The sequence below is a fragment of the Salmo salar genome, chromosome 29, assembly GCF_965601325.2.
Source record: "Salmo salar chromosome 29, fSalSal1, whole genome shotgun sequence".
Lineage (NCBI taxonomy): Eukaryota > Metazoa > Chordata > Actinopteri > Salmoniformes > Salmonidae > Salmo > Salmo salar.
Genome location: NC_138319.1, coordinates 37,596,583 through 37,740,761, shown reverse-complemented (window position 1 = coordinate 37,740,761; position 144,179 = coordinate 37,596,583). Strand labels below are relative to the sequence as shown.

The 144,179-nt window shown below is 44.4% G+C and overlaps 1 protein-coding gene across 1 annotated transcript; it reads left to right on the top strand.

The window, feature by feature from the left end:
* The first annotated feature begins 50,094 nt into the window (after window positions 1-50,094).
* LOC106590655 (phospholipid phosphatase-related protein type 5-like) lies at window positions 50,095-119,155 on the top strand. The gene is made up of 3 exons (XM_045710981.2): window positions 50,095-50,518; window positions 98,528-98,660; window positions 117,944-119,155. Exons 1-3 carry the CDS (start codon window positions 50,288-50,290, stop codon window positions 118,207-118,209), a joined length of 630 nt encoding a protein of 209 aa, XP_045566937.2. The 5' UTR covers window positions 50,095-50,287; the 3' UTR covers window positions 118,210-119,155.
* The last annotated feature ends 25,024 nt before the right edge of the window (window positions 119,156-144,179 follow it).

Here is a 144,179-nt window from a genome sequence, read left to right as displayed (position 1 = left end):
TTAAAATGAGTGACAAACGTAAAGGAATCACTAATCACATGAAATAAATAATACTCTTCAGAAATGATTTTGTCAAAGCAACAAAATAACTAGGGCTTTACAATGAGGCTGAATTAAGTGGGTTAAAATCTCCTACAAGGGACACAGGGACATGTCAAAATGCAGATTTTATTTAATTTCTTTATATTATATATATATCTTTAGCAAGCATTTTTTCAAAATCATATCTTTTGAATTCTCCATGTGGTCTATATTAAAGGACACTTCATTTACTATTACTGGCTTTTATAATTCAATATTGGTGCACAAGTTCTACTGAAAGGTTGACTTTAGTCAAAAATGCAAAAATAACAGCTGCATACTGTATAACTGTATGCCATCCCCATCCTGTCGGGCTATATCACCTCCTGGTATGGCAACTGCACCGCACATAACCGCAGGGCTAGGCCATCTACGTTTACAGCACCCAGTGTCAATGGAAGGCCCAAAAAATCATCAAGGACCACAACCACACGAGCCACGGCATGTTCACCCTGCTATCATCCTGAAGGCGTGGTCAGTACAGATGCATCAACGCTGGGACCGAGAGACAAGAAAACAGCTTGCATCACAAGGCCATCAGACTGTAAATAGCCATCACTAGCCGGCCTCCAGCCAGTACCCTGCCATGAACTTATTCTCTGGCACTAGCAGAATACCACTCGGTCACTCACCAAGCACCTTGAAGACTGCTGCCCTATATACATAGACATGGAACACAGGTCACTTTAATAATGGAACACTGGTCACTTTAATAATGGAACACTGGTCACTTTAATAATGGAACACTGGTCACTTTAATAATGGAACACTGGTCACTTTAATAATGGAACACTGGTCACTTTAATAATGGAACACTGGTCACTTTAATAATGGAACACTGGTCACTTTAATGTTTCCATAATGTTTTAACCACTTATATGTTTATACTGTATTATAGTCAATTTAATAAAGTTTACATACTGTTTTATACACTTTATATGTTTATACTGTATTCTAGTCACTTTAATAATGTTTACATTGTAATCGAGTCACTTTAATGTTTACATATTGTTTTACCTACTTCAATTGTATGTTCTGAGTTCTAGTCAAGGCCTATCCTATTAAACTATTGCTGTACATGCAGTATACTACTCTATCCATGTTTCCCTCAGATATACTACATATTCTATCCATCTACTGTCCATAATGTCTGTACATCACATTATATATATATATATACATACACTCCGACATTGCTCTATATTTCTTAATTCTATTATTTTACTTTAAGATTTGTGTATATTTTTGTGAATTGTTAGATACTACTGCACTGTTGGAGCTAGGAACACAAGTAATTTGCCACGCCCACAATAACATCTGTAAAATATGTGTATGAGAGCAATAGAATTAGATTTTATGTCACAATCAGACCAGGAACATAACACTTTTTCTGCAAGGACATTTTGCTTTTGATGTGATTTGATTGGTGTGATGCCAAATCCAAACTGGCCTCCCTTGTTGTTTCTTGCTGCACCAGGACCACCCATAGTTGAGCTCAGCTCAACGCTGATTATTTCATCATTTTATTATCAACTGAGGCGGAATGCTCTGCGACAACATGTCATACTCTTTTTGACCAGACAGCATCAGATACATGAGCTCCACACACTGAGACAGAGGGCCGCTGTTTCTGCTCTGATGATTTAAAGAACAATTTAAGAAACCACAAGACAAAAGAACAATCTGAGATACTAAAAATATTTTGTGGCTACACTGGCATGGAATCATCCAACTGTCAGAGTAGTAAACCATATTAATCGTCTTCACATATGAACGCGATACAGATTTTCAGTGAATCATAATTTTTGTCAAAGTGAAAGTAGTTTCTGAACTGTAATCAAGAGAGGACACAACGTTCATCATCAGACCTATCTAATTGACATAATTTCCATTCAAGGCTTTTCTCAATGCCCTCCCAGCCAATAAAACCCAAGAGGGTGTCAGGATCTTCATAGCCCTCAGATTGCCTTTGTTCTCCCAGCCTGAATATTCTGTTGATGTCTAGAAAATCCTGCCTGTAGATGTCTGGACAAACCTGCCTTGTATCACACGAAGAGCGACCCACCTCTGTCCACCACTGAAGGAACTTCCTGGGGTCAGTGATGTCCAGTCCAGACTGAAGCGAGGTCTCTCTCTTTTTCACATCAGTCTGGTGTCTCTTTATTTCAGTCAGATGTTTCTCCATTTTGATGTTGACAAGACCCTCCCTCCTGTCTATCTCTCTCATCGCCTCCTCTTCTCTCTGCTTCAGCTTGTTGATTACTTCCTCAAACTGGGTCCTGATTTTTTCCTTGACTTGGCTGGATTTCTCTCCTCTCTCAGAGATCTTTCTTTGTTGACTTTCTCTTTTATATTGCACTACGTTCAAGTCTCTCTTCAGTATACCTAATGCTGAGACCACTTCTGTCACCAGATCCTCCTGTGCCTCTCTCATAGGTTTGAATGTGTGTCCTCTGTGGTCTCTCCCTTCCTTACAGACCAGACAGATCAACTTCCTGTCTGTCACACAGAACAGCTTCATAGCTTCTCCGTGCTCAGGACACTCGTCTCCTCTCTCAGCTGTAGAACTTTGTCCTCTGGTGTTCTCCTGTCTACCCTGCTCCAGTCTCAGCTGGTCCGCCATGTTCCTAACCAGTCTGTTGATCTGGAAGTTTCTCTCCGTGATCGGAGCTCTACACTCAGGGCAGCGGGGATGGAGTCCAGCCTCTAGGGTCGGTTCAAGGCATCTCTTACAGAAGGTGTGCTGGCAGCTGAGAGACACAGGGTCAGTGTAGATCTCTTTACAGATGGCGCAGCAGAGGTGGTCGGTCAGGGCAGAGGAAGATGTAGCCATTCTGGAGATGACTGTGTCGTTTTCACTGTTCACAGAAAGAGAATGAGAGAGAGACAGAGAGAGAGAGAGAGAAAGTGAAAGTGAAAGAGAAAGTGTGTGCTTTAGATATGAGGCCTTATGACTACGCCTTCTGTTTGCCTTAGGGGGTGGATACTTTAAAGACACAGTCAAGCTAATATTTTATTTGAAGTCCTCAACAAATATCTCTTATCTTAAGGGACTTTGAATCTTTCAGCAAGATGCACAAAATATTTTTCACTTTTGAAATGAAATGGCAATTTTACCAAAGGGAAGTGAAATGGTATGAAATGACAAATGACAATAAAGTGGTAAGAACATGTATCTTTGTGTTGGATAATGTACTTTCTTCTGTACTGTGACTATACTGTACTGTTACTATACTGTACTGTTACTAAACTGTACTGTTACTATACTCTACTGTGACTATACTCTACTGTGACTATACTGTACTGTCACTATACTGTACTGTGACTATACTGTACTGTTACTATACTGTGACTATACTGTACTGTGACTATACTCTACTGTGACTATACTGTACTGTCACTATACTGTACTGTTACTATACTGTGACTATACTGTACTGTGACTATACTGTACTGTGACTATACTGTACTGTGACTATACCATACTGTACTGTGACTATACTGTACTGTAATAATGTACTTTCTTCTGTCCTGTGGAACTATACTGTATTTCTCTCAGCAAACTAACGCCCTTAATTTCCCCTCTCTCTGTACATGTGGAACAGTGGAGGCTGTTGAGGGGAGGACAGCTCATAATAACGGCTGGAACAGAGTGAATGGAGTGAATGGAATGACATGAAACCATGGAAACCATGTGTTTTATACCATTCCACTAATTCCGCTCCAGTCATAACCACAAACCTGTCCTCCCCAATTAAGGTGCCACCAACCACCTGTGATGTGGAAACTAATTTGGAGAGAAGTCCAGGATAAAGAACTGAGACGTTAGAGGAGATTAGAGAGAGAAGGAGTAAAGTTCTGCTCACTAAAAGAGCACAAAGGACCAGGTGTAAATGAAGAGGGTGTCTTTCCCTCAATCTCAGAGCGTAGGACAGGAAAACACCTTGGAGGGTCCTAGTTCAATAGAGACCCAGTGGTCAGTGTTTGGTGCTGTAAAGATATTTGCTGATGAGGCTGTGTGAGACAGTGGAGAAGGACGAGACTGTTTCCTACTTCATCTATCTTCCACTTACAGAAAACACAGACAGTCCTGTGTCCCTGTCTGGTCTGTCTGTGTTCCTGTATCTACCACACAGGGTCTGGTTAGAGTGAGGACTGGTGTTGGGGAAGGCTGCTCTCTGTGTTCCTGTATCTACCACACAGGGTCTGGTTAGAGTGAGGACTGGTGTTGGGGAAGGCTGCTCTCTGTGTTCCTGTATCTACCACACAGGGTCTGGTTAGAGTGAGGACTGGTGTTGGGGAAGGCTGCTCTCTGTGTTCCTGTATCTACCACACAGGGTCTGGTTAGAGTGAGGACTGGTGTTGGGGAAGGCTGCTCTCTGTGTGTATATAGTATATTCTGAAAGTATTCAGACCCCTTGACTTATTCCACATTTTGTTACGTTACAGCCTCATTCTAAAATTGATTAAAATCCTTTTTTCCTCATTCATCATCACACACAATACTCGATAATGACAATGCGAAAACAAGTTTTTAGAATTGTTTGCAAATGTATAGAACCTTAAAACATTAATATCTTATTTACATAATTTTTCAGACCCTTTGATATGAGACTTGAAACTGAGCTCAGGTGTATCCTGTTTCCATTGATCATCCTTGATGTTTCTACAACTTGATTGGCGTCAGCCTGTGGTAAATTCAATTGATTGGACATTATTTGGAAAGGCACACACCTGTCTATATAAGGTCCCACAGTTGACAGTGCATATCAGAGAAAAAACCAAGCCATGAGGTCGAAGGAATTGTCCGTAGCGCTCCGAGACAGGATTGTGTCGAGGTACAGATCTTTGCAGCATTGAAGGTGCCCAAGAACACAGTGGTCTCCATCATTCTTAAATGGAAGAAGTTTGTTACCACCAAGACTCTTCCTAGAGCTGGCCACCTGGCCAAACTGAGCAATTGGGGGAGAACGACCTTGGTCAGGGAGGTGACCAATAACCTGATAGTCGCTCTGACAGAACTCCAGAGTTCCTCTGTGGAGATGGAAGAACCTTCCAGAAGGTTCTTTCAGGCCTTTATGATAAAGTGGCCAGATGGAAGCCACTCCTCAGTAAAAGGCATATGCCAGCCCGCTTGGAGTTTGCCAAAAGGCACCTAAAGGACTCTCAGACCATGAGAAACAAGATTCTCTGGTCTGATGAAACCAAGATTGAACTCTTTGGCCTGAATGCCAAGCATCACATCTGGAGGAAACCTGGCACCATCCCTACGGTGACGAATGGTGGTGGCAGCATCATGTTGTAAGGATCTTTTTCAGCTGCAGGGACTGGGAGACTAGTCAGGATCGAGGGAAAGATGAATGGAGCAAAGTACAGAGAGATCCTTGATGAAAACCTCAGCACTCAGGACATCAGACTGGGGCGAAGGTTCACCTTCCAACAGGACAACGACCCTAAGGAAACTGCCAAGACAACACAGTGGTGGCTTCGGGACAAGTCTCTGAATGTCCTTCAGTGGCCCAGCCAGAGCCCAGACTTGAACCAGATCGATCATCTCTGGAGAGAACTGAAAATACCTATGCAGCTACGCTATGCTACCCATCCAACCTGACAGAGCTTGAGAGGATCTACAGAGAAGAATGGAGAAACTCCCCAAATACAGGTGTGCAAAGCTTGTAGCGTCCTACCCAAGAAGTCTCAATGCTGCAGTCGCTGTCAAAGGTGCTTCAACAAAGTACTGAGTAAAGGGTCTGAATACTTATGTAAATGTGACATTTCTAAAAAACAGTTTTTGCTTTGTCATTATGGGGTATTGTTTGTAGATGAGGGGAAAAAACAGATTCAATCAATGTCAGAATAATGTAACAAAATGTGGAGAGAGTCAAGGGGTCTGAATACTTTCCGAATTCACTGTAGATGATGTCCTATAACAGTCACTCAGGCAGACAGCAGACAGTGTGTTCCCCAGACAGCAATTCCAGTCGGTTTTTGTGGTTTCAAGGCCACAGGGAGTGCCCCCCCCCCACACACACACACACACTGCAGTAGATGCCACCATCCCATTGTAGTGCACAACTTTTTACCAGGGCCCGTAAGGCTCTATATAGGGAATAGAGTGTTATTTGGGACAGAGCCCTGTCTGATCAGGGGGTCTAACGTACATTATGCTCAAGTCTGGCTGAAGCTAGAGCTCAAGTCTGGCTTAAGGTCTGGCTGAAGCTAGAGCTCAAGTCTGGCTTAAAGTCTGGCTGGAGCTAGAGCTCAAGTCTGGCTTAAAGTCTGGCTAGAACTAGAGCTCAAGTCTGGCTTAAAGTCTGGCTAGAACTAGAGCTCAAGTCTGGCTTAAAGTCTGGCTAGAACTAGAGCTCAAGTCTGGCTTAAAGTCTGGCTAGAACTAGAGCTCAAGTCTGGCTTAAAGTCTGACTAGAGCTCAAGTCTGACTTAAAGTCTGACTAGAGCTCAAGTCTGACTAGAGCTGTTCTTAATTGTTCAATGATGATCCAGTTGTCAGATTCCTACTGGTTGTTATGAGGGTGAATTGTCATGTATTAATCTACATATAGATAAGATTTTAACAGTACTGAGTACTTCCATATTTTGTATAATTATTTGATTGTTAACAATGGGCTTTAACTACAAAAAGACAGTTGCAGCAAGGTTCCATGTTGAAGTACTGAAGCTTCTCTCATTCATCTTCAATGTTTCCAACCTGTAGGCCTGTTGGTAGAAGACTGTGGCTGTGTTTACATGGTACCCTACTCCCTATGTCAGTGTTTCCTAACGCCGGTCCTCGACTACCACCAACAGCACATAAAATCCCTGACTCAACATGTCAAGGGCTTGATGATTAGTTAACTTGTAGAATCAGGTCTGTTTCAGCCACAGACTCCCAAGGTTGTGTTCAATCAAATCAAATAAAATGTTATTTGTCACATGCACCGAATACAACAGGTGTAGTAGACCTTACAGTGAAATGCTGACTTACGAGCCCCTAACTAACAACGCAGTAAAAAAATAAATATATATATATATATATATATGTGTATGAAATAAAATGAACAAGTAATTGAAGAGCAGCAGAATACAATAGCGAGTCTATATACAGGGGGGTACCGATACAGAGTCAATGTGCGGGGGCACCGGTTAGTTGAGGTAATATGTACATGTAGGTAGAGTTAAAAGAGGGGGGTGTAAAAGCGGTGTAAAAGAGGGGGGGGGGGGCGACAAATGGTCTGGGTAGCCATTTGATTAGGTGTTCAGGAGTCTTATGTCTTGGGGGGTAGAAGTTGTTTAGAAGCCTCTTGGACCTAGACTTGGCGCTCCGATACCGCTTGCCGTGCGGTAGCAGAGAGAACGGTCTATGACTGGGGTGGCTGGAGTCTTTGACATTTTTTAGGGCCTTCCTCTGACACCGCCTGGTATAGAGTTTTAAAAAATATATTTTTTATTTCACCTTTATTTAACCAGGTAGGTTAGTTGAGAACAAGTTCTCATTTTCAACTGTGACCTGGCCAAGATAAATCAAAGCAGTTCGACATACAACAACACAGAGTTACACATGGAATAAACAAACATACAATCAATAATACAGTAGAAAATCTATATACAGCATGTGCAAATGAGGTAGGATAAGAGAGGTAAAGGCAATAAATAGGCCACGGTGGCGAAGTAATTACAATATAGCAATTAAACACTGGAATGGTAGGATGTACAGAAGATGAATGTGCAAGTAGAGATACTGGGGTGAAAAGGAGCAAGATAAATAAATAAATACAGTATGGGGATGAGGTAGATTGGATGAGCTAATTACAGATGGGCTATGTACAGGTGCAGTGATCTGTGAGCTGCTCTGACAGCTGGTGCTTAAAGCTAGTGAGGGAGGTAAGAGTCTCCATCTTCAGAGATTTTTGCAGTTCATTCCAGTCATTGGCAGCAGAAAAGTGGAAGGAAAGACGTCCAAAGGAGGAATTGGCTTTGGGGGTGACCAGTGAGATATACCTGCTGGAGCGTGTGTTACGGGTGGGTGCTGCTATGGTGACCAGTGAGCTGAGATAAGGTGGGGCTTTACCTAGCAGAGACTTGTAGATGACCTGGAGCCAGTGGGTTTGGCGACGAGTATGAAGCGAGGGCCAGCCAACGAGAGCGTACAGGTCACAGTGGTGGGTAATATATGGGGCTTTGGTGACAAAACGGATGGCACTGTGATAGACTGCATCCAATTTGTTGAGTAGAGTGTTGGAGGCTATTTTATAGATGACATCGCTGAAGTCGAGGATCGGTTGGATGGTCAGTTTTACGAGGGTATGCTTGGCTGCATGAGTGAAGGATGCTTTGTTGCGAAATAGGAAGCCAATTCTAGATTTCATTTTGGATTGGAGATGCTTAATGTGAGTCTGGAAGGAGAGTTTACAGTCTAACCTGACTCCTAGGTATTTGTAGTTGTCCACATATTCTAAGTCAGAACCGTCCAGAGTAGTGATGCGGGTGCGTGCAGTGATTGATTGAATAGCATGCATTTAGTTTTACTTGCATTTAAGAGCAGTTGGAGGCCACGGAAGGAGAGTTGTATGGCATTGAAGCTCGACTGGAGGTTAGTTAACACAGTCTACAAAGAGGGGCCAGAAGAATACAGAATGGTGTCGTCTGCATAGAGGTGGATCAGAGAATCACCAGCAGCAAGATCGACATCATTGATGTACACAGAGAAGAGAGTCGGCCCGAGAACTGAACCCTGTGGCAGCCCCAAAGAGACTGCAAGAGGTCCGGACAACAGGCCCTCCGATTTGACACACTGAACTCTATCAGAGAAGTAGTTGGTGAACCAGGCGAGGCAATCATTTGAGAAACCAAGGCTTTTGAGTCTGCCAATAAGAATGTGGAGATTGACAGAGTCGAAAGCCTTGGCCAGGTCGATGAATACGGCTGCACAGTATTGTCTTTTATCGATTTATCGTTTAGGACCTTGAGCATGGCTGAGGTGCACCCATGTTCAGCTCTGAAACCAGATTGCATAGCGGAGAAGGTACGGTGGGATTCGAAGTCAGTAATCTGTTTGTTGACTTGGCTTTCGAAGACCTTAGAAAGGCAGGGTAGGATAGATATAGGTCTGTAGCAATTTGGGTCTAGAGTGTCTCCCCCTTTGAAGAGGGGGATGACCGTGGCAGCTTTGCAATCTTTGGGAATCCCAGACGATACGAAAGAGGTTGAACAGCCTAGTAACGGGTTGCAACAATTTCAGCTGAAAATTTTAAAAAGAGAGGGTCCAGATTGTCTAGCCCGGCTGATTTTTAGGGGTCCAGGTTTTGCAGTTCTTTAAGAACATCAGCTATCTGGATTTGGGTGAAGGAGAAATGGGGGAGGCTTGGGCGAGTTGCTGTGGGGAGCCAGGTGGAAAGCATGGCCAGCCGTAGAAAAATGCTTATTGAAATTCTCAATTATAGTGGATTTATCGGTGGTGACAGTGTTTCCTAGCCTCAGAGCAGTGGGCAGCTGGGAGGAGGTGCTCTTATTCTCCATGGACTTTACAGTGTCCCACAACTTTTTTGAGTTTGTACTACAGGATGCACATTTCTGCTGGAAAAGCTAGCCTTAGCTTTCCTAACTGCCTGTGTATATTTGTTCCTAACTTCCCTGAAAAGTTGCATATCACGGGGCTATTCGATGCTAATGCAGTACGCCACAGGATGTTTTTCTGCTGGTCAAGGGCAGTCAGGTCTGGAGAGAACCAAGGGCTATACATGTTCCTGGTTCTACATTTTTTGAAAGGGGCATGCTTATTTAAGATGGTGAGGAAGGCACTTTTAAAGAATGACCAGGCATCCTCTACTGACGGGATGAGGTCAATATCCTTCCAGGATACCCGGGCCAGGTCGATTAGAAAGGCCTGCTTGCTGAAGTGTTTTAGGGAGCATTTGATAGTGATGAGGGGTGGTCGTTTGACCGCTGACCCATTACGGATGCAGGCAATGAGGCAGTGATCGCTGAGATCTTGGTTGAAAACAGCAGAGGTGTATTTGGAGGGCAGGTTGGTAAGGATGATATCTATGAGGGTGCCCGTGTTTACGGATTTGGGGTTGAACCTGGTAGGTTCATTGATAATTTGTGTGAGATTGAGGGCATCAAGCTTAGATTGTAGGATGGCCAGGGTGTTAAGCATGTCCTAGTTTAGGTCACCTAGCAGCACGAGCTCTGAAGATAGATGGGGGGCAGTCAGTTCACATATTTTGTCCAGAGCACAGTGGGGGCAGAGGGTGGTCTATAGCAAGCGGCAACGGTGAGAGACTTGTTTCTGGCAAGGTGGATTTTTAAAAGTAGAAGTTGTTTTTTGTTTCAAGACTTTCCCAAATATTAACCCTACACTGCCTTAAGAGAATAGGGTGCCATGTAGGAAGGACACAGACAAAAGTGATGAATAGATGTGATCCACAGACTAATATTCATGAACAATGCTAGATCGCCATCCACTGGTGAAAAAAATAACTGCACAAAAATGCAAGCCTCATCATTGCTTCACTGTCCTGTGCTAATCAATCAGTTACATTGCCATCTACTGGTAGTCATGGGAAGTGCAGCCTAAAATGATTAGTTGTGCCTTCTTAGATCCCACCACTAGGTGGTGGTATTTTCCTTCATACTGAAGACAACACTCATCCAGCAATGAAGAAACCCATTAGGAATAAGAAAACTTGCACCGTGTGGATCACATTTTTTCCCCCTCACATCCTCCCTCCTCGTCTCCTTCTCAGAGCACATTGGAGCAGAAGATTCATTGACTGCTTCCTCCCCTCGGAGTGGGATCTACTCCTCCAAGACATTTTGAGAAGGAGGCAAGGAGAGAGGTTGCAAGGAATTGAGGAGAGATGAACTGAGAGACAGCCAAGGAGAACACGCCCGTTGATGCTGATCTATGGTCATGGGTGTATTTTATCCCCTCATGGTTTAAGTAAAGGTTTGGGGAGGGTAAACTGATCCTAGATCTGTGCCTGTGGTAACAGAGACACCTCCATGTTTCTCATTAGCACAACACAGCATATTTAAATGCTACATTTTTGATTTATTCTTCATTTAACTAGTGTACATTCTCTATATAGTGCACTACTTTTGACCAGAGCTCGTAGGGCTCTGGTCCAAAGTAGTGCACTATACAGGGAATAGGGTGCCATAGGGTTCTGGTCTAAAGTAGTGTACTATATAAGGAATAGGGTGCCATAGGGCTCTGGTCTGAAGTAGGGCACTATATAGAGAATAGGATGCCATTTAGGATGCACTATGGTGATCATGTACAGTTGATGTCGGAAGTTTACATACACTTAGGTCTGAGTCATTAAAACTCGTTTTTCAACCACTCCACATATTTCTAGTTAACAAATTATAGTTTGGGCAAGTCGGTTAGGACATCTACATTGTGCATAACACAAGTAATTTTGTCAACAATTGTTTACAGACACATTATTTCACTTATAATTCACTGTATCACAATTCCAGTGGGTCAGAAGTTTACATACACTAAGTTGACTGTGCTTTTAAACAGCTTGGAAAATTCCAGAAAATGATGTCATGGCTTTAGAAGCTTCTAATAGACTAATTGACATAATTTGAGTCAATTGGAGGTGTACCTGTGGATGTATTTCAAGACCTACCTTCAAACTCAGTGCCTTTTTTGCTTGACATCATGGGAAAATCAAAAGAAATCAGCCAAGACCTCAGAAAACAAATTGTAGACCTCCACAAGTCTAGTTCATCCTTGGGAGCAATTTCCAAGTGCCTGAAGGTACCACGCTCATCTGTACCAACAATAGTACGCAAGTATAAACACCATGGGACCACGCAGCCATCATACAGCTCAGGAAGGAGACGCATTCTGTCTTCTAGAGATGAACATACATATTTGGTGCGAAAAGTGCAAATCAATACCAGAACAACAGCAAAGGACCTTGTGGACTACAGGAAAAGGAGCACCGAGCACATCCCCATTCTCATCGACGGGGTTGTAGTGGAGCAGGTTGAGAGCTTCATATTCCTTGGTGTCCACATCAACAACAAATTAGAATGGTCCAAACACACCAAGACAGTCGTGAAGAGGGCAAGACAAAGCCTGTTCCTCCTCAGGAAACTAAAAAGATTTGGCATGGGTCCTGAGATCCTCAGAAGGTTCTACAGCTGCAACATCGAGAGCATCCTGACCGGTTGCATCACTGCCTGGTACGGTAATTGCTCGGCCTCCGACCGCAAGGCACTTCAGAGGGTAGTGCGTACGGCCCAGTACACCACTGGGGCAAAGCTGCCTGCCATCCAGGACCTCTACACCAGGCGGTGTCAGAGGAAGGCCCTAAAAATTGTCAAGACCCCAGCCACCCCAGTCATAGACTGTTCTCTCTACTACCGCATGGCAAGCGGTACCGGAGTGCCAAGTCTAGGACAAAAAGGCTTCTCAACAGTTTTTACCCCCAAGCCATAAGACTCCTGAACAGGTGGTTACCCGGACTATTTGCATTTTGTGCCCTCTCCCTGCCCGTAATTTTTGGAAAAATGTCCGGTCTGATGAAACAAAAATAGAATTGTTTGGCCAGGTAACCTAGTGGTTAGAGCGTTGGACTGGTAACCGAAAGGTTGCGAGATCGGATCCCCGAGCTGACAAGGTAAAAATCTGTCGTTCTGTCCCTGAACATGGCAGTTAACCCACTGTTTCTAGGCTGTCATTGAAAATAAGAATTTGTTCGTAACTGACTTGCCTAGTTAAATAAAGATTAAAAAAATATATATAATAAAATAATAATGACCATCGTTTTGTTTGGAGGCAAAAGGGGGAAGCTTGGAAGCTGAAGAACACCATCCCAACTGTGATGCATGGGGGTGGCAGCATCATGTTGTGGGGGTGCTTTGCTGCAGGAGGGACCGGTGCACTTCACAAAATAGATGGCATCATGTGGATGGAAAATGATGTGGATATATTGAAGCAACATCTCAAGATTTTAGTCAGGAAGTGAAAGCTTGGTTGCAAATGGGTCTTCCAAATTAACAATGACCCCGAGCATACTTCCAAAGTTGTGGCAAAAGGACAACAAAGTCCATCACAAAGCCCTGACCTCAATCCTATTGAAAATTTGTTGCCAGAACTGAAAAAGTGTGTGCGAGCAAGGAGGGCTACAAACCTGATTCAGTTACACCAGCTCTGTCAGGAGGAATGGGTCAAAATTCACCCAACTTATTGTGGGAAGCTAGTGGAAGGCTATGACCCAAGTTAATTTAAAGGCAATGCTACCAAGTACTAATTGAGTGTATGTAAACTTCTGACCCACTGGGAATGTGATGAAAGAAAGAAAAGCTGAAATAAATCACTCTCTCTACTATTATTCTGACATTTCACATTCTTAAAATAAAGTGGTGATCCTAACTGACCTAAGACAGGGAACTTTTACTAGGATTAAATGTCAGAAATTGTGAATGTATTTAAATGTATTTGGCTATGGTGTATGTAAACTTCTGACTTCAACTGTAGGTGATATTTGTATTGATGGGTCATTCCTCCAATTTGGTGCCTTTTTGAGAAGTGTAACTTTTTAAAGAAATGTATAATAATAATAATAATAATAATAATAATAATAATGCTGATTTCTCCACATTGTTACATTCTGTAATTCTGTTTAACTTCATACAAAACATAGTTTCACAATATTGAAACGAGAGTTCAGTTCACGTAACAGGGTTGACCTTAAAATGAGTGACAAACGTAAAGGAATCACTAATCACATGAAATAAATAATACTCTTCAGAAATGATTTTGTCAAAGCAACAAAATAACTAGGGCTTTACAATGAGGCTGAATTAAGTGGGTTAAAATCTCCTACAAGGGACACAGGGACATGTCAAAATGCAGATTTTATTTAATTTCTTTATATTATATATATATCTTTAGCAAGCATTTTTTCAAAATCATATCTTTTGAATTCTCCATGTGGTCTATATTAAAGGACACTTCATTTACTATTACTGGCTTTTATAATTCAATATTGGTGCACAAGTTCTACTGAAAGGTTGACTTTAGTCAAAAATGCAAAAATAACAGCTGCATACTGTATAACTGTATGCCATCCCCATCCTGTCGGGCTATATCACCTCCTGGTATGGCAACTGCACCGCACATAACCGCAGGGCTAGGCCATCTACGTTTACAGCACCCAGTGTCAATGGAAGGCCCAAAAAATCATCAAGGACCACAACCACACGAGCCACGGCATGTTCACCCTGCTATCATCCTGAAGGCGTGGTCAGTACAGATGCATCAACGCTGGGACCGAGAGACAAGAAAACAGCTTGCATCACAAGGCCATCAGACTGTAAATAGCCATCACTAGCCGGCCTCCAGCCAGTACCCTGCCATGAACTTATTCTCTGGCACTAGCAGAATACCACTCGGTCACTCACCAAGCACCTTGAAGACTGCTGCCCTATATACATAGACATGGAACACAGGTCACTTTAATAATGGAACACTGGTCACTTTAATAATGGAACACTGGTCACTTTAATAATGGAACACTGGTCACTTTAATAATGGAACACTGGTCACTTTAATGTTTCCATAATGTTTTAACCACTTATATGTTTATACTGTATTATAGTCAATTTAATAAAGTTTACATACTGTTTTATACACTTTATATGTTTATACTGTATTCTAGTCACTTTAATAATGTTTACATTGTAATCGAGTCACTTTAATGTTTACATATTGTTTTACCTACTTCAATTGTATGTTCTGAGTTCTAGTCAAGGCCTATCCTATTAAACTATTGCTGTACATGCAGTATACTACTCTATCCATGTTTCCCTCAGATATACTACATATTCTATCCATCTACTGTCCATAATGTCTGTACATCACATTATATATATATATATACATACACTCCGACATTGCTCTATATTTCTTAATTCTATTATTTTACTTTAAGATTTGTGTATATTTTGGTGAATTGTTAGATACTACTGCACTGTTGGAGCTAGGAACACAAGTAATTTGCCACGCCCACAATAACATCTGTAAAATATGTGTATGAGAGCAATATAATTAGATTTTATGTCACAATCAGACCAGGAACATAACACTTTTTCTGCAAGGACATTTTGCTTTTGATGTGATTTGATTGGTGTGATGCCAAATCCAAACTGGCCTCCCTTGTTGTTTCTTGCTGCACCAGGACCACCCATAGTTGAGCTCAGCTCAACGCTGATTATTTCATCATTTTATTATCAACTGAGGCGGAATGCTCTGCGACAACATGTCATACTCTTTTTGACCAGACAGCATCAGATACATGAGCTCCACACACTGAGACAGAGGGCCGCTGTTTCTGCTCTGATGATTTAAAGAACAATTTAAGAAACCACAAGACAAAAGAACAATCTGAGATACTAAAAATATTTTGTGGCTACACTGGCATGGAATCATCCAACTGTCAGAGTAGTAAACCATATTAATCGTCTTCAGATATGAACGCGATACAGATTTTCAGTGAATCATAATTTTTGTCAAAGTGAAAGTAGTTTCTGAACTGTAATCAAGAGAGGACACAACGTTCATCATCAGACCTATCTAATTGACATAATTTCCATTCAAGGCTTTTCTCAATGCCCTCCCAGCCAATAAAACCCAAGAGGGTGTCAGGATCTTCATAGCCCTCAGATTGCCTTTGTTCTCCCAGCCTGAATATTCTGTTGATGTCTGGAAAATCCTGCCTGTAGATGTCTGGACAAACCTGCCTTGTATCACACGAAGAGCGACCCTCCTCTGTCCACCACTGAAGGAACTTCCTGGGGTCAGTGATGTCCAGTCCAGACTGAAGCGAGGTCTCTCTCTTTTTCACATCAGTCTCGTGTCTCTTTATTTCAGTCAGATGTTTCTCCATTTTGATGTTGACAAGACCCTCCCTCCTGTCTATCTCTCTCATCGCCTCCTCTTCTCTCTGCTTCAGCTTGTTGATTACTTCCTCAAACTGGGTCCTGATTTTTTCCTTGACTTGGCTGGATTTCTCTCCTCTCTTAGAGATGTTTCTTTGTTGACTTTCTCTTTTATGTTGCGCTAGGTTCAAGTCTTCCTTCAGTATACCTAATGCTGAGACCACTTCTGTCATCAGATCCTCCTGTGCCTCTCTCATAGGTTTGAATGTGTGTCCTCTGTGGTCTCTCCCTTCCTTACAGACCAGACAGATCAACTTCCTGTCTGTCACACAGAACAGCTTCATAGCTTCTCCGTGCTCAGGACACTCGTCTCCTCTCTCAGCTGTAGAACTTTGTCCTCTGGTGTTCTCCTGTCTACCCTGCTCCAGTCTCAGCTGGTCCGCCATGTTCCTAACCAGTCTGTTGATCTGGAAGTTTCTCTCCGTGATCGGAGCTCTACACTCAGGGCAGCGGGGATGGAGTCCAGCCTCTAGGGTCGGTTCAAGGCATCTCTTACAGAAGGTGTGCTGGCAGCTGAGAGACACAGGGTCAGTGTAGATATCTGAACAGATGGCGCAGTAGAGGTGGTCGGTCAGGGTAGAGGAAGATGTAGCCATTCTGGAGCTGACCGTGTCGCGTTCACTGTTCACAGAAAGAGAATGAGAGAGAAAGAGAAAGTGTGTGCTTTAGATATGAGGCCTTATGACTACGCCCTCTGTTTGCCTTAGGGGGTGGATACTTTAAAGACACAGTCAAGCTAATATTTGATTTGTAGCCTTTAATATAAATCTGACAAATGTATTTCTCTTATCTTAAGGGACTTTGAATCATTCAGATTTAAGCAAGATGCACAATTTTTTCAATTCTGAAATTAATTGGCAATTTTACCAAACGGAGGTGAAATGGTATGAAGTGGCAAATGACAAAAGAACATTTATCTCTGTTGGAGAATGTACTGTGATAATACTGTGCTGTGACTATACTGTACTGTGAATGTATTGCCAACCTAAAACCAGAGGGCTGGGTCCTCTCCTTAAGCCAGAGGGCTGGGTCCTCTCCTGAAGCCAGAGGTCTGGGTCCTCTCCTGAAGCCAGAGGGCTGGGTCCTCTCCTGAAGCCAGAGGTCTGGGTCCTCTCCTGAAGCCAGAGGGCTGGGTCCTCTCCTGAAGCCAGAGGGCTGGGTCCTCTCCTGAAGCCAGAGGGCTGGGTCCTCTCCTGAAGCCAGAGGGCTGGGTCCTCTCCTGAAGCCAGAGGGCTGGGTCCTCTCCTGCAGCCAGAGGGCTGGGTCCTCTCCTGAAGCCAGAGGGCTGGGTCCTCTCCTTAAGCCAGAGGGCTGGGTCCTCTCCTGAAGCCAGAGGTCTGGGTCCTCTCCTGAAGCCAGAGGGCTGGGTCCTCTCCTGAAGCCAGAGGGCTGGGTCCTCTCCTTAAGCCAGAGGGCTGGGTCCTCTCCTGAAGCCAGAGGGCTGTGTCCTCTCCTGAAGCCAGAGGTCTGGGTCCTCTCCTGAAGCCAGAGGGCTGGGTCCTCTCCTGAAGCCAGAGGTCTGGGTCCTCTCCTGAAGCCAGAGGGCTGGGTCCTCTCCTGAAGCCAGAGGGCTGGGTCCTCTCCTGAAGCCAGAGGGCTGGGTCCTCTCCTGAAGCCAGAGGGCTGGGTCCTCTCCTGCAGCCAGAGGGCTGGGTCCTCTCCTGAAGCCAGAGGGCTGGGTCCTCTCCTTAAGCCAGAGGGCTGGGTCCTCTCCTGCAGCCAGAGGGCTGGGTCCTCTCCTGAAGCCAGAGGTCTGGGTCCTCTCCTGAAGCCAGAGGGCTGGGTCCTCTCCTGAAGCCAGAGGGCTGGGTCCTCTCCTGAAGCCAGAGGGCTGGGTCCTCTCCTGAAGCCAGAGGGCTGGGTCCTCTCCTGAAGCCAGAGGGCTGGGTCCTCTCCTGAAGCCAGAGGGCTGGGTCCTCTCCTGAAGCCAGAGGGCTGGGTCCTCTCCTGAAGCCAGAGGGCTGGGTCCTCTCCTTAAGCCAGAGGGCTGGGTCCTCTCCTTAAGCCAGAGGGCTGGGTCCTCTCCTGAAGCCAGAGGGCTGGGTCCTCTCCTGAAGCCAGAGGGCTGGGTCCTCTCCTTAAGCCAGAGGGCTGGGTCCTCTCCTGAAGCCAGAGGGCTGGGTCCTCTCCTGAAGCCAGAGGGCTGGGTCCTCTCCTGAAGCCAGAGGGCTGGGTCCTCTCCTGAAGCCAGAGGGCTGGGTCCTCTCCTGCAGCCAGAGGGCTGGGTCCTCTCCTGAAGCCAGAGGGCTGGGTCCTCTCCTTAAGCCAGAGGGCTGGGTCCTCTCCTGCAGCCAGAGGGCTGGGTCCTCTCCTGAAGCCAGAGGTCTGGGTCCTCTCCTGAAGCCAGAGGGCTGGGTCCTCTCCTTAAGCCAGAGGGCTGGGTCCTCTCCTGAAGCCAGAGGGCTGGGTCCTCTCCTGAAGCCAGAGGGCTGGGTCCTCTCCTGAAGCCAGAGGGCTGGGTCCTCTCCTGAAGCCAGAGGGCTGGGTCCTCTCCTGAAGCCAGAGGGCTGGGTCCTCTCCTGAAGCCAGAGGGCTGGGTCCTCTCCTTAAGCCAGAGGGCTGGGTCCTCTCCTTAAGCCAGAGGGCTGGGTCCTCTCCTGAAGCCAGAGGGCTGGGTCCTCTCCTGAAGCCAGAGGGCTGGGTCCTCTCCTTAAGCCAGAGGGCTGGGGCCTCTCCTGAAGCCAGAGGGCTGGGTCCTCTCCTGAAGCCAGAGGGCTGGGTCCTCTCCTGAAGCCAGAGGGCTGGGTCCTCACCTGCTACTGTTGAGGACACTATAACTCTGGACGTACCAATCCATTGATGATAACCCTTCCATTCAGAAAGACGGTTTAGATTACTGTAAGGCCCTAGTTACTTTGGCTTTGTTTTATTACTTACTAGGTGAATAATACTAGTTCATAATTACAGATTTACAGATTTAGCATTGTCAATATCTGTGTTGCAGTAAGTTTGTTTTGTTCTTGGAAAAACCCCAAGTTGACGTGTGTGTGATCAGAGCAGTGTTTTATAGTAGAACAAAGAGAAACCAAGTTATTGGTCAGAAGTATTGCATTACAGTGCTTTCAGAGAGTATTCATACCCCTTGACTTATTTCACATTCTGTTGTGGTACAACCTCAATTCAAAATCACTTACAACCTCACAGAAATGTCTAATTTACAACCCTGAGTCAATACATGTTAGAATGATCTTTGGCAGCGATTACAGCTGTGAGTTTTTCTTGGTGAGTCTCTAAGAGCTTTGCACACCTGGATTGTACAATATTAGCAAATTGTTATTTTAAATTTTCATCAAGCTCTGTCAAGTTGGTTGTTGATCATTGCTAGACAGACATTTTCAAGTCTTGCCATAGATTTCTAAAATGATTTAAGTCCAAACTGAAACTAGGCCACTCAAACATTCAATGTCTTCTTGGTAAGCAACTCCAGTGTATATTTTTGTCCTTGTGTTTTAGGTTATTGTCCTGCTGAAAGGTGTCTCCCAGTGGCTGCTGGAAAACAGACTTAGCTTTGCTCTATTCCATTTAAAATAATATTTTAAACATTTTTGTTATTTTCTAATAGGACAACTACCAGTTACAGAAATACCATTGTATTGCCCCCCCCCACAAGTTACAGAAATACCATTGTATTGCCCCCCCCCCTACCAGTTACAGAAATACCATTGTATTGCCCCCCCCCCCTACCAGTTACAGAAATACCATTGTATTGCCCCCCCCCCCACCAGTTACAGAAATACCATTGTATTGCCCCCCCCCTACCAGTTACAGAAATACCATTGTATTGCCCCCCCCTACCAGTTACAGAAATACCATTGTATTGCCCCCCCCCCTACCAGTTACAGAAATACCATTGTATTGCCCCCCCCCCACCAGTTACAGAAATACCATTGTATTGCCCCCCCCCTACCAGTTACAGAAATACCATTGTATTGCCCCCCCCCCACCAGTTACAGAAATACCATTGTATTGCCCCCCCACCTCCCAACCAGTTACAGAAATACCATTGTATTGCCCCCCCCTACCAGTTACAGAAATACCATTGTATTGCCCCCCCCCCACCAGTTACAGAAATACCATTGTATTGCCCCCCCCCCTACCAGTTACAGAAATACCATTGTATTGCCCCCCCCCTACCAGTTACAGAAATACCATTGTATTGCCCCCCCCCCTACCAGTTACAGAAATACCATTGTATTGCCCCCCCCCTACCAGTTACAGAAATACCATTGTATTGCCCCCCCACCTCCCAACCAGTTACAGAAATACCATTGTATTGCCCCCCCCCACCAGTTACAGAAATACCATTGTATTGCCCCCCCCCCTACCAGTTACAGAAATACCATTGTATTGCCCCCCCACCTCCCAACCAGTTACAGAAATACCATTGTATTGCCCCCCCCCCCACCAGTTACAGAAATACCATTGTATTGCCCCCCCCCCACCAGTTACAGAAATACCATTGTATTGCCCCCCCCCTACCAGTTACAGAAATACCATTGTATTGCCCCCCCCTACCAGTTACAGAAATACCATTGTATTGCCCCCCCCCTACCAGTTACAGAAATACCATTGTATTGCCCCCCCCCTACCAGTTACAGAAATACCATTGTATTGCCCCCCCCCTACCAGTTACAGAAATACCATTGTATTGCCCCCCCCCACCAGTTACAGAAATACCATTGTATTGCCCCCCCCCTACCAGTTACAGAAATACCATTGTATTGCCCCCCCCTACCAGTTACAGAAATACCATTGTATTGCCCCCCCCCACCAGTTACAGAAATACCATTGTATTGCCCCCCCCCTACCAGTTACAGAAATACCATTGTATTGCCCCCCCCTACCAGTTACAGAAATACCATTGTATTGCCCCCCCCCTACCAGTTACAGAAATACCATTGTATTGCCCCCCCCCCTACCAGTTACAGAAATACCATTGTATTGCCCCCCCACCCCTACCAGTTACAGAAATACCATTGTATTGCCCCCCCCCTACCAGTTACAGAAATACCATTGTATTGCCCCCCCCCCTACCAGTTACAGAAATACCATTGTATTGCCCCCCCCTACCAGTTACAGAAATACCATTGTATTGCCCCCCCCCTACCAGTTACAGAAATACCATTGTATTGCCCCCCCCCTACCAGTTACAGAAATACCATTGTATTGCCCCCCCCCCACCTCCCAACCAGTTACAGAAATACCATTGTATTGCCCCCCACCTCCCAATCAGTTACAGAAATACCATTGTATTGCCCCCCCCTACCAGTTACAGAAATACCATTGTATTGCCCCCCCCTACCAGTTACAGAAATACCATTGTATTGCCCCCCCCCTACCAGTTACAGAAATACCATTGTATTGCCCCCCCCCCACCTCCCAACCAGTTACAGAAATACCATTGTATTGCCCCCCACCTCCCAATCAGTTACAGAAATACCATTGTATTGCCCCCCCCTACCAGTTACAGAAATACCATTGTATTGCCCCCCCCCTACCAGTTACAGAAATACCATTGTATTGCCCCCCCCTACCAGTTACAGAAATACCATTGTATTGCCCCCCCCTACCAGTTACAGAAATACCATTGTATTGCCCCCCCCTACCAGTTACAGAAATACCATTGTATTGCCCCCCCCTACCAGTTACAGAAATACCATTGTATTTCCCCCCCCCCCCTACCAGTTACAGAAATACCATTGTATTGCCCCCCCTACCAGTTACAGAAATACCATTGTATTGCCCCCCCCCTACCAGTTACAGAAATACCATTGTATTGCCCCCCCCTACCAGTTACAGAAATACCATTGTATTGCCCCCCCCTACCAGTTACAGAAATACCATTGTATTGCCCCCCCCCTACCAGTTACAGAAATACCATTGTATTGCCCCCCCCCCACCAGTTACAGAAATACCATTGTATTGCCCCCCCCCTACCAGTTACAGAAATACCATTGTATTGCCCCCCCCCTACCAGTTACAGAAATACCATTGTATTGCCCCCCCACCCCTACCAGTTACAGAAATACCATTGTATTGCCCCCCCCCTACCAGTTACAGAAATACCATTGTATTGCTCCCCCCCCTACCAGTTACAGAAATACCATTGTATTGCCCCCCCCCTACCAGTTACAGAAATACCATTGTATTGCCCCCCCCCCTACCAGTTACAGAAATACCATTGTATTGCCCCCCCCCACCAGTTACAGAAATACCATTGTATTGCCCCCCCCTACCAGTTACAGAAATACCATTGTATTGCCCCCCCCCCTACCAGTTACAGAAATACCATTGTATTGCCCCCCCCCTACCAGTTACAGAAATACCATTGTATTGCCCCCCCCCTACCAGTTACAGAAATACCATTGTATTGCCCCCCCCCCCTACCAGTTACAGAAATACCATTGTATTGCCCCCCCCCCTACCAGTTACAGAAATACCATTGTATTGCCCCCCCCCTACCAGTTACAGAAATACCATTGTATTGCCCCCCCCCCCTACCAGTTACAGAAATACCATTGTATTGCCCCCCCCCCTACCAGTTACAGAAATACCATTGTATTGCCCCCCCCCCTACCAGTTACAGAAATACCATTGTATTGCCCCCCCCCTACCAGTTACAGAAATACCATTGTATTGCCCCCCCCTACCAGTTACAGAAATACCATTGTATTGCCCCCCCCCCTACCAGTTACAGAAATACCATTGTATTGCCCCCCCCCCTACCAGTTACAGAAATACCATTGTATTGCCCCCCCCCCATACCAGTTACAGAAATACCATTGTATTGCCCCCCCCCCTACCAGTTACAGAAATACCATTGTATTGCCCCCCCCCACCTCCCAACCAGTTACAGAAATACCATTGTATTGCCCCCCCCCTACCAGTTACAGAAATACCATTGTATGCCCCCCCCCCACCTCCCAACCAGTTACAGAAATACCATTGTATTGCCCCCCCCACCTCCCAACCAGTTACAGAAATACCATTGTATTGCCCCCCCCCCCTACCAGTTACAGAAATACCATTGTATTGCCCCCCCCCCACCAGTTACAGAAATACCATTGTATTGCCCCCCCCCTACCAGTTACAGAAATACCATTGTATTGCCCCCCCACCTCCCAACCAGTTACAGAAATACCATTGTATTGCCCCCCCCCTACCAGTTACAGAAATACCATTGTATTCCCCCCCCCCCTACCAGTTACAGAAATACCATTGTATTGCCCCCCCCAACCACTTACAGAAATACCATTGTATTGACCCCCCCCACTTCCCAACCAGTTACAGAAATACCATTGTATTGCCCCCCCCCCCTACCAGTTACATAAATACCATTGTATTGCCCCCCCCCCTACCAGTTACAGAAATACCATTGTATTGCCCCCCCCCCCTACCAGTTACAGAAATACCATTGTATTGCCCCCCCTCCCAACTCCAAAATTAAAACATAACTACAAAAACAAACAGATAAACAGAAAAAACGAAGTTCCTCACATTTCCAATGAATCCCAAAATATGCATCACGTAATGCAGACTATGCTTAAACTTTGGCCAATATTCACATAAACAATGAGACAATATACAGGTTTACAGTGCCAATACTTCTACAATGTCACCGGTTTGCAAAAATTCAAAGAACAGACCCTAAATATCATAAAACTGGGGCTTTCTTTTTCACTATATAAGTACAATTTTTAAGAGCCAGACTTGGCGTTAATTATTTTAACGAGGTGAAGCTGACATTCTTCCAGTGGAGAGAAATGAAACATCTAGTGTGTAACAGAGGTCAACCATTTTATTTTCTCTCCTATGTGAAGAGATGTTCTCTGGGTAAAGATTTAGGAGGTATAGTTTAGGGATTAGTGGTATTGGGGTAAAGGTAATCTCAGAGATATAGAGCAGTACTGAGCTACAAAACGTTTGTATCTTAGCACACTCCCACAGGCAATGATTCCAGGGGACAAGATGTGTGTTTCATTTAACACACAGTTCTTGGGTATTAGGGTCAAATGTTTGAAGCATAACAGGGTGATATATGTTCTCATTATCCTAATTGTACTGCAACAATCTCAGATGGGTGTTTATTGTCTGTATCTGAGCTCTAGAGGATATCATACCCCAGTCCTCTGCTGAAATATCTTCCTGCATATCTTGTATCCACTGAAGTCTCTTGCTATCAGAGTTGTCTTTAAGCGTAGCTACCATTTTCCTATTATAGTAAAGTCATGTGACCTCTCCCATCACACAGATTAACAGAGCACGTTTCTACAGTGGTCAAAGAAGGTTGTAGGGCAGAATGTTTTGGACTGGAAAAAATAAGTATTTGAAAAATGCTTTTGTGGTAAGTGAAATTTTACATTTCAGTTCAGTCATTTTAGCAGACGGTCTTATCCAGAGCAACTTACAGTAGTGAATGCATACATATCATGCATTTTTTTTATTTATTTAATGGCCCCCCGTGGGAATCGAACCCACAATCCTGGCGTTGCACACACCATGCTCTACCAACTGAGCCACTGGGATCCTGTGCCACACTTCTTCAAACGACATGAGCCCGTCGTCATTGTAAAAGTCCGTTACTTTAACAATACCTTTATCTTGCCCATTCTTTAAACCCCAAGTCATTTTTACCTGCTGCGAAATTGTCATTGCTCCAAATTGGTGTAAAGCTGGATAATACAGGGGATTCAGACAGATATTGCTGTACTTTGTGCCACATAGTTAGGATGCTTTAACAAAAGGTTTAGTAGTATTCTTCTTTAGTTTCTTCAAGGGAGCAGAATACAAATATCCATCCAAAGTTAAGCCTTCATTGGACAACATTTCAGTCCGCAGCCAGTGTATGAACGGTTCCTTGGAGAACCAAAACACTGCAGCCCTCATTCAGCCCTCAGTAGTGCAGCCCTCAGTAGTGCAGCCCTCAGTAGTGCAGCCCTCAGTAGTGCAGCCCTCATTCAGCCCTCATTCAGCCCTCATTCAGCCCTCATTCAGCCCTCATTCAGCCCTCAGTAGTGCAGCCCTCATTCAGCCCTCAGTAGTGCAGCCCTCAGTAGTGCAGCCCTCAGTAGTGCAGCCCTCAGTAGTGCAGCCCTCATTCAGCCCTCATTCAGCCCTCATTCAGCCCTCATTCAGCCCTCAGTAGTGCAGCCCTCATTCAGCCCTCATTCAGCCCTCATTCAGCCCTCATTCAGCCCTCATTCAGCCCTCATTCAGCCCCCAGTAGTGCAGCCCTCATTCAGCCCTCAGTAGTGCAGCCCTCATTCAGCCCCCAGTAGTGCAGCCCTCATTCAGCCCTCATTCAGCCCTCAGTAGTGCAGCCCTCATTCAGCCCTCATTCAGCCCTCATTCAGCCCTCATTCAGCCCTCAGTAGTGCAGCCCTCATTCAGCCCTCAGTAGTGCAGCCCTCATTCAGCCCTCAGTAGTGCAGCCCTCATTCAGCCCTCAGTAGTGCAGCCCTCATTCAGCCCCCAGTAGTGCAGCCCTCATTCAGCCCCCAGTAGTGCAGCCCTCATTCAGCCCCCAGTAGTGCAGCCCTCATTCAGCCCCCAGTAGTGCACCCCTCATTCAGCCCTCAGTAGTGCAGCCCTCATTCAGCCCTCAGTTGGGCAGCCCAGTAATGCCACTGTAGGTTCGGAAGATGTAACCCCACCTCTGTGATAGGACAAATAAAGAAGAGTAAATTTAAGTCTTGTTTTTCTGTTGCTCCAGAAACAATGTTACAGTATCTGTCTGGTTTAAAGGTGGTGGAAACAGAGGAACTGATAGAAATAGATAAAAGACTACCAAGATATTTTAATCTTTGTTCTGTATTCACAAATGAAAGCTATACAACTGGATTCAGTCTCTCTTGCAGTCAGCATTAGGGGACTGATTGCTTCCTACAAGAGCACAAAGCATGTACATTCCTAGACATCTTTGAAAAGTGATTCAGGTAAAGAGTTTTTTTTCCTGTCTTAAAGGGGCAGTGTTGTGTTTTGAAAGAGGCTTGAATAAGCTAAGTAGCCAATAGGCAGAGGGTAGTATAATATTTGCTGATTCTCTGTAATATTGGTATGGGAATAATAATACATTTTATTTTGTAAACGTGGTTTCTTGCATCAAACAACACAACAACATGTTCAGTCACCTCCTTGTCTGAAGGACAAGTGGATAAACAGGTTAATGTGCTTTTCAAAATCTCATGGAATGTAGGTCTACACTGAACACCACACATTGGCTGCTACTGTTGGCTGGGTTGGAACACAGGAGTGATGGTTGCTGATAATGGGCCTCTGTACGCCGATGTAGATATTCCTTTCCAGCTACAATTGTTATTTACAACATTAATAATGTCTACACTGTTGTCACGTCCTGACCATAGAAAGCTGTTATTTTCTATGGTAGAGTAGGTCAGGGCGTGACAGTTTTTGTTGTCTAGTTTAGATTTTCTATGTTGTTATGTTCTAGTTTTTGTATTTCTATGTTTTTTTTGGGGGGGGGATGATCTCCAATTAGAGGCAGCTGGTCATCGTTGTCTCTAATTGGAGATCATACTTAAGTAGTTGTTTTTCCCACCTGGGTTTGTGGGAGATTGTTTTTGAGTTAGTGTATGTTGCACCTCTTTGTCACGGTTTGTTGTTTTTGTGCTTTAGTTTATTTGTATATCTTGCATAGTGTCACAGTGAAAATAAAATGTGGAACGATACACACGCTGCACTTTGGTCCCATTCTTCAGACAGACGTGACAACTGTATTTCTGATCATTTTGATATTATTTTGATGGACAATAAATGTGCTTTTCTTTCAAAAACAAGGACATTTCTAAGTGACCCAAAACTTTTGAATGGTAGTGTATGGGGGAGTGATTACTTCATACAAGAGCACAAAACATGTAAAATCGAGTCATATAGAGAGCTTTTGTTCTGTCTTAAAGGGGCAGTGTTGTATTTTGAAAGAGGCTTGAATAATCTAAGTAGTCAATAGGCAGAGGGTAGTATAATATTTCTGATTCTCTGTAATATTGGTATGGGAATAATAATACATTTTATTTTGTAAAGTGGTTTCTTGCATCAAACAACACAACAACATGTTCAGTCACCTCCTTGTCTGAAGGACAAGTGGATAAACAGGTTAATGTGCTTTTCAAAAGTCTCGTGGAATGTAGGTCTACATGAACACCACACATTGGTTGCTACTATTGGCTGGATGATAGAAAAGCTATTTCAATGTTAAAATGTTATGGGATGCATTTTCTCCATTGTTTTTGATGGTAGGCCACTCTGGTTGGTCTACATTATGATCAAATAGCCACAGTAGCCTATTTCGCTCCTACTAAAACTAACTTAAAGTGTGTACAGCCTCAGTGTTCATAGTAAATGCACGCTGGAAGTGGCATGTGCTGAGCACGTTCAAGTTTGTGCTCAGCAGACCTGAAATTTGCTCAGTGATGAAACAAAATTGAGGGAACATTGTGAGAGTATGGCAGTATCAGGGGATCCTTCACACATGTGAGAGTCTGGCAGTATCAGGGGATCCTTCACACATGTGAGAGTATGGCAGTATCAGGGGATCCTTCACACATGTGAGAGTATGGCAGTATCAGGGGATCCTTCACACATGTGAGAGTATGGCAGTATCAGGGGATCCTTCACACATGTGAGAGTATGGCAGTATCAGGGGATCCTTCACACATGTGAGAGTATGGCAGTATCAGGGTATCCTTCACACATGTGAGAGTATGGCAGTATCAAACAACACAACAACATGTTCAGTCTCCTCCTTGTCTGAAGGACAAGTGGGTAAACAGGTTCATGTGCTTTTCAAAAGTCTCATGGAATGTAGGTGTGCTGCCATCCTGTTAGAAGGTAACAGATCATTTTATTACAATGGTTAAGATGGATTTTCATTGTGTTCCATGGTGTTATTCTCCCCCTAGTGGAGCTTTCTGGTACTTAGACTGTACGCAAACAGGAAATAGAGAATTATGTTCTGCACGCATAGAAGCAGCTGAAAACAACGCTACGGTGCAGGTCTTTCAGTGTAGTTATTTCTTGTCACGCTTCAGCCTCGGAAAATATTTGTTTGTAAGTTCGATTCAAGCATTTAGCTAGTGATGATAATCTTGTTATTGATAGAGTTGCTTACATATCAATGTTGGTTGGTTGTATTTACTCACACAAACTGCAATGCTTTCCATGTATGCCGTCAGCTGTATTACTTTGCTCGTGCGTCATGCAAATGAATTGTAAAACATACAATACTGTAGTTTTGTTACTGTGTCTAGTGTAATATGCTTTGTTATTCTACAGAGATGGTTGTACATTATTAGAGTAATGGAAGGAGTTAGCCAATTACCATATGAGTAACAATTAGCTATATGGTTTGGCGTCATGCCAGATACATGGTACCCTCGACACGTGTTTTTGTATTTTCACGCAACTTCAACTTGAAATGTGTAACGTACAGCTACAGTATGTCGATTTGAATTGAATACTAAAGTATATTCTTTTCTGCATTTTGCAGTTTCACAACATAAACGTTTTCAATATTCATTCAAGAAAAGTCACGCCTTGGGAGTTTTATTGAAGGTTTAGTTGTTAGCCTTCTGTCTAGTTTTGCATGGGAACGCAATTCAAGGGCAGACATTGGTTGCTACTACACCACACATTGGTTGCTACTATTGGCTGGATGATAGAAAAGCTATTTCAATGTTAAAATGTTATGGGATGCATTTTCTCCATTGTTTTTGATGGTAGGCCACTCTGGTTGGTCTACATTATGATCAAATAACCACAGTAGCCTACTTTGCCCCTACTAAAACTAACTTAAAGTGTGTACAGCCTCAGTGTTCATAGTAAATGCACGCTGGAAGTGGCATGTGCTTAGCACGTTCAAGTTTGTGCTCAGCAGACCTGAAATTTGCTCAGTGATGAAACAAAATTGAGGGAACATTGTGTGAGAGTATGGCAGTATCAGGGGATCCTTCACACATGTGAGAGTCTGGCAGTATCAGGGGACCCTTCACACATGTGAGAGTATGGCAGTATCAGGGAACCCTTCACACATGTGAGAGTATGGCAGTATCAGGGGATCCTTCACGCAAGCACTATGTTCAGTATGCTCCTCACATCGGAAAACCTTGATGTTTTTTCACAAAGCCATTTTGGTGTTTGTGTATTAGATATGGGAGTTCAGAAGAGATCTGTCTCTAACTTTCACATTTTGTTAATGGATTATCAGGCTAAGAGTGACTAAAGTACTCCTTAAAGAGGAAGGGAAACAACCTTGCTGAAAGCATTCAGCTGTCACAGCTGTCGAAAGGAGCAGACCAAAGCATAAACAAACATTGAAAAACACAAAACACCCCCCTGTCACGCCCTGACCAACTCTACCATAGAAAATAACATCTTACTATGGTCAGGACGTGACATCAGCATACATATCCAACAGTGGATCTAGAAGTTTGTCCTTAAATATCTTATATCTATTGGGAGTCCTTCTGGACCTGCCTCTTTAACGCCCTTCCTGTTTAAAATAACATCAGATATTTCAACTCCATCTCCAATTCCTTTTCCAGATCCAATTTTGTATCTTCTGAAATAGAGAGAGAATCAAGTCCATCTAAAAGGTGATGTCTGATTAGAGATTCAGAATAAGAAAGTGTTTTGTTGTAGGAATCACTTCTGTTCTGTTCTACGGGATACATTGATAATTGTCCTTGTAAATTGTGAATTGTATTAATGATTCGGTCTGAATTTGACTTCTTAATGCGTCATTTATTAGAAATGTACGGTGTTTTTCACCTTGATCAAATAAGGACTTGTTTTAAGCTGATAGCAGCCTTTGAAGTGGAAAAAGTCTTCATGCTTTAACTTTACGAGCCAATAATTCCAGGTTTAATTCTGCTGAGCGATCCAAAAAAAGATTCCCTCTCCAATTCTCCGATTTTACTGTCCATCTCGCTCATTTTCATATTTGATTGAATTGATTTGAAACTGTTAAAACGTATATTTGGTTCCTTATATATTCTTTGAGAATCCTCCCATCTGGTACACGCTGATCAGTGTTTAAATGTAAAATAAACATCTATATTCATGCCAACATTATGAGGGAAGTTAGGGTCCTGTAACTAGCTGGTATTCAAGCGCCATCTAGAGGATCCTTTCACAAATGTCGTATCCCAAAAGTCTACCACAGTGGATGTGTCACAATACTCTTCAAACCTAGCGGTCAAACACAGAAATGGTTGTAATAATTTTTCCACCATACATTTTTCACATAGTGTAAACAAAAACTTCAAACGAACTATGTGTTTGGTGTTGGCTTATCTTGGTGTGACATGATAATAACCGTGTAATTCTCTCTCAGACAAGGTGAGTTTTATCAATATATTTGGATAAATTTACCCCCCCCCCCCCCCAAAAAAAATGCTAAATACTCATTAGCAACGGGGAAGACCTCAGCAAGCTTCCAAATTCCTGCGGGAAGCTCCTGCACGTCATCTCTAGCCGACGACCCTGTCAGCTACCGTTCACCAGCGGTATCAGAGACCAACGCACAAAATCCATGATTAATCCAAGCGCTGTATTGAAATAAATAAAGTGGTGAGCTTCTTCCCCTTTCTCTGTCTCAGCTAGGCACAGACTACACGTTATCATTTTGTTTTACTTAGCCTAGATAATTGTTTGTACAGTACGTTGACTTTGGTGTCTATTTCAGACATTTTTCAAGGATCAGTATAAGAGCAGTAAAAGGGGAGAAGACCACTAGGAGTCTGGTCATGTGGAGAAGACCACTAGAAGTCTGGTCATGTGGAGAAGACCACTAGAAGTCTGGTCATGTGGAGAAGACCACTAGGAGTCTGGTCATGTGGAGAAGACCACTAGAAGTCTGGTCAGATGGAGAAGACCACTAGAAGTCTGGTCAGATGGAGAAGACCACTAGAAGTCTGGTCAGATGGAGAAGACCACTAGAAGTCTGGTCATGTGGAGAAGACCACTAGAAGTCTGGTCATGTGGAGAAGACCACTAGAAGTCTGGTCAGATGGAGAAGACCACTAGAAGTCTGGTCAGATGGAGAAGACCACTAGAAGTCTGGTCATGTGGAGAAGACCACTAGAAGTCTGGTCAGATGGAGAAGACCACTAGAAGTCTGGTCAGATGGAGAAGACCACTAGAAGTCTGGTCAGATGGAGAAGACCACTAGAAGTCTGGTCAGATGGAGAAGACCACTAGAAGTCTGGTCATGTGGAGAAGACCACTAGAAGTCTGGTCAGATGGAGAAGACCACTAGAAGTCTGGTCATGTGGAGAAGACCACTAGGAGTCTGGTCAGATGGAGAAGACCACTAGAAGTCTGGTCAGATGGAGAAGACCACTAGAAGTCTGGTCAGATGGAGAAGACCACTAGAAGTCTGGTCATGTGGAGAAGACCACTAGAAGTCTGGTCAGATGGAGAAGACCACTAGAAGTCTGGTCAGATGGAGAAGACCACTAGAAGTCTGGTCATGTGGAGAAGACCACTAGAAGTCTGGTCATGTGGAGAAGACCACTAGGAGTCTGGTCATGTGGAGAAGACCACTAGAAGTCTGGTCATGTGGAGAAGACCACTAGAAGTCTGGTCATGTGGAGAAGACCACTAGAAGTCTGGTCATGTGGAGAAGACCACTAGAAGTCTGGTCATGTGGAGAAGACCACTAGAAGTCTGGTCATGTGGAGAAGACCACTAGAAGTCTGGTCATGTGGAGAAGACCACTAGAAGTCTGGTCAGATGGAGAAGACCACTAGAAGTCTGGTCAGATGGAGAAGACCACTAGAAGTCTGGTCAGATGGAGAAGACCACTAGAAGTCTGGTCAGATGGAGAAGACCACTAGAAGTCTGGTCATGTGGAGAAGACCACTAGAAGTCTGGTCATGTGGAGAAGACCACTAGAAGTCTGGTCAGATGGAGAAGACCACTAGAAGTCTGGTCAGATGGAGAAGACCACTAGAAGTCTGGTCATGTGGAGAAGACCACTAGAAGTCTGGTCATGTGGAGAAGACCACTAGAAGTCTGGTCAGATGGAGAAGACCACTAGGAGTCTGGTCATGTGGAGAAGACCACTAGGAGTCTGGTCATGTGGAGAAGACCACTAGGAGTCTGGTCATGTGGAGAAGACCACTAGAAGTCTGGTCATGTGGAGAAGACCACTAGAAGTCTGGTCATGTGGAGAAGACCACTAGAAGTCTGGTCATGTGGAGAAGACCACTAGAAGTCTGGTCAGATGGAGAAGACCACTAGAAGTCTGGTCATGTGGAGAAGACCACTAGGAGTCTGGTCATGTGGAGAAGACCACTAGAAGTCTGGTCAGATGGAGAAGACCACTAGAAGTCTGGTCATGTGGAGAAGACCACTAGAAGTCTGGTCATGTGGAGAAGTGCAGCTATAGTGAGGGGCAACTTACCGGTTTGCTCAGGGCCAGCATGAGGAATAAAGTTTATTCTGTGTCTGTGACTGTAGCTATTAAGTTAAGCATCTTAGCAATACAATGTGTTCTTTAACTTAGACATTGCACTGCTGGTTAGAGCCTGTAAGTAAGCATTTCACTGTAAGGTGTTGTATTCGGCGCACGTGACAAATGAACCTTGATTTGTTCTATACAAGGGTTGAATGGAGGGAACCCAGTTACCGAGATTTACCCCCCAAAACCACTTATTTTTTTGCCAGGGATTACATTTTTTTAGAAACTGGTAAATTGTAATACATTATTTATATGAACAGCATGGCGTGAACTGTAACTGTTCAATTATATGCAATGTCTAAATCTGGCTTCTCAACGGCTTCTGCATGATGAATCAACGCTCAGGGTGGGGACAGACGGCCCTTCTCAGGGTGGGGACAGACGGCCCATCTCAGGGTGGGGACAGACGGTCCATCTCAGGGTGGGGCCAGACGGTCCATCTCAGGGTGGGGCCAGACGGCCCATCTCAGGGTGGGGACAGGCGGCCCATCTCAAGGTGGGGACAGACGGCCCATCTCAGGGTGGGGACAGACGGCCCATCTCAGGGTGAGAAGAGACAGCCCATCTCAGGGTGGGGACAGACGGCCCATCTCAGGGTGGGGACAGACGGCTCATCTCAGGGTGGGAACAGACGGCCCATCTCAGGGTGGGGACAGACGGCCCATCTCAGGGTGGGGACAGACAGACCATCTCAGGGTGGGGACAGACAGCCCATCTCAGGGTGGGGGACAGACAGTCCATCTCAGGGTGGGGACAGACATCCCATCTCAGGGTGGGGACAGACATCCCATCTCAGGGTGGGGCCAGACGGCCCATCTCAGGGTGGGGACAGGCGGCCCATCTCAAGGTGGGGACAGACGGCCCATCTCAGGGTGGGGACAGACGGCCCATCTCAAGGTGGGGACAGACGGCCCATCTCAGGGTGGGGACAGACGGCCCATCTCAGGGTGAGAAGAGACAGCCCATCTCAGGGTGGGGACAGACGGCCCATCTCAGGGTGGGGACAGACGGCTCATCTCAGGGTGGGAACAGACGGCCCATCTCAGGGTGGGGACAGACGGCCCATCTCAGGGTGGGGACAGACAGACCATCTCAGGGTGGGGACAGACAGCCCATCTCAGGGTGGGGGACAGACAGTCCATCTCAGGGTGGGGACAGACATCCCATCTCAGGGTGGGGACAGACATCCCATCTCAGGGTGGGAAGAGACAGCCCATCTCAGGGTGGGGACAGACGGCCCATCTCAGGGTGGGGACAGACAGCCCATCTCAGGGTGGGGCCAGACGGCCCATCTCAGGGTGGGGACAGACGGCCCGTCTCAGGGTGGGGACAGACAGCCCGTCTCAGGGTGGGGACAGACGGCCCATCTCAGGGTGGGGACAGACGGCCCATCTCAGGGTGGGGACAGACGGCCCATCTCAGGGTGGGGACAGACGGCCCATCTCAGGGTGGGGACAGACAGCCCATCTCAGGGTGAGGACAGACGGCCCATCTCAGGGTGGGGACAGACCATCTCAGGGTGGGGACAGACAGCCCATTTCAGGGTGGGGACAGACAGCCCATTTCAGGGTGGGGACAGGCAGCCCATCTCAGGGTGGGGACAGGCAGCCCATCTCAGGGTGGGGACAGGCAGCCCATCTCAGGGTGGGGACAGGCAGCCCATCTCAGGGTGGGGACAGACAGCCCATCTCAGGGTGGGGACAGACAGCCCATCTCAGGGTGGGGACAGACAGCCCATCTCAGGGTGGGGACAGACGGCCCATCTCAGGGTGGGGACAGGCGGCCCATCTCAGGGTGGGGACAGACAGCCCATCTCAGGGTGGGGACAGACAGTCCATCTCAGTATGTAGACCTATCATCTCACCATGGTAACTTTTTTTCTGGTGACAAGTAGGCTTACATTTGCAGCAGCCTAGCCTATGCTACAGTAATATAAAGACCGAATGCGCGTTTAATTTACACATCTCCATCTGGCTTTCGGGGGTCACCTTGTTTTTAAATTGTAAAGATTATAGTTGATTTTTTAAAACAGCCTATCACTCGAATATCATTGCTTTAAATCAATGGACTCTCTCGCAGTCTATCTCTCTCTCTTTCTCTCTCTCTTTCTCTCTCTCTCTTCTCTCCTCTCCTCTCCTCTCTCTCCATCAACTCCATTCAAATTGCATCCAAAATAGATAATCCTGTTCTAGATTGACATAAAGCCCTATAGAGTATATAAATGCCATAGCCTGCCTCTTTCAGGTAATATATTCAGGCTACAGCAGTTATTTATTCAGACCCATAACCGTTCCATTTTCATTAAGGGAAGTGTAAGCCTTCTGCATCTAATTATTGTCCTATATTATTCAAGGATGTCATTAGAATGATGAAGATAAGGACAACGAAATGTATTTCATGTAACTGTTGAAAGCGAGGAAGGAATGAAGCAACACTAGAGAGAGAAAGAGGAGGTAGGCTAATAACATTAGGGGAAATATTATGAAAGGTACATATGCGTCAGCCTACTAATTATACACACAGGCCCCATTATATTTCAAAATTAAAATCAAATTAACTAGCCTGTACTAGCCTGCACTAGCCTGTACTAGCCTATACTAGCCTGCACTAGCCTATACTAGCCTATACTAGCCTGCACTAGCCTGCACTAGCCTGTACTAGCCTGCACTAGCCTGCACTAGCCTGCACTAGCCTGTACTAGCCTGCACTAGCCTGCACTAGCCTATACTAGCCTGCACTAGCCTGCACTAGCCTGCACTAGCTTGTACTAGCCTATACTAGCCTATACTAGCCTGTACTAGCCTATACTAGCCTGTACTAGCCTATACTAGCCTGCACTAGCCTGTACTAGCCTGTACTAGCCTATACTAGCCTATACTAGCCTGCACTAGCCTGTACTAGCCTGCACTAGCCTGCACTAGCCTGTACTAGCCTGTACTAGCCTATACTAGCCTATACTAGCCTATACTAGCCTGCACTAGCCTGTACTAGCCTGCACTAGCCTGCACTAGCCGGCACTAGCCTATACTAGTCTGTACTTGTAACTTTGTAGGCCACATGTGCTGCACCAGAATCACATTCTCCTCTGCTTTATCATGGTTTGAACGAGGTGCATAATTCCAGTCCATATCATACAGTACAGTAATACAGTTCACACTCCAAAAGATTAGCCTACTGGAGCTAGTTTCATTTATTTACCCAAGAGAGCTTATAGCTAGCTACATCTATGGGCTTCTATGTTTTTCTGTTATATGTAATGTGCAGTAGACTATATCATATAGGTATTGGGCTCATTAAATGTATTTAATATGTGGTAGCATCAGGTTTGCATTTTCATGCTGATCAAAGCTCTAATCAAATCCAGACATATTTAAATGCTTTTGAATGACACTTCTGGTTTTGGCGGGAAATACCGGGGTTACCAGGGAGAAAAGTGATTTATTCTCAGGATGGAACATTGGTAAAATACCAGGAAAAAAAATTAAACCCTATTCTATACAGCTGTCAACAATTTTACAAGGAAAGAGTCACTTTATCAACGATATAATCATTACCCAGATTACCCAGGATACCAGACTTCAATGAGTGATAACTCAGTTCTAGAATGTTGTCATTGATGAGAAGGAATATCTATAGACATCCAGCCTGTATTGTAGTTTCATGACTAGAGACATATCTTCAAAGACAACGCATTTATCAATTATTGATTGGTACATGCATTCACATAGTCTTGATCTATTTGATTTAAGTTATTTAATTCAAAGTTGATGGAAAAACTACACTTGTCCTCATGTGAAAATTACAGTTTATTAAATATTCTACAGCTGTAATGTCATAAATCAAATTTTATTTATATAGCACATTTCTTACAAAAAAAAATACATTTCAAGGTGTTCAAAATCATGCATTGAAAGGCATGTAGCACTTAACCTCCTTCCTGTTGACAGGTCTATATGACCAGGGGATTCTCTCTACCACATGTGAATGCCTCCGTGGAGCTCATCAGTGTAGCCATGCAGCCTATTTTGGAGGTTCACAATATCGGCCTTACTTGATGAGGAATGCGAGTGGAGGAAGCCAGCTGTTCCCAACCAGGTGCAGTTAGTGGAGGACCTGTACCCGGCTAAAGACTACAACCCTCTGTCCCGAGAGCCCACAGAGGAAGGCTGAAGACTACAACCCTCTGTCCCGTGAGCCCACAGAGGAAGGCTGAAGACTACAACCCTCTGTCCCGTGAGCCCACAGAGGAAGGCTGAAGACTACAACCCTCTGTCCCGAGAGCCCACAGAGGAAGGCTGAAGACTACAACCCTCTGTCCCGAGAGCCCACAGAGGAAGGCTGAAGACTACAACCCTCTGTCCCGAGAGCCCACAGAGGAAGGCTGAAGACTACAACCCTCTGTCCTGAGAGCCCACAGAGGAAGGCTGAAGACTACAACCCTCTGTCCCGAGAGCCCACAGAGGAAGGCTGAAGACTACAACCCTCTGTCCCGAGAGCCCACAGAGGAAGGCTGAAGACTACAACCCTCTGTCCTGAGAGCCCACAGAGGAAGGCTGAAGACTACAACCCTCTGTCCCGAGAGCCCACAGAGGAAGGCTGAAGACTACAACCCTCTGTCCCGAGAGCCCACAGAGGAAGGCTGAAGACTACAACCCTCTGTCCTGAGAGCCCACAGAGGAAGGCTGAAGACTACAACCCTCTGTCCCGAGAGCCCACAGAGGAAGGCTGAAGACTACAACCCTCTGTCCCGAGAGCCCACAGAGGAAGGCTGAAGACTACAACCCTCTGTCCCGAGAGCCCACAGAGGAAGGCTGAAGACTACAACCCTCTGTCCCGAGAGCCCACAGAGGAAGGCTGAAGACTACAACCCTCTGTCCTGAGAGCCCACAGAGGAAGGCTGAAGACTACAACCCTCTGTCCTGAGAGCCCACAGAGGAAGGCTGAAGACTACAACCCTCTGTCCTGAGAGCCCACAGAGGAAGGCTGAAGACTACAACCCTCTGTCCCGAGAGCCCACAGAGGAAGGCTGAAGACTACAACCCTCTGTCCCGAGAGCCCACAGAGGAAGGCTGAAGACTACAACCCTCTGTCCTGAGAGCCCACAGAGGAAGGCTGAAGACTACAACCCTCTGTCCCGAGAGCCCACAGAGGAAGGCTGAAGACTACAACCCTCTGTCCCGAGAGCCCACAGAGGAAGGCTGAAGACTACAACCCTCTGTCCCGAGAGCCCACAGAGGAAGGCTGAAGACTACAACCCTCTGTCCCGAGAGCCCACAGAGGAAGGCTGAAGACTACAACCCTCTGTCCCGAGAGCCCACAGAGGAAGGCTGAAGACTACAACCCTCTGTCCCGAGAGCCCACAGAGGAAGGCTGAAGACTACAACCCTCTGTCCCGAGAGCCCACAGAGGAAGGCTGAAGACTACAACCCTCTGTCCTGAGAGCCCACAGAAGAAGGCTGAAGACTACAACCCTCTGTCCTGAGAGCCCACAGAGGAAGGCTGAAGACTACAACCCTCTGTCCTGAGAGCCCACAGAGGAAGGCTGAAGACTACAACCCTCTGTCCCGAGAGCCAACAGAGGACGATCTTCAGTGGCTAAGGAACCGTCTCTGGGGTAGGTTCAGTGGAATGGCATGTCTCCTTGACAACCGCTACCCTCCCTGTCATCCCTGTCTGTAACGGACATTGTTAAAAAAAGAAAAACAAGGGCACTTTGAGCATGCAGGCATCCTGGCTGGCATGGCACTATCGTTGGAGCAGCAGGAGGCTATACGGCAGGCAACAGTTGGACAGCTAGCACACCATGAGGAGAGGAAGGTTGAAGGCCAGCAATTATGGAGCAGCGGTTAGGACCAAGTGGATTACTCCTCCGTCGCTGCTAAAAAAGGGTCCTCAGATCACAGTGGTTAGATGGGGTGTTGCCTGTAATGTAGGGAGGAGGGCATCAAGGCATTAAAAATGCGTACAGGGATGGATGTGCAGAAGTCAGGGCTTTGAGTCACGGGGTCTGGGATCCTGGGATCCTCACCGGATGGTCTGGTGGCCATGACAGCAGTGGTGGAGGTCAAGTTTCTCTATGGTGGATCGGATCTTACCATTTGAGGCAGTGAAGTCGAAGGATTTCTATATCGAGGAGTGTTTTACAGCCTCCGTGTAGACCGTCCTTACTGGCACCAGGTCCAAGGTCAGCTCCCCTCTGCAGCCTCCACCAGTAACTACAGTCAGTGGTTATCTAGCTAATTTTCAAAAGCATCTTAGCTAGCCACATATCTTTGACCAAACCAAAATAGTTTGTTGGCAGCTAGCAAACAGGGCTTACCTTAACCCACAGGGCTCGCTTACAGAGGTCGGAAAAGTCACACTTATCCATGAGGTGACATCAAATACAATTTTAGCCAGTTAGCTACAAAGGCCAGCGTACTTCAAAAAATTATAGTAAATTAAAAATGCTAAATAAGAATACACATGAGAAATACACTATCAATTATTTACACAAGAAACTAAATATCTACGTCCTAGGTTACGTGTCAATTCGATTTTTTTTCCATTCTGTGCCTGATTACGTCAAAGTTTGTGATATGATGTAAAGTTCTGTAGGATAGCCACTAATGGGGGGCTAATTAGGGGGGGGGGGGGCAAATATATTGATAAAAGTTACCATGTCTGAGAGAGATTTGCGTGGTTATCAAAACGTCATGCCAGTGTAAGCCTACACCAAACACAGACCTAATATGCAGTAGTTCTAAAATCCCATATGGAAAAATGAATGGTGGAAAAATTGGGATGCAATGAGCAAGAAACTGAAAAGTAATTTATATGAGAAATATGATTTAATTGTCGACGAGTAACATGAATAATCCCTTTTTGTCACGACCTCCGCCGAAGTCGGGTCCTCTCCTTGTTTCGGGCGGCGGTCGGCTTCGCCGGTCTTCTAGCCATCATCGATCTACTTTTCATTTTTCATGTGTCTTGTTTTTCCTCACACCTGGTTTCAATTCCCTCAATCATTTTTTACATTTTTTTTTACATTTTAGTCATTTAGCAGACACTCTTATCCAGAGCGACTTACAGTAGTGAATGCATACATTTCATACATTTTTTATTTTTTTATTTATTTGTTGTGTATTTAACCCTCTGTTCCCCCCATGTCTTCGTGTGGGATTGTTTATTGTACGTGCTTGTGCACATGTTGATAGGTGTGCGACGGGTTTTTATACCCATATCTTGTTATTTTTATGCCGTTGGTTTTGCTATTAAACTGCTTCGGCTATTACCTAGTTCCTGCTCTCCTGCGTCTGACTTCCCTGCCGCCGGTTACACTTTTACTCGGGTTCTGAGTCCTCCATGGATCACATCCATTTAAGTCCTTAATGAAATGTTGTAATTTCTTTCTACTCTGCTAGTGGGAAGTGTCTAATCCCCTCGCCATTAAGACTTTACCAGAAAAGGGAGGTTATCAATAGAAATAAATTATCAAAGAATTTGGGATTATCATCGTTAGGACCATAAACGTTAGCCAGATCAATACGCTCATTGAAAAGAGTTCCCTGTTTCAAAATGTATTTTCCAGCTTTATCAGTTATAATATTATTCACTTGAAATGGAACAGATTTGTGAACTAAAACCATAACACCACGAGAATGAGAGGAGAAACAGGATGCCGTTACTTGCCCTTGCCATCTCCTGCATACTTTAATGAAGTAGCTCATCCTTGAACAAGTCAGTTTCTTGTAGGAACACAATAGATGAATGAAGTTGTTTAATAAAGACTAGTAATAAACTGTTCAAGCTTGGATAGTTTACCAACTCCACGGACATTCCACAAAGTACATATCAGTTTTGCATTTGAAGTCATTTAACCAAAGATGTAAACATGGAATAAGCTATAGCATAAAGGCATATCTAAAATATGTTTAGTAACCACCAGGACAACATTAGTATTTTGTAGTTACGAAAATATGTAAAGATCTGTTGAAACAAACAAACATAAATCTATCCTAACAGTAAAACACTGAACCCCATTTGTATTTGTATTTATTATGGATCCCCATTAGCTGCTGCTACTCTTCCTGGGGTTTATTATGGATCCCCATTAACTGCTGCTACTCTTCCTGGGGTTTATTATGGATCCCCATTAGGCAGCAGCTACTCTTCCTGGGGTTTATTATGGATCCCCATTAGGCAGCAGCTACTCTTCCTGGGGTTTATTATGGGTCCCCATCAGGCAGCAGCTACTCTTCCTGGAGTTTATTATGGATCCCCATTAGGCAGCAGTTACTCTTCCTGGGGTTTATTATGGATCCCCATCAGGCAGCAGCTACTCTTCCTGGGGTTTATTATGGATCCCCATTAGGCAGCAGCTACTCTTCCTGGGGTTTATTATGGATCCCCATTAGGCAGCAGCTACTCTTCCTGGGGTTTATTATGGATCCCCATTAGGCAGCAGCTACTCTTCCTGGGGTTTATTATGGATCCCCATCAGGCAGCAGCTACTCTTCCTGGGGTTTATTATTGGATCCCCATTAGGCAGCAGCTACTCTTCCTGGGGTTTATTATGGATCCCCATTAGGCAGCAGCTACTCTTCCTGGGGTTTATTATGGATCCCCATTAGGCAGCAGCTACTCTTCCTGGGGTTTATTATGGATCCCCATTAGGCAGCAGCTACTCTTCCTGGGGTTTATTATGGATCCCCATCAGGCAGCAGCTACTCTTCCTGGGGTTTATTATTGGATCCCCATTAGGCAGCAGCTACTCTTCCTGGGGTTTATTATGGATCCCCATTAGGCAGCAGTTACTCTTCCTGGGGTTTATTATGGATCCCCATTAGGCAGCAGCTACTCTTCCTGGGGTTTATTATGGATCCCCATTAGGCAGCAGCTACTCTTCCTGGGGTTTATTATGGATCCCCATTAGGCAGCAGCTACTCTTCCTGGGGTTTATTATGGATCCTCATTAGGCAGCAGCTACTCTTCCTGGGGTTTATTATGGATCCCCATTAGGCAGCAGCTACTCTTCCTGGGGTTTATTATGGATCCCCATTAGGCAGCAGCTACTCTTCCTGGGGTTTATTATGGATCCCCATCAGGCAGCAGCTACTCTTCCAGGGGTTTATTATGGATCCCCATTAACTGCTGCCAAGACAGCAGCTACTCTTCCTGGGGTCTGGCAAAATTAAGGCAGTTATTCAATATTAAAAACATTACAATACAATCATTACAGAAGTCACAACACACTAAGTGTGTGCCCTCAGGCCCATACACCATTACCACATATTTGCAACGCAGAAATCCATTGTGTACGTGTGTGTATAGTGCGTATGTTATCATGTGTGTATGCATGTGTCTGTTCCTATGTTTGTGTTACTTCACAGTCCCCGCTGTTCCATAAGGTGTATTTTTACCTGCTTTTTAAATCTGATTCTACTGCTTGCATCATTTACCTGATATGGAATAGAGTTCCATGTAGTCATGGCTCTATGTAATACTGTGCGCTTCCCATAGTCTGTTCTGGACTTGGGGATTGTGAAGAGACCTCTGGTTACATGTCTTGTGGGGTATGTATGGGTGTCCGAGTGTGCCAGTATTTTAAACAGACAGCTCGGTACCTTCAGCATGTCAACACCGCTTACAAAACAAGTAATGATGAAGTCAATCTCGCTTCCACTTTGAGCCATGAGAGATTGACATGCATGTCATTAATGTTAGCTCTCTGTATACTTTTAAGGGCCAGCCATGCTGCCCTGTTCTGAGCCAACTGCAATTTTCCCAAGTCCCTCTCCAGGTGCGACAAAACTAGGGCCTGTAGGACCTGCCTTGTTGATTGTGTTGTTAAGAAGGCAGAGCAGCGCTTTATTATGGACAGACTTCTCTCCCATCTTAGCTACTGTTGTATCAATATGTTTTGACCATGACAGTTTACAGTCTAGCGTTACTCCAAGCAGTTTAGTCACGTCAACTTGCTCAATTTCCACATTATTCATTATGAGATGTATTTGAGGTTTCAATAATCTTTTAGCCAAATGTGTAATGCCAGTAGCCTGCTGAATCTCTCACACCCGCGGCCCAACGATGGTACTGGACCTGAAACGATTGGCTGTTTTTTGGAGTATTTTAGTGCTAAAATGAGTTATTTTAAAATCCATTTTCAGATTTTCCAAGCTAGCCCTCCTGATGTCGTTTGACCCCACATGGACTACAACAGTGTCAGTTCCCGGCATCTGTCGTAGAACAGCCGGAAGCAGCCTTGTTATGTCCTGTACTCGTGCTCCTGGGTAACACAGGGTTTTTGCCTTGGGGACCGAGATGTTTCTCATCATAGAGCTGCCTATGATGACAGCTGGTGATGTTAAACGGGCCAGTCTCTCAGGCAACCTCACAGTCTGATAAGGGTGGGAGCTCCGAGGATCTGAACCCGAGGTAGATGCCACCTGAGAGGGAGACAGAACAGAGGACGAAGATGCAGGTACCTCCGGATCCGATTTTGAACGGGAAGCCCCCAAGGAAGAAGGCGCTGGAACCTCTGGATCCAGGGCGGCAAAGCTGTTTCTGGTCTGTGTCAGGTCCGGGCTCAACATCTCCAAGGATACCCTCGTTTCTAGAGGACGCTTTCTTACACTTCCACGGTGAGTGACATACCTCCATGGCTGGTTGGTTGGGTCGACAACAGCTCCGTTCTCCAGGGAAGGAGGAGACCCCTTCGAGGATGGAACCCTGCTGAGCACCGGCCAGTCGGCTGTGGAGAGCCGACACGGCGGCGATATTTCCACCAGACCAGAGCGGCGTCCGGCTACTGGGGTGAAAGAAAAGGGAAAAGTAGGCGGGCGTGGATTCCCCAGTAGCTTGTGTACGTTTGCTACTTGCTTGCTAAGAGTAGCTACTTTGATCCTGTAGTCCTCCGCAAGCAAGCAGTTGCTACATTGAAAGTCAGCATGGTCCATATTGTCCCGGAACAAAGCAAAGTAAAATCAGCTCCTGGAACAGTGCTGGAAACATTCAATCGCTGAGCCAGCTAGGCCAGCTGGGCTTCCGTGTCTCTCCACCTCTGCAGAATCTGAAGGGATCCCGGGACAGACAGCAGCACTCACAGCAACCAATCTCAACAGAAACGCAGGATCCAAAATCAAATAAAAAAATATATAAAAACACTGTCAGCTTTACAAAAACAATAAACCGAGGTCTCTCGTTCAGCGTTCAAGAGCGTTTCAACAACAAACAATAAACCGAGGTCTCTCGTTCAGCGTTCAAGAGCGTTTCAACAACAAACATACGTCGCTCTCGAATGCTCTCCCTGTCTCCACAACCAAGACATCCAAAGCTTCCCCTCCCACCTCCCCCTAATCACGAAGTGCATTCTGGTGGACGACTGACCTTGTAAAGGGAGCAGTCTAACCTAAGCGACGCTAAACAAAACAAAGTGTCTTCTCACGAAGTCTATTCCATAGGCAATGTTGAGGTACCTGGAGCTGGCGTTTGACCCCATCGTAGCGTTTTCTTTTTCGGTAGAAGTCCGCGGATAGGTCAGGGAAGCACATGATCTCAGCCACCGTACATCACTTTGTCCTTGGCCCTGGCTTTTGCATCCCTCTGACTTTGTCTTGAATGTTACGAAACTTTATGATAAGGACTCGGAGATAGGGGTGGCTTATTGGGCATGTAGAAGCTGGAAGCCGATGGGCACTTTCAATGCACAGGGGGCCCGGAAAAATGTTTGGCCACAATGCCTCGGGCAGCCATCTCGAGAAATGCAACTGCGTCACCATTTCCTATCTTTAGGGTAAATTAACCAGTCTTTAGTTTGACCTCTTGTGGTTGTTATCGAGCGAGCTTAGTTTTAAAGTAAAGTTGGCCAACTGTTTTTCCAACTTTTCGGGTGTTGTTTTGACAGTGACGACAGTATCTTCCACTGTGCTAATGAATTTCTCTGCTTCGTCCAAGCATGTGGAGTAGGCCTGAAGGTCACGTTTAACTTCACTAATCCCTGGAAGGACAGTTTAGAGTTTGGTAGAAAAGTCCACCCTCATGTCAGAGATTGCTTCCAACACCACTTTGCTCTGGTTCTGGATTAGGTCGTCGACATCGATGGTTGCCGTGACAGACTCTTCGTTGTGTACGGGGCTAGCTGAGCATGCAGGACTAACTGGCCTAACCTGGTGCACGTTGTCGTGGCGAGTTGTTCTTCTTGAGTCAATTCACAATGGTTGTAGATACAGTACGCCTGAAATTGTTCAATGGAATTGCTGTTCGTGTTACGAGGATTTACATGGAGAGAACAAGAAATTAGCCAAATAAACTCCCTAGTCCTTGCTGATGACAAGCATACCCATGCTTGAAAATATGAAGAGTGTTAATCAGTGATGATGTCCTGTTCTTCAACACTGATGCCTCAGAGCTGACATGTCCTGTTCCTAAACACTGACTCCTCAGAGCTGACATGTCCTGTTCCTAAACACTGACTCCTCAGAGCTGACATGTCCTGTTCCTCAACACTGACTCCCCAGAGCTGACATGTCCTGGTCCTCAACACTGACTCCTCAGAGCTGACATGTCCTGGTCCTCAACACTGACTCCTCAGAGCTGACATGTCCTGTTCCTAAACACTGACTCCCCAGAGCTGACATGTCCTGTTCCTCATCAGTAATTGGACAGATGTGTAGATCCTTTGGGATGATTGGATCTTTGTGCAGCGGTGCGATGATGCGGCTCAAGTAATGGACCATTGTGATTCACCGGCTACTCATTGTCTGGCCTTTCATAAAGAGTTTGAGCCAAATGGGCTAAAATACCCCTGATCTGTAGAGAGTTTGTTCACGGCTAAAAGACCACTGATCTGTAGAGAGTTTGTTCAGGGCTAAAAGACCACTGATCTGTAGAGAGTTTGTTCAGGGCTAAAAGACCACTGATCTGTAGAGTTTGTTCCGGACTAAAAGACCACTGATCCGTAGAGAGTTTGTGCAGGGATAAAAGACCACTGATCTGTAGAGAGTTTGTTCCGGGCTAAAAGACCACTGATCTGTAGAGAGTTTGTTCCGGGCTAAAAGACCCCTGATCTGTAGAGAGTTTGTGCAGGACTAAAAGACCACTGATCTGTAGAGAGTTTGTGCAGGGCTAAAATACCCCTGATCTGTAACGCACATTGAGACATCTGGAATAATGGGTAAAGATTGGCCCCAGAATGTGAAGCCTCCAGTCAGAGAATTAACCCTAAGAGAACTATACATTAGCCTTAAGGCCAAGCACCACAGGCTAAAATTACCTTTTTGCATGTACTTAAAAAATTATATATATTTTTTGGGGGGGAGGGGGATTTGGTCCATTGATATTAGTATTTTCAAAAGTCATAATAAAAAATGTCAAAAAGTGGATGAAAACATGTATTTTTGGTAGTTTATCATACTACCATCATCAAAATGTCATGAATTGTAACCACTTTTAAATGGACATACAGTACATCCATCATTTCAACGCTCACTCCATTGAATTGCACATCCATTTAAAAGCCCATTTCATAGAGAACGTTACAAACTGGACTATATGTAGTATCTTCGACAAGATGGCGATTGTGTCTAAATAGTTGTTTCGTGTTTGTTATTCTAAATGCAGTGTACTTGACTTTAACTGCCATTTCCTGAAAGTCAGACTGTGGTTATACTCAGACATATTATCCATTTCCTGAAAATCAGACTGTGGTTATACTCAGACATATTATCCATTTCCTGAAAATCAGACTGTGGTTATACTCAGACATATTATCCATTTCCTGAAAATCAGACTGTGGTTATACTCAGTCATATTATCCATTTCCTGAAAATCAGACTGTGGTTATACTCAGTCATATTATCCATTTCCTGAAAGTCAGATTGTGGTTACACTCAGACATATTATCCATTTTTAGAATACCTTTTCTTCTGAAAAAATGTGGCCAAAGCTATTTGTTACATACCTTTCTTTAGTATTTTACAAATATAAACATAATATAATATAATCTAGTTGTCTGGGTTACATGTACAATAGTATAGTATAATCTAGTTGTCTTGGTTACATGTACAATAGTATAGTATAATCTAGTTGTCTGGGTTACATGTATAATATAATCTAGTTGTCTGGGTTACATGTATAATATAATCTAGTTGTCTAGTTGGATATTTCAAACTTTTTTAACAAATAAAAAACTGAAAAATTGGGCGTGCAAAATTATTCAGCCCCTTTACTTTCAGTGCAGCAAACTCTCTCCAGAAGTTCAGTGAGGATCTCTGAATGATCCAATGTTGACCTAAATGACTAATGATGATAAATAGAATCCACCTGTGTGTAAGCAAGTCTCCGTATAAATGCACCTGCTCTGTGATAGTCTCAGAGGTCCGTTTAAAGCACAGAGAGCATCATGAAGAACAAGGAACACACCAGGCAGGTCCAAGATACTGTTGTTGAGAAGTTTAAAGCCGGATTTGGATACAAAAAGATTTCCCAAGCTTTAAACATCCCAAGGAGCACTGTGCAAGCGATAATATTGAAATGGAAGGAGTATCAGACCACTGCAAATCTACGAAGACCCGGCCGTCCCTCTAAACTTTCAGCTCATACAAGGAGAAGACTAATCAGAGATGCAGGCAAGAGGCCCATGATCACTCTGGATGAACTGCAGAGATCTACAGCTGAGGTGGGAGACTCTGTCCATAGGACAACAATCAGTCGTATACTGCACAAATCTGGCCTTTATGGAAGAGTGGCAAGAAGAAAGCCATTTCTTAAAGATATCCATAAAAAGTGTCGTTTAAAGTTTGCCACTAGCCACCTGGGAGACACACCAAACATGTGGAACAAGGTGCTCTGGTCAGGTGAAACCAAAATCGAACTTTTTGGCAACAATGCCAAACATTATGTTTGGCGTAAAAGCAACACAGCCCATCACCCTGAACACACCATCCCCACTGTCAAACATGGTGGTGGCAGCATCATGGTTTGGGCCTGCTTTTCTACAGCAGGGGCAGGGAAGATGGTTACAATTGATGGGAAGATGGATGGAGCCAAATACAGGACCATTCTGGAAGAAGACCTGATGGAGTCTGCAAAAGACCTGAGACTGGGACGGAGATTTGTCTTCCAACAAGACAATGATCCAAAACATAATGCAAAATCTACAATGGAATGGTTCACAAATAAACATATCCAGGTGTTAGAATGGCCAAGTCAAAGTCCAGACCTGAATCCAATCGAGAATCTGTGGAAAGAACTGAAAACTGCTGTTCACAAACGCTCTCCATCCAACCTCACTGAGCTCGAGCTGTTTTGCAAGGAGGAATGGGCAAAAATGTCAGTCTCTCGATGTGCAAAACTGATAGAGACATACCCCAAGCGACTTACAGCTGTAATCGCAGCGAAAGGTGGAGCTACAAAGTATTAACTTAAGGGGGCTGAATAATTTTGCACGGCCAATTTTTCAGTTTTTTATTTGTTAAAAAAGTTTGAAATATCCAATAAATTTCGTTCCACTTCATGATTGTGTCCCACTTGTTGTTGATTCTTCACAAAAAATTACAGTTTTATATCTTTATGTTTGAAGCCTGAAATGTGGCAAAAGGTCGAAAAGTTCAAGGGGGCCGAATACTTTCGCAAGGCACTGTAATCTAGTTGTCTGGGTTACATGTATAATATAATCTAGTTGTCTGGGTTACATGTATAATATAATCTAGTTGTCTGGGTTACATGTACAATATAATCTAGTTGTCTGGGTTACATGTATAATATAATCTAGTTGTCTGGGTTACATGTATAATATAATCTAGTTGTCTGGGTTACATGTATAATATAATCTAGTTGTCTGGGTTACATGTATAATATAATCTAGTTGTCTGGGTTACATGTATAATATAATCTAGTTGTCTGGGTTACATGTATAATATAATCTGGTTGTCTGGGTTACAGGCATAATATAATCTAGTTGTCTGGGTTACATGTATAATATAATCTAGTTGTCTGGGTTACATGTATAATATAATCTAGTTGTCTTGGTTACATGTATAATTTAATCTAGTTGTCTGGGTTACATGTATAATATAATCTAGTTGTCTGGGTTACATGTATAATATAATGTAGTTGTCTGGGTTACATGTATAATATAATCTAGTTGTCTGGGTTACATGTATAATATAATCTAGTTGTCTGGGTTACATGTACAATATAATCTAGTTGTCTGGGTTACATGTATAATATAATCTAGTTGTCTGGGTTACATGTATAATATAATCTAGTTGTCTGGGTTACATGTATAATATAATCTAGTTGTCTTGGTTACATGTATAGTATAATCTAGTTGTCTTGGTTACATGTATAATATAATCTAGTTGTCTGGGTTACATGTATAATATAATTCAGTTGTCTGGGTTACATGTATAATATAATCTAGTTGTCTGGGTTACATGTACAATAGCATAATATAATCTAGTTATAGGTTAGGTGGGGGAGTAAGTCCGGAGCCTGAGCCACCTCCATAGTAGGGGGGGGGGGGGGGGGGGGTAGCACAAGAACTGTCCCTCCCTTTAATTTGGGATCATTCTTTTAAGGGTTATTTTTTGTGTAGGTGCATCGGGGGGGGGGGGGGGGGGGGGGGTACTGTCACGTCCTGACCAGTAATAGGGGTTATTTGTTATTGTAGTTTGGTCAGGACGTGGCAGGGGGTGTTTGTTTTATGTGGTTCGGGGTTTGTTGGGATATGTGTTTATGTAGAGGGGTGTTTGTTTAGAGTGTTCCGGGGTTTTGGTTAATGTTCGGTTAGTATATTTCTATGTTTTAGTCTAGTCTTTATATTTCTATGTTTAGTTGATGGGATTGACCTTCAATTGGAAGCAGCTGCTCTTCATTGCTTTTAATTGAAGGTCTTATTTAAGAGGGGTGTTTTTGTCATGGGATTTGTGGGAAGTTGTTGTTGCACTGCTGTGTTAGCGTGCAAAACCGTTCGTTCGTTCGTTCGTTCGTTCGTTCGTTCGTTCGTTCGTTCGTTCGTTCGTTCGTGTTCTGTTAATTAAGTGTTATAAATAAAATGGGCACTCAACCCGCTGCGCCTTGGTCCAGTATATACGACGATCGTTACAAGTATAGTATAATCTAGTTGTCTTGGTTACATGTACAATAGTATAGTATAATCTAGTTGTCTGGGGTGTAGACTAGTGAGGTTGACATCAGATTTAATTACTGCGTTCTGTTGTTGGAGTCTTTCGGACACATGCGGACGCGCATATAATGAATATTAATAGGAATGGTACATTTCTCTCCAAAGGGTTCTAATGCTGACGCACTTCTTAGACTGACGGTTACGGTGATCTGGAGCCGAATCTAAAGCTCTAACGAGTAGCTCGGAGTCAATCATTCACTGCCCGTGCTCAACGGATAGACGAAGTGCAGCGCTTTCTCTTTTCTGTCATGCTGCCCACGGTAAATAGGAGCGAAACGCGACAGCCGCTGTACACGCGCACACACACACATTCATCCTAGAATCAGACCCACGGCCGCGCTCCCTCCCTCCCTCCCTCCCACTCACCAAGTTTTCATCGCTGTCTTGTTCATTCCGGTGCCAGGGACCAACTCGATGTGCCATGACAGAAAAATGCTCTGTGAATATTACCGGCAATGCATTTTTTAACAAGCATGAGTGGCAGTAGGAGACATGTGGTGATGACCGGAGTTGTTATGGTCAGGCTGTTGCTCTAGGCTAGGGCGGAGAAGGCTGCATGAATGGCAGGGCTTTCTCTCCTCAGTGAAGTGATTTGTTAAATGTTCTTTCCTCTACCTTTGACGAACATGCTTTATTTTCAGCTGGTGATCATGACGGGGACGGTCATGCTAGCGTACTACTTCGAGTACACGGACACGTTCAACGTGCACGTCCAAGGGTTCTTCTGCTATGACAATGCCTACGTGAAGCCTTACCTCGGACCGGAGGAGTCCAGCGCGATCCCACCGACTTTACTGTATGCGCTCGTGGCAGTGGTCCCTACACTTGTGGTGAGTTGATCTATATTCCCTATTTCTATGATGGGTGTGTATTGGAATAGACTGCAGAATAATATATTAATGGTCATAGATTAGTTTCTGTTAAAATAGAGTTTACATTTCGTGACCAATTATATGTTGATAGGCAATGAAATTGCATATGAAAATACACTGAGCGTAGACTATAAATCACAATACTCGCTGACAGCAATTGATTCCTGTCTCGAGTTGCCACTGCAAGCAATTACTGTACACATGTTGATTCCGACTGGTATTTCACGTTACTGACACCTTATGTACTTTGTATCTTTATATCAGGGTTGATGAATTCATAGATATAAAAGTCCTAGATCGAACATACAAATTAGTTATGTAGTCTGTGCACGGCTAGAAGTCTGAAGTCAATGGTGGCACAACACACACTTGGGAAAAACTGACATTTTAATCAGATTTAGAAACATAGCCTCCGATTTAAAAGTTTCCCTGGGCTCAACTAGACCACCCTGTGAGGTATGCAGTCGTTGATACATGACATGCTTCATTACATCCCTGTTCTAGATTACTTCATTACAGCCCTGTTCTAGATGACATCATCACAGCCCTGTTATAGATGACATCATCACAGCCCTGTTATAGATGACATCATCACAGCCCTGTTATAATGACATCATTAAGGCCCTGTTCTAGATGACATCATTACAGCCCTGTTCTAGATGACATCATTACAGCCCTGTTCTAGATGACTTCATTACATCCCTGTTCTAGATTACTTCATTACAGCCCTGTTCTAGATGACATCATTACAGCCCTGTTATAGATGACTTCATTACAGCCCTGTTCTAGATGACATCATCACAGCCCTGTTCTAGATGACATCATCACAGCCCTGTTCTAGATGACATCATCACAGCCCTGTTCTAGATGACATCATCACAGCCCTGTTATAGATGACATCATCACAGCCCTGTTATAGATGACATCATCACAGCCCTGTTATAGATGACATCATCACAGCCCTGTTATAGATGACATCATCACAGCCCTGTTCTAGATGACTTCATCACAGCCCTGTTCTAGATGACATCATCACAGCCCTGTTATAGATGACTTCATTACAGCCCTGTTCTAGATGACATCATCACAGCCCTGTTCTAGATGACATCATTACAGCCCTGTTCTAGATGACATCATCACAGCCCTGTTCTAGATGACATCATCACAGCCCTGTTCTAGATGACATCATCACAGCCCTGTTATAGATGACATCATCACAGCCCTGTTATAGATGACATCATCACAGCCCTGTTCTAGATGACATCATTACAGCCCTGTTCTAGATGACATCATTACAGCCCTGTTCTAGATGACATCATTACAGCCCTGTTCTAGATGACATCATCACAGCCCTGTTCTAGATGACATCATCACAGCCCTGTTCTAGATGACATCATCACAGCCCTGTTCTAGATGACTTCATTACAGCCCTGTTCTAGATGACTTCATTACAGCCCTGTTCTAGATGACTTCATTACAGCCCTGTTCTAGATGACATCATCACAGCCCTGTTCTAGATGACTTCATTACAGCCCTGTTCTAGATGACTTCATTACAGCCCTGTTCTAGATGACATCATTACAGCCCTGTTCTAGATGACATCATTACAGCCCTGTTCTAGATGACATCATTACAGCCCTGTTCTAGATGACTTCATTACAGCCCTGTTCTAGATGACATCATTACAGCCCTGTTCTAGATGACTTCATCACAGCCCTGTTATAGATGACATCATCACAGCCCTGTTATAGATGACATCATCACAGCCCTGTTATAGATGACATCATCACAGCCCTGTTCTAGATGACATCATCACAGCCCTGTTCTAGATGACATCATCACAGCCCTGTTATAGATGACATCATCACAGCCCTGTTATAGATGACATCATCACAGCCCTGTTATAGATGACATCATCACAGCCCTGTTCTAGATGACATCATCACAGCCCTGTTCTAGATGACATCATCACAGCCTTGTTCTAGATGACATCATCACAGCCTTGTTCTAGATGACATCATTACAGCCCTGTTATAGATGACTTCATTACAGCCCTGTTCTAGATGACTTCATTACAGCCCTGTTCTAGATGACATCATCACAGCCCTGTTCTAGATGACATCATCACAGCCTTGTTCTAGATGACATCATCACAGCCCTGTTCTAGATGACATCATTACAGCCCTGTTCTAGATGACATCATTACAGCCCTGTTCTAGATGACATCATTACAGCCCTGTTCTAGATGACATCATTACAGCCCTGTTATAGATGACTTCATTACAGCCCTGTTATAGATGACATCATCACAGCCCTGTTCTAGATGACATCATCACAGCCCTGTTCTAGATGACATCATCACAGCCCTGTTCTAGATGACATCATCACAGCCCTGTTATAGATGACATCATCACAGCCCTGTTATAGATGACATCATCACAGCCCTGTTCTAGATGACATCATCACAGCCCTGTTCTAGATGACATCATCACAGCCCTGTTCTAGATGACATCATCACAGCCTTGTTCTAGATGACATCATCACAGCCTTGTTCTAGATGACATCATCACAGCCTTGTTCTAGATGACATCATTACAGCCCTGTTCTAGATGACATCATTACAGCCCTGTTCTAGATGACTTCATTACAGCCCTGTTCTAGATGACTTCATTACAGCCCTGTTCTAGATGACTTCATTACAGCCCTGTTCTAGATGACATCATTACAGCCCTGTTCTAGATGACATCATCACAGCCCTGTTCTACATGACATCATCACAGCCCTGTTCTAGATGACATCATTACAGCCCTGTAAGAGATGACATCATTACAGCCCTGTTAGAGATGACATCATTACAGCCCTGTTCTAGATGACATCATTAAAGCCCTGTTCTAGATGACATCATTACAGCCCTGTTCTAGATGACTTCATTACAGCCCTGTTCTAGATGACTTCATTACAGCCCTGTTCTAGATGACATCATTACAGCCCTGTTCTAGATGACTTCATTACAGCCCTGTTCTAGATGACTTCATTACAGCCCTGTTCTAGATGACATCATTACAGCCCTGTTCTAGTTGACTTCATTACAGCCCTGTTCTAGATGACTTCATTACAGCCCTGTTCTAGATGACATCATTACAGCCCTGTTCTAGATGACTTCATTACAGCCCTGTTCTAGATGACTTCATTACAATGTACCAGGGAGTAGATAATAACATGGCTATATACAGGGAGTACCGGGTAATAACATGGCTATATACAGGGAGTACCGGGTAATAACATGGCTATATACAGGGAGTACCGGGTAATAACATGGCTATATACAGGGAGTACCGGGTAATAACATGGTTATATACAGGGGGTACCGGGTAATAACATGGCTATATAGAGGGAGTACCAGGTAATAACATGGTTATATACAGGGAGTACCGGGTAATAACATGGCTATATACAAGAGTCCAATGTGCGCAGAGTCCAATGTGCGCGTGTGGGTAGAGTCCAATGTGATGTAGGGTAGAGTCAGTGTAAGATTGTTTGTTGTAAAAAAGGTAAATGCAGGTAGTCCCGGTAGCCATTTGATTAGCTGTTTAACAGCCTGGTGTAGCAGCCTGGTGTAGCAGCCTGGTTTAGCAGTCTTATGGCTTGGCTGTAGAAGCTGTTCAGGTTCCTGTTGGTTCCAGACTTGGCACTCCGGTACCGCTTGCCGTGCAGTAGCAGAGAGAACAGTCTATGACTGGGGTGGATGGAGTCTTTGACAATTCTTTGGGCCTTCCTCTGACACCGCCTGGTATAGAAGTCCTGGATGGCAGCGCCAACACTTTACATGTTTCATTTATATTTTTTGTTCAGTATAGATGAAAAAAACTCTCTTGTTAAATAGTATGGTCTACAGCTTATCATGAGGTATTCTAACTCGGGCGAGCGGAAACATCAAGACTTTAATATTTAATATTAGAGATGTTAACAGTTGTTAACAAAGTGACCCGCCCCATCCTTGAGTTTTACAAGACTCTGCCGTCCTGTCCTGCCGATGCGTAGAAAAACCAGCTAGATTCATATTTACCTTGTCCTCGTTCAGCCAACTGGCTCTATATCTAGAAACCCTCTCTTGCAAGACAGTGTAGAATAACACATCAGGTATAACAATAATACCTTGGTTATTTTTGACTCTTATAACCCCAGCTGCTGAGCGTAGGAGGTATGTCTAATGATCACATTTTGTAATATCTTTAAGGTTTAATAATGCCTATGAGATAAGATGTTGGGTGTCGAGTTTACATATTTGAAAACTGTTGAAAATGAAAAATGATGGTTCTTTCTGCAAGCCCAACCTGTAAGCCAAAACCAATAGAATGTCTGGCCACTGTTTTCCATGCATTATGACATGCATTCATGTCGCTGCAGAGGACGTTTGAGCATTTGATTGGCAGAATGCACATAGGGGAAATTACCCTTTACCCAACTGCGTTTGTTTCCTTATTCAAGAAAGAGATTATCACTTTTCACTGGCATGAAACAGACAGATTCTATGGATGTGGGTGAAGGCTGCTGCTCCACAGGATCCTCTGTTGGACTGAGTGTCGAGGACCCGAATGGTTGTCAGTCATATCTAACTCCTCTTTCATGTAATGTTTCGACTGGGCGTCTCCAGTCTCCATTCAGACATGCGTTGGGATTTCATGTACATATTTCAGATCCCGTCAACCATATTTCAAATAAAAAACTAATTTTAAAAAAAAAAAAGGTTATTTTCTCTCCGTCAGTGTTAAGCCATGGTGTTGTGATATAGGGCCACAAACATATCTCTGTGTTGTGATATAGGGCTACAAACATATCTCTGTGTTGTGATATAGGGCTACAAACATATCTCTGTGTTGTGATATAGGGCCACAAACATATCTCTGTGTTGTGATATAGGGCTACAAACATATCTCTGTGTTGTGATATAGGGCTACAAACATATCTCTGTGTTGTGATATAGGGCTACAAACATATCTCTGTGTTGTGATATAGGGCCACAAACATATCTCTGTGTTGTGATATAGGGCCACAAACATATCTCTGTGTTGGGATATAGGGCCACAAACATATCTCTGTGTTGTGATATAGGGCCACAAACATATCTCTGTGTTGTGATATAGGGCCACAAACATATCTCTGTGTTGTGATATAGGGCCACAAACATATCTCTGTGTTGTGATATAGGGCCACAAACATATCTCTGTGTTGTATATCTCATCATTATATGACACTGACAACATAATTGGGTTTTGTTGGTAACAACAACACCTGTCCACATTTCCCAATAAACCATTAATTTTTATTTTTTTTAAACAACTGAAGGAAAGTGTCTGCAAGATGGAGGATGACCTAAAACAGAATCACATATTCATTTCCATCCCTGGCTGGTGGAAAAACTCTCTACACATAGTGTGTGTGTGTGTGTGTGTGTGTGTGTGTGTGTGTGTGTGTGGTGATCTTCTATAAAGTAGTGTTAGCAGAAAATATATTGCCTCCTTAAAATGTGCTGTTTAGAGATTTCTTATTTGATTTACATTGGATGTAAATGTACTACAGTTTATTAGACACATAGGTTTGCCTACTGTATGTACAGTAAATAGACACTCTTAAACTGTTAGACGCTACAGCCTTTCTAGATTGATCCGGGCAGTTGCAGTGCATTATAATCCTCACGTATAACATGCGTAGTTTTACATTCAATCTGTTCAATTAAGAAATTGGTCCATTCCAGAACACTCCAGAAGTTGATCCATTTGTGTATTTTTTTTTTTTTAATCGCCTGACATTAAGATGTAAATACTCGTTCAGTTTACAAGTATTAGATTCTAAGTATTTATGGTGTGTGTGGATTATGCTTTTGTATTAGATCCCAAAAATATGACAACTAACATTCTGCTCGATTCTAAACAAAATACAACACATGCGCATACAAACACTGTGCCAGTGTGACGATCTTAAAGGGATACTTGTGGATGTTGGCAATGAAGCCCTTTATCTACTTCCCCAGAGAACGGATAAACTCATGGATACCATTTTGTATGTATCTACATCCAATACGTGGGAAGTTTGAGTTAGTTTTGCAGGTCAATCCTAGCTTAGCACAAAGACCGGAAGACTTTGGGTACGGGCTAAGATAGTTAGCATTGGCTCGTGAAACTAGCTCTGACTTCCTTCATACTGGACGCAAATACTTCAACATAGTATCCACAAGTTCATCTGGCTCTGGGGAAGTAGATAGTTCCACGTTATAATGTCATGCGTACAGGTACAGAGAAATGTCTTTCTTGTGAGCTCTTATCACAACAATGCAGTAATCAATAAGACTGTAGTACTATAAAATAAATTAAAGTAGAAACAAAACCACACAAGAAATGTAAATAAGAAGAACACGAGAAAGTAAGTAAACTATATACAGGGTCAGTAGCTATATACAGGGTCAGTAGCTATATACAGGGTCAGTAGTTATATACAGGGTCAGTTCCAGGGTCAGTAGCTATATACAGGGTCAGTAGCTATATACAGGGTCAGTAGCTATATACAGGGTCAGTTCCAGGGTCAGTAGCTATATACAGGGTCAGTAGCTATATACAGGGTCAGTAGTTATATACAGGGTCAGTAGCTATATACAGGGTCAGTAGCTATATACAGGGTCAGTTCCAGGGTCAGTAGCTATATACAGGCTCAGTAGCTATATACAGGGTCAGTAGCTATATACAGGGTCAGTAGTTATATACAGGGTCAGTAGCTATATACAGGGTCAGTAGCTATATACAGGGACAGTAGCTATATACAGGGACAGTAGCTATATACAGGGTCAGTAGCTATATACAGGGTCAGTAGCTATATACAGGGTCAGTAGCTATATACAGGGACAGTAGCTATATACAGGGTCAGTAGCTATATACAGGGTCAGTAGCTATATACAGGGTCAGTAGTTATATACAGGGTCAGTAGCTATATACAGGGTCATTATCTATATACAGGGTCAGTTCCAGGGTCAGTAGCTATATACAGGGTCAGTAGCTATATACAGGGTCAGTAGCTATATACAGGGACAGTAGCTATATACAGGGTCAGTAGCTATATACAGGGTCAGTAGCTATATACAGGGTCAGTAGTTATATACAGGGTCAGTAGCTATATACAGGGTCAGTATCTATATACAGGGTCAGTTCCAGGGTCAGTAGCTATATACAGGGTCAGTAGCTATATACAGGGTCAGTAGCTATATACAGGGTCAGTAGCTATATACAGGGTCAGTAGCTATATACAGGGACAGTAGCTATATACAGGGTCAGTAGCTATATACAGGGACAGTAGCTATATACAGGGACAGTAGCTATATACAGGGTCAGTTCCAGGGTCAGTAGCTATATACAGGGTCATTTCCAGGGTCAGTAGTTATATACAGGGTCAGTTCCAGGGTCAGTAGCTATATACAGGGTCAGTAGCTATATACAGGGTCAGTTCCAGGGTCAGTAGCTATATACAGGGTCAGTAGCTATATACAGGCTCAGTAGTTATATACAGGGTCAGTTCCAGGGTCAGTAGCTATATACAGGGACAGTAGTTATATACAGGGGCAGTAGCTATATACAGGGTCAGTAGCTATATACAGGGTCAGTAGCTATATACAGGGTCAGTAGCTATATACAGGGACAGTAGCTATATACAGGGTCAGTAGCTATATACAGGGACAGTAGCTATATACAGGGTCAGTAGCTATATACAGGGTCAGTAGTTATATACAGGGTCAGTTCCAGGGTCAGTAGCTATATACAGGGTCAGTAGCTATATACAGGGTCAGTTCCAGGGTCAGTAGCTATATAGAGGGTCAGTAGTTATATACGGGGTCAGTAGTTATATACAGGGTCAGTAGTTATTTTCAGGGACAGTAGCTATATACAGGGTCAGTAGTTATATACAGGGTCAGTTCCAGGGTCAGTAGCTATATACAGGGTCAGTAGCTATATACAGGGTCAGTAGTTATATACAGGGTCAGTAGCTATATACAGGGTCAGTAGCTATATACAGGGTCAGTTCCAGTGTCAGTAGCTATATACAGGGTCAGTAGCTATATACAGGGTCAGTAGCTATATACAGGGTCAGTAGCTATATACAGGGTCAGTAGTTATATACAGGGTCAGTAGCTATATACAGGGTCAGTAGCTATATACAGGGTCAGTTCCAGCATCTGTGCCAATACTATATTTACAATGTGCAGGGATAGATCCATAGATTAAGGCCTAATTCATTCATTTCAATGGACTGATTTCCTTATATGAACTGTAACTCAGTAAAATCATTGAAGTTGTTGCATGTTGTCTTTCTCCCTGAGTAAGAAACATCTCTCATTAACCACCACAGGTCTGTCTCCCTGAGTAAGAAACATCTCTCATTAACCACATTAATCACCACAGGTCTGTCTCCCTGAGTAAGAAACATCTCTCATTAACCACCACAGGTCTGTCTCCCTGAGTAAGAAACATCTCTCATTAACCACCACAGGTCTGTCTCCCTGAGTAAGAAACATCTCTCATTAACCACCACAGGTCTGTCTCCCTGAGTAAGAAACATCTCTCATTAACCACCACAGGTCTGTCTCCCTGAGTAAGAAACATCTCTCATTAACCACCACAGGTCTGTCTCCCTGAGTAAGAAACATCTCTCATTAACCACATTAACCACCACAGGTCTGTCTCCCTGAGTAAGAAACATCTCTCATTAACCACCACAGGTCTGTCTCACTTGGTAAGAAATGTCTCTCGTTGATCCACACGTTTGAAGCTTTCCTTTTCCCTTAATTATTTTATCCTCCGCTTTTGAAAGGGCAGAGCACGTACCCAAGCTGGTGTATGATGGTGGTGTCTGGTTCTGTCTGTACGGCTGGTTCTGTCTGTACGGCTGGTTCTGTCTGTACGGCTGGTTTTGTCTGTACGGCTGGTTTTGTATGTACGGCTGGTTTTGTCTGTACGGCTGGTTTTGTCTGTACGGCTGGTTCTGTCTGTACGGCTGGTTCTGTCTGTACGGCTGGTTCTGTTGGTCTGGCTGACTCTGTTGGTCTGGCTGGTTCTGAGGGGTCAAATACTTATTTCCCTCATTAAAATGCAAATCAATTTAGAACATTTTTGACATGCGTTTTTCTGGATTTGTTTGTAGTTATTCTGTGTCTCACTGTTCAAATAAACCTACCATTAAAATTCTAGACTGATCATTTCTTTGTCAGTGGGCAAACGTACAAAATCAGCAGGGGATCAAATACTTTTTTTCCCTCACTGTATCTTTATTTTTCTCCCACGTCGTGGAAGCTTGGCGTATTACAGTTACACTTTTTTTTTCTTGAATAGTTAATGTATGAACACAATAATTGGTGGCTGAAAACATTTTGGTCTTTGGTATTTCCCCCACACATACTACATTCAAAAGAAACATGATATAGTTTAATCAATTTACAATAGAAAGTAGTGTTTGAATTGGTTTTTGAATGAATCGTAGACCTATCATACATATGAAAAATACCTTTAGTTGAGTGTAGAGGGAAACATCACATTGTGCTTTAATGATAGTAGGTTATGTGCGCATCTGTTCATTCAGCAATTCCTCATCAGGGAGCTGGATGATGTGGCGAGGCTGATGCTTCAGCGAGAGCCAGGGTTGGTTTTTGATGTCCTTGAGACTTTCCGGCGGCGGCATGATGAGCCACCACCTGCACATGTACCAGGTGGTAACCTTGGTAACTGCAGGGAGACGCCTACAGACAGAGAGAGAGGAAGTGTTACGGTCAGGGACCAGACTTCTGTGTAAGCCAGCTGCCACATTTCACCCATTACCGCCTAGACAACGGATATTTACGTTTACACAAGCGGTATAGGTGTTGACGTGTTGGCAGTGGCTGATGCAGCAGAGCCTGGAGATGACTCCCGGGGAGTACCGGCATGCTGACTACACACAGTTTGTGATGTGGTAGCGTGGAGCCCTTGATGCAGGAAACCTGAGTTGTCATCCCCAGTTGATGTGTTTGGAAAATCAGGAACACTTGATCCCTATTCACAGAACACTAGGTTCCACACAGGGCGCTAGGATTCTCAAAGCGTGTCACATGATGACATACTAGTGTTATGTCCAAAGAGTGTCTGTTTGCCAGACACTTATTGGCATGATATTAGTATTGATATGTCACTTGCTGTGAACAGAACACATCCTCTCCCTCAATTTGCATTCTCCACACACAAACACCTGCCAGGTATGTCTTCAGGACATCAGTAACCTTCTTACTGGGCACACCATGTCATATCAAAGATTCTAGAAGGTTGTTCGTTTATTTCTTACCCAAAAGTATCATCACTGCATTTTCTCCCAGCACAACAAATGTTAAAATGGGAAAATGTCCAATTTTATTCATACATCTGAAAGTGAATAAATCATTTTACATTAGTTTGTTTTGCATATGTTTTTCTCTGGATATAAAGTTTTAAAACACACAATTTTACACATTTTAGACGGCGTTTGTCTATATTAGAAGTTGGTTACCATTGACATAATTTGTTGAAATGTCACCCTCAAAACAACAGCTAACACCAATGACTTGTGTGGAACCAGGCCTATGTAGATAAATGAGAACTTACTCCAAACCTTGCTATTCAAGGAGACATGGGATATCCAATGAAATAAGACATATGAAAGTGAAATAAGACAGAGGCATGAAATGATTAGGTTATGGTACCGATATTCCAGAGGAGTTTCCAACTGGGATATAAAACGCATAACTAATCCAGGACAAATGAACTCAATGACATATTTAAAGTGGTAATCAGCGAGTCGTCCATGACCCCAGGTTTCTCCCCCGCTTCTTGGTGTCTTCGAAACCAATGATTCGGTTTGCAAGTGATGTCACTTTTCTTGTGAAGAGGCTTTTAGGAGGAGCTGCTTGGCTGTGAGAGAGCATATAGATGCGAGAGAGAGGGAGAGAGCACTTGAGCATGAGGGAGTGTGCATGAGCGTGCGCCAGAGAGCTAGAATGTAAACAGCAGAGTTTACATTCTACTAGCTGCTAGCTAGTTGATAAACAGTAGAGAACCAGGATAGAAACAGTAGAGAACCAGGATAGAAACAGTAGAGAAACAGTAGAGAACCAATAGAGAACCAGTAGATAAACCAGTAGACAAAAAGTAGATAAACTGTAGAGAACCAGTAGACAAACCACTAGACAAAAAGTAGATAAACTGTAGAGAACCAGTAGATAAACTGTAGAGAACCAGTTGAGAACCAGTTGAGAACCAGTTGTGGTAGCAGGGACCGTGTTTTTTTTATTTTTTATGTTCTACTGAACAAGTATCATCATCAGTAATGTTATTAGTATTGGATCAACTCGACACGAAAAGAGAAGTGACAAAAAATTAGTTAAGTGCTGGGTTTCGTTACAAATGAAATAACAAAAGAGGTCGCAGACGACTCGCTGATTCCAGCTTTAAGATATTAAGATACAATGTGAACACGATCAAACGCAAGTTAACCCTTAGCTACCCAGAAAAATGGTAGCTATCCTAATGGGGAGGGAGAGGATCTGCTCTGTGTTGTTTCAATAGGCTACAATCACATTGTCACTCTTATTTTGTCTTCGAAACCAATGATTCGGTTTGCAAGTGATGTCACTTTTTTTGTGACGAGGCTTTTAGGAGGAGCTGCTTGGCAAATTGAATGGGGTGATCACGTGATGCTGGTGGGCCTTTAAGTAAGTAATGCGCTCTCAAAAGTATGGCCATATTTACACGCGCAAAGTAAACCTATGAAAATGGTCTGCCACTGCAGGCCCTCTGTACAGCATTATATCAATGCTAACTTCATCCCATTTCTTCGCTATGCCAGCTGTCCATGTGTGTGTTCCTGTCACCAGTCTGTGTGTGTGGCCTGATACATGGAGAAAGTGCTGTGTTTTGGGACTGGGACTGGGACTGGGAGGCAGGCAGGGAGGTCTCAGCCCTAGTTGCTTGATACTGGAGGCTTCAGAGGGGTCTTTAGAGAGGTCTAGCAGCAGGGGTCTTGGTCTATCAGGGCCTTTACTGTTAATAATCTAGAGATGTATTCCAACAGATACATCAGAACAAATATAATTGTTACTATGAGGGGCAAAGAATTATGTAGTGCAAAGAACTAAATTAAACCGCTTCATTGTAATGTACTTGGTGTAAAATGGTTTGAATGTATGTGGGTCTTTACCTGGGTTTCTCCAAGGGTTACTGAGCTAGAGAAGGTTTCTGTAGCTCCCGTATGGTCTCCAGGTTCACCCAATGCTAGGGGGGAGGGAAAGAAGTGTACCGATACCGTGAAATGATAAAAATACAACTATTCATTGACCGTATAGGAACTGTCTCCTACAGGCTTTGTTATAACTCACTCTGAGGTCTAATGCAATTATATTCCTGCCTTCCGTTTTTTACTTACCTAGGCCTCTTCTCAGTTCCTCAGTTGTTGGTGGAGGAATAGGGGGTAGGAGTCCAAGTCTTCTAGGGTCTTCAGGCCTTAAGGTTCTTCTCCTTGGCATCCCGCCGCCAGATTCCAACCCGCTTCCTCAAATTGTCTTCTTAGTCTTTAGTCTGTAGACACTCCAATGTTTAGCTTTTTAAATAAAATGTAAATACAGTCTTCTATAGCTATAAGTCAACAGAATTTGAGAGTATGCATCGTGTTATTAAATATAAACAATCTGACTACAACAGAACAAATAAGGTTGTGCATCACCTCCCCCATTGGTTTAGAGAAAGGCGATTGGAAGGTTTACATACACTGCAAATACACTTAGACGTTCCTGTTTATATTCAAGGACTACATTTTTCTTGCATCCCACAACCTTGCCTACTTCTTAATCGTATGGTAGAAGAAGGTCCACGGTCACCCTCCTCTGACCCTCTTCTCCGGTAGGTTTTGAAAAGGAGGCAAGGAGAGAGAGAGAGGATGTAAGCAATTCAGTAAATATTCATTTAGAAAGACCCCGTGGCCAATGTGTGAGTGCGAACAGGTGCGTTGGGCAGACTTGAAAAGTTCTGTTGTTCAAACACTTCCTTCTCTAACCTATCGACTTCAAATAGAGTTGGGACAGTAGATCTTGGTTCCATCTGTGTTCTGCCTGGCTGGTCTGTCCTTGTGGAAGATGTAATCTAGTGCTGCCAGCAGTGGCCTGGCCTCAGACTGGTGGTGAGAAGGAAAAAACGCTTGCTGGTGTTCTTCAGAATATGGTTCAGGTAGGACTCAAGATCGGGCTGTTGATCTGTAACAAACACAGACAAGTCATAATGACTGCGTCATCAAATCGACTAAATAGTAATCCTCCCCAACCATTACCCTAATGCAGGGTTTACCAGCCATTACCCTAATGCAGGGTTTACCAGACATTACCCTAATGCAGGGTTTACCAGCCATTACCCTAATGCAGGGTTTACCAGCCATTACCCTAATGCAGGGCTTACCAGCCATTACCCTAATGCAGGGTTTACCAGCGATTACCCTAATGCAGGGTTTACCAGCCATTACCCTAATGCAGGGTTTACCAGCCATTACCCTAATGCAGGGTTTACCAACCATTACCCTAATGCAGGGTTTACCAGCCATTACCCTAATGCAGGGTTTACCAGCCATTACCCTAATGCAGGGTTTACCAGCCATTACCCTAATGCAGGGTTTACCAGCCATTACCCTAATGCAGGGCTTACCAACCATTACCCTAATGCAGGGTTTACCAACCATCACCCTAATGCAGGGTTTACCAACCATCACCCTAATGCAGGGTTTACCAACCATCACCCTAATGCAGGGTTTACCAACCATTACCCTAATGCAGGGTTTACCAACCATCACCCTAATGCAGGGTTTACCAACCATTACCCTAATGCAGGGTTTACCAACCATTACCCTAATGGAGAGTTTCCCAACCATCACCCTAATGCAGGATTTACCAACCATCACCCTAATGAAGAGTTCCCCAACCATTACCCTAATGCAGGGTTTACCAACCATTACCCTAACGCAGGGTTTACCAACCATCACCCTAATGCAGGGTTCCCCAACCATTACCCTAATGCAGGGTTTACCAACCATCACCCTAATGGAGGGTTTACCAACCATCACCCTAAAGCAGGGTTTACCAACCATTACCCCTAATGGAGAGTTTCCCAACCATAGCTCACAGCTAAACACAATACAGTAAGTATATCAGTCAATCATAACACAAATGAGAGTAATAAATAAGACAAGATAAATATGACTTACAATAAACTCCTCATATGTGTCCTCCCTTTTACACCACCATCAACAGTGGTTGACTTCCTCCTTCATCCACAGGATGAGTTCTGCCTTTAATCTGTGATTGCCAATCTCCTTTATCCATAGGATGAGTTCTGCCTGGCCTTTAATCTGTGCTGATAACAATTACAACATCGTCGCAACATCGTCGCATCATAAAAGTAAAAAAAGATATACTGTAATATCTATAATGAAATACTCACTGCATGGATTTACTTGGCCAGGTTCGTTTTCTTTGCAACTGTGTATTTTTCTTTCTTTGTAACTCTGCCTCGAAGGCCAGCATCCCGGAGTCTCCTCACTGTGGGCTGAGACTTCCATTTCCAGACGCCATTGTCTTTAGGGCAGATCTGTAAGATAAAGACTTCAATAGTTTCCATACTACCATATATATATGAGACACAACCTGGATAAAAAAAATATATACTAAATATAATATAAAATATTATATCCAAATTATAATCTAAAAATACACACTATTACAGCTTTTGTTTTTACAAATACATTTGCTCAAGAATCCTTACTTTTGGTGGATGCCAACCAATGTTTAAATAGCACAGGAAGTTCAAAGATACAAGTCTGACGTTCTTCATTGCATGTAGAGAAGTACAACAAACCAACGTTAGGATTGGATTAACTCACCCATTCAATGATGCTTTCTGTGCCTCTCCAATTGATGGGCACTGATCAACAGGCAGCACAAGAGAGTTAATCAGATCTATTGAACTGACTTCTGAAGTGATGGATGTATGCTTGCCAATGATGTCATCCTCACAAATCACTTGATGTGGGGCAGGCGTGTCCGTGGACGGTGGGGCGTCTGTCTGTGGACGGTGGCGCGTCTGTTTGTGGACGGAGGCGCGTCTGTGGCAGAAGAGTCTTCTAAAAGGATGGAGTCATGCACTGTCTCTTCCACACTGATGACCGGTAGTCTATCAATGGCCAGCGGTAGATGGAGAGATTCACCCATTCTGTTTTAACACCTAGAAAATTATGTGGATACATTTCTTTCGAAAAATGGTACAGATGTAGCATAAAATGCAAATGTAAAAATGTATACATAGCTAAAGGCATAGAATGATAAACATACCGAACACCCCGAGTTGCTGTCCCCGGAATCTTCAAACTCGTCAGACTCCTCTTCGTCAGTATCTTCATTCACCTGTGATTTCTTTGAGGGACTCCAGGTCTCATCAGCACCAATTTCATCATCCCAATCGATTCAATCACAAATAAGACAGAATAATATTATAAAGGTAAATTCTAAATACAAACAACAAAAGTACACTAGCACATCACAAATACCAAGAACAATGTTACACTTCCACACTGTTCATTAGGGCATTGACCTCATCTTCATTTACTTCTACGGTCTGTTCGGAGATGCTCATATACATCAGGCTAAATAGAACATAACAAAAAAGTAAATTGACTGAATAGGATATGGCAATACACATATAGGGTGATAATGTCTGGGAATGGTTAACTGAAAAAGACTTTAGTGTAGCCTGTTGCCTCCATGGTACTCCCATCTAGCTCAACCCCTCCAGGCTCCTCCCATCTAGCTCAACCCCTCCAGGCTCCTCCCATCTAGCTCAACCCCTCCAGGCTCCTCCCATCTAGCTCAACCCCTCCAGGCTCCTCCCATCTAGCGCAACCCCTCCAGGCTCCTCCCATCTAGCTCAACCCCTCCAGGCTCCTCCCATCTAGCTCAACCACTCCAGGTTCCTCCACAGTGCTCTCATCTAGCTCAACCCCTCCACGGTGCTCTCATCTAGCTCAACCCCTCCAGGCTCCTCCACGGTGCTCTCATCTAGCTCAACCCCTCCAGGCTCCTCCCATCTAGCTCAACCCCTCCAGGCTTCTCCAGGCTCCTCCCATCTAGCTCAATCACTCCAGGCTCCTCCCATCTAGCGCAACCTCTCCAGGCTCCTCCCATCTAGCTCAACCTCTCCAGGCTCCTCCCATCTAGCTCAACCTCTCCAGGCTCCTCCCATCTAGCTCAACCCCTCCAGGCTCCTCCCATCTAGCTCAACCTCTCCAGGCTCCTCCCATCTAGCTCAACCCCTCCAGGCTCCTCCCATCTAGCTCAACCCCTCCAGGCTCCTCCCATCTAGCTCAACCCCTCCAGGCTCGTCGAGAAACTCATCCCCCCTTTAGAAAAAGACAGTCGGTTATACTCCAAGCATATAGTATCTTCATTACTGGCAAACATTTTGAACACTAGAGATGGAGACATGACAGTACCAGAGAGACACACCCACTGAAAGAAGGCAGGGTCAAAGAAAGGGACACAAAAGCAGAGAAACCAACCAGAAATGATTCACACACAAGAAAGTTCACACTACCCAATAGCCATCATTGAAAGGAATAGGAAAAAGATATCTAGCTATTCTCCTATTGAAATGAAGCATGTGCTCTCACTTATCTGACAGCGTGGTGCTGGACGCCACTCCAATGCTTGATAAAGCAGGTAGCGGTAACACTTACATTGGAGTGGATTGTTGTGTGTCCTTTTCATAACTCAATTTTTTTATTTTGGGCATGTCCCATTGTTAAATCACATGATATGTATTTCACAAAACCTAGCTAACTCTCTAATGTATGTCACAAAACCTAGCTCACTCGCTAATGTATGTCACAAAACCTAGCTCACTCGCTAATGTATGTCACAAAACCTAGCTCACTCGCTAATGTATGTCACAAAACCTAGCTCACTCGCTTGTAAACTCTCTACCAAGCCACATAATGTTAGCTAGCAACTTTACTGCCAAGCACCATTACAGTTCTATCACTGTCGAACAGAGAAATGCACGTGAAACGTTAGCGTAGCGTTTAGCTAGCCGTCAACAAAACGTGAGTATGTTCTAAATGATCATGACTCTCATAAACACACATGCTGATGTCAATATCTGTCACGTCCTGACCATAGAAAGCTGTTATTTTCTATGGTAGAGTAGGTCAGGGTGTGACAGTTTTTTTTTCTAGTTTTGTATTTCTATGTTGGTTTTGTTTGGGATGATCTCCAATTAGAGGCAGCTGGTCCTCGTTGTCTCTAATTGCAGATCATACTTAAGTAGGGGTTTTTTTCCACCTGGGTTTGTGGGAGATTGTTTTTTGAGTAGTGTATGTTTCACCTCTGCGTCACGGTTTGTTGTTTTGTTCTTTAGTTTAAGTATCGCATAGTTTCAGTGTAAATAAAATGTGGAACGACACACACACTGCACTTCGGTCCGCTTCTCTTTGTGACAATATCCTGACTGGTTTTATTTATCAAGACAGCCATATCATTTAGAAAGCGTAAAGCTAACCCGGATTCTCCATTCACAAACATCACAGTTAGCTAGCTACTAGCTGACGCAACGTCATGGTAAAGTTACCTGTCAAGCGGAAAACAGGCCATCTCTGCTTCAGACTTTTTAGGGCCCTAACTTCTCTCCAGTGATTCAAATTGTTACCTATTTTTACTCTGGTTATTTGGGACCGCTGGTATGGAAGTGGTGACAGTATTTAGGACCGCTGGTATGGAAGTGGTGACAGTATTTAGGACCGCTGGTATGGAAGTGGTGACAGCATTTAGGACCGCTGGTATGGAAGTGGTGACAGTATTTAGGACCGCTGGTATGGAAGTGGAAGTGGTGACAGTATTTAGGACTGCTGGTATGGAAGTGGAAGTGGTGACAGTATTTGGGACCGCTGGTATGGAAGTGGTGACAGCCTTTAGGACCGCTGGTATGCAAGTGGTGTCAGTATTTAGGACCGCTGGTATGGAAGTGGAAGTGGTGACAGTATTTAGGACTGCTGGTATGGAAGTGGAAGTGGTGACAGTATTTGGGACCGCTGGTATGGAAGTGGTGACAGCCTTTAGGACCGCTGGTATGTAAGTGGTGACAGTATTTAGGACCGCTGGTATGGAAGTGGAAGTGGTGACAGTATTTAGGACCGCTGGTATGGAAGTGGTGACAGTATTTAGGACCGCTGGTATGGAAGTGGAAGTGGTGACAGTATTTAGGACCGCTGGTATGGAAGTGGTGACAGTATTTAGGACCGCTGGTATGGAAGTGGTGACAGTATTTAGGACCGCTGGTATGGAAGTGCTGACAGTATTTAGGACTGCTGGTATGGAAGTGGTGACAGTATTTAGGACTGCTGGTATGGAAGTGGTGACAGTATTTAGGACTGCTGGTATGGAAGTGGTGACAGTATTTAGGACCGCTGGTATGGAAGTGGTGACAGCATTTAGGACCGCTGGTATGGAAGTGGTGACAGCATTTAGGACCGCTGGTATGGAAGTGGTGACAGTATTTAGGACCGCTGGTATGGAAGTGGAAGTGGTGACAGTATTTGGGACCGCTGGTATGGAAGTGGAAGTGGTGACAGTATTTAGGACTGCTGGTATGGAAGTGGTGACAGTATTTAGGACCGCTGGTATGGAAGTGGTGACAGTATTTAGGACTGCTGGTATGGAAGTGGTGACAGTATTTAGGACCGCTGGTATGGAAGTGGTGACAGTATTTAGGACCGCTGGTATGGAAGTGGAAGTGGTGACAGTATTTGGGACCGCTGGTATGGAAGTGGAAGTGGTGACAGTATTTAGGACTGCTGGTATGGAAGTGGTGACAGTATTTAGGACCGCTGGTATGGAAGTGGTGACAGTATTTAGGACCGCTGGTATGGAAGTGGTGACAGTATTTAGGACTGCTGGTATGGAAGTGGTGACAGTATTTAGGACTGCTGGTATGGAAGTGGTGACAGTATTTAGGACTGCTGGTATGGAAGTGGTGACAGTATTTAGGACCGCTGGTATGGAAGTGGTGACAGCATTTAGGACCGCTGGTATGGAAGTGGTGACAGCATTTAGGACCGCTGGTATGGAAGTGGTGACAGTATTTAGGACTGCTGGTATGGAAGTGGTGACAGTATTTAGGACTGCTGGTATGGAAGTGGTGACAGTATTTAGGACCGCTGGTATGGAAGTGGTGACAGTATTTAGGACTGCTGGTATGGAAGTGGTGACAGTATTTAGGACTGCTGGTATGGAAGTGGTGACAGTATTTAGGACTGCTGGTATGGAAGTGGTGACAGTATTTAGGACTGCTGGTATGGAAGTGGTGACAGTATTTAGGACTGCTGGTATGGAAGTGGTGACAGTACTTAGGACTGCTGGTATGGAAGTGGTGACAGTATTTAGGACTGCTGGTATGGAAGTGGTGACAGTATTTAGGACCGCTGGTATGGAAGTGGTGACAGTATTTAGGACCGCTGTTATGGAAGTGGTGACAGTATTTAGGACTGCTGGTATGGAAGTGGTGACAGTATTTAGGACCGCTGGTATGGAAGTGGTGACAGTATTTAGGACCGCTGGTATGAAAGTGGTGACAGTATTTAGGACCGCTGGTATGGAAGTGGTGACAGTATTTAGGACTGCTGGTATGGAAGTGGTGACAGCATTTAGGACCGCTGGTATGGAAGTGGTGACAGCATTTAGGACCGCTGGTATGGAAGTGGTGACAGTATTTAGGACCGCTGGTATGGAAGTGGAAGTGGTGACAGTATTTAGGACCGCTGGTATGGAAGTAGTGACAGTATTTAGGACCGCTGGTTTGGAAGTGGTGACAGTATTTAGGACCGCTGGTTTGGAAGTGGTGACAGTATTTAGGACCGCTGGTATGGAAGTGGTGACAGTATTTAGGACTGCTGGTATGGAAGTGGTGACAGTATTTAGGACTGCTGGTATGGAAGTGGTGACAGCATTTAGGACCGCTAGTATGGAAGTGGTGACAGTATTTAGGACTGCTGGTATGGAAGTGGTGACAGTATTTAGGACTGCTGGTATGGAAGTGGTGACAGTATTTAGGACTGCTGGTATGGATGTGGTGACAGCATTTAGGACCGCTGGTATGGAAGTGGTGACAGCATTTAGGACCGCTGGTATGGAAGTGGAAGTGGTGACAGTATTTAGGACTGCTGGTATGGAAGTGGTGACAGCATTTAGGACCGCTGGTATGGAAGTGGTGACAGCATTTAGGACCGCTGGTATGGAAGTAGTGACAGTATTTAGGACCGCTGGTTTGGAAGTGGTGACAGTATTTAGGACCGCTGGTTTGGAAGTGGAAGTGGTGACAGTATTTAGGACCGCTGGTATGGAAGTGGTGACAGTATTTAGGACCGCTGGTATGGAAGTGGTGACAGTATTTAGGACCGCTGGTATGGAAGTGCTGACAGTATTTAGGACTGCTGGTATGGAAGTGGTGACAGTATTTAGGACTGCTGGTATGGAAGTGGTGACAGTATTTAGGACTGCTGGTATGGAAGTGGTGACAGTATTTAGGACCGCTGGTATGGAAGTGGTGACAGCATTTAGGACCGCTGGTATGGAAGTGGTGACAGCATTTAGGACCGCTGGTATGGAAGTGGTGACAGTATTTAGGACCGCTGGTATGGAAGTGGAAGTGGTGACAGTATTTGGGACCGCTGGTATGGAAGTGGAAGTGGTGACAGTATTTAGGACTGCTGGTATGGAAGTGGTGACAGTATTTAGGACCGCTGGTATGGAAGTGGTGACAGTATTTAGGACTGCTGGTATGGAAGTGGTGACAGTATTTAGGACCGCTGGTATGGAAGTGGTGACAGTATTTAGGACTGCTGGTATGGAAGTGGTGACAGTATTTAGGACCGCTGGTATGGAAGTGGTGACAGTATTTAGGACTGCTGGTATGGAAGTGGTGACAGTATTTAGGACCGCTCGTATGGAAGTGGTGACAGTATTTAGGACTGCTGGTATGGAAGTGGTGACAGCATTTAGGACCGCTGGTATGGAAGTGGTGACAGTATTTAGGACCGCTGGTATGGAAGTGGTGACAGTATTTAGGACCGCTGGTATGGAAGTGGAAGTGGTGACAGTATTTAGGACCGCTGGTATGGAAGTGGTGACAGTATTTAGGACCGCTGGTATGGAAGTGGTGACAGTATTTAGGACCGCTGGTATGGAAGTGGTGACAGTATTTAGGACCGCTGGTATGGAAGTGGTGACAGTATTTAGGACTGCTGGTATGGAAGTGGTGACAGTATTTAGGACCGCTGGTATGGAAGTGGTGACAGCATTTAGGACCGCTGGTATGGAAGTGGTGACAGTATTTAGGACTGCTGGTATGGAAGTGGTGACAGTATTTAGGACTGCTGGTATGGAAGTGGTGACAGCATTTAGGACCGCTGGTATGGAAGTGGTGACAGCATTTAGGACCGCTGGTATGGAAGTGGAAGTGGTGACAGTATTTAGGACCGCTGGTATGGAAGTGGTGACAGTATTTAGGACCGCTGGTATGGAAGTGGTGACAGTATTTAGGACTGCTGGTATGGAAGTGGTGACAGTATTTAGGACTGCTGGTATGGAAGTGGTGACAGTATTTAGGACCGCTGGTATAGAAGTGGTGACGGTATTTAGGACCGCTGGTATGGAAGTGGTGACAGTATTTAGGACTGCTGGTATGGAAGTGGTGACAGTATTTAGGACTGCTGGTATGGAAGTGGTGACAGTATTTAGGACCGCTGGTATGGAAGTGGAAGTGGTGACAGTATTTAGGACCGCTGGTATGGAAGTGGTGACAGTATTTAGGACCGCTGGTATGGAAGTGGTGACAGTATTTAGGACTGCTGGTATGGAAGTGGTGACAGTATTTAGGACTGCTGGTATGGAAGTGGTGACAGTATTTAGGACCGCTGGTATGGAAGTGGTGACAGTATTTAGGACTGCTGGTATGGAAGTGGTGACAGTATTTAGGACTGCTGGTATGGAAGTGGTGACAGTATTTAGGACTGCTGGTATGGAAGTGGTGACAGTATTTAGGACTGCTGGTATGGAAGTGGTGACAGCACTTAGGACTGCTGGTATGGAAGTGGTGACAGTATTTAGGACTGCTGGTATGGAAGTGGTGACAGTATTTAGGACCGCTGGTATGGAAGTGGTGACAGTATTTAGGACCGCTGTTATGGAAGTGGTGACAGTATTTAGGACTGCTGGTATGGAAGTGGTGACAGTATTTAGGACCGCTGGTATGGAAGTGGTGACAGTATTTAGGACCGCTGGTATGAAAGTGGTGACAGTATTTAGGACCGCTGGTATGGAAGTGGTGACAGTATTTAGGACTGCTGGTATGGAAGTGGTGACAGCATTTAGGACCGCTGGTATGGAAGTGGTGACAGCATTTAGGACCGCTGGTATGGAAGTGGTGACAGTATTTAGGACCGCTGGTATGGAAGTGGAAGTGGTGACAGTATTTAGGACCGCTGGTATGGAAGTAGTGACAGTATTTAGGACCGCTGGTTTGGAAGTGGTGACAGTATTTAGGACCGCTGGTTTGGAAGTGGTGACAGTATTTAGGACCGCTGGTATGGAAGTGGTGACAGTATTTAGGACTGCTGGTATGGAAGTGGTGACAGTATTTAGGACTGCTGGTATGGAAGTGGTGACAGCATTTAGGACCGCTAGTATGGAAGTGGTGACAGTATTTAGGACTGCTGGTATGGAAGTGGTGACAGTATTTAGGACTGCTGGTATGGAAGTGGTGACAGTATTTAGGACTGCTGGTATGGATGTGGTGACAGCATTTAGGACCGCTGGTATGGAAGTGGTGACAGCATTTAGGACCGCTGGTATGGAAGTGGAAGTGGTGACAGTATTTAGGACTGCTGGTATGGAAGTGGTGACAGCATTTAGGACCGCTGGTATGGAAGTGGTGACAGCATTTAGGACCGCTGGTATGGAAGTAGTGACAGTATTTAGGACCGCTGGTTTGGAAGTGGTGACAGTATTTAGGACCGCTGGTTTGGAAGTGGTGACAGTATTTAGGACCGCTGGTATGGAAGTGGTGACAGTATTTAGGACTGCTGGTATGGAAGTGGTGACAGTATTTAGGACTGCTGGTATGGAAGTGGTGACAGCATTTAGGACCGCTAGTATGGAAGTGGTGACAGTATTTAGGACTGCTGGTATGGAAGTGGTGACAGTATTTAGGACTGCTGGTATGGAAGTGGTGACAGTATTTAGGACTGCTGGTATGGAAGTGGTGACAGCATTTAGGACCGCTGGTATGGAAGTGGTGACAGCATTTAGGACCGCTGGTATGGAAGTGGAAGTGGTGACAGTATTTAGGACCGCTGGTATGGAAGTGGTGACAGTATTTAGGACCGCTGGTATGGAAGTGGTTACAGTATTTAGGACTGCTGGTATGGAAGTGGTGACAGTATTTAGGACTGCTGGTATGGAAGTGGTGACAGTATTTAGGACCACTGGTATGGAAGTGGTGACGGTATTTAGGACCGCTGGTATGGAAGTGGTGACAGTATTTAGGACTGCTGGTATGGAAGTGGTGACAGTATTTAGGACCGCTGGTATGGAAGTGGAAGTGGTGACAGTTTTTAGGACCGCTGGTATGGAAGTGGTGACAGTATTTAGGACCGCTGGTATGGAAGTGGTGACAGTATTTAGGACTGCTGGTATGGAAGTGGTGACAGTACTTAGGACTGCTGGTATGGAAGTGGTGACAGTATTTAGGACTGCTGGTATGGAAGTGGTGACAGTATTTAGGACTGCTGGTATGGAAGTGGTGACAGCATTTAGGACCGCTGGTATGGAAGTGGTGACAGTATTTAGGACCGCTGGTATGGAAGTGGTGACAGTATTTAGGACCGCTGGTATGGAAGTGGAAGTGGTGACAGTATTTAGGACTGCTGGTATGGAAGTGGTGACAGTACTTAGGACTGCTGGTATGGAAGTGGTGACAGTATTTAGGACTGCTGGTATGGAAGTGGTGACAGTATTTAGGACTGCTGGTATGGAAGTGGTGACAGCATTTAGGACCGCTGGTATGGAAGTGGTGACAGTATTTAGGACTGCTGGTATGGAAGTGGTGACAGTATTTAGGACTGCTGGTATGGAAGTGGTGACAGCATTTAGGACCGCTGGTATGGAAGTGGTGACAGCATTTAGGACCGCTGGTATGGAAGTGGAAGTGGTGACAGTATTTAGGACCGCTGGTATGGAAGTGGTGACAGTATTTAGGACTGCTGGTATGGAAGTGGTGACAGCATTTAGGACCGCTGGTATGGAAGTGGTGACAGCATTTAGGACCGCTGGTATGGAAGTGGAAGTGGTGACAGTATTTACGACCGCTGGTATGGAAGTGGTGACAGTATTTAGGACAGCTGGTATGGAAGTGGTGACAGTATTTAGGACTGCTGGTATGGAAGTGGTGACAGTATTTAGGACTGCTGGTATGGAAGTGGTGACAGTATTTAGGACCGCTGGTATGGAAGTGGTGACGGTATTTAGGACCGCTGGTATGGAAGTGGTGACAGTATTTAGGACTGCTGGCATGGAAGTGGTGACAGTATTTAGGACTGCTGGTATGGAAGTGGTGACAGTATTTAGGACCGCTGGTATGGAAGTGGAAGTGGTGACAGTATTTAGGACCGCTGGTATGGAAGTGGTGACAGTATTTAGGACCGCTGGTATGGAAGTGGTGACAGTATTTAGGACCGCTGGTATGGAAGTGGTGACAGTATTTAGGACCGCTGGTATGGAAGTGGAAGTGGTGACAGTATTTGGGACCGCTGGTATGGAAGTGGTGACAGTATTTAGGACTGCTGGTATGGAAGTGGTGACAGTATTTAGGACTGCTGGTATGGAAGTGGTGACAGTATTTAGGACCGCTGGTATGGAAGTGGTGACAGCATTTAGGACCGCTGGTATGGAAGTGGTGACAGCATTTAGGACCGCTGGTATGGAAGTGGTGACAGTATTTAGGACCGCTGGTATGGAAGTGGAAGTGGTGACAGTATTTGGGACCGCTGGTATGGAAGTGGAAGTGGTGACAGTATTTAGGACTGCTGGTATGGAAGTGGTGACAGTATTTAGGACCGCTGGTATGGAAGTGGTGACAGTATTTAGGACTGCTGGTATGGAAGTGGTGACAGTATTTAGGACCGCTGGTATGGAAGTGGTGACAGTATTTAGGACTGCTGGTATGGAAGTGGTGACAGTATTTAGGACCGCTGGTATGGAAGTGGTGACAGTATTTAGGACTGCTGGTATGGAAGTGGTGACAGTATTTAGGACCGCTCGTATGGAAGTGGTGACAGTATTTAGGACTGCTGGTATGGAAGTGGTGACAGCATTTAGGACCGCTGGTATGGAAGTGGTGACAGTATTTAGGACCGCTGGTATGGAAGTGGTGACAGTATTTAGGACCGCTGGTATGGAAGTGGAAGTGGTGACAGTATTTAGGACCGCTGGTATGGAAGTGGTGACAGTATTTAGGACCGCTGGTATGGAAGTGGTGACAGTATTTAGGACCGCTGGTATGGAAGTGGTGACAGTATTTAGGACCGCTGGTATGGAAGTGGTGACAGTATTTAGGACTGCTGGTATGGATGTGGTGACAGTATTTAGGACCGCTGGTATGGAAGTGGTGACAGCATTTAGGACCGCTGGTATGGAAGTGGTGACAGTATTTAGGACTGCTGGTATGGAAGTGGTGACAGTATTTAGGACTGCTGGTATGGAAGTGGTGACAGCATTTAGGACCGCTGGTATGGAAGTGGTGACAGCATTTAGGACCGCTGGTATGGAAGTGGAAGTGGTGACAGTATTTAGGACCGCTGGTATGGAAGTGGTGACAGTATTTAGGACCGCTGGTATGGAAGTGGTGACAGTATTTAGGACTGCTGGTATGGAAGTGGTGACAGTATTTAGGACTGCTGGTATGGAAGTGGTGACAGTATTTAGGACCGCTGGTATAGAAGTGGTGACGGTATTTAGGACCGCTGGTATGGAAGTGGTGACAGTATTTAGGACTGCTGGTATGGAAGTGGTGACAGTATTTAGGACTGCTGGTATGGAAGTGGTGACAGTATTTAGGACCGCTGGTATGGAAGTGGAAGTGGTGACAGTATTTAGGACCGCTGGTATGGAAGTGGTGACAGTATTTAGGACCGCTGGTATGGAAGTGGTGACAGTATTTAGGACTGCTGGTATGGAAGTGGTGACAGTATTTAGGACTGCTGGTATGGAAGTGGTGACAGTATTTAGGACCGCTGGTATGGAAGTGGTGACAGTATTTAGGACTGCTGGTATGGAAGTGGTGACAGTATTTAGGACTGCTGGTATGGAAGTGGTGACAGTATTTAGGACTGCTGGTATGGAAGTGGTGACAGTATTTAGGACTGCTGGTATGGAAGTGGTGACAGGATTTAGGACTGCTGGTATGGAAGTGGTGACAGTACTTAGGACTGCTGGTATGGAAGTGGTGACAGTATTTAGGACTGCTGGTATGGAAGTGGTGACAGTATTTAGGACCGCTGGTATGGAAGTGGTGACAGTATTTAGGACCGCTGGTATGGAAGTGGTGACAGTATTTAGGACTGCTGGTATGGAAGTGGTGACAGTATTTAGGACCGCTGGTATGGAAGTGGTGACAGTATTTAGGACCGCTGGTATGAAAGTGGTGACAGTATTTAGGACCGCTGGTATGGAAGTGGTGACAGTATTTAGGACTGCTGGTATGGAAGTGGTGACAGCATTTAGGACCGCTGGTATGGAAGTGGTGACAGCATTTAGGACCGCTGGTATGGAAGTGGTGACAGTATTTAGGACCGCTGGTATGGAAGTGGAAGTGGTGACAGTATTTAGGACCGCTGGTATGGAAGTGGTGACAGTATTTAGGACCGCTGGTTTGGAAGTGGTGACAGTATTTAGGACCGCTGGTTTGGAAGTGGTGACAGTATTTAGGACCGCTGGTATGGAAGTGGTGACAGTATTTAGGACTGCTGGTATGGAAGTGGTGACAGTATTTAGGACTGCTGGTATGGAAGTGGTGACAGCATTTAGGACCGCTAGTATGGAAGTGGTGACAGTATTTAGGACTGCTGGTATGGAAGTGGTGACAGTATTTAGGACTGCTGGTATGGAAGTGGTGACAGTATTTAGGACTGCTGGTATGGAAGTGGTGACAGCATTTAGGACCGCTGGTATGGAAGTGGTGACAGCATTTAGGACCGCTGGTATGGAAGTGGAAGTGGTGACAGTATTTAGGACTGCTGGTATGGAAGTGGTGACAGCATTTAGGACCGCTGGTATGGAAGTGGTGACAGCATTTAGGACCGCTGGTATGGAAGTGGAAGTGGTGACAGTATTTAGGACCGCTGGTATGGAAGTGGTGACAGTATTTAGGACCGCTGGTATGGAAGTTGTTACAGTATTTAGGACTGCTGGTATGGAAGTGGTGACAGTATTTAGGACTGCTGGTATGGAAGTGGTGACAGTATTTAGGACCGCTGGTATGGAAGTGGTGACGGTATTTAGGACCGCTGGTATGGAAGTGGTGACAGTATTTAGGACTGCTGGTATGGAAGTGGTGACAGTATTTAGGACCGCTGGTATGGAAGTGGAAGTGGTGACAGTTTTTAGGACCGCTGGTATGGAAGTGGTGACAGTATTTAGGACCGCTGGTATGGAAGTGGTGACAGTATTTAGGACTGCTGGTATGGAAGTGGTGACAGTACTTAGGACTGCTGGTATGGAAGTGGTGACAGTATTTAGGACTGCTGGTATGGAAGTGGTGACAGTATTTAGGACTGCTGGTATGGAAGTGGTGACAGCATTTAGGACCGCTGGTATGGAAGTGGTGACAGTATTTAGGACCGCTGGTATGGAAGTGGTGACAGTATTTAGGACCGCTGGTATGGAAGTGGAAGTGGTGACAGTATTTAGGACTGCTGGTATGGAAGTGGTGACAGCATTTAGGACCGCTGGTATGGAAGTGGTGACAGCATTTAGGACCGCTGGTATGGAAGTGGAAGTGGTGACAGTATTTAGGACCGCTGGTATGGAAGTGGTGACAGTATTTAGGACTGCTGGTATGGAAGTGGTCACAGCATTTAGGACCGCTGGTATGGAAGTGGTGACAGCATTTAGGACCGCTGGTATGGAAGTGGAAGTGGTGACAGTATTTACGACCGCTGGTATGGAAGTGGTGACAGTATTTAGGACTGCTGGTATGGAAGTGGTGACAGTATTTAGGACTGCTGGTATGGAAGTGGTGACAGTATTTAGGACCGCTGGTATGGAAGTGGTGACGGTATTTAGGACCGCTGGTATGGAAGTGGTGACAGTATTTAGGACTGCTGGCATGGAAGTGGTGACAGTATTTAGGACTGCTGGTATGGAAGTGGTGACAGTATTTAGGACCGCTGGTATGGAAGTGGAAGTGGTGACAGTATTTAGGACCGCTGGTATGGAAGTGGTGACAGTATTTAGGACCGCTGGTATGGAAGTGGTGACAGCATTTAGGACTGCTGGTATGGAAGTGGTGACAGCATTTAGGACCGCTGTTATGGAAGTGGTGACAGTATTTAGGACCGCTGGTATGGAAGTGGAAGTGGTGACAGTATTTGGGACCGCTGGTATGGAAGTGGTGACAGTATTTAGCACTGCTGGTATGGAAGTGGTGACAGTATTTAGGACCGCTGGTATGGAAGTGGTGACAGTATTTAGGACTGCTGGTATGGAAGTGGTGACAGTATTTAGGACCGCTGGTATGGAAGTGGTGACAGTATTTAGGACTGCTGGTATGGAAGTGGTGACAGTATTTAGGACCGCTGGTATGGAAGTGGTGACAGTATTTAGGACTGCTGGTATGGAAGTGGTGACAGTATTTAGGACCGCTGGTATGGAAGTGGTGACAGTATTTAGGACTGCTGGTATGGAAGTGGTGACAGCATTTAGGACCGCTGGTATGGAAGTGGTGACAGTATTTAGGACCGCTGGTATGGAAGTGGTGACAGTATTTAGGACCGCTGGTATGGAAGTGGAAGTGGTGACAGTATTTAGGACCGCTGGTATGGAAGTGGTGACAGTATTTAGGACCGCTGGTATGGAAGTGGTGACAGTATTTAGGACCGCTGGTATGGAAGTGGTGACAGTATTTAGGACCGCTGGTATGGAAGTGGTGACAGTATTTAGGACTGCTGGTATGGAAGTGGTGACAGTATTTAGGACCGCTGGTATGGAAGTGGTGACAGCATTTAGGACCGCTGGTATGGAAGTGGTGACAGTATTTAGGACTGCTGGTATGGAAGTGGTGACAGTATTTAGGACTGCTGGTATGGAAGTGGTGACAGCATTTAGGACCGCTGGTATGGAAGTGGAAGTGGTGACAGTATTTAGGACCGCTGGTATGGAAGTGTTGACAGTATTTAGGACCGCTGGTATGGAAGTGGTGACAGTATTTAGGACTGCTGGTATGGAAGTGGTGACAGTATTTAGGACTGCTGGTATGGAAGTGGTGACAGTATTTAGGACCGCTGGTATAGAAGTGGTGACGGTATTTAGGACCGCTGGTATGGAAGTGGTGACAGTATTTAGGACTGCTGGTATGGAAGTGGTGACAGTATTTAGGATTGCTGGTATGGAAGTGGTGACAGTATTTAGGACCGCTGGTATGGAAGTGGAAGTGGTGACAGTATTTAGGACCGCTGGTATGGAAGTGGTGACAGTATTTAGGACTGCTGGTATGGAAGTGGTGACAGTATTTAGGACTGCTGGTATGGAAGTGGTGACAGTATTTAGGACCGCTGGTATGGAAGTGGTGACAGTATTTAGGACTGCTGGTATGGAAGTGGTGACAGTATTTAGGACTGCTGGTATGGAATTGGTGACAGTATTTAGGACTGCTGGTATGGAAGTGGTGACAGTATTTAGGACTGCTGGTATGGAAGTGGTGACAGTATTTAGGACTGCTGGTATGGAAGTGGTGACAGTACTTAGGACTGCTGGTATGGAAGTGGTGACAGTATTTAGGACTGCTGGTATGGAAGTGGTGACAGTATTTAGGACCGCTGGTATGGAAGTGGTGACAGTATTTAGGACCGCTGGTATGGAAGTGGTGACAGTATTTAGGACCGCTGGTATGGAAGTGGTGACAGTATTTAGGACCGCTGGTATGGAAGTGGTGACAGTATTTAGGACCGCTGGTATGGAAGTGGTGACAGTATTTAGGACCGCTGGTATGGAAGTGGTGACAGTATTTAGGACCGCTGGTATGGAAGTGGTGACAGTATTTAGGACTGCTGGTATGGAAGTGGTGACAGCATTTAGGACCGCTGGTATGGAAGTGGTGACAGCATTTAGGACCGCTGGTATGGAAGTGGTGACAGTATTTAGGACCGCTGGTATGGAAGTGGAAGTGGTGACAGTATTTAGGACCGCTGGTATGGAAGTGGTGACAGTATTTAGGACCGCTGGTTTGGAAGTGGTGACAGTATTTAGGACCGCTGGTTTGGAAGTGGTGACAGTATTTAGGACCGCTGGTATGGAAGTGGTGACAGTATTTAGGACCGCTGGTATGGAAGTGGTGACAGTATTTAGGACTGCTGGTATGGAAGTGGTGACAGCATTTAGGACCGCTGGTATGGAAGTGGTGACAGTATTTAGGACTGCTGGTATGGAAGTGGTGACAGTATTTAGGACTGCTGGTATGGAAGTGGTGACAGTATTTAGGACTGCTGGTATGGAAGTGGTGACAGCATTTAGGACCGCTGGTATGGAAGTGGTGACAGCATTTAGGACCGCTGGTATGGAAGTGGTGACAGCATTTAGGACCGCTGGTATGGAAGTGGAAGTGGTGACAGTATTTAGGACTGCTGGTATGGAAGTGGTGACAGCATTTAGGACCGCTGGTATGGAAGTGGTGACAGCATTTAGGACCGCTGGTATGGAAGTGGAAGTGGTGACAGTATTTAGGACCGCTGGTATGGAAGTGGTGACAGTATTTAGGACCGCTGGTATGGAAGTGGTGACAGTATTTAGGACTGCTGGTATGGAAGTGGTGACAGTATTTAGGACTGCTGGTATGGAAGTGGTGACAGTATTTAGGACCGCTGGTATGGAAGTGGTGACAGTATTTAGGATTGCTGGTATGGAAGTGGTGACAGTATTTAGGACCGCTGGTATGGAAGTGGAAGTGGTGACAGTATTTAGGACCGCTGGTATGGAAGTGGTGACAGTATTTAGGACTGCTGGTATGGAAGTGGTGACAGTATTTAGGACTGCTGGTATGGAAGTGGTGACAGTATTTAGGACCGCTGGTATGGAAGTGGTGACAGTATTTAGGACTGCTGGTATGGAAGTGGTGACAGTATTTAGGACCGCTGGTATGGAAGTGGAAGTGGTGACAGTATTTAGGACCGCTGGTATGGAAGTGGTGACAGTATTTAGGACTGCTGGTATGGAAGTGGTGACAGTATTTAGGACTGCTGGTATGGAAGTGGTGACAGTATTTAGGACCGCTGGTATGGAAGTGGTGACAGTATTTAGGACTGCTGGTATGGAAGTGGTGACAGTATTTAGGACTGCTGGTATGGAATTGGTGACAGTATTTAGGACTGCTGGTATGGAAGTGGTGACAGTATTTAGGACTGCTGGTATGGAAGTGGTGACAGTATTTAGGACTGCTGGTATGGAAGTGGTGACAGTACTTAGGACTGCTGGTATGGAAGTGGTGACAGTATTTAGGACTGCTGGTATGGAAGTGGTGACAGTATTTAGGACCGCTGGTATGGAAGTGGTGACAGTATTTAGGACCGCTGGTATGGAAGTGGTGACAGTATTTAGGACCGCTGGTATGGAAGTGGTGACAGTATTTAGGACCGCTGGTATGGAAGTGGTGACAGTATTTAGGACCGCTGGTATGGAAGTGGTGACAGTATTTAGGACCGCTGGTATGGAAGTGGTGACAGTATTTAGGACCGCTGGTATGGAAGTGGTGACAGTATTTAGGACTGCTGGTATGGAAGTGGTGACAGCATTTAGGACCGCTGGTATGGAAGTGGTGACAGCATTTAGGACCGCTGGTATGGAAGTGGTGACAGTATTTAGGACCGCTGGTATGGAAGTGGAAGTGGTGACAGTATTTAGGACCGCTGGTATGGAAGTGGTGACAGTATTTAGGACCGCTGGTTTGGAAGTGGTGACAGTATTTAGGACCGCTGGTTTGGAAGTGGTGACAGTATTTAGGACCGCTGGTATGGAAGTGGTGACAGTATTTAGGACCGCTGGTATGGAAGTGGTGACAGTATTTAGGACTGCTGGTATGGAAGTGGTGACAGCATTTAGGACCGCTGGTATGGAAGTGGTGACAGTATTTAGGACTGCTGGTATGGAAGTGGTGACAGTATTTAGGACTGCTGGTATGGAAGTGGTGACAGTATTTAGGACTGCTGGTATGGAAGTGGTGACAGCATTTAGGACCGCTGGTATGGAAGTGGTGACAGCATTTAGGACCGCTGGTATGGAAGTGGTGACAGCATTTAGGACCGCTGGTATGGAAGTGGAAGTGGTGACAGTATTTAGGACTGCTGGTATGGAAGTGGTGACAGCATTTAGGACCGCTGGTATGGAAGTGGTGACAGCATTTAGGACCGCTGGTATGGAAGTGGAAGTGGTGACAGTATTTAGGACCGCTGGTATGGAAGTGGTGACAGTATTTAGGACCGCTGGTATGGAAGTGGTGACAGTATTTAGGACTGCTGGTATGGAAGTGGTGACAGTATTTAGGACTGCTGGTATGGAAGTGGTGACAGTATTTAGGACCGCTGGTATGGAAGTGGTGACGGTATTTAGGACCGCTGGTATGGAAGTGGTGACAGTATTTAGGACTGCTGGTATGGAAGTGGTGACAGTATTTAGGACTGCTGGTATGGAAGTGGTGACAGTATTTAGGACCGCTGGTATGGAAGTGGAAGTGGTGACAGTATTTAGGACCGCTGGTATGGAAGTGGTGACAGTATTTAGGACCGCTGGTATGGAAGTGGTGACAGTATTTAGGACTGCTGGTATGGAAGTGGTGACAGTATTTAGGACTGCTGGTTTGGAAGTGGTGACAGTATTTAGGACCGCTGGTTTGGAAGTGGTGACAGTATTTAGGACCGCTGGTATGGAAGTGGTGACAGTATTTAGGACCGCTGGTATGGAAGTGGTGACAGTATTTAGGACTGCTGGTATGGAAGTGGTGACAGCATTTAGGACCGCTGGTATGGAAGTGGTGACAGTATTTAGGACTGCTGGTATGGAAGTGGTGACAGTATTTAGGACTGCTGGTATGGAAGTGGTGACAGTATTTAGGACTGCTGGTATGGAAGTGGTGACAGCATTTAGGACCGCTGGTATGGAAGTGGTGACAGCATTTAGGACCGCTGGTATGGAAGTGGTGACAGCATTTAGGACCGCTGGTATGGAAGTGGAAGTGGTGACAGTATTTAGGACTGCTGGTATGGAAGTGGTGACAGCATTTAGGACCGCTGGTATGGAAGTGGTGACAGCATTTAGGACCGCTGGTATGGAAGTGGAAGTGGTGACAGTATTTAGGACCGCTGGTATGGAAGTGGTGACAGTATTTAGGACCGCTGGTATGGAAGTGGTGACAGTATTTAGGACTGCTGGTATGGAAGTGGTGACAGTATTTAGGACTGCTGGTATGGAAGTGGTGACAGTATTTAGGACCGCTGGTATGGAAGTGGTGACGGTATTTAGGACCGCTGGTATGGAAGTGGTGACAGTATTTAGGACTGCTGGTATGGAAGTGGTGACAGTATTTAGGACTGCTGGTATGGAAGTGGTGACAGTATTTAGGACCGCTGGTATGGAAGTGGAAGTGGTGACAGTATTTAGGACCGCTGGTATGGAAGTGGTGACAGTATTTAGGACCGCTGGTATGGAAGTGGTGACAGTATTTAGGACTGCTGGTATGGAAGTGGTGACAGTACTTAGGACTGCTGGTATGGAAGTGGTGACAGTATTTAGGACTGCTGGTATGGAAGTGGTGACAGTATTTAGGACTGCTGGTATGGAAGTGGTGACAGTATTTAGGACCGCTGGTATGGAAGTGGTGACAGTATTTAGGACCGCTGGTATGGAAGTGGTGACAGTATTTAGGACCGCTGGTATGGAAGTGGTGACAGTATTTAGGACTGCTGGTATGGAAGTGGTGACAGTATTTAGGACTGCTGGTATGGAAGTGGTGACAGTATTTAGGACCGCTGGTATGGAAGTGGTGACAGTATTTAGGACTGCTGGTATGGAAGTGGTGACAGTATTTAGGACTGCTGGTATGGAAGTGGTGACAGTATTTAGGACTGCTGGTATGGAAGTGGTGACAGTATTTAGGACTGCTGGTATGGAAGTGGTGACAGTATTTAGGACTGCTGGTATGGAAGTGGTGACAGTATTTAGGACCGCTGGTATGGAAGTGGTGACAGTATTTAGGACCGCTGGTATGGAAGTGGTGACAGTATTTAGGACTGCTGGTATGGAAGTGGTGACAGTATTTAGGACTGCTGGTATGGAAGTGGTGACAGTATTTAGGTGTTTTAGCAGAGCATAGCTAAGTGGTGCTGAATGTCTTTAAAACAGGGCTTGCTTCATGACACACCACTCAGAGAGACAACATGAATAATGCAAGTAGAGATAGTCAGGTTTATGCTCTTTCTTCTGTTTGCTGGTGCAGCCAAACACATAGCAATTCCTTCCTAAACTATTGCAAGTGGAAAGTTTTCAAGTCATTAAAGCTATATTCATTCAGAGAGAGTACTATGGTTCAGTTGTTGTACACATTGAATGTTTTGAATGGTAAGTAGTATGGCTGTTGGCTACTGACAATAAATAAACAATTGATAATAAATTAATCATTTTTTCTCCCAAAGCAATCAGTGATTTTGTTATGTTGCAAGTCCGTCCCTTCAACTCTTGGTGTTTGGTTGTGGTTAAAACCCCTGACCACTCAATCTCAATTGCAATCTTTTATTTATGACCAACATGCAAATCTCAAGCTTCTTCTACGAACAAGTGATTAGCATTTCTGCGCACACAATGGTTTTAGTTTAGGGTTCTGAGAGGATGTGGTTGTGTGCTTAAATAGTCAGTCATGAGACAGACAGGAAGGAGAGGGGGGGGGGGGGGGGGGGGGGACTTAACCCGAGAGCAGCACACAGCTAGCTAGCTAACTTTATAAAGGATTCATATTCAGACAGGATATATCATTCCTCATGTGAAACGGCCGAGTAAAACGCCACAAACCAGCCCAGTAATGTCAGTCTAAACAGGCACCATGAACCAGCCCAGTAATGTCAGTCTAAACAGGGACCATGAACCAGCCCAGTAATGTCAGTCTAAACAGACACCATGAACCAGCCCAGTAATGTCAGTCTAAAAAGACACCATGAACCAGCCCAGTAATGTCAGTCTAAACAGACACCATGAACCTGCCCAGTAATGTCAGTCTAAACAGACACCATGAACCAGCCCAGTAATTTCAGTCTAAACAGACACAATGAACCAGCCTAGTAATGTCAGTCTAAACAGACGCAATGAACCAGCCTAGTAATGTCAGTCTAAACAGACACAATGAACCAGCCCAGTAATGTCAGTCTAAACAGACACAATGAACCAGCCCAGTAATGTCAGTCTAAACAGACACCATGAACCAGCCCAGTAATGTCAGTCTAAACAGACACCATGAACCAGCCCAGTAATGTCAGTCTAAACAGGCACCATGAACCAGCCCAGTAATGTCAGTCTAAACAGACACAATGAACCAGCCCAGTAATGTCAGTCTAAACAGACACCATGAACCAGCCCAGTAATGTCAGTCTAAACAGGGACCATGAACCAGCCCAGTAATGTCAGTCTAAACAGGCACCATGAACCAGCCCAGTAATGTCAGTCTAAACAGGGACCATGAACCAGCCCAGTAATGTCAGTCTAAACAGACACCATGAACCAGCCCAGTAATGTCAGTCTAGACACCATGAACCAGCCCAGTAATGTCAGTCTAAACAGACACCATGAACCAGCCCAGTAATGTCAGTCTAAACAGACACCATGAACCAGCCCAGTAATGTCAGTCTAAACAGACACCATGAACCAGCCCAGTAATTTCAGTCTAAACAGACACCATGAACCAGCCCAGTAATGTCAGTCTAAACAGACACAATGAACCAGCCTAGTAATGTCAGTCTAAACAGACACAATGAACCAGCCCAGTAATGTCAGTCTAAACAGACACAATGAACCAGCCCAGTAATGTCAGTCTAAACAGACACCATGAACCAGCCCAGTAATGTCAGTCTAAACAGGGACCATGAACCAGCCCAGTAATGTCAGTCTAAACAGGCACCATGAACCAGCCCAGTAATGTCAGTCTAAACAGGCACCATGAACCAGCCCAGTAATGTCAGTCTAAACAGACACCATGAACCAGCCCAGTAATGTCAGTCTAAACAACTATGAACCAGCCCAGTAATGTCAGTCTAAACAGACACCATGAACCAGCCCAGTAATGTCAGTCTAAACAGACACCATGAACCAGCCCAGTAATGTCAGTCTAAACAACTATGAACCAGCCCAGTAATGTCAGTCTAAACAGACACCATGAACCAGCCCAGTAATGTCAGTCTAAACAGACACCATGAACCAGCCCAGTAATGTCAGTCTAAACAACTATGAACCAGCCCAGTAATGTCAGTCTAAACAGACACCATGAACCAGCCCAGTAATGTCAGTCTAAAAAGACACCATGAACCAGCCCAGTAATGTCAGTCTAAACAGACACCATGAACCAGCCCAGTAATGTCAGTCTAAACAGACACCATGAACCAGCCCAGTAATGTCAGTCTAAACAGACACCATGAACCAGCCCAGTAATGTCAGTCTAAACAGACACAATGAACCAGCCCAGTAATGTCAGTCTAAACAACTATGAACCAGCCCAGTAATGTCAGTCTAAACAGACACCATGAACCAGCCCAGTAATGTCAGTCTAAACAGACACCATGAACCAGCCCAGTAATGTCAGTCTAAACAACTATGAACCAGCCCAGTAATGTCAGTCTAAACAGACACCATGAACCAGCCCAGTAATGTCAGTCTAAAAAGACACCATGAACCAGCCCAGTAATGTCAGTCTAAACAGACACCATGAACCAGCCCAGTAATGTCAGCCTAAACAGACACCAGGAACCAGCCCAGTAATGTCAGTCTAAACAACTATGAACCAGCCCAGTAATGTCAGTCTAAACAGACACCATGAACCAGCCCAGTAATGTCAGTCTAAACAGACACCATGAACCAGCCCAGTAATGTCAGTCTAAACAACTATGAACCAGCCCAGTAATGTCAGTCTAAACAGACACCATGAACCAGCCCAGTAATGTCAGTCTAAACAGACACCATGAACCAGCCCAGTAATGTCAGTCTAAACAACTATGAACCAGCCCAGTAATGTCAGTCTAAACAGACACCATGAACCAGCCCAGTAATGTCAGTCTAAAAAGACACCATGAACCAGCCCAGTAATGTCAGTCTAAACAGACACCATGAACCAGCCCAGTAATGTCAGTCTAAACAGACACCATGAACCAGCCCAGTAATGTCAGTCTAAACAGACACCATGAACCAGCCCAGTAATGTCAGTCTAAACAGACACCATGAACCAGCCCAGTAATGTCAGTCTAAACAACTATGAACCAGCCCAGTAATGTCAGTCTAAACAACTATGAACCAGCCCAGTAATGTCAGTCTAAAAAGACACCATGAACCAGCCCAGTAATGTCAGTCTAAACAGACACCATGAACCAGCCCAGTAATGTCAGTCTAAACAACTATGAACCAGCCCAGTAATGTCAGTCTAAACAGACACCATGAACCAGCCCAGTAATGTCAGTCTAAACAGACACCATGAACCAGCCCAGTAATGTCAGTCTAAACAGACACCATGAACCAGCCCAGTAATGTCAGTCTAAAAAGACACCATGAACCAGCCCAGTAATGTCAGTCTAAACAGACACCATGAACCAGCCCAGTAATGTCAGCCTAAACAGACACCAGGAACCAGCCCAGTAATGTCAGTCTAAACAACTATGAACCAGCCCAGTAATGTCAGTCTAAACAGACACCATGAACCAGCCCAGTAATGTCAGTCTAAACAGACACAATGAACCAGCCCAGTAATGTCAGTCTAAACAGACACAATGAACCAGCCCAGTAATGTCAGTCTAAACAGACAGACCTTGTTGCAGAGCCTGGGCTCAGATCTAAGAGGGTTCTCAGGGTACAGAGGCTCAGTGAAGGCAGAATGAACACTTCAAACTGAAGTTTTATTTCATAATTGCACAACATAAATGCTTACAAATAATAAACTTAACCTTTGTTCGTTCAAGTTGTACTTTTATATCAAACAGAGAGTCTTCCAGCCTCAACCTGTCTGCTGCTGTCTCCAGTTCTCTCCCTCAAATGGGAGCTGCAGCAGCCTAATCAAATGCTGGAGCTGATTGTCCAGTCAATCACACACTTGATTGACTTATTACCCTCAGCTGGGCTCCATTAGCCTCCCAATAGGGAAGGTTTGCCTCCTCTAGAGCCACACATCTCCGCTAATAACGTTTCCTCTTTAGTTCTCTATTGCTCCTCTGTTTGTTCCTCAAGCAAGGGGGGAAGGCCGATGACGTCACAATAGACCATCAGACCAACTCTTTGAAGTTTTTTAGTTGTGTAATATATATATATATATATATATATATTTTTTTTAACTCTGTTTTAGCACAAAATGTATTATTGTACCCTTTCGTGTGTGCACTTTACTGTATTTATACCTGGGATATCGCTTTTCAACAGTACGTTTTTTTTTTAAATTGCCCGGAGGACGTCTTTTTAATAGTCGTCCCAGGCTGAGCTTTACATTATTACACAGATGTGACCATTTTCACCTCGTGTCCAACAGATGTTATTACCAAATGCGGTAACACTTGACACCCAGGGTCATAACACATTACGATCATAACCATGTCATAATATGGTCATAACAGCTGACATAACTCGTCATAACCTGTCATAATATGGTCATAACACTGTCATGACCCGTATTTACACCACAAACCCTACCAAACAATGCACAACATTCCATGACATCATACTCTACTTGTCAACACTATGTCTGTGTTATTTAACGTTTTCGGAAATGTACCATATTAAATTATCATTGTAATTGGGTACACGTTGATGTCAGACATGCACCTACCCCAGTGCTCCGTTGCTGATGACTGGGATGAATGCAGGAGCAGATTTCAGGAGCAGGACAAGACACCCTCTTTTTGACTAATGCACAGGATAGGCCTATCTGGCTTATATGATTATGATGGTCATAATGCTTCATGACAGTGTCATAAAGTGTATTTTCTTTGTTTCTTCAATCCTTTGTTATTGTTGTAACTTCACTTTCAAATGAAAGGAAACTTCTTGGCAGGGATGTTTTTGTTTGTTAAATAAACGTGGGTTTTAACACTCTTATGTAGGCGTCATAACCAGCTATAAAATAACTACCGTGTTGGGTTTTAACACTCTTATGTAGGTGTCATAACCAGCTATAAAATAACTACCGTGTTGGGTTTTAAAACTCTTATGTAGGCGTCATAACCAGCTATAAAATAACTACCGTGTTGGGTTTTAACACTCTTATGTAGGTGTCATAACCAGCTATAAAATAACTACCGTGTTGGGTTTTAACACTCTTATGTAGGTGTCATAACCAGCTATAAAATAACTACCGTGTTGGGTTTTAACACTCTTATGTAGGTGTCATAACCAGCTATAAAATAACTACCGTGTTGGGTTTTAACACTCTTATGTAGGTGTCATAACCAGCTATAAAATAACTCCCGTGTTGGGTTTTAACACTCTTATGTAGGTGTCATAACCAGCTATAAAATAACTCCCGTGTTGGGTTTTAACACTCTTATGTAGGTGTCATAACCAGCTATAAAATAACTACCGTGTTGGGTTTTAACACTCTTATGTAGGTGTCATAACCAGCTATAAAATAACTACCGTGTTGGGTTTTAACACTCTTATGTAGGTGTCATAACCAGCTATAAAATAACTACCGTGTTGGGTTTTAACACTCTTATGTAGGTGTCATAACCAGCTATAAAATAACTACCGTGTTGGGTTTTAACACTCTTATGTAGGTGTCATAACCAGCTATAAAATAACTACCGTGTTGGGTTTTAACACTCTTATGTAGGTGTCATAACCAGCTATAAAATAACTACCGTGTTGGGTTTTAACACTCTTATGTAGGTGTCATAACCAGCTATAAAATAACTACCGTGTTGGGTTTTAACACTCTTATGTAGGTGTCATAACCAGCTATAAAATAACTACCGTGTTGGGTTTTAACACTCTTATGTAGGTGTCATAACCAGCTATAAAATAACTACCGTGTTGGGTTTTAACACTCTTATGTAGGTGTCATAACCAGCTATAAAATAACTACCGTGTTGGGTTTTAACACTCTTATGTAGGTGTCATAACCAGCTATAAAATAACTACCGTGTTGGGTTTTAACACTCTTATGTAGGTGTCATAACCAGCTATAAAATAACTACCGTGTTGGGTTTTAACACTCTTATGTAGGTGTCATAACCAGCTATAAAATAACTACCGTGTTGGGTTTTAACACTCTTATGTAGGTGTCATAACCAGCTATAAAATAACTACCGTGTTGGGTTTTAACACTCTTATGTAGGTGTCATAACCAGCTATAAAATAACTACCGTGTTGGGTTTTAACACTCTTATGTAGGTGTCATAACCAGCTATAAAATAACTACCGTGTTGGGTTTTAACACTCTTATGTAGGTGTCATAACCAGCTATAAAATAACTACCGTGTTGGGTTTTAACACTCTTATGTAGGTGTCATAACCAGCTATAAAATAACTACCGTGTTGGGTTTTAACACTCTTATGTAGGTGTCATAACCAGCTATAAAATAACTACCGTGTTGGGTTTTAACACTCTTATGTAGGTGTCATAACCAGCTATAAAATAACTACCGTGTTGGGTTTTAACACTCTTATGTAGGTGTCATAACCAGCTATAAAATAACTACCGTGTTGGGTTTTAACACTCTTATGTAGGTGTCATAACCAGCTATAAAATAACTACCGTGTTGGGTTTTAACACTCTTATGTAGGTGTCATAACCAGCTATAAAATAACTCCCGTGTTGGGTTTTAACACTCTTATGTAGGTGTCATAACCAGCTATAAAATAACTACCGTGTTGGGTTTTAACACTCTTATGTAGGTGTCATAACCAGCTATAAAATAACTACCGTGTTGGGTTTTAACACTCTTATGTAGGTGTCATAACCAGCTATAAAATAACTACCGTGTTGGGTTTTAACACTCTTATGTAGGTGTCATAACCAGCTATAAAATAACTACCGTGTTGGGTTTTAACACTCTTATGTAGGTGTCATAACCAGCTATAAAATAACTACCGTGTTGGGTTTTAACACTCTTATGTAGGTGTCATAACCAGCTATAAAATAACTACCGTGTTGGGTTTTAACACTCTTATGTAGGTGTCATAACCAGCTATAAAATAACTACCGTGTTGGGTTTTAACACTCTTATGTAGGTGTCATAACCAGCTATAAAATAACTACCGTGTTGGGTTTTAACACTCTTATGTAGGTGTCATAACCAGCTATAAAATAACTACCGTGTTGGGTTTTAACACTCTTATGTAGGTGTCATAACCAGCTATAAAATAACTACCGTGTTGGGTTTTAACACTCTTATGTAGGTGTCATAACCAGCTATAAAATAACTACCGTGTTGGGTTTTAACACTCTTATGTAGGTGTCATAACCAGCTATAAAATAACTACCGTGTTGGGTTTTAACACTCTTATGTAGGTGTCATAACCAGCTATAAAATAACTACCGTGTTGGGTTTTAACACTCTTATGTAGGTGTCATAACCAGCTATAAAATAACTACCGTGTTGGGTTTTAACACTCTTATGTAGGTGTCATAACCAGCTATAAAATAACTACCGTGTTGGGTTTTAACACTCTTATGTAGGTGTCATAACCAGCTATAAAATAACTCCCGTGTTGGGTTTTAACACTCTTATGTAGGTGTCATAACCAGCTATAAAATAACTCCCGTGTTGGGTTTTAACACTCTTATGTAGGTGTCATAACCAGCTATAAAATAACTCCCGTGTTGGGTTTTAACACTCTTATGTAGGTGTCATAACCAGCTATAAAATAACTACCGTGTTGGGTTTTAACACTCTTATGTAGGTGTCATAACCAGCTATAAAATAACTACCGTGTTGGGTTTTAACACTCTTATGTAGGTGTCATAACCAGCTATAAAATAACTACCGTGTTGGGTTTTAACACTCTTATGTAGGTGTCATAACCAGCTATAAAATAACTACCGTGTTGGGTTTTAACACTCTTATGTAGGTGTCATAACCAGCTATAAAATAACTACCGTGTTGGGTTTTAACACTCTTATGTAGGTATCATAACCAGCTATAAAATAACTACCGTGTTGGGTTTTAACACTCTTATGTAGGTGTCATAACCAGCTATAAAATAACTACCGTGTTGGGTTTTAACACTCTTATGTAGGTGTCATAACCAGCTATAAAATAACTACCGTGTTGGGTTTTAACACTCTTATGTAGGTGTCATAACCAGCTATAAAATAACTACCGTGTTGGGTTTTAACACTCTTATGTAGGTGTCATAACCAGCTATAAAATAACTACCGTGTTGGGTTTTGACACTCTTATGTAGGTGTCATAACCAGCTATAAAATAACTACCGTGTTGGGTTTTAACACTCTTATGTAGGTGTCATAACCAACCATAAAATAACACAATATATTTCACAACAGGTGTAAATGTATGGGTCATGACAGTGAAATGACCATATTATGACGGGTTATGACAGCTGTTATGACATGTTATGACACTGGGTGTCACGTAAAAACTTACCGTTAATGCCTGTGAAAATGACAGATTGTATAGTAGATGACGGATAACAATGATTCAGTATCATTGGATATCAAATATCCCACGTTCCCAGTGGTGGAAAATGTACTCAATTGTCATACTTGATTAAAATTAAAAGATACCTTAATAGAAAATGACTCAAGTAAAAGTGAAAGTCCCCCAGTAAAATACTACTTGAGTAAAAGTCTAAAAGTATATACTTAATTATCAAAAGTAAAAGTATAAACCATTTCAAATTCCGTATATTAAGCCAACCAGATGGCACGATTATTATATATTTTTGTATTGACAGATAGCCAGGGGCACGCTCCAACACTCAGACATAATTTACAAATTAAGCATTTTGTGTTTAGTGAGTCCTCCAGATCAGAGGCAGTAGGGATGACCAGGGATGTTCTCTGTTTAGTGAGTCCTCCAGATCAGAGGCAGTAGGGATGACCATGGATGTTCTCTGTTTAGTGAGTCCTCCAGATCAGAGGCAGTAGGGATGACCAGGGATGTTCTCTGTTTAGTGAGTCCTCCAGATCAGAGGCAGTAGGGATGACCAGGGATGTTCTCTGTTTAGTGAGTCTGCCAGATCAGAGGCAGTAGAGATGACCAGGGATGTTCTCTGTTTAGTGAGTCTGCCAGATCAGGGGCGCAGTAGGGACGACCAGGGATGTTCTATTGATAAGTGTTTTATTTGGACCATTTTCCTGTCAAAATGTAAACAGTACTTTTGGGTGTCAAGGAAAATATAAGGAGTAAAAAGTACCTCATTTTCTTTAGGTGTCACGACTTCCGTCGAAGTCGGCTCCTCTCCTTGTTCGGGCGGCGTTCGGCGGTCGACGTCACCGGCTTTCTAGCCGCCACCGATCTACGTTTCTTTTTCCATTTGTTTTGTCTTGATTGTACACACCTGGTTCCCATTACGTTATAATTTATTCCCTATTTAACCCTCTGGTTCCCACATGGTTTTGTGCCTGTTTGTTCTTTGTTTAGTGTTCTAGACTTCTGTGCGCTGGTGTGTTTTTCCCTGCGTGGAAATTATTGCTGTTTCCTTTCGAGTAAAGTATGTATTTTACTCCGTTCTACCGCTGCACACTGATACCTGACATTAGGAATGTAGTGAAGTAAAAGTTGGCAAAAATATCAATAGTAAAGTAACGTACAGATACCCCCCAAAAAAACGACTAAGTACTTTAAAGTATTTTTACTTAAGTACTTTACACCACTGCACTTTCCAAAGGAGGTTGATACCAGAATAGGGTACCCAGATTACTGTGTAGTATAATAGTACTGTGTAGTATAGATAATGCATTATCTATGCTGCTACAGGATAAGCTTCTGTATTCTCATTCATTTTATTCTTCAATATACTATACACCATTAAGAAGCTCTATTGATGTCAAGAGGAGAAAAAAAGAATGTGAGAAAGTGAAGCTCATACAGTATGACATCTTGCTGAAGTGGTTTAGTTGGCCTTGAGTGTGGATCTCAATGTGTGTAACCTAGATTCTGGTGGCCGTGGGCCTCAGCAAGGCCCTGGGCTGTTCTGTTCCCCTGCCTTACATAGAGAGGAGGAAGAATCTTTATCACTGTATCCTCAACTGGGACCTGATACATCAGACCTTAGTCTCTCTCTTTCTTTCTCTGTCTCTCTTTCTCTGTCTCTCTTTCTCTGTCTCTCTCTCTCTGTCTCTCTCTCTCTGTCTCTTTCTCTCACTCTCTCTCTCACTCTCTCTCTCACTCTGTCTCTCTGTCTCACTCACTCACTCTGTCTCTCTGACTCACTCACTCACTCACTCACTCACTCACTCACTCACTCACTCACTCACTCACTCACTCACTCACTCACTCACTCACTCACTCACTCACTCACTCACTCACTCACTCACTCACTCACTCACTCACTCAAAGTATACATTTAACAAAAATGGTGTGACCAACAGCAATAATACTAGTAGTAGTGGAAATGGGATTACCATTATCAGCAACTACAACAACAATATTAATGAGAATAATACATTACAGCAATAGTAGTAGACCAGTCTCAACCTGACTGAGAAGACACATGACCTGGTATGAAAGACAAAACTAAATGGGACATTTTATTGACATTACATTGCACTTTTCACTGGCTATCCCTCAGGTTGTGGCAGGAGGACACATATTTGGCTTTTCACTGGCTATCCCTCAGGTTGTGGCAGGAGGACACATATTTGGCTTTTCACCCAGTAAATATCTGATTTCTTCTTCAGCTTTTATAGTTTGAAATTCGTTGTACTCAATGATAGTTTTCGGAAAGAAAGATTGTCTTAGGTCTGAGTATTTGTCACAGTGTAACAGGAAGTGCAGCTCTGTCTCTACCTCTCCTGTCCTCTCTGTTTTCTATCAGTCACAGTGGTCAGATAGTCTGCCACCATGTACTGTCTGTTTAGAGACAAATAGCATTGACGTTTACTATGATTTTTTTGTTGTGTCTTTCCAATAGGTGATATATTTTTATTTTTGCCTTGTGATGATTTGTTTGGGCCAGATTTTCTGAGTGCTGTCCTGAGGCTGTATGTGGTTGGTTTGGGTTAGTGAACTGAGCCTCAGAACCAGCTGGCTGAGGGGACTCTTCTCTGGTTTCATCTCTTGACATTGTAGAGCGTGTGTGATGGAATGTTTTGGGGTCACTTTTTGTAAAATGTGATGGCTCTTTTTTCTATTTGAATGACGAGGGGGTTTTGGCCCATTTCTGCTCTATATGTGTTATCTGGAGGTTTTCTTTGCACTTGAAGTAAAGTCTTGCAAAACTCTGCATGCAGTATTTCGATTGGATGTTTGTCCCATTTGGTAATTTCATTATTAGAGAGCGGATCCCATACTTCACTGCCGTATAGAGCAGTTGGTACCATAACTGATTGGAAAATGTATGTAAGAATGCTGTTCATTGATTATAGCTCAGCCTTCAACACCATAGTACCCTCCAAGCTCATCATTAAGCTCGGGCCCTGGGTCTGAACCCTGCCCTGTGAAACTGGGTCCTGGACTTCTTACGAGCCGCCCCTGAGGTGGTGAAGGTAGGAAACAACACCTCCAGTATGGTGATCCTCAACACAGGGGCACCACAAGGGTGCGTGCTCAGCCCCCTCCTGTACTCCCTATACTCCCTGTTCACCCATGACGGCGTGGACACTCAATCATCAAGTTTGCAGACAACCCAATAGTAGTAAGCCTGATTAACCAACAATGATGAAACAGCCTACAGGGTTGAGGTGAGGGCCCTGGCGGAGTGGTGCCAGGAAAATAACCTCTTCCTCAACGTCAACAAATTAAGGAGCTGATCATGGACTTCAGGAGACAGCAGAGAGAGCACACCCCTATCCACATCGACGGGACCGCAGTGGAGAAGATGAAAAACTTCAAGTTCCTCGGCGTACACATCACTGACAATCTGAAGTGGTCCACCCACACAGACAGTGAGGAGGAGGCTGAAGAAATTTGGTTTGTCACCTAAGACCCTCACAAACTTTTACAGATGCACCATTGAGAGCATCCTGTCGGGCTGTATCACCGCCTGGTATGGCAACTGCACCGCTCACAACCGCAGGGCTCTCCAGATGGAGGTACGGTCAGCCCAACACATCCCCGGGAGCACACTGCCTGCCCTCCATTACACCTACAGCACCCAGTGTCACAGGAAGGCCCAAAATATTATCAAGGACATCAACCAACCGAGCCATGGCCTGTTCACCTTGCTATCATCTAGAAGGCGAGGGCAGTACAGGTGCATCAATGCTTGGATTGAGAGACTGAAAAACAGCTTCTATCTCAAGGCAATCAAACTGTTTCAATGCCATTACTAGTCAGCTACCACCCAGTTACTCAACCCTGCACCTTAGAGGCTGCTGCCCTATATACATAGACATGGAATCACTAGTCACTTTATTAATAATGGAACACTAGTCACTTTAATGATGTTTACATACTGCTTTACTCATCTCATATGTATATACTGTACTCTACAGTATTTTAGTCGATGCCACGTCGACATTGCTCGTCCTAATAGTTACATTTTCTTAATTCCATTCGTTTACATTTGTGTGTATTGTTGTGAATTGTTAGATACTACTGGACTGTTGGAGCCTAGAAGCGCAAGCATTTCGCTACACCCTCAATAACATCTGCTAAATATGTGTATGTGACCAATTACATTGATTGATTTGAGATGTGTGGATGTGTGTGTGTGTGTGTGTGTGTGTGTGTGTGTGTGTGTGTGTGTGTGTGTGTGTGTGTGTGTGTGTGTGTGTGTGTGTGTGTGGGTACAGTGTGTTAGAGGAGATGTGGTACTGTGTGTGTGTGTGTGTGTGTGTGTGTGTGTGTGTGTGTGGTACAGTGTGTTAGAGGAGATGTGGTACTGTGTGTGTGTGTGAGTGCCATCTGATATTTTTGACTTCACATTTAAATGAAAACTCAAAACGGAGCATCATATGAAGCAAGCTGCATCACACAGGATGATTTCTGTATTTTGAAAGTTACATATCTTGAAAACTGAATTGCTGACAAGTAAAACATTTTGGGACTGTGTCAACAATGGACTAATGAAACAAGCACCAAAATATAGTTTTTGGGTGGAGTTAGGAGTCATAAATACCAGATTTGGGGATGAATTTTTTGTGTGTGTGTGTGTGTGTGTGGATATTTTCTTTAAAGAAAAGATGCTTATTTGTTAATAATCTCTTTCTCTCTTTACTTGTCTAGATGATGATCTCAGAGGCTGTCCTGTTTTTGATACAGTACTCCTCTAAAGAGCTGGATGACCAGGAGAAGACCATCCAGACTGGAGACTGCTGCTACCTCAACCCTTTGGTGCAAAGGACCTTTCGCTTTCTGGGTACGCCATAGAGTCATTATCACTATCATCTAAATATTTGTCAAATTAATATGTGTGTCTGGGTACGCCATAGTGTAACGCGATCCATACATGGTGGGTAGTTCTGTAACGCGGGTCGTATAAAGGGGACCAAGGCGCAGCGTGTAGAGTGCTCATATTTACTTTTAATGAATATACTTAAACAAAACAACCGAAAACAGTTCCGTCAGGTGACATACACTAAACAGAAAATAACTACCCACAAAACCCAGGAAGAAAAACCCCTACTTAAATATGATCTCTAATCAGAGGCAATGAGGATCAGCTGCCTCCAATTAGAGATCAACCCCAAACAATCCCAACATAGAAATAGAAAAACTAGACCTTAAACATAGATGTATAAAACATAGAAAACCCCAAAACACCCCCTGTCACGCCCTGACCAACTCTACTATAGAAAATTACATCTTACTAGGGTCAGGACGTGACACATAGAGTCATTATCACTATTATCTAAACATTTGTCAAATGAATATGTGTGTCTGGGTACACCATAGAGTCATTATTAAGGCCAGGCACCACAGGCAAACATTTAAATTCCATCTTTCAATTTTCAGATTTTGGAACTATCACATCCTGACTTTCATAAAATGTACAAATAAATCGGCAATAATGTATATAAATACTTGATTTGTATCATTTTATCCGTCAACTACACATAGCCTATATTTCCTTCTTGTTAGCATGTTTCATCCGGAACTTCAACCGCTATTTTTAAAACTTTCCACGTTGAATCATATATCATTCAAAAAGCTTGTTTTCTGGAGCCTATCGTTAGCTAGTCCATACATGGCTATATCCTTTGTAGACATAATGGCTCGTGCTGAAAGATGAATCATTTCCTGACATCCGATTGGTTACTGGCATTAAAAGACCCTTTCCGGCAACCTGATTGGTTAAAAGGCCTCACGTGTCACGTAGCACTTCCTTGTTTTAAAAATATCTCCGCGAAGAATCCATGTAAAGAGAGACAAAATGAGAAAATCTCAAAGAATATACCTACAGTGTGTGAATAAAAATAGGCGATCTCAGTTAGCCAATGCGAGAAAGACAGTGAAAGAAAAAAGTTGCCTGATCAGCCGATCGAGGCAGTGACAGGTCAGGTAGAGGAGGAAAAGGAGGTAGGCCCCCAGCAGCTCGCCGAGACGCAAATTGAGATAAAGATGACAACTGGCAGCGATCAACCAGATAGCAGCCAGCCAAGAGTGGCTTTTATTCCACATGTCACAAATAAACCAAATTGTACATGATTCAATTTCCCCTACGTGTTTAAACACTGGACTAAAAATCACCATAGACCCCACCAACCAGGGATTCTGTAATTCTGAAGGTGATCGTGATGAATTTAATAAGAGTGTTTACACTTCCTCCAGGCTGCAGGAGTGCTCCAGGGGAGATGTGGCATTTGATATAAATGTGAGGATGGTTCTTCTAGCCCACAAACTTGTACTTGGTTATGCAACTCTAAAGAAAATTGTCAAAGTCCTAGGGATTCCTTCCCTGTGTCTCAGCACATATCAGAGACATGACAGGAGAATGACAGGTAAATAAAAAGGGAGAGTGGCCCATTATTGTCAGGTGGCCTGCTGTGTATAAATAATATGTATTTCCTGGCTACAACAAATGTATTCAAAGTGAATAAAACAGAGAGATAGGAAACCATAACTATACAATGAAACTGTCACATAGACCTACAGTGTCATAGGGCTGTAGCCTACTGTGATTACTGAGAAATTAGCTTTACATGAAGTAAATACATGCTGATATGCTAATATTTACATAGGGTAATATGCTGATATTACATAGGGTAATATGCTGATATTTACATAGGGTAACATGCTGATATTTACAGAGGGTGACATGCTGATATTTACAGAGGGTAATATGCTGATATTTACAGAGGGTAACATGCTGATATTTACATAGGGTAATATGCTGATATTACATAGGGTAATATGCTGATATTTACAGAGGGTAACATGCTGATATTTACAGAGGGTAACATGCTGATATTTACAGAGGGTAATATGCTGATATTTACAGAGGGTAACATGCTGATATTTACATAGGGTAACATGCTGATATTTACAGAGGGTAATATAATGATATTTACAGAGGGTAATATGCTGATATTTACAGAGGGTAACATGCTGATATTTACAGAGGGTAACATGCTGATATTTACAGAGGGTAACATGCTGATATTCAGTCCTGCAGTTATGACTGTAATGTCGAACAGACATAATAAGTACTACCCCCCCACACACTTTAGTTGCAGAGATTCAGAGAGGGAGGAAGTCATTGGAGAGTGCTGCAAAGCTAATTAGAAGAGGATACACAGATATAGACCCAGACATAACAGAGATGCTGAATGAGGATACAGATATAGACCCAGACATAACAGAGATGCTGAAGGAGGATGAGGATACAGATATAGACCCAGACATAACAGAGATGCTGAAGGAGGACGAGGATACAGATATATACCCAGACATAACAGAGATACTGAAGGAGGACGAGGATACAGATATAGACCCAGACATAACAGAGATACTGAAGGAGGACGAGGATACAGATATAGACCCAGACATAACAGAGATACTGAAGGAGGATGAGGATACAGATATAGACCCAGACATAACAGAGTTACTGAAGGAGGATGAGGATACAGATATAGACCCAGACATAACAGAGTTACTGAAGGAGGATGAGGATACAGATATAGACCCAGACATAACAGAGATGCTGAAGGAGGATACAGATATAGAACCAGACATAACAGAGTTACTGAAGGAGGATGAGGATACAGATATAGACCCAGACATAACAGAGATGCTGAAGGAGGATACAGATATAGAACCAGACATAACAGAGATGCTGAAGGAGGATGAGGATACAGATATAGACCCAGACATAACAGAGATGCTGAAGATACAGAACCAGTGTAACGGCTGTCGTCGTGAAGAGAGGACCAAGGCGCAGCGGGTTGCGTGCTCATCATATTAATTTATTAAATAAATGTGAACACGAGAAAAACAATAAACAAAAGAACGACAGAAGACAGTTTAACAGGCTATACTTACTACAGCAGTGCTAAAGACAACTACCCACAATTAACAAACAAAACACATCCCTCTATATAGGACTCTCAATCAAAGGCAACTACAAACACCTGCCTTCAATTGAGAGTCCAACACCCAATACCTAACATAGAAAATACTAAACTTGAAAGAACATAGAAATACAAAAACATAGAACATAACCCAAAACCCAGAAATAATAAATCAAACACCCTTCTAAACAAACCACCACCCCGAATCACATAAAACAAAAATCCTCTGCCAAGTCCTGACCAAACTACAATAACAAATAACCCCTATACTGGTCAGGACATGACAGTACCCCCCCTAAAGGTGCAGACCCCGGATGCACCTCAAAAAAACAAAAACAAAATAAACCCCTAACTAAAGGGAGGGAAGGGAAGGTGGCTGCCGTCAACGATGGCACCTGTGCTACACCCCCCCTCCCCAACCCACCTATACTGGAGGTGGCTCAGGTGTGGGACGTGGACCCCGCTCCACCCTTGGCTTAGCCCACTTAGGTGGCTCCCCTGGCTGCGCCCGGCTGGCAGGCGACCCTGGTGGCTACAGACTGGCGGTTGGCCCCGGACTGGCGGGCGGCTCTGGCGGCTCTGGACTGGCGGGCGGCTCTGGACTGGCGGGCGGCTCTGGACTGGTGGGCGGCTCTGGACTGGCGGGCGGCTCCGGACTGGCGGGCGGCTCCGGACTGGCGGGCGGCTCCGGACTGGCGGCGGCTCTGGACTGGCGGGCGGCTCTGGTGGCTCCGGACTGGCGGGCGGCTCTGGCGGCTCCGGACTGGCGGGCGGCTCTGGACTGGCGGGCGGCTCCAGACTGGCAGGCGGCTCTGGCGGCTCCAGACTGGCAGGCGGCTCTGGCGGCTCCAGACTGGCGGGCGGCTCCGGACTGGCGGGCGGCTCTGGCGGCTCCGGACTGGCGGGCGGCTCTGGCGGCTCTGGACTGGCGGGCGGCTCTGGCGGCTCCGGACTGGTGGCAGACTCACCCGGTTCCGGGTCGCAGGCAGCTATAGACCCAGACATAACAGAGATGCTGAAGGAGGATACAGATATAGACCCAGCCATAACAGAGATGCTGAAGATACAGATATAGACCCAGACATAACAGAGATGCTGAAGGAGGATACAGATATCCTCTCTGGGCTAGGTGGGATGTTTGCGTCAGCCAGTGGAATCCCGTGGCGCGATATTCAAATACCTTAGAAATGCTATTACTTCAATTTCTTAAACATATGACTATTTTACACCATTTTAAAGACAAGACTCTTGTTAATCTAACCACACTGTCCGATTTCAAAAAGGCTTTACAACGAAAGCAAAACATTAGATTATGACAGCAGAGTACCCAGCCAGAAATAATCAGACACCCATTTTTCAAGCAAGCATATAATGTCACAAAAACCAAAACCACAGCTAAATGCAGCACTAACCTTTGATGATCTTCATCAGATGACACTCCTAGGACATTATGTTATACAATACATGCATGTTTTGTTCAATCAAGTTAATATTTATATCAAAAACCAGCTTTTTACATTAGCATGTGACTAGCATGTGACTAGCATTCCCACCGAACACTTCCGGTGAATTTACTAAATTACTCACGATAAACGTTCACAAAAAACATAACAATTATTTTAATAATTATAGATACAGAACTCCTTTATGCAATCGCGGTGTCCGATTTTAAAATAGCTTTTCGATGAAAGCACATTTTGCAATATTCTGAGTAGATAGCCCAGCCATCACAGGCTAGCTATTTTGACACCCACCAAGTTTGGTACTCACCAAACTCAGATTTACTATAAGAAAAATTGGATTACCTTTGCTGTTCTTCGTCAGAATGCACTCCCAGGACTTCTACTTCAACAACAAATGTTGGTTTGGTTCCAAATAATCCATAGTTATATCCAAATAGCGGCGTTTTGTTAGTGCGTTCAAGACACTATCCAAAGGGTGACGCGCCGGCGCATATCGTGACAAAAAAAATCGAAATATTCCATTACCGTACTTCGAAGCATGTCAAACGCTGTTTAAAATCTATTTTTATGCGATTTTTCTTGTAAAATAGCGATAATATTCCGACCGGGAGAAATGGACTCTTCACGTGCATGCGCACGCCGTCTCATTGTTCTCAGATCGACCACTTACCAAATGCGCTACTGTTTTTCAGCCAGTAACTGCAGAGTCATCATTCAACGTTCTGGCGCCTTCTGAGAGCCTATGGGAGCCTTAGAAAGTGTCACGTTACAGCAGAGATCCTCTGTTTTGGATAGAGATGACAAAGAAGGCCAAGAAATGGTCAGAGAGGGCACTTCCTGTTTAGAATCTTCTCAGGTTTTGGCCTGCCGTATGAGTTCTGTTATACTCACAGACACCATTCAAACAGTTTTAGAAACTTTGGGGTGTTTTCTATCCAAATCAAACAATTATATGCATATTCTAGTTACTGGGCAGGAGTAGTAACCAGATTAAATCGGGTATGTTTTTTATCGGGCCGTGCAAATACTGCCCCCTATCCCCAACAGGATATAGAACCAGACATAACAGAGATGCTGAAGATACAGATATAGAACCAGACATAACAGAGATGCTGTTAGCCCACGTTTACAGCGGCCGCTGCTAACTCAACGGCTAGGAAGTATCACTTCTGTAATGAATACGAGTTCAAAGTTCATACCATTCGCAACCAAAGCTCACGCCGAGGTTGGCTTAGTTCTGTACTTGACATGTGTGTCCTTCTAACGTAGAGGCTGCAGACCTCACGTACTGGAACATGTGGTTATCTTTTCGTCAAAGGCTTATATAGTGGAGAGGGAGAAGGGTGTGTTTCATCGTTTATAACCCATGTCTCTTCACAGGGGCGGGCCACTGATTAAGCAGGGCACTTTCCTTATGAAAACCCAATTCTCTCATTTGGAAGCTAAAATTACAATTAATCTTCTAACAAACAGTTTCAATATCAAACATTTAAATTGCACAACAATTCCATGTGAATCTGATAACTAGAATGTGTAGACTTTCAAAGGTACAGTTTATGTCGTCCTGTCATCAGTCATAATGTCTCAGATGACAACTGAACAGACATCATATTCATTAAGTACCTGGTATATTTCCAACTGGTTCTATTACCGAAATATGGTTCCTTTCCCCCCACTTGTTTGATGTTCCCAGACTCTCTATATTTAACAAAGGCAATTCAAAAGTCCTTCAGTAGGGTCAGAGAGAGGGGAAGGGAGAAAGGTATTTATGGGGGGTCATAAACCTTACCCACAGGCCAACGTCATGACAGTGCATAGGTGCCGGTACCAGTGAGCCATAGAAAATGGTGAAGATCCACCCTGTCACAAAAACCTTGGAGGACATACGTTTTTGAATAGAGAGATTGCACAGAAAATGGTACCGCTATATCATAGGGTGGGTAGCCACTGGGTAGACACGTTCAATGAGGGAGCCACTGCTATATCAAATGTGATGAACACATTTAGGCTTGACAGCACTTTGGGTGAAACTGGAAGCAATATCAGAGAGGAGTTGTGTGAGAGCTGATGCTGCGTCAATGGAGAGTGCCAAGCGTAAGCGCAGGTCCCATGACACAGTCAAGAAAGTAAAGAGGGGCCTTACATATGGGGCAGGCATAGCTTATTTATGTTCTGCACATTTCACCAGCCATACAAAAGCCTTTTGATCAAAGGGATGGAGAATTTGCACAAAACAGCAGATTTGCCCTACAGACCAGTACTCAAAGCATATTCTCTATTGCTTGAAACAAATGTATTAAACGTGCTGATGTATTTGTAAAAGGTATATTTTATGTTTATTTGTCAGTTTAGAAGTGATATATGAATAAGAGATTAATTAATGTGACATAAATTGTCATATTTATAGAAAGTACGTTATCGGCCATTTTCTCAAAATGAAATGTTCCCCGTGCGCCAGTTCATTTTTCTCAGTCTTTTAAAAGGATGTTCATTCACGTTATTCCACACATAGGAGGTTGGTGGCACCTTAACTGGGGAGGACGGGCTCGTGGTAATGACTGGAGTGGAATCAGTGGAGTTTTTGATGCCGTTCCATTTGCTCCGTTCCTGATATTATTATGAGCTGTCCTCTTGTCAGCACCCTCCACTGACACACACATGCATAATATATAGACTACTTTGGATAAAAGCATCTGCTTAGTGGCATATATTTTATGTATTAAATCCTCTCTGTCTTGTCCCTAGCCATGGTGCAATGCATGTTGGTTAGCCATGTTGCAATGCCTCTCTGTCTTGTCCCTAGCCATGGCGCAATACATGCTGGTTAGCCATGTTTCAATGCCTCTCTGTCTTGTCCCTAACCATGGTGCAATGCATGCTGGTTAGCCATGTTGCAATGCCTCTCTGTCTTGTCCCTAGCCATGGCGCAATACATGCTCAGTAGCCATGGTGCAATTCATGCAAATTAGGTCCATATGGACAGTGGCTCCTCATATAGAATCACATACTTTTACATGCATTGAAGGGAGATAATGGACAGTACTGAGCCCTGAAGGGAGATAATGGACAGTACTGAGCCCTGAAGGGAGATAATGGACAGTACTGAGACCTGAAGGGAGATAATGGACAGTACTGAGCCCTGAAGGGAGATAATGGACAGTACTGAGCCCTGAAGGAAGTGGTACAGTACTGAGCCCTGAAGGAAGTGGTACAGTACTGATCCCTGAAGGAAGTGGTACAGTACTGATCCCTGAAGGAAGTGGTACAGCTCTGATCCCTGAAGGAAGTGGAACAGCTCTGATCCCTGAAGGAAGTGGTACAGCTCTGATCCCTGAAGGAAGTGGTACAGTACTGATCCCTGAAGGAAGTGGTACAGTACTGATCCCTGAAGGAAGTGGTACAGTACTGATCCCTGAAGGAAGTGGTACAGTACTGATCCCTGAAGGAAGTGGTACAGTACTGATCCATGAAGGAAGTGGTACAGTACTGATCCCTGAAGGAAGTGGAACAGTACTGATCCCTGAAGGAAGTGGTACAGTACTGATCCCCGAAGGAAGTGGTACAGTACTGATCCCCGAAGGAAGTGGTACAGTACTGATCCCTGAAGGAAGTGGAACAGTACTGATCCCTGAAGGAAGTGGTACAGTACTGATCCCTGAAGGAAGTGGAACAGTACTGATCCCTGAAGGAAGTGGTACAGTACTGATCCCTGAAGGAAGTGGTACAGTACTGATCCCTGAAGGAAGTGGTACCGTACTGATCCCTGAAGGGAGATAATGGACCGTACTGATCCCTGAAGGAAGTGGTACAGTACTGATCCCTGAAGGAAGTGGAACAGTACTGATCCCTGAAGGTAGATAATGGACCGTACTGATCCCTGAAGGAAGTGGAACAGTACTGATCCCTGAAGGAAGTGGAACAGTACTGATCCCTGAAGGTAGATAATGGACCGTACTGATCCCTGAAGGAAGTGGAACAGTACTGATCCCTGAAGGAAGTGGAACAGTACTGATCCCTGAAGGAAGTGGTACAGTACTGATCCCTGAAGGAAGTGGAACAGTACTGATCCCTGAAGGAAGTGGAACAGTACTGATCCCTGAAGGAAGTGGTACAGTACTGATCCCTGAAGGAAGTGGTGATCCCTGAAGGAAGTGGTACAGTACTGATCCCTGAAGGAAGTGGTGATCCCTGAAGGAAGTGGTACAGTACTGATCCCTGAAGGAAGTGGATCAGTACTGATCCCTGAAGGAAGTGGTACAGTACTGATCCCTGAAGGAAGTGGTACAGTACTGATCCCTGAAGGAAGTGGAACAGTACTGATCCCTGAAGGAAATGGAACAGTACTGATCCCTGAAGGAAGTGGTGATCCCTGAAGGAAGTGGTACAGTACTGATCCCTGAAGGAAGTGGTGATCCCTGAAGGAAGTGGTACAGTACTGATCCCTGAAGGAAGTGGTGATCCCTGAAGGAAGTGGTACAGTACTGATCCCTGAAGGAAGTGGTACAGTACTGATCCCTGAAGGAAGTGGTACAGTACTGATCCCTGAAGGAAGTGGTACAGTACTGATCCCTGAAGGAAGTACTGATCCATGAAGGAAGTGGTACAGTACTGATCCCTGAAGGAAGTACTGATCCCTGAAGGAAGTGGTACAGTACTGATCCCTGAAGGAAGTACTGATCCCTGAAGGAAGTGGTGATCCCTGAAGGAAGTACTGATCCCTGAAGGAAGTGGTACAGTACTGTATAAAGTCACCTCTTCTTTGCTCTCACCCTTAAGTGGTTGTTTTAGATAAACTACAGCTACAACGGAGTATCACCATGATCCTTGAGAGAATACACTCTTCTCATGTCTCTGTCTCTCTACAAATCACATAGGCTGTTACATGGATAACTTAGTATAACAGGACCACATTGTTTTAATAAGACTGTGTTGATTTTACAGTTAGTTCTGCAGATCATGTCAGCCCCAGCAGCCAGCAGTAGCTACCACGGCCCCCGGCTGGCTGTACAGGTATGGATGACGCAGCTCACTAGAAGAGGGGATTTATGTCTGTCTGATAATCTAAGGGCATTATCCAATGGGATCAGATCGGGATACCACGGTCACCTAAGCCTCCCTAGCAGACTGCAGCCTGTACGGGGGATCATTTCAACACAGGTCGAACACAGCAGCCTGCTGTGTATTGTAGTGCACCAGTACAGTACCTCTTCAACCAATTACAGGTATTATATCTCAGAGACACAGCATCATTTTATTCTCTTTTGTTCTGTAATGATACGGCCCTAGCTGTCCTGGAACCCTCTGATTGGCTGCTCTTGTTCTATAATGATACGGCCCTAGCTATCCTGGAACCCTCTGATTGGCTGCTCTTGTTCTATAATGATACGGCCCTAGCTATCCTGGAACCCTCTGATTGGCTGCTCTTGTTCTATAATGATACGGCCCTAGCTATCCTGGAACCCTCTGATTGGCTGATCTTGTTCTGTAATGATACGGCCCTAGCTATCCTGGAACCCTCTGATTGGCTGCTCTTGTTCTGTAATGATACGGCCCTAGCTATCCTGGAACCTTCTGATTGGCTGCTCTTGTTCTGTAATGATACGGCCCTAGCTATCCTGGAACCCTCTGATTGGCTGATCTTGTTCTGTAATGATACGGCCCTAGCTATCCTGGAACCCTCTGATTGGCTGCTCTTGTTCTGTAATGATACGGCCCTAGCTATCCTGGAACCCTCTGATTGGCTGCTCTTGTTCTGTAATGATACGGCCCTAGCTATCCTGGAACCCTCTGATTGGCTGTTCTTGTTCTGTAATGATACGGCCCTAGCTATCCTGGAACCCTCTGATTGGCTGCTCTTGTTCTGTAATGATACGGCCCTAGCTATCCTGGAACCCTCTGATTGGCTGCTCTTGTTCTGTAATGATACGGCCCTAGCTATCCTGGAACCCTCTGATTGGCTGATCTTGTTCTGTAATGATACGGCCCTAGCTATCCTGGAACCCTCTGATTGGCTGCTCTTGTTCTGTAATGATACGGCCCTAGCTATCCTGGAACCCTCTGATTGGCTGTTCTTGTTCTGTAATGATACGGCCCTAGCTATCCTGGAACCTTCTGATTGGCTGCTCTTGTTCTGTAATGATACGGGCCTAGCTATCCTGGAACCCTCTGATTGGCTGCTCTTGTTCTGTAATGATACGGGCCTAGCTATCCTGGAACCCTCTGATTGGCTGATCTTGTTCTGTAATGATACGGCCCTAGCTATCCTGGAACCCTCTGATTGGCTGATCTTGTTCTGTAATGATACGGCCCTAGCTATCCTGGAACCCTCTGATTGGCTGATCTTGTTCTGTAATGATACGGCCCTAGCTATCCTGGAACCCTCTGATTGGCTGATCTCTGATTCTGTTTATTTGATCATCTGACCCTGATTTCTTTATTCAGTTCATATTACTAGAGGCCAGAAACACAGCTGTGTGTGTGTGTGTGTGTGTGTGTGTGTGTGTGTGTGTGTGTGTGTGTGTGTGTGTGTGTGTGTGTGTGTGTGTGTGTGTGTGTGTGTGTGTGTGTGTGTGTGTGTGTGTGTGTGTGTTTTTGTGTTCTTGCTTGCTTGCATGCGTGATGCCATTATTTTCCCTTCAGAGCAGGAAAATACATCACAGGAAGGAAACTAGTCATCTCATCGAGGTCTTTTATTTAGACTGACTTTGCATAATGACTCACATGTCAATGCTCTGTGGGCAAAGATTACATTTAGAACATAACAACACGCTCGCTCTTAAGTATTTGCCTTTCTTCACGCTCTTATTGTGAAGGGATCAGCTAGTTTTCAGGGCACCACTCTATGGTCTCTACATGGATGACTGTTAGAGATGACAGCCATCCTGGAGAGCAGCCCTCTACGTCTCCCACAGGTCTTTCAAGGTTCAAAGCGGAGCGATGATGTGCACTTGTTCATCTCTTCAACCCTGTACCATCCTTACAGTAACTTCACCTCTTCAACCCTGTACCATCCTTACAGTACCTTCACCTCTTCAACCCTGTACCATCCTTACAGTACCTTCACCTCTTCAACCCTGTACCATCCTTACAGTACCTTCACCTCTTCAACCCTGTACCATCCTTACAGTACCTTAACCTAACCTCTTCAACCCTGTACCATCCTTACAGTACCTTCACCTCTTCAACCCTGTACCATCCTTACAGTACCTTCACCTCTTCAACCCTGTACCATCCTTACAGTACCTTCACCTCTTCAACCCTGTACCATCCTTACAGTACCTTCACCTCTTCAGCCCTGTACCATCCTTACAGTACCTTAACCTCTTCAACCCTGTACCATCCTTACAGTACCATAACCTCTTCAACCCTGTACCATCCTTACAGTACCTTAACCTAACCTCTTCAACCCTGTACCATCCTTACAGTACCTTCACCTCTTCAACCCTGTACCATCCTTACAGTACCTTAACCTCTTCAACCCTGTACCATCCTTACAGTACCTTAACCTCTTCAACCCTGTACCATCCTTACAGTACCTTAACCTAACCTCTTCAACCCTGTACCATCCTTACAGTACCTTCACCTCTTCAACCCTGTACCATCCTTACAGTACCTTCACCTCTTCAACCCTGTACCATCCTTACAGTACCTTAACCTCTTCAACCCTGTACCATCCTTACAGTACCTTAACCTAACCTCTTCAACCCTGTACCATCCTTACAGTACCTTCACCTCTTCAACCTTGTACCATCCTTACAGTACCTTAACCTTTTCAACCCTGTACCATCCTTACAGTACCTTAAACTCTTCAACCCTGTACCATCCTTACAGTACCTTCACCTCTTCAACCCTGTACCATCCTTACAGTACCTTCACCTCTTCAACCCTGTACCATCCTTACAGTACCTTCACCTCTTCAACCCTGTACCATCCTTACAGTACCATAACCTCTTCAACCCTGTACCATCCTTACAGTACCTTAACCTAACCGCTTCAACCTTGTACCATCCTTACAGTACCATAACCTCTTCAACCCTGTACCATCCTTACAGTACCTTAACCTCTTCAACCCTGTACCATCCTTACAGTACCTTAACCTCTTCAACCCTGTACCATCCTTACAGTACCATAACCTCTTCAACCCTGTACCATCCTTACAGTACCTTCACCTCTTCAACCCTGTACCATCCTTACAGTACCTTAACCTCTTCAACCCTGTACCATCCTTACAGTACCTTAACCTCTTCAACCCTGTACCATCCTTACAGTACCTTAACCTAACCTCTTCAACCCTGTACCATCCTTTCAGTACCTTAACCGCTTCAACCTTGTACCATCCTTACAGTACCTTCACCTCTTCAACCCTGTACCATCCTTACAGTACCTTAACCTAACCGCTTCAACCTTGTACCATCCTTACAGTACCATAACCTCTTCAACCCTGTACCATCCTTACAGTACCTTCACTTCTTCAACCCTGTACCATCCTTACAGTACCTTAACCTCTTCAACCCTGTACCATCCTTACAGTACCTTAACCTCTTCAACCCTGTACCATCCTTACAGTACCTTAACCTAACCTCTTCAACCCTGTACCATCCTTTCAGTACCTTAACCGCTTCAACCTTGTACCATCCTTACAGTACCTTCACCTCTTCAACCCTGTACCATCCTTACAGTACCTTAACCTAACCGCTTCAACCTTGTACCATCCTTACAGTACCTTAACCTTTTCAACCCTGTACCATCCTTACAGTACCTTAACCTCTTCAACCCTGTACCATCCTTACAGTACCTTAACCTCTTCAACCCTGTACCATCCTTACAGTACCTTAACCTAACCTCTTCAACCCTGTACCATCCTCGGACAGTGTGTGTGTGTGTGTGTAGTGTGTAGTGTGTGGTGTGGTGTGTGTCTGTGAGAGACATTTCGTGAGCCATTGTCTGATGCAGTGAAACCTCAGTTCCTCAGTCAGCATCAACGTTATCAAGATCCATCCAGCCTCTGCCCATCCAGCCTCTACCCATCTAGCCTCTACCCATCTAGCCTCTACCCATCCAGCCTCTACCCATCCAGCCTCTACCCATCTAGCCTCTACCCATCCAGCCTCTACCCATCCAGGCTCTACCCATCCAATCTCTGCCATTCATGCTCTACCCATCCAGCCTCTACCCATCCAGCCTCTAACCATCCAGACCCTACCCATCCTGCCTCTACCCATCCAGCCTCTAACCATCCAGCCTCTAACCATCCAGCCTCTAACCATCCAGCCTCTACCCATCCATCTTCTACCCATTCAGCCTCTACCCATCTAGCCTCTACCCATCCAGCCTCTACCCAGCCAGCCTCTACCCATCCAGCCTCTACCCATCCAGCCTCTACCCATCCAGACTCTACCCATACAGACTCTACCCATACAGACTCTACCCATCCATCTTCTACCCATCCAGCCTCTACCCATCCATCCTCTACCCATTCAGCCTCTACCCATCCAGCCTCTACCCATCCAGCCTCTACCCATCATCCTCTATCCATCCAGCCGCTACCATCCAGCCTTTACCCATCCAGCCTCTACCCATCCAGCCTCTTCCCATCCAGCCTCTAACCATTTATCCTCTACCCATTCATATTCTACCCATCCAGCCTCTACCCATCCAGCCTCTACCCATTCATCCTCTACCTATCCAGCCTCTACCCATCCATCCTCTAACCATTCATCCTCTAACCATCCAGCCTCTACCCATTCAGCCTCTACCCATCCAGCCTCTACCCATCCAGCCTCTACCCATTCAGCCTCTACCCATTCATCCTCTACCCATTCAGCCTCTACCCATTCAGCCTCTACCCATTCATCCTCTACCCATCCATCCTCTACCCATTCATCCTCTACCCATTCAGTCTCTACCCATTCATCCTCTACCCATTCATCCTCTACCCATCCAGCCTCTACCCATCCATCCTCTACCCATTCATCCTCTACCCATCCATCCTCTACCCATTCATCCTCTACCCATTCATCCTCTAACCATTCAGCCTCTACCCATTCATCCTCTACCCATCCAGTCTCTACCCATTCAGCCTCTACCCATTCAGCCTCTACCCATTCATGCTCTACCCATCCAGCCTCTACCCATCCAGCCTCTACCCATTCAGCCTCTACCCATTCAGCCTCTACCCATTCAGCCTCTACCCATCCAGCCTCTACCCATTCAGCCTCTACCCATTCAGCCTCTACCCATTCATCCTCTACCCATCCATCCTCTACCCATTCATCCTCTACCCATTCATCCTCTACCCATTCATCCTCTACCCATTCATCCTCTACCCATCCAGCCTCTACCCATCCATCCTCTACCCATTCATCCTCTACCCATCCAGCCTCTACCCATGCAGCCTCTACCCATCCAGCCTCTACCTATCCATCTTCTACCCATCCATCCTCTACCCATCCATCCTCTACCCATCCATCCTCTACCCATTCATCCTCTACCCATCCAGCCTCTACCCATCCATCCTCTACCCATTCATCCTCTACCCACCACACACCACACCCAGATGGTAAGACATGGGATCAATTACACAAAAAAGAGATGGGCTTTGAAGTTTTTGTTTTTTGATTGAATATTGAAAAGTTTGATTAAATATATCTGCTTAATATGAATATGATTTCCCCCGTCTACATTGCCAGCTAAGTAATTATTTAGCTAAACCCCATACGTAGCCTTTCCACAGACAGGCGACCGGCCCGGATTATTTGTGCTTCTACTAAGTGGAACATTGTCAGGCTTCTGAAATCTACTGCCAAATACTTGTCTACTAATCTGAGTCTTGTCTTGTCTGAGTCTTGTCTTGTCTGAGTCTTATAGTAGTCTCGTCTGAGTCTCGTCTGAGTCTCGTCTGAGTCTCGTCTGAGTCTCGTCTCAGTCTCGTCTCAGTCTCGTCTGAGTCTTATCTAGTGAGTCACTGTTGAAGTAATGCATCTGACAGAAGTCCGTCAGCATCTACCCTCCTCTAATCTCATCCCATCTACCCTCCTCTAATCTCATCCCATCTACCCTCCTCTAATCTCATCCCATCTACCCTCCTCTAATCTCATCCCATCTACCCTCCTCTAATCTCATCCCATCTCTCCTCTAATCTCATCCCATCTACCCTCCTCTAATCTCATCCCATCTCTCCTCTAATCTCATCCCATCTCTCCTCTAATCTCATCCCATCTACCCTCTTATCTCATCCCATCTACCCTCCTCTAATCTCATCCCATCTACCCTCCTCTAATCTCATCCCATCTACCCTCCTCTAATCTCATCCCATCTACCCTCCTCTAATCTCATCCCATCTACCCTTCTCTAATCTCATCCCATCTACCCTTCTCTAATCTCATCCCATCTATCCTCCTCTAATCTCATCCCATCTACCCTCCTCTAATCTCATCCCAACTCTCGTCTCATATCATCTCTTGTCTCACCCTCTTGTCTCATCTCATCCAAGCTCGTCTCATCTCATCAAATCTCTTGTCTCACCATCTCGCCTCATCTCATCCCATCTCTTGTCTCACCCCCTCCTCTCGTCTCATCCCATCTCTTGTCTCACCCCCTCGTCTTGTCTCATCCCATCTCTTGTCTCATCCCATCTCTTGTCTCACCCCCTCCTCTCATCTCATCCTATCTCTTGTCTCACCCCCTCCTTTCATCTCGTCTCATCCCTACTTCCCTTTAATTAAGAATACAGAAGATGAGAAAGCAGTGACTAAAATGTAAAACAAGGAGACAGGGATACAAAACAGAAAGCCACTCAACATTAATGAAGCCTTTTTTCTCTGCTCTTCCAGCTAAGTGGGCTTCAAAGCTGAAAGCCGCATTAAGATGCAGAGACACAGAGTCCAACTAATGTGAGAACACCAGCCTCTGCCATATGGACACATTGATAGACCGTAATCCATTTGTGGCTAAAGAAATGAGCACATCGTACTCAGAAATAGCCTATGGGCCAATGCAGCAGTATGCCTATAACTTTTTAACTAAGTAATCAATCAACTGGGTTTGGCCTGAAGCTTTTCTCTAGCGAACTTGCAACATTGTATTAACTGGCCTATTCCGAGTCCTCAGAGTTTCCCAGACCAGTGAGCTCAGGACAGCTGTTAGTTTCCCCCATTATTTTATGACGTTTCCACTGGATAATATGACATCATCAGATTATGATATTTTTCTCTTTCACACCGAGGCTTGGTGAGGCCGGGAGAGTGTTTTTCAAATAATGTGAGAAACTATAATCTTTCATAAATGGATGTTACAAAAACAGTTTTCATTGTCTTAATGTGTGAGGGGAAGAAAAATGACGACAAGCTCAGTTTATTAGTGGTGGACGTGGAAAGTTAAGATCACTTTATTAGTGTCTATCTCCCCCTCTATCCAGGGGTCTAACCAGTGTTTATCTCCCCCTCTATCCAGGGGTCTAACCAGTGTTTATCTCCCCCTCTATCCAGGGGTCTAACCAGTGTCTATGTCCCCCTCTATCCAGGGGTCTAACCAGTGTTTATCTCCCCCTCTATCCAGGGGTCTAACCAGTGTTTATCTCCCCCTCTATCCAGGGGTCTAACCAGTGTTTATCTCCCCCTCTATCCAGGGGTCTAACCAGTGTCTATGTCCCCCTCTATCCAGGGGTCTAACCAGTGTCTATGTCCCCCTCTATCCAGGAGTCTACCCAGTGTCTATCTCCCCCTCTATCCAGGGGTCTAACCAGTGTCTATCTCCCCCCTATATCCAGGGGTCTAACCAGTGTCTATCTCCCCCCTATATCCAGGGGTCTAACCAGTGTCTATGTCCCCCTCTATCCAGGGGTCTAACCAGTGTTTATCTCCCCCCTCTATCCAGGGGTCTAACCAGTGTTTATCTCCCCCCTCTATCCAGGGGTCTAACCAGTGTCTATCTCCCCCCTCTATCCAGGGGTCTAACCAGTGTCTATGTCCCCCTCTATCCAGGGGTCTAACCAGTGTTTATCTCCCCCTCTATCCAGGGGTCTAACCAGTGTCTATCTCCCCCCTCTATCCAGGGGTCTAACCAGTGTCTATGTCCCCCTCTATCCAGGGGTCTAACCAGTGTTTATCTCCCCCTCTATCCAGGGGTCTAACCAGTGTTTATGTCCCCCCTCTATCCAGGGGTCTAACCAGTGTCTATGTCCCCCCTCTATCCAGGGGTCTAACCAGTGTCTATGTCCCCCTCTATCCAGGGGTCTAACCAGTGTTTATCTCCCCCCTCTATCCAGGGGTCTAACCAGTGTCTATCTCCCCCTCTATCCAGGGGTCTAACCAGTGTCTATGTCCCCCTCTATCCAGGGGTCTAACCAGTGTTTATCTCCCCCCTCTATCCAGGGGTCTAACCAGTGTTTATCTCCCCCCTCTATCCAGGGGTCTAACCAGTGTCTATGTCCCCCTCTATCCAGGGGTCTAACCAGTGTCTATGTCCCCCTCTATCCAGGGGTCTAACCAGTGTCTATGTCCCCCTCTATCCAGGGGTCTAACCAGTGTCTATGTCCCCCTCTATCCAGGGGTCTAACCAGTGTCTATGTCCCCCTCTATCCAGGGGTCTAACCAGTGTCTATGTCCCCCTCTATCCAGGGGTCTAACCAGTGTCTATGTCCCCCTCTATCCAGGGGTCTAACCAGTGTCTATCTCCCCCTCTATCCAGGGGTCTAACCAGTGTCTATGTCCCCCTCTATCCAGGGGTCTAACCAGTGTCTATGTCCCCCTCTATCCAGGGGTCTAACCAGTGTCTATCTCCCCCTCTATCCAGGGGTCTAACCAGTGTCTATGTCCCCCTCTATCCAGGGGTCTAACCAGTGTCTATCTCCCCCCTCTATCCAGGAGTCTAACCAGTGTCTATGTCCCCCTCTATCCAGGGGTCTAACCAGTGTTTATCTCCCCCTCTATCCAGGGGTCTAACCAGTGTCTATGTCCCCCCTCTATCCAGCGGTCTAACCAGTGTCTATGTCCCCCTCTATCCAGGGGTCTAACCAGTGTCTATCTCCCCCTCTATCCAGGGGTCTAACCAGTGTCTATGTCCCCCTCTATCCAGGGGTCTAACCAGTGTCTATGTCCCCCTCTATCCAGGGGTCTAACCAGTGTCTATGTCCCCCCTCTATCCAGGGGTCTAACCAGTGTCTATGTCCCCCTCTATCCAGGGGTCTAACCAGTGTCTATGTCCCCCTCTATCCAGGGGTCTAACCAGTGTCTATGTCCCCCTCTATCCAGGGGTCTAACCAGTGTCTATCTCCCCCTCTATCCAGGGGTCTAACCAGTGTCTATGTCCCCCTCTATCCAGGGGTCTAACCAGTGTCTATGTCCCCCTCTATCCAGGGGTCTAACCAGTGTCTATCTCCCCCTCTATCCAGGGGTCTAACCAGTGTTTATCTCCCCCTCTATCCAGGGGTCTAACCAGTGTCTATGTCCCCCTCTATCCAGGGGTCTAACCAGTGTCTATGTCCCCCTCTATCCAGGGGTCTAACCAGTGTCTATGTCCCCCTCTATCCAGGGGTCTAACCAGTGTCTATGTCCCCCTCTATCCAGGGGTCTAACCAGTGTCTATGTCCCCCTCTATCCAGGGGTCTAACCAGTGTCTATGTCCCCCTCTATCCAGGGGTCTAACTAGTGTTTATCTCCCCCTCTATCCAGGGGTCTACATGTTCGGCCTGTTCACCGTGGACATCTTTGTGAACGCCGGCCAGGTGGTGACTGGGAATTTGTCCCCCCACTTCCTGACGGTGTGTAAGCCCAACTACACAGCCCTGGGCTGCCAGCACACCCTGATCTACATCAGCCAACAGGAGGCCTGCACCGGGAACCAGGAGGATATCCTGCGCGCACGCAAAACCTTCCCCTCCAAAGAGGCTGCGCTCAGCGTCTATGCAGCCTTCTATCTTGCTGTGAGTGAGAACTAAAGATTAGTAGGAACCAAAAGATACAAGTTGAATAGTTGAGTCGGATGTGTTATAACTACTAACTAACGGAATGTAATAACTAGAGTAAGTGTTTCCATATTGATGATATGTGCAGAATAGTAGGATTTCTGACATTACAGACATCCCTGCGAAATCTTAGGACATTCTATGAGGGACGGCCTTTATAACAGTCCTTGAAGAAACAAGTGGACTTAGTAAGTAGGCCTAATAGATGCCAGGTCTTGAATGTGCTGCTATTCAGCTGCTTCTTTGATGGCTATGACGAGATGTGGAGAACACTGCTAAATATATCCTGTTAGTGTGTAAACCCCTATAAGCCGTTCATCAATTCCTGTCAGATTGGGCTTAACTCTCGTGTCCGGAAATCTTGTTTTCGTTTTGGACGCTGGATTCGAGTCGAAGAGTGTCTGGTGGTGAGATACAATTGGTTGAAGATTTCACATTTGATATTTAACTTTGTAAAATCCAATTTCTTCCATGAAGCCCGCAGAATGCAGATCTATTTTTCTCTGTATTGTATAGGACTGGAGCTTTGGTTATTGTTATGCAAAAGACTGTCGGTCTCAGAGTAATTGACCAAAAATTAACATAAACACGTTTAGCATCTCCAGGCCTACAGGCCACATAAAAGGCCTTGAGTGCATACATCTACTCCACGCTGGTCTACTCTACACGCAAGCACAGACGGACGGACGGACGGACACACACACACACACACACTGAAACAGTCCTGACTGATTCTTGGATGTATTTTTCTATCTTGGCTACGAATATCCTATTTGGCCACTGAATGCAATCTGTTTGGCTGTTTGCTGTAGATCAGAGAAATGGCTTAATATAACGTTCTGACAGACATGTACATTCTTAATCCATTCCTTACTTCGATATTCGTGTATTTTGGGTTATATGTTGTGAAACTGTTAGATATTACTGCACTGTCGGAGCTAGAAGCACAAGCATTTCGCTTCACCCGCAATAACATATGCTAAACACATGTATGTGACCAATAAATTTGATTTGATTTCGATAAACTTTGAATAATAGCCTGGCCATTTATTTCCTTAAATCACTGAACACAACAGGCAGTTGTGACAGGCTTCTATTTGTGCCAGGCTTCTATTTACTTAATGCACAGAGCTTTTGCTCATTTGCATAAACATTTTTTTAATTACAGCATTCACTTCCATCATTTTAATAAATTTCTTGCATTTCCTGCACTGTGTCATCATTTACACACTATAGCTGGTTTCCATTGGCGACGACAGATTTGCATACGAATATTCAAAAATCTGCATAAATCAATATGCGCATTTTCCCACCAGAGATTTGTTTCCATCAAACGGACTTTTTGTGGATAAAGTCTGCGCGTGATGACATAGTGCACATAAACATGACTTTTACCATTAAATTCTCATGTACTGAATGAAAAAAAAATGAAAAAATGTAAATGGGTTTCCATCGCATTTTTTAAATCTATTGATGGTTTTGTCACAAAAACTGGGTAGGTTATATAACGAATGTACCTACAGCCTTGGCACAGATGCTGTACAGTGCGGGTAGCCTACCTACGTTTTGAGATTATTATGGATAAGATAAATATTATTTTGTTTTTGTTAAATGGCAGCCAAACATCCATCATCATATCACCAGAATAACACCCTCGATATTTATTGGAAAGGAACATCAAGCTCATCACCTTGCACATTCACCACCCTGTGAAGTTCATCGTCATTTATTTAATCTGTAGCCCAATAAACTGCTTTCCCGAGTCGTAGTGGGACGACCACACAACATATTGTTGCGTGAGTCCAATTTTACTTCCATATGATGTTTTTAACACAGGAGGTGGATGACACATTAATTGGGGAGAACGGGCTTGTGGTAACGACTGGAGTTGGATCAGTGGAATGGTATCAAATACATTAAACAAATGAGTTCTCGGTGTTTGATGCCATTCCATTTGCTCCGTTCCAGTATTTTCAGCCATTCCACCCCTCAGCAGCCTCCACTGTGTTAATTATATCAATATTTGCGCATAAAGGCATTTCCAACGCCATTTCTCGCGTAATTCATTTTACAGACACAAAAAGATCCCACCATGTCGAACGAACAAATTCTCTGTCAGCGTTTATAAAATTGTACCCGCATTTCATGTTTCCATCAGCCCAGTTATGACTTTTTCCATGCGTCAGGTAATTCATCTGCATGAAAATGTTGGATGGAAATGTGGTTTGTATCATGTTTCTTTTGTTTTAGCACGCCTTGCCTGAATAATTATTCTCCTCTTTAACTGTGCATTTTCAGCAGTTCTTACTTTCGCCACTAGAGGGGGGGGGGGGACCAATTTCTTTGGGTCTGTACTCCCAAAGTTGTTGACGTTTTTTTTTTTTTGCTTGCCAGTTAACTAGCAGTTGTCAGCTGTTAGCGGCCAATGGATAGCAGTTTCCTACTGGAGATAAAAACGAATGATTGCCATCATTTTTTCGAGTCATTACTGAATTATTTAATGTAACAAATCAAACATTAAACCTTGTAAACAAGTCATGGCAATTCATGGTAACCTCGTAAATAATTCATTTACAGCGGGTGTTTATTTGAAACAGGTGTTTATTTCCTGAAATGTGTGCAGTTGACCAGCTATTAAAAGGGACAGGGGGCTATTTGAGACTCAGCGTTTAATTTAAGTTTTATGGTAACGCTGAAAAGGAAATCCTCCACTGACTCATAGCAGACTAAGCTTGTTACTTTACATAAAGAGGATTTCTGCTGATTCACCCTACTCACTCTGGAAAGCCTACTAGTTGAATGATTTGAGTGTGAGAGACAGTATTAAGCACAGGGAAAATAATAGTAGCAGACTGATGCTGTCTGAAACCTTATTCACTATATAGTGCACTTCTTTTGACCAGGGCACTCTGGGTAATACTCTACTTTTTACCAGGGCACTATGTTGCACTACTTTTGACCAGGGAACTATGGCTAGTAAACTACTTTTGACCAGGGCATTATGGGTAGTAAACTACTTTTAACCAGGGCATTATGGGTAGTAAACTACTTTTGACCAGGGCGCTATGGGTAGTAAACTACTTTTGACCAAGGCATTATGGGTAGTAAACTACTTTTGACCAGGGCACTCTGGGTAATGCACTACTTTTGACCAGGGCGCTATGTTGCACTACTTTTGACCAGGGCGCTATGTTGCACTACTTTTGACCAGGGCACTATGGGTAGTAAACTACTTTTGACCAGGGCATTATGGGTAGTAAACTACTTTTGACCAGGGCATTATGGGTAGTAAAGTACTTTTGACCAGGGCATTATGGGTAGTAAACTACTTTTGACCAGGGCACTCTGGGTAATGCACTACTTTTGACCAGGACGCTATAGGTGGTAAACACCTTTTGACCAGGACACTATGGGTAGTAAACTACCTTTGACCAGGGCACTCTGGGTAGTAAACTACCTTTGACCAGGGCATTATGCAGGAAATAAGGTGCATTTTGGACGCAGGCTAGATCTGGGAACATTTCATGGAACTGAAAGCCTTACATGGAACATGGTTAATATATCCAACATCACAACAGATCATGACAAACGTATTGATAATGAACATTGTGCGTAAACATACACACAATACATACTGTATAGCCTACTGGTATACGTGTTTGATTCTTAGAAATGTAACATTTAACGTTCGTTTTGAATGAATCATCCTCAAGACAAGACTTTGGAACCATAAACTCAGGTCTCTGAAACCAAATTAGACAACGTGTCGTCATGTGTGGCTTCACATGTCATCACATATCCGTATAACACAATTAGCTAATTAAAAACACTTTAATTAATCTTTCACTCGATCGTCTGATTAAAAAGAAAAACATGCTGCCATTTTGTGATTATAAATATGATACACAGCTTCAGAGGCCAAAATCCTAGTCTAGCTCATTTGAAGTTTGATGTCACTTCAGTTGTTGTTTGTCTCTTCTTGACATGCCAGGTCGTCAGTACTTCATGTTCATACTTGAGTAAAAGTAAAGATAACTTAAAAGAAAATGATTCAAGTAAAAGTGAAAGTCACCCAGTAAAATATTACTTGAGTAAAAGTCTTAAAGTATTTTGTTTTAAATGTACTTAAGTATCAAAAGTATAAATCATTTAAAATTCCTTATATTAAGCAAACCAGAGAACACAATGTTCTAGTTTTTTTCATTGACAGACAGCCAGGGGCACAATTCAACACTCAGACATCATTTACGAACGAAGCATTTGTGTTTAGTGAGTCTGCCAGATCAGAGGCAGTAGGGATGACCAGGGATGTTCTCTTGATAAGTGCGTAAATTATACAATTTTCCTGTCCTGCTAAGCATTCAAAATGTAAAGAGTACTTTTTGGTGTAAGGGAAAATGTAAGGAATAAAAAGTACATTATTATCTTCAGCAATGTGGTGAAGTAAAAGTAAAAGTTGTCCAAAATATAAATAGTAAAATAAAGTACCCCAAAAAATGACTTACATAGTACTTTTAAGTATTTTTACTTAAGTACTTTACACAACTGCAGGTCGTTTGGGGGATACCCTGCCTATTACAGAACAAACCACTACTGGGATCTTAATCTTATTCATTATGATTTTAAAGGGAAAACTGATCCCAGATCTTTACAGCATGTAGGTCAGTTAGCAGGGCCATTGTTTGTAGCAGTTAGCGGTATTAGCATGCTATGTTGAAGAAGATTGTTTTGTAGCGGTTAGCGGTATTTCCATGCTAATGTTAAAGAAGATTATTTTGTAGCAGTTAGCTTTATTAGCATGCTATGTTAAAGAAGATTATTTGTAGCAGTTAGCTTTATTAGCATGCTATGTTAAAGAAGATTGTTTTGTAGCAGTTAGCGGTATTAGCATGCTATGTTAAAGAAGATTGTTTTGTAGCAGTTAGCGGTGTTAGTATACTATGTTAAAGAAGATTGTTCTGTAGCAGTTAGCGGTATTAGCATGCTATGTTAAAGAAGATTGTTTTGTAGCAGTTAGCGGTGTTAGTATACTATGTTAAAGAAGATTGTTTTGTAGCGGTTAGCGGTATTAGCATACTACTCTAAAACACATAGTTGTATTTTAAAGCACATTGTTTATTAGCAGTAAGCGCCAGTTAGCTTGCTATAGTCAAACACACAGTTGTTTAGTGGTTAGCATGCTACTGTAAAGCTTGGTGCATGCTAGTATAAAACTACTGTAAAACAACACATTTCACTGGACCTATATCCATTGTTTGTGACAATACATCTGTTTTTTTAGCAGCACTCTGGAGATTGGGGATTATTCCTGTTATACCCTCATTGTCTGTAACATTATCACAGGCTGTTGGTAGCATAATCACAGGCTGCCGGTAGCATTATCACAGGCTGCTGGTAGAATTATCACAGGCTGCTGGTAGCATTATCACAGGCTGTTGCTAGCATTATCCCAGGCTGGTGATAGCATTATCACATGATGATGGTAACATTATCACTGGCTGTTGGTAGCATTGTCACAGGCTGGTGTTAGCATTATCCCAGACTGGTGCTGGAATTATCACAAGCTGTTGGTAGCATTATCCCAGACTGGTGATAGCATTATCACAGGCTGTTAGTAGCATTATCACAGTCTGCTGGTAACATTATCACAGTATGTTAGCATTATCACAGGCTGGTGTTAGCATTATCACAGGCTGGCACTAGCATTATCACAGACTGCTGGTAACATTATCACAGGCTGGTGCTAGCGATATCCCAGGCTGGTGTTAGCATTATCACAGTCTGGTGCTAGCATTATCACAGACTGCTGGTAACATTATCACAGTCTGGTGCTAGCATTATCACAGACTGCTGGTAACATTATCACAGTCTGGTGCTAGCGTTATCCCTTGTTGCTGCTAGCATTATCACAGACTGCTAGACTTGTGGCCCTTCTTCAGAATCTGAATGAGACAATCATTGTGTACTGTACAATAGAGCTGACCTCGTTTCTCAGAGCGTTCCCATTGAAAGTCAGTGCACTCTTTGATAGTATGGACAAACTAATAGAGGTAATTAAATGAAACCACACATTGTGGTATAACCTGTCAGCATATATATTACCTTTTTGACCTCAGTACAGGGATGTGAGGAGATAACAGCATGTTCATTGTTGATTTCTGTAGATTATTTTTCACTAATTTAATAAAAAGAGATCCACTGAGATGTGAAGAGATAACAGTATGTTCATTACTATCTTCTAGAGTTACATCACATGTACAGTGGAAGTCAAAGGAACGAGGCTAGCCAAGCCTGTGCTGTCCCTGGGTCTGATGTATCTGGCTTTCCTCACGGGACTCAACAGAGTGGCTGAGTACCGGAACCACTGGTCTGACGTCATCGCTGGATTCATCATAGGAGTGGCCATTGCCACTTTCCTGGTAAGAACCTGTCCTGCAGCAGCATCACAATCCTCACAATGTACGGCGTGCATATTTGGACAGCCTCGTTCACCAACTCCTTGTGATTCTGACGCTGTCATAATTTGGACACCGTACCACTTTTGTTGTAGAACCTGGATCAGCATCACTATGGGTTGTGTCCAAAATAGCAGCCTATTCCCTGGTGGTGGTCCACCAGGGGGGTCCCTCAAGGCTTGGTCCTAGGGCCACTGTTGTCTTGTATCTACATGCTGCCACTGGGAAACATAATGAGGAAACACGGACTGAGCTTTAACTTTAAATGCTGTTGACACTCAGCTGTATGTCACTCACAAACACTGACAATGGCACTGCACTCCTGGTCAGCTGCCTGCAGGACATCCTATGCAGTTTCCTGCAGTTAAACTGCAAACGACACAGGTTGCACTGATTGGCACTGCACCATCAGTAACAACAACAGCAGTGGCAGCCTTAATATTGATGGTGTCAAGGTCCTTCCCCTCCAGGGAGGTTCAGCAGCCAGAGACTCAATACTGATGGTGTCAAGGTCCTTCCCCTCCAGGGAGGTTCAGCAGCTAGAGACTCAATACTGATGGTGTCAAGGTCCTTCCCCTCCAGGGAGGTTCAGCAGCTAGAGACTCAATACTGATGGTGTCAAGGTCCTTCCCCTCCAGGGAGGTTCAGCAGCTAGAGACTCAATACTGATGGTGTCAAGGTCCTTCCCCTCCAGGGAGGTTCAGCAGCCAGAGACTCAATACTGATGGTGTCAAGGTCCTTCCCCTCCAGGGAGGTTCAGCAGCTAGAGACTCAATACTGATGGTGTCAAGGTCCTTCCCCTCCAGGGAGGTTCAGCAGCCAGAGACTCAATACTGATGGTGTCAAGGTCCTTCCCCTCCAGGGAGGTTCAGCAGCTAGAGACTCAATACTGATGGTGTCAAGGTCCTTCCCCTCCAGGGAGGTTCAGCAGCTAGAGACTCAATACTGATGGTGTCAAGGTCCTTCCCCTCCAGGGAGGTTCTCAACATGGGTAGGATATTTGACAGTCAACTCTCGTTTGAGACCCACATCAAAAGTGTGATCACTTTTATGGAACATTGCCAGGTTACAACCTATGCTGTCACAGCCTGCAGCTGAGCGACTCATCCTCGCCTTTATAGCATGCCGTCTGGACTATTGTAATGCCTTGTTAGTTGACACATCTGACAAGTGCCTAAGAAGGCTACAATATGTCCAGAACTGTGCTGCACTTGTCCTCAACCACACCTCCCCCCTGTGAGAACATCCCTCCAGTGCTGTTCAACCTCTACCTGGCTCCCCATATGCTCACACATTGACTTTAAAATCCTGGTTCACACCTACCAAGCTGTCCACCACCCTGGACCCAAGTACCTGTCTGACATCATCCTACCCTCCTGCCCCACACAGCCGTCACTCCTCCAGATCCATCTCCCTTCAGCAGCTCCATAGCAGACCACCCATATTGTAGCTTTAGGCACACATCATCGTATATAGGGGAAACTTCTACTGTCACTCAACATCGTAACTCTTCATCCTAGTGCTCCTGTTCCACTCTGGAGGTGACTGGGCCAGGGGTGTGGTTCTGGCTTTGTAGTCCAATGGATGTTCATGAGGCTGGCTGGTCCCAGATGTCTGAACCAGCCATCGACCTGTCCATATCTGTACTGTACACAGAACGGGATAAACATAATGTGGATGTTAGCAGCCACCTCGTTCCCCCTCAGTGGAACTCTATAAGATCCAAGATCCTCTGTCTTTCTCTCATCTGTCTCTCTCTCCTCTGTCTGTCTCTCTCTCTCTCTCTCTCTCTCTCTCTCCTCTGTCTCTCTGTCTCTCCCTCTGTCTCTCTCTCTCTCCCTCTGTCTCTGCTCTCTCTCCGTCACTCTCTCCTCTTTTCTGTCACTCTCTCTCTCCTCTGTCTCTCTCTCCTGTCTCTCTCTCCTGTCTCTCTGTCTCTCTCTCTCTCTCTCTCTCCTCTGTCTCTCTCTCCTGTCTCTCTCTCCTGTCTCTCTGTCTCTCTCTCTCTCTCTCTCTCTCTCCTCTGTCTCTCACTCTGTCACTCTCTCCTCTTTTCTGTCTCTCTCTTCTCTCTCTCTCCTCTTTTCTGTCTTCTCTCTCTAGCACATGGGAGCTGAGATGAATAGGGTAGTGGGCTGGGCTAGGCTAGGCTAGGAGAGTAGGATATTCACTCTAAAGAGACACAGCACCATTAAAGCTGAACCCACCAAACTGTTGAGTGCTATTAGTGGTTACTGCTGAAATGAACCACCTTTCATAATGGATTCTAATGGATTCTAACTTTGTGCGAGCTAAAAACATGGCTGGTGGCACTTTAAATCAGAGGACAAGGTTATAGTAATAACTGGAACATGATGGGAGAACCCTGATGTAGAGCGTCATTGCTGCCTCTCAGTATTGCATTGAAGTGAGAGAAGTTTAGATCAATTAAACTCTAGTCGTTTAATGTGCCATGATGCTACTACTAACCCGTTCCAAGGTTGGTGCTCAAGCATATGATTGAGCATCAGATGTTACTTTAACGAGATGTCTGTGATTCACATTGATTGATGATTTGATTGACTATTTGTAACAGTATAGCTTCCGTCTCTCTCCTCGCCCCAACCTGGGCTTGAACCAGGGACCCTCTGCACACATCAACAACTGACACCCCACGAAGCATCGTTACCCATCGCGCCACAAAAGCTGCGGCCCTTGCAGAGCAAGAACAACTACTTCAGGTCTCAGAGCGAGTGACGTCACCCGATTGAAACGCTATTAGCGCGCACCACCGCTAACTAACTAGCCATTTCACATCGGTTACACATAGTCATTTCTATGTCTGATGCCGGTTCGTGTCATGACGGATCAAACAGAGAATCTAGGGCAGGCAAGCTTCTCCACTGAGTGTATAAAACATTAGGGACACCTTCCTAATATTGAGTTGCATGCCCTTTTATCCTCAGAACAGCCTCAATTCATTGGGGCATGGACTCTGCAAAGTGTCGAAAGCGTTGTACAGGGATGCTTTCCAATGTTGACTCCAATGCTTCCCACAGTGTCAGGTTGGGAAACTGTTGAGTGTAAAAAACCCAGCAGCGTTGCAGTTCTTGACACACTCAAACCGGTGCACCTGGCACCAAGTACCATAGCACATTCCAAGGCACTTATAATATTGTGTCTTTCCCATTCACCCTCTGTCTGAATGGCACACATACACAATCCATGTCTCAATTGTCTCAAGGCTTAAAAATCCTTCTTTAACCTGTCTCCTCCCTTTCATCTACACTGATTGAAGTGGATTCACCTGGTCAGTCTGTTACGGAAAAAGCAGGTGTCCTTAATGTTTAGTACACTCAGTGTATAAGGTTAGGTTATACAAAGTTTGGATATATAGGGTTTTACTTAAGCCCTGTTTCCATTTGCACTTCGAAGTCAACTCAGTTTGGGCTGTCCTTGGTGGGCTAGCTCAATTAGAATTTCCACTGCCTCCAGAAATGTGAAATTATGTTATGTTGCGAGGTAGCCATTATGTGACTGCAGCTGGCTTCGCTAATGTTGCTCGCTAGCTAGCAAGATGTTGAGGAATGTAATTCACCCTCACCATGCTGTAACTAACGTTACCCCATACTCCTGCCAGTGTAACAGTGTAGGTTCCGTCCCTCTCTTCGCCCCAACCTGGGCTCGAACCAGGGACCCTTGCACACATCAACAACTGACACCCACGAAGCATCGTTACCCATCGCGCCACAAAAGCCGCGGCCCTTGCAACGCAAGGGGAACAACCACTTCAGGTCTCAGAGCGAGTGACGTCACTGATTGAAATGCTATTAGCGCGCACCACCGCTAACTAACTAGCCACTTCACATCGGTTACACTAGCCAGACTTAGAGCCATGTATTTAGCTTGCTGACTTTAGTTAACTAGCTAAACGGTTAGCATCATCACTAGCATAAAAGGCTAGCTAGCTAGATTCCCACTTTACTTGCCATGGCATTGGCTATTAGGTAGCTAGCTAACCAAGCAAAGCAGACGACAGGTTTGATATGATGTAGCTAGCTAGCTTTCAATACGTCTTGGCCAGCTAAAGTACGGCTAGCTCACGTTAGCTAGCTAGCTTATTTAAACTCTGATTTGCTATTTAACATCAGGATCTAGCTATTGTGGTAATTTGTGTCATGTCTGACTACTGCAGTACTGCTTGTCCATGTTCTAGCTAACATCAACAAGCCCAAACAAGCTAGCTAAATGAGGTATCAGCATTCAGCAGTGATCAGCTTGGTGGTTGCATAGTAACGGTGTCACAAGCCGGAATTCTAATTGAGCTGACACCAGTTGTGAAACTGGTCTGCGCTGGTACGGGTTTCCCTCGAACCAGATTTAATTTGAGAATTCCATTCTATAGTCTGCTCGATTTTGGCCCTAATTTTAAGTGCCAGTGGAAACGGGGCTTTAGTGTCTGGAAGTAAGTCACCTAATTAAAGTCTTCCTTAAGCACTAAAACACTTGTCTAAACAAGAGGAACCACTGCACTACACCGCTATGACATCACTGTGTCACAGCCTACAGTCCTCCACTACACCGCTATGACATCACTGTGTCACAGCCTACAGTCCTCCACTACACCGCTATGACATCACTGTGTCACAGCCTACAGTCCTCCACTACACCGCTATGACATCACTGTGTCACAGCCTACGGTCCTCCACTACACCGCTATGACATCACTGTGTCACAGCCTACAGTCCTCCACTACACCGCTATGACATCACTGTGTCACAGCCTACAGTCCTCCACTACACCGCTATGACATCACTGTGTCACAGCCTACGGTCCTCCACTACACCGCTATGACATCACTGTGTCACAGCCTACCATCCTCCACTACACCGCTATGACATCATTGTGTCACAGCCTACCATCCTCCACTACACCGCTATGACATCACTGTGTCACAGCCTACGGTCCTCTATGTTGCAATAACTAAGTAACATACAATACTGTAACAACCCTAGCTTTTTGGGAGTGCTGGAGTTAGCTCATTTGGGGCTGTGGTTAGCCATCTTGCCCTGTAGCTCGGTGTTTCAAGATAATGTACGTGTGTGCTTTTCTTTGTTTGCTGAAATCCATACTTTTTCTATAAACGTTAATCAAACAGAGTAACAGCAATGAGAAAACAATCTGTGGTTGTATTTGAGTAACGTTTATTGAAAAAGTATGGATTTCAGCAAACAAAAAAGGCACTAGAGAGAACAAACATAGGTACAAAGTGGGAGTTTCACAATTTACATTTTCTGAAGTATTGACCTTGGGCGAATCGATGTAGTCATGGCTAGATGGTCATGGCTAGAATCCACAAATCCTGGTCTGGGCTCAACGTCATTGGTGAAATTCATCATAAATTTCCTACATCATGGAGTGGAGTTCAGTCCTATAATCCTCCATGGACATGGTAAAGTTACATTTGTACCTGTTGTAGCTAGCTAGTAACGTTTTGACATTTTGATATCTATTTAGTTAATGACAGTAAATGAGAGAGAGAGATTAGTGAATACAGGAAACAGTGTGTGTGAGAGATTGTAAGCTAGCCAAATTATTTTTAAAACTTGCACCCCACAATATGGATGTAAAGTCTTTCTTGAATCATCAGTGATCCTTGTATTTTTGTGTATTTTTGACAATACAATACATTTTGCCTATCCATACTCCCCCTCAACACTCATTCTAATGTTACAACTCTTAACTGCCCTTTTCAATTCTTGATTCTCCTTTCTTCCAGGAATCTTATATCTTGGATGGAAGGATGGAGAAGGTACAAAGGGCAGAAGTACAGAAGTTATCCAGCCTGCTGAATAAGGAATGGAAAAATACCTGTTTTTATGTCTCTCTCTCTCTCTCTCCCTCGCTCTCTCTCGCTCTCCTCTGACTGCCAGATTGCTGGGTGGTAACATACTTTAGTCAATGTACTTGCTAGGTTAAGTCTAACTCAGTGAAGACCTTAGGTAATTGGTTAAGCATCATTTGTCTCTGTCTTTACAGTTCCTGAAACATGTCAATGACCTGATGCATGGCCTCTACAGCAGTGCTTGGCCACCCACTCAGTTACCAGTGACCTATTCTGCCACATCCCAGGTGAAGGAGAGAGCAGACACACCCCTCTTTAAATCCATAGTCATTGACAGTCAGTTATGTGTGCAAAATTTACATTTTTGTTCTGTTTGATACTGATCTTTTGTAGGGGCTAGGTTGGTACGAGCTAGGTTGGTAAGAGCTAGGTTAGTAAGAGCTAGGTTGGTAAGAGCTAGGTTGGTAGGAGCTAGGTTGGTAAGAGCTAGGTTGGTAAGAGCTAGGTTTGTACTAGCTATGCTGATGATCATTACACGTTTTTTCTCTGCATCAGGTCTCACTGAGACTGGATTCCCCAGGAGACGTGCTATTCAGCTGCCCATGACTGCCTTATCTTAAACGCCTGCTATCTAGAACCTAAAAGGGTTAATCGGCTGTCCCCATAGGAGAACCATTTGAAAAATCCTTTTTGGTTCCATGTAGAACCCTCTTGGTTCCAGGTATAAATATTTTGGGTTCCATGTAGAACCCTTTCCACAGAGGGATCTACACTGAGTATACCAAATATTAACACAATCCTAATATTGAGTTGCACCCCCTTTGCCCTTTGAACAGCCTGAATTTGTCGAGGCATGGACTCTACAAGGTGTCAAAAGAGTTCCACAAGGAGGTTGGCCCATGTTGACTCCAATGCGTCCCACAGTTGTGTCAAGTTGCCTGGATGTCCTTTTGGAGGTGGACCATTCTTGATACACACAGGAAACTGTTGAGTGTGAAAAACTCAGCAGCGCTGCAGTTCTTGACACAAACCGGTACGCCTGGCACCTACTACCATATCCCGTTCATAAGCACTTAAATCCTTTGTCTTGCCCATTCACCCTCTGAATGGCACACATACACAATCCATGTCTCAAGGCTTAGAAATCCTTCTTTACCCTGTCTCCTCCCCTTCATCTACACTGATTGAAGTGGATTTAACAAGTGACATCAATAACAGATCTTAACTTTCACCTGGATTCACCTGGTCAGTCTATGTCATGGAAAGAGCAGGTGTTTAGTATACTCAGTGTACTTGGAACCTAAAAGTGTTCTCCCTGGAACCAAAAAGGGTTCTTCTATGGGGACAGCCGAAGAACCCTTTTAGATTCTGACTGAAGATACTTCACAAAGTGTTACTGTTCAGTCGTGTCCTGTACGTCCACATTATGCCAATCGTTCATTTATTTTCTTCTCTTTTTATTCTTCCAGTAAGTGTCATGAAAAGCCAGAAAACTCAGGAGGTTGATGTGTTGCGGGCCCTCTGGAAAGTCCTAAAATATGCACCTGACATCCTTGGTGGTTCTTCAACTAGTTCCATGGAAATGCTTTGAGTCAGCAAAGTTTCTTCGGGAATGTCCTGTTCTAGTTATCTTTTACAATCTCGAATTGATAAAATTGTAATTTGCTGATTCTCTTCATTGCAGATCTGACCCCTCCCACCCTTCAAGATGGCCACTATGCTCCGGGATCACCCCCTCTGTGTTCAGAGGTCCTTGATGAGGATCTGACCCCCTCCCACTCTTCAAGATGGCCACTATGCTCCGGGATCGCCCCCTCTGTGTTCAGAGGTCCTTGATGAGGATCTGACCCCCCCCCACTCTTCAAGATGGCCACTATGCTCCGGGATCACCCCCTCTGTGTTCAGAGGTCCTTGATGAGGATCTGACCCCCCCCCCCCCACCACTCTTTTTAATCATTAATCAAATCAAATGATCTGCCTGTTTATGTTCTGTGTCCCAGTCTTTCTGTCTGTGGGTGAATTAAGATATGATTACTGTATAATCAGATATGCAATAAATGGTGATGTAGATTTGTTTGTGTCGTTGCTTGATCTATTTTAAATGTAAGACTATTTTGCAGATTTAAACTTTAATTAGTTGCTATGGAAACAGATAGAAATGTCACGAACAATGTTTTATGTATCCAATTGCTATCCTCTGTAGGTAGTACTGTACGTAGGTAATACGCTGTAGTCAGCTGATCATTACCAGGTTAGGATGAGGTCTTAACCTGTTGGGGATAGGGGGCAGTATTTGCACGGCCGGATAAAAAACGTACCCGATTTAATCTGGTTATTACTACTGCCCAGAAACTAGAATATGCATATAATTATTGGCTTTGGATAGAAAACACCCTAAAGTTTCTAAAACTGTTTGAATGGTGTCTGTGAGTATAACAGAACTCATATGGCAGGCAAAAACCTGAGAAGATTCCTTACAGGAAGTGCCCTCTCTGACCATTTCTTGGGCTTCTACACTCTCTTTATTGAAAACTGAGGATCTCTGCTGTAACGTGACACTTCCTACGGCTCCCATAGGCTCTCAGAAGGCGGCAAAACGCTGAATGATGCCTTTGGAGCCCCTGGCTGAAAAACAGTAGCGCATTTGGATAGTGGTCGATCAGAGAACAATGAGACTGGAGGCGCGTGCACGAGGCGACACCATGTTTTTATTTTCTCGTCTTTGAACAAAAACAGGGTTTCCCGGTCGGAATATTATCGCTTTTTTACGAGAAAAATCGCATAAAAATTGATTTTAAACAGTGGTTGACATGCTTCGAAGTACGGTAATGGAATATTTAGAAATGTTTTGTCACGAAACGCGTCGGGCGCGTAACCCTTCGTCACCCTTCGGATAGTGTCTTGAACACACGAACAAAACAAAGGATATTTGAACATAACTATGGATTATTTTGAACCAAACCAACATTTGTTATTGAAGTAGAAGTCCTGGGAGTGCATTCTGACGAAGAACAGCAAAGGTAATCCAATTTTTCTAATAGTAAATCTGAGTTTGGTGAGGGCCAAACTTGGTGGGTGTCAAAATAGCTAGCCCGTGATGGCCGAGCTATCTACTCAGAATATTGCAAAATGTGCTTTTGCCGAAAAGCTATTTTAAAATCGGACATAGCGATTGCATAAAGGAGTTCTGTATCTATAATTCTTAAAATAATTGTTATGTTTTTTGTGAACGTTTATCGTGAGTAATTTAGTAAATTCACCGGAAGTTTGCGGTGGGTATGCTAGTTCTGAACGTCACATGCTAATGTAAAAAGCTGGTTTTTGAATGAAATATGAACTTGATTGAACAAAACATGCATGTATTGTATAACATAATGTCCTAGGAGTGTCATCTGATGAAGATCATCAAAGGTTAGTGCTGCATTTAGCTGTGGTTTGGGTTTATGTGACATTATATGCTAGCTTGAAAAATGGGTGTCTGATTATTTCTGGCTGGGTACTCTGCTGACATAATCTAATGTTTTGCTTTCATTGTAAAGCCTTTTTGAAATCGGACAGTGTGGTTAGATTAACGAGAGTCTTGTCTTTAAAATGGTGTAAAATAGTCATATGTTTGAGAAATTGAAGTAATAGCATTTCTAAGGTATTTGAATAATGCGCCACGGGATTCCACTGGCTGTTGAGTAGGTGGGACGATTTCGTCCCACATACCCTAGAGAGGTTTTATCTATGACCAGTAGGCTAAGTAATATAGGACATAATATAGAGGTCACAATTATGACCAGCTGGTCAGATAGAGGTCACAATTATGACCAGCTGGTCAGATAGAGGTCACAATTATGACCAGCTGGTCAGACAGAGGTCACAATTATGACCAGCTGGTCAGACAGAGGTCACAATTATGACCAGCTGGTCAGACAGAGGTCACAATTATGACCAGCTGGTCAGACAGAGGTCACAATTATGACCAGCTGGTCCGATAGAGGTCACAATTATGACCAGCTGGTCCGATAGAGGTCACAATTATGACCAGCTGGTCCGATAGAGGTCACAATTATGACCAGCTGGTCCGATAGAGGTCACAATTATGACCAGCTGGTCAGATAGAGGTCACAATTATGACCAGCTGGTCAGATAGAGGTCACAATTAAACTCCTGTCTCTCCCTGCTGTGTGTTCTAGGTGGTGTGGTGTGTAACTCCTGTCTCTCCCTGCTGTGTGTTCTAGGTGGTGTATAACTCCTGTCTCTCCTGCTGTGTGTTCTAGGTGGTGTGGTGTATAACTCCTGTCTCTCCCTGCTGTGTGTTCTAGGTGGTGTGTAACTCCTGTCTCTCCCTGCTGTGTGTTCTAGGTGGTGTATAACTCCTGTCTCTCCCTGCTGTGTGTTCTAGGTGGTGTATAACTCCTGTCTCTCCGTAACTCCTGTCTCTCCCTGCTGTGTGTTCTAGGTGGTGTATAACTCCTGTCTCTCCCTGCTGTGTGTTCTAGGTGGTGTATAACTCCTGTCTCTCCCTGCTGTGTGTTCTAGGTGGTGTATAACCCCTGTCTCTCCCTGCTGTGTGTTCTAGGTGGTGTATAACCCCTGTCTCTTCATGCTGTGTGTTCTAGGTGGTGTATAACTCCTGTCTCTCTCTGCTGTGTGTTCTAGGTGGTGTATAACTCCTGTCTCTCCCTGCTGTGTGTTCTAGGTGGTGTATAACTCCTGTCTCTCCCTGCTGTGTGTTCTAGGTGGTGTGGTGTATAACTCCTGTCTCTCCCTGCTGTGTGTTCTAGGTGGTGTATAACTCCTGTCTCTCCCTGCTGTGTGTTCTAGGTGGTGTGTAACCCCTGTCTCTCCCTGCTGTGTGTTCTAGTTGGTGTATAACCCCTGTCTCTTCATGCTGTGTGTTCTAGGTGGTGTATAACCCCTGTCTCTTCATGCTGTGTGTTCTAGGTGGTGTATAACTCCTGTCTCTCCCTGCTGTGTGTTCTAGGTGGTGTATAACTCCTGTCTCTCCCTGCTGTGTGTTCTAGGTGGTGTATAACTCCTGTCTCTCCCTGCTGTGTGTTCTAGGTGGTGTATAACTCCTGTCTCTCCCTGCTGTGTGTTCTAGGTGGTGTATAACTCCTGTCTCTCCCTGCTGTGTGTTCTAGGTGGTGTGGTGTATAACTCCTGTCTCTCCCTGCTGTGTGTTCTAGGTGGTGTATAACTCCTGTCTCTCCCTGCTGTGTGTTCTAGGTGGTGTGGTGTATAACTCCTGTCTCTCCCTGCTGTGTGTTCTAGGTGGTGTATAACTCCTGTCTCTCCCTGCTGTGTGTTCTAGGTGGTGTATAACTCCTGTCTCTCTCTGCTGTGTGTTCTAGGTGGTGTATAACTCCTGTCTCTCTCTGCTGTGTGTTCTAGGTGGTGTGTAACCCCTGTCTCTTCATGCTGTGTGTTCTAGGTGGTGTGTGTGGTGCATAACTTCAAAGGCGAGCTGTTGCTGAGTGGTGAAGACCCCCCACAGGAGAACATGTCTAGAGTGGAGAGCCCGCTGGATAAGTACATCACATTGCAGGTATTCAACCCTATCCGCTATGCTCTACTCGACCCTACACCCTACACCCTGTAGAAACACCTTATACCCTGTAGAAACACCCTACACCCTGTAGAAACACCCTACACCCTTTAGAAACACCCTGTAGGAACACCCTACACCCTGTAGAAACACCCTACATCCTGTAGAAACACCATACACCCTGTAGGAACACCCTACACCCTGTAGAAACACCCTACATCCCTGTAGAAACACCCTACACCCTTGTAGAAACACCCTGTAGAAACACCCTACACCCTGTAGAAACACCCTACATCCTGTAGAAACACCCTACACCCTGTAGAAACACACTACACCCTGTAGAAACACCCTACACCCTGTAGAAACACCCTACATCCTGTAGAAACACCCTACACCCTGTAGAAACACACTACACCCTGTAGAAACACCCTACACCCTGTAGAAACACCCTACATCCTGTAGAAACACCCTGTAGAAACACCCTACACCCTGTAGAAACACCCTACATCCTGTAGAAACACCCTACACCCTGTAGAAACACACTACACCCTGTAGAAACACACTACACCCTGTAGAAACACCCTACATCCTGTAGAAACACCCTGTAGAAACACCCTACACCCTGTAGAAACACCCTACATCCTGTAGAAACACCCTACATCCTGTAGAAACACCCTACACCCTGTAGAAACACCCTCCCGTAGAAACACCCTACATCCTGTAGAAACACCCTACACCCTGTAGAAACACCCTACACCCTGTAGAAACACCCTGCACCCCGTAGAAACACCCTGCACCCTGTAGAAACACCCTACACCCTGTAGAAACACCCTACATCCTGTAGAAACACCCTGCACCCTGTAGAAACATCCTACAACCTGTAGAAACACCCTACACCCTGTAGAAACACCCTACACCCTGTAGAAACACTGTAGAAACACCCTGTCCACTACACCCTGTAGAAACACTACACCCTGTAGAAACACCCTACACCCTGTAGAAACACCCTACACCCTGTAGAAACACCCTGTCCACTACACCCTGTCCACTACACCCTGCCCACTACCCTATGTACACTTTGGATATACAGTGCATTCTGAAAGTATTCAGACCTCTTGACTTTTTCCACATTTTGTTACATTACAGACTTATTCTAAAATTGATTCAATTAAACAATGTAGTGTCATACCCAAGAAGACTCAAAGCTGTAATCGCTGCCAAAGGTGCTTCAACAAAGTACTGAGTAAAGGGTTTGAATATTTATGTAAATATGATATTTCAGTTTTCTTGTCTTAAAAAAAAAAACATTTTGCTAAGTCATTATGGAGTATCATGTGTAGATTGATGAGGGGGGAAAAAAGCTATTTAATCAATTTCAGAATAAGTCTGTAACATAAGAAAATGTGGAAAAAGTCAAGGGGTCTGAATTCTTTCCAAATGTACCGTATTGTATAGGATTGCTATACTGTCACACTCTAACCAAGGTTGTTTTTAGCACATAAATAACATTTTGAACATGTCTTGCTGTATAAAGCAGGCAGACAGGCATCGAGGCATTCAGTTACTGTTCCATTGAACGTTAGAATGGAGTAAACAAGTGACCGAAGTGACTTTCAGAGTGGTCTGATCGCCTGGCACCGGTTCCAGTATCTCAGAAACGGCCTCCTGGGCTTTTCACACACGACAGTGTCTAAGGTTTACATAGAATGGTGAGACAAGCAAAACACACCCAGTAAGCGCCAGTCCTGTGGGAGAAAACAGTTTGTTGATGAAAGATCGAAGGAGAAAGGCAAGAATCGTGCGAGCTAACAAGCCGGCCACAAACAGACAAATAACAGTGCAGTACAACAGAGGTGTGCAGAACAACATCTCGGAATGCACAACTCATCGGTCCTTGTCACGGATTGGCTATTGCAGCAGACGACCACACCGGGTTCCACTCCTATCAGCTAAAACCAAGAAGAAGAGGCTCCAGTGGGAACGCCATCACCAACACTGGACAATTGAGGAGTGGAAAAACATCACCTGGAACATGAGTGAGTTCAGTTTACCTGAGTGTCCTGGTCAGTCCCCAGACCTCAACCCTATAGAGAATAAATGGATGAGAGGGAACGGGCTGTTAGCAGCATGATGTATCACCATCCAATCTGTAGCAACTGCGTGATGCCTTTCCGTCAGCATGGACCAACATCCCTGTGGAACGTTTCCGACACTGTGTAGAATGTCCCAAAGACTTTAGGCTATTCTGGATGCAATTGAGGTCAGACTGTACTAGATGGGTGTACCTATCAAACTGGCCGGTTTGCGTATCTTATTTATTCTGTGCATATCAGTACCGCTAAACTCCTGTCTGAGACAGACATTGAGGATGAGCCTTATTGGTTTTTCAAAGAGCGCATTCTGGGGCAGAACACAAGGCAATAAATGTATCCAGCCCTTTGTGTAAGGGCTCCAAGCCTGCCTGCCAACTCTAGGCTCCAAGCCTGCCTGCCAACTCTCTGGAACAATGGCATCCTATTCTCTTTGTAGTGCACTACTTTTTACCAATAAGGTCAAATAATAATAATAATATTTAGAAAGAGGACATCATTTCATGGAGTCTGTGAAGGAAGAAACCACATTTAAAAAGTGGTAAGCAAGATGCAGTAGATCCAAAAAAAAGATATTTTCACCAAGTCAAATGAATTTATCGTGTTAGAGGTTTCATGATGCTTCTACCTAAACCAAAGTAGATCTTTTTTTTTATTGTTCTATACATTAGTTAGGGTCTCTATAAGCTTCAATATGAGGTCCTAAACCTAGCATGAAAGTGCCCTCTTTGTAGATGTGCGAGGCAATATAGTCAAAATGTTTGCTAATGACAAGTTGAGCAAATTGAAGTGTTTTCTTCTCAGGTATTATCGCTGGGATATGAAGTAACAGCAGGGTCTGGTCTATGTTAAAAATTTTTTTTAAACGTATTTCTTAGGCGTTAAACTTATGTTAAAAGATGATTCAATTTATTAAAAGACAAAAAAGTGTTTGTGATGAATTGTGTTTGGGAAATATAGATAAACATGGCTTTAAAAAGGTAGTGGTAATATCTCATTCAGTACCGAAATGTGTAGGCATCTCAACTTACCCTGTCAATATGCTTAATTTATCCCATACCAGTTTTATTGGACAAAATATGTTTTCAAAACTGTTATATTTACATTAATTCAGATTATTTCCAGGGAAACACAACATCCTGAAATATATGTATATATCTTTGTCAGAAAGAATACTATATTTCCCTTGACGGAGTGATGCTGAATGTAAAAAATGGCTCAACGTACCCCACTCTTCCCTACTAATGTAATGAATAAACTTAGCACTATATAATGCACCGATACACATCAATATATTCTCTGAATTCTATACTTTTTTAGGTGAAAACCAGCCAATTGGAAGAGTGTACTGTTGGCATAAAATAATGCATTAAACAGAACATGCAATCCCCCAGTTTCAATGAGGCTGTGTTGTGTGGAAGCAGAGCACTGACCCTAACAATACTGTGTCTTTCTCTACCAGTGACTCACTCACATAGTTATCTTACTGTGGTTGGTGAAAATGTATTATAATCCCTTCCTGCCAACCACAATATTGACCCGTGGGTCCTGTTTTTCCACTGCATCAAGCTCTTCAGAGCTGTTTTACTGTGGGAGGTAATAGTTAGTTACTCAACGTTCTCAATGTCTCAGGTGCTCAAGAGCATTTGTTCGTACTGTCATATAGCAACTAGTTAGTGAGCGGTGCTATGAATTATGTGATGTGACTAAGCTTGTTACGGTGACCACATTACCGCCACACAGGTGGTCATGAGTCATCACCACAGTCAACTCCAACGTGACCGTTTAGTCACGGTAACAAGGCATCTCCAAGTTCTTATGCAGCTGATGGTCATTAGTAGCCTACCAAACTTGCTAACTGCCTGGTACTCAGCACTCTATTGTCCCTCTAATCACTCTGACATCATTGCAAATGTTTTCGAAAATCTAATCAAACACTTCATGAACGCCCATGAGCACATGTTGCGCAACATTTATATATAGGCTATGAAATGATTGAGAGAAAGATCAGAGTGATGGCCTCTATTAAAAAGAGGAGGATCCCATCAGCTTTCTGTGGGCTAGGCCTACTATATTTCTGTATCTACTTTCCTAATATTAAGCACATTGCTTCTCTTTACAACAGGAGTATAGCCTACCTGGCTGGCATTGAAATAAACCTCGGGAAAAGCGACCTCCATTCGCTATTTAAGTGCATAGATGACATGTACGTGTGCGCATTGCAGCGCTTATAATGTGAAGAAATAGCCTAATAGATGATAAAAATGTTAAGCTAAAGTTCTGATCTGTTGCATCAGCCTCATTGATTTTAAAAGGTTTCTTGATGATAGTTGTTGTATTAATTTGGGATCTTTCGTGTCCCACAACTGTCCCAGACTGTTTGGAATAGAATAGGTCAACTTTTCTACTATGGGGGATAGTAGATTGACATAGGCTAGTGCTTTTGCTGTTTGTTAGGCCTACTCGTCTTGTAGGCAGACGAAGAATCATGCAAATATGGACAGTTCTTCCAACATCTTCAATATGTGCCTCGGAATTTGATAAGGACGCACGCCCCGATGTGTCTGTCTTCTTTTGTAGCCTGTGGGAAGGACCCGATCACGTGACAGGCATCAGCTAATAAGAACTGAGATATCTGAGAGAGCCATGTGAGTGAGAGGTACTTATGAGCATGCAGCCGGGAGAAAGGAATTATAATTATTATATTCAGCTCAAGGGCGCAACGGACACTGGCTGCAAAATACATGTATTTGTTTAGGGGGCATTACGGCCACACAAAGGGGATGCCGCCGGGAAATTCGAGGCGTTATCAAGTGCTTGTAAAATTGTGAATGAGAGACTGATGAAGTGTGTGCAGCCTTTGCAAAAAAACGAAGTAGAGCTCATGCCTATCATGCGACTTTAATCAAACCAGCCACATCATGCAGCCTTAGAATGTATTAAACATCAAAACATATAGCCCAACGTTTGTAGAACAACTAAAGTTACATTAACCTGTTAGGGCTAGGGGGCAGTATTTACACAGCCGGATAAAAAACTTACCCGATTTAATCTGGTTACTACTCCTACCCAGTAACTAGAATATGCATATACTTATTAGATATGAATAGAAAACACCCTAAAGTTTCTAAAACTGTTTGAATGGTGTCTGTGAGTATAACAGAACTCATATGGCAGGCAAAAACCAGAGAGATTCCTTTACAGGAAGTGGCCTGTCTGACCATTTATTGGCTTTCTTTGACATCTCTTTCCAAAACAAAGGATCTCTGCGGTAACGTGACACTTCCCACGGCTCCCATAGACTCTCAGAGCCCGTGAAAAAGCTGAATGTCGTCATTCCAGCCCCAGGCTGAAACACATTATCGCCTTTGTCAAGTGGCCGATCAGGGGACAGTGGGCTTAGGTGCGTGCACTGGTCGCCCCCGTCTTTCTTTTTTTCCCTCTATTTACCGAAACGTAGATTCCCGGTCGGAATATTATCGCTTTTTTACGAGATAAATTGCATAAAAATTGATTTTAAACAGCGGTTGACATGCTTCGAAGTACGGTAATGGAATATTTAGAAATGTTTTGTCACGATATGCGCCATGCTCATAACCCTGATTTACCATTTCGGATAGTTTCTTGAATGCACGAACAAAACGCCGCTGTTTGGATATAACGATGGATTATTTGGGACCAAACCAACATTTGTTATTGAAGTAGAAGTTCTGGGAGTGCATTCTGACGAAGAACAGCAAAGGTAATAACATTTTTGTTATAGTAAATTTGATTTTGGTGAAGGCTAAACTTGCTGGGTGTCTAAATAGCTAGCCCGTGATGGCTGGGCTATGTACTTAGAATATTGCAAAATGTGCTTTCACCAAAAAGCTATTTTAAAATCGGACATATCGAGTGCATAGAGGAGTTCTGTATCTATAATTCTTAAAATAATTGTTATGCTTTTTGTGAACGTTTATCGTGAGTAATTGAGTAAATTGTTAGTAAATTCCCCGGAAGTTTGCGGGGGGTATGCTAGTTCTGAACGTCACATGCTAATGTAAAAAGCTGTTTTTTGATATAAATATGAACTTGATTGAACAAAACATGCATGTATTGTATAACATAATGTCCTAGGGTTGTCATCTGATGAAGATCATCAAAGGTTAGTGCTACATTTAGCTGTGGTTTGGGTTTATGTGACATTATATGCTAGCTTGAAAAATGGATGTCTGATTATTTCTGGCTGGGTACTCTGCTGACATAATCTAATGTTTTGCTTTCGTTGTAAAGCCTTTTTGAAATCGGACAGTGTGGTTAGATAAAGGAGAGTCTTGTCTTTAAAATGGTGTAAAATAGTCATATGTTTGAGAAATTGAAGTAATAGCATTTCTAAGGTATTTGAATATCGCGCCACGGGATTAGACTGGCTGTTGCGTAGGTGGGACGATTTGCCTGCCACCTACCCTAGAGAGGTTAATGAACTATTGTAGCCCACTGCCATATGGCCTAGCCAGATCAGGACCTGCTTAGTGAACTAGTGTAGTCCACAGCCATATTGCACAGCCAGATCAGGACCTGCTAAATGAACTAGTGTAGCCCACAGCCATATGGCCTAGCCAGATCAGGACCTGCTTAATGAACTAGTGTAGTCCACAGCCATATTGCACAGCCAGATCAGGACCTGCTAAATGAACTAGTGTAGCCCACAGCCATATGGCATAGCCAGATCAGGACCTGCTAAATGAACTAGTGTAGCCCACAGCCATATGGCATAGCCAGATCAGGACCTGCTAAATGAACTAGTGTAGCCCACAGCCATATGGCATAGCCAGATCAGGACCTAACATAAGGACAACTCCAGAGTATGCTGTTCTGTTCAAAATGAAATAGACTACATTTTCTTGATATCATGTTTCTTTAGACCTGTCTAAAATAAGTCATGGATTTAATGTTATGGTGTAGGTTATATTACATGGATTTATTAGACTTTTTAATAAAATGTAGATGTTCCAAAGGTCTGCGTCAATGGCTGGTTGGCTATGTTTAGAAGCCAAGAGATGTTCAATGTGTTTATGTTAATTAACCTTAGATGTGAGGCCTTACCAACCTCTTGCACTGCATCAGTCAGGCTGTGGTGGGGTGACTCCCTCCTCTCAGTCCACCCATCTTTCTTTACCCAGCAACACTGAAACAAATAACTGCATCAGTCTTCAGTCCCATTTTAAACAAACTACAACATTTTAAGGGCTTAATGAAGCATTCCTAAAACCTTATGAATTATAACTGCTGTTGTGTAAACTGATTAAGAATACTTTTTGAACGCCATATGTATCCTGCATCTGACACAGAGAGGGGTTATATGACAGTTGATCTAGACTATCAAGGTAGCATATAGCTAGAGTACACTCCGCACACCCCCATTCACCCACCCTATTAACCCCCCATTCACCCACCCTATTAACCCCCCCATTCACCCACCCTATTCACCCCTATTAACTCCCCATTCACCCACCCTATTCACCCCTATTAACTCCCCATTCACTCACCCTATTCACCCTATTAACCCCCCATTCACCCACCCTATTCACCCCTATTAACTCCCCATTCACCCACCCTATTCACCCCTATTAACCCCCCATTCACCCCTATTAACCCCCCCATTCACCCACCCTATTCACCCCTATTAACCCCTCCCTTCACCCCCCTATTCACCCCCCCATTCACCCACCCTATTAACCCCTATTCACCCCCCCATTCACCCCCCCTATTCACCCCCCATTCACCCACCCTATTCACTCCTATTAACCCCCCCATTCACCCCCCCATTCACCCACCCTATTCACCCCTATTAACCCCCCCATTTAACCCCCCATTCACCCACCTTATTAAACCGCCCCATTCCCACCCATTCACCCCTATTCACCCCCATTCACCCCCCATTCACCCACCCTATTCACCCCTATTCACCCCCCATTCACCCACCCTATTCACCCCTATTAACCCCTCCATTCACCCCCCTATTGACCCCCCCGTTCACCCACCCTATTCACCCCTAT

Coding starts and splice junctions, on each gene's coding strand:
- LOC106590655 (XM_045710981.2), top strand. CDS start 50,288: ATGTTCTTTCCTCTACCTTTGACGAACATGCTTTATTTTCAGCTGGTG. Junction 50,519..98,527: donor CAGTGGTCCCTACACTTGTG/GTGAGTTGATCT, acceptor TTACTTGTCTAG/ATGATGATCTCAGAGGCTGT. Junction 98,661..117,943: donor AAGGACCTTTCGCTTTCTGG/GTACGCCATAGA, acceptor CCCTCTATCCAG/GGGTCTACATGTTCGGCCTG.